Here is a 133,802-nt window from a genome sequence, read left to right as displayed (position 1 = left end):
CATACATACCACACACACACCACACACCACATAACACCACACACATACACACATACCAAACACACACAGAGACCACATACACTCACCACACACACAGACACACATACACACTCACCACACACACACATATACCACATACACACCACACATACACACACACACACCACATACACACCACATACATACACATCACATACACACACCATACAAACACATACACACCACATACACACACACACCAAACACACCATACCACACACACACACACACACACACACACACACATACACACCACATATACACATGAAAAGAAGAAAGAGTTGGGTGGTGGTGGCACACGCCTTTAATCCCAGCACTTGGGAGGCAGAGCCAGGTAGATCTCTGTGAGTTCAAGGCCAGCCTGGTCTACAGAGGGAGATCCAGGACAGCCTCCAAAACTACATAGAGAAACCCTGTCTCGAAAAACCAAAGAGAGGGAGAGAGAGAGAGAGACAGAGAGAGAGAGAGACAGAGAGAGACAGAGAGAGAGAGAGAGAGAGAGAGAGAGAGAGAGAGAGAGAGAGACAGAGAGAGAGAGAGAGAGAGAGAGAGACAGACAGACAGACAGAGAGAGAGAGAGAGAGAGAGAGAGACAGACAGAGAGAAGAGAGACACCACGCCTTGATGAATAAAGTGAAGGAGCAGTTGAGGATGAGTCCCAGTATCAACCTCATGCACGCACATGCACACCCCTACACACACACAAAAGAACATGAAAACACACGATACACAGGACAACGTGGCCAACTCTCTAAGTCCTTTGTTGTCTTCCATTCTCCTCATGCCGTTTCTGACTTGACCTTCACCTCAGTGCTGGAGGATGGCTTTCTCTCTCTTCTACTTTCTTGCTGAGCACCTTCTCACCCAGCTGCTGCTGAGCTCAGTGGCAGCTGGTATCACCTGCCACTCCCAGCTGGCTATTGCTGGTTTTGACAGCCCTTGCTCAGATGCTGAGTGCTGAGTCCTCTTTGCAGTTTGTTTGTTTGTTTGTTTTCCGAGACAGGGTTTCTCTGTGTAGTTTTGGTGCCTGTCCTGGAACTCACTCTGTAGACCAGGCTGGCCTCGAACTCACAGAGATCTACCTGCTCTGCCTCCCAAGGGCTGGGATTACAGGCGTGCACCATCATTGCCCGGCTGCTTTACATTCTTAGTTTCTTGGGTGAGTCCTAGAGGAGAAGTAGAGAATACCCAGCTTAACCCCACCACTGTTAAGCCACACCCTCCCTAAATGCAGTCAGAGAGTATGTAAATCGAGATATGCATTAAGTGACTGGGCAGTGGTGGCACCCACCTTTAATCCCAACACTCTGAAGGCAGAGGCAGGCAGATCTTCATGAATTTGAGGTGAATTTGAGGCCAGCTGAGTCTACAAAGCGAGTTCCAGGACAGCCAGGCCTGTTACACAGGGAAACCCATCTCAAAAAACAAACACAAAAACAAAACAAAACAAAAAGATGTTAAATGCTGAGACAGTGAGTGAGAGTCATGATTACATATCTTGTATTACTACTATATTTTAAAAAAAAAAAACTGTTCCTGTAGAAAAATTACCCAATAACATGTGAACAGATGATCTTTACATGATAAGATAAATGGTATCAACACAGAAGAATCCCCCAAGAGGCCTTTAGCTCACAAGGGAGAGCACAAACATAGAAATTCAGGAGAGATTCTCTAGAGACTGAGTTCAAAGTAAAAACTAACCCAGGGGGCTGGAGAGATGGCTAGCAGTTAGGGCACCTCTTGCTCTTCCAGAGAGCCCAAGTTTAGTTCCCAGAATCCACATCAAGTAGCTCACAACCATTAGTAACTCCAAGGACTCCAGTATGTTCTGGTACACACACACACACACACACACACACTACCTAGGGATTGAGTTGGATGGGCATGCCAAGTTGAAAATAAAAACCATGAAAATGGGAAATGAGGAAAGTGTGAAGCCTCCTAGCTGCCTTGACTTCTCAAATGTCCTCTGTTGTCTCTCCTCTCTAGGAAGAAGGTCACTGCTGTTGTCGGTATAGCTAACATGGACCCCAGAAAGGTGGATCACACCGAGTACCCAGTCAATATGATCATCCTCCATGAGAACTTTAACAACAAATCCATGAGCAATAACATAGCCCTCCTGAGGACAGAATCTGCCATACATTTCGACGACATGGTCCAGGCCATCTGCTTCCTGGACAAAAAGCAAGATAGAGCACCAACCTTGAAGAACTGCTGGGTGGCAGGATGGAATCCCACAGCTGCAGTTAATACACTCCTCCCCTAGAGGAGGCTGTGTGTGTGCTGGCAATGGGGGTGACTCAGATGAACTTCTCTAGGGCCTGTCTTATTCATTCAGAATGCCTGAGGTTTAGAGCTGATTCCTAACATTTGCCTTTCTGGGGGCTTTTCTTGTACTATATTCCACAGGTCCTTTTTTTCCTTAGCTCTATACCCAAGAAGTGTACAGGCAGCATCCTGTCTCACCAAGTGCTGGGAGGAGTAGGGGACCAGGGCTCTTACCTAAGCCACCCATTTCCCATCATTCTTGGATAAGAATGAATCAAGAAAATACGTATTCTTCAAGTGTGAAGGAAGGGCAAATTGTTCTCTGCCTGTTTACAGATTTAAATTCAAAGCAAAGACAGTTTTCAGTAAAAACTCAGACACAAGTTCAGATTTCTGTGGGTGAAAGGGACGTAGAGGAACATTTTCTGTTATTCCTGTTTGGATATGTGAGTTGTTGGGCTGGCTCAGGACTGCCTTCTTGCTAGTAATTCTTGGGCTCTCTGTTGCATGGTCCAGACAGGAAATCACATGACAATGAGTATCCTGAGGAGAATCTACGTGAAAGACATTGACCTGTGTCCTTTACCCAGAGACCAGAAAACAGAATGTGCCAGTCACACAAATAAGGAATACACCAATGTTTGCCTGGTAAGAACTTGATACACTAGAAGCCAAATCAAAGTAATCATTGGCTGCACTGAGGAGTCCTGGGGGTTCCTCCTTACTGAACGGGGAAGGAAGGGGGCCAGTGCCTTGGGATTCACATCTCTGGTAGGAATAACACTTGGCAGAAAGTACTCAAAAACCTACAGTGTGATCATTAGATACAGCCCCCAAGTGCCCCACCCAGCCTCCTGAGCCCACAGGGAATCTCAGCACCCAACCTCTCTTCCTCACTCTCGTTCAGCACAGACTTTATCCACTGAACCACCCCGATCCACCAGTCCTTCACTTTTGAACTGAATTCTGCTCACAAAACATCTCTTGGTGACTTTGGTGTTTGAATGCTTTCCTCTCTTGGAAATGGGTTCTGGCATCTGGATCCTGAACACCACACTTCTCAGGTGTAGAAGAAACTTCTAGCTTCAGAATTTGACTGATGGGTCCCCACGGAGGCAGCAGAGCTGCTCTTTACCTTTCCCCTTTACGTTTAGTTTGTACAACCCTTAGAGCTTTTGTGGGATGTCAGGGGAGAGGACAGCTCAGTGAAAGGGGCCCCTGTGTATGGTTGCTGCCCCTGAGCCCAGGAGTTAAGACAGAGGTGCCTCAAAGGCCCTGGGCCGGTGGCCCCTGCTGCTTAACATCAGAGACCAGAAGAAAGAGGGGGGCAAAAGAAAAAATACTGAGCTCATTTTGTACCTGGGGTTAGCAGCAAAACCACACGATAGCCAGGGTCATCTGCACCCACTACTGTGTCTAAGCCATCAAACTCTGTGTCCTACATCTCATCCATTTTCTCCCTCGAGCGCAATTACAATTAGCTTGGGGGTGGGACCAGTGAAAGTGGGGAGAGCACCCCATTCTTCAGCAGGGAGCTCCATGCCCATGCAGTCTGAGTGGATTATGGACAACGGTCGTTCAGCAATCCCAAGTGACTAGCCACAACTCTGAAATACCATTTCAAGCCTCTGCCGATTGGCAGGGTGAGGGGACACAGCAGACGAGTCGAAAAAGGAAGTACAAGGATGCTATGCTGCCCCTTCCCTGGAGCGAGCAACAATGTGCAGAACGTGGTGCCCTTGAACTGGCTTTGGCCTTCCCCAGGCCACCCAGACATGGCAGTGTCTGCAGAAAGTACAAGCCTCAGCCCTGCCCTGCTTTCAGCCATCCCCCCCCTTCTACCGGTCACCCTCCCTCTGCTCCGCCCACACTGCCTAAGCCAGGGGAAGTACACGGGGAGGGGACACCCCAGGCAGGCCATTGCCCAGGCACAGATAAGAAGGAGCTGATAAGGTCTACCTCTGCCTCTCTGCTTCTCATCCTTGAGTTCGTTCAAACTGTTGGCTGTTATCAGTTACCACCCTGCTCACTGCTCACTCAGTCCAAACAGTCAGAGCAACATATCATTGGCCAGCTTGCCTGGCTTTTCCGGTTGAGGGGGGCTACAATCAAGGAGGGTGAATAATAGTTCTTCCCCTATCTCAGACTCAGATGGACCACAGGGTGTGCGTGGAGGTTTGGCACTTGGGGTGGGAGAAATGAAACCTAGTTGCTATCTTGGGACTTTCCCCATTCCTTCCACTTCCTACAGAAAAATTACAGCCTTTATAAGCCGATACAATGGTCATAGCTAATACCTGACTGAGTGCATGGCGCCTGCCAGCTTCAGTGCTGCGTGTGTCAGAGGTACTAGTGAGTTTCCACGCTGAATGAGAACCAAGCCACCTGCCTTGGTCACAAATCCAGCTCAGTGTGCTAAGCCTCTGCCTTCTAGCCTCGCATGAGTTAAGGTGTGTGTGGCAGACCGCCTGAGCCGCAGAGGACTACTCATTCAGGAAAGGGTAAGGCTACAGTATGGCAGGGCTGCTGAGCAGGAGTAACTAGCAGCTGGGGCGTGGGTTAGGAAGCTGTAGACCCAGGACAGCCCCCGTTCCTGGGGAACTCTGGCCTTCCTTCCCCTCCACTTAGCTCTTCCTTGGGAAGAAAAAGAAAAGGCTTCAGAGGTGTGATCATTCTGAGCCTGAAATACTGAGGGAAAGATCTGGAGTATTAGCAAAAGCCAAGACAGTGAAAAATGAGCCAAGAGGCTATAGGCAATCTGGGTGCCAAGGCCACAAATCACTTGCATAATATAAAGAAAAATTGGGCTGGGGAAGTAGCTCAGCTGGTGGGTGCTTGCCTTGAATAAAGCCTTAGCTTCAGAGGTTTGATGGCCAGCCCTGTATTAAAAACCAGCTGTGGTAGCATGCCGGTACTCCCAGCGTGAGGAGGTGGAGTCATGGGGATCAGAGTTCAAGGTCATCTGTGAAGAGGTTGAGATCCAAACAAGCAAGAACAAGGGAGAGAGAGAGAGAGAGGAGAGAGTGATGTCATCATACTGTAGTTGGTGGTGGCTGTGTGGATTTGAAATGGTAGCCTATGATTTGCTCATTTCCAGAGAGAATCAAAGCAAAACCTTCTAAAACAGACACGGGCAAAAGGATCTACTGAAAAAGGTTTTCTCAAACCTAAGACCCTCTGTCCTTTACTGCAGGGGGAACCAGGGAGTCCTATGATGTGCCAAGTGAAGAAGTTGGATCTCTGGGTCCTCAGAGGCATGGTGACCCATGGAGGCGACTTGTGCCCTGGCCTGTTTCTGTATGCCAGTGTGGGAGACTACAGTGACTGGATCATGGCTATGGCGAATAAGGCTGGCCCTTCCCTGTCTGTGCTGAACCCCTGGGAGAAGTTGATCCCTGAGCCCCCCTTTCAAGAGTCAAATACTGCCCTGACGAAGAATTCGAGTTCTGTACAAGGCCATGCTGAGTGGCCCCGATCCTACTCCCAAGGACAGAGAATGTCCACTCTGTACGACCAGCCCACAGATGGCGGGCAGAAATTCAGGGTAAATGGTCTTCAGGAATCAAGCTGGCCTTCGAAGGTGGCTGCTCAACCCATGTACTATGATTACTACGGTGGGGAGGTGGGGGAAGGCGGGGCTATGGCTGGCCAGAACAGGCTGCACTGGCCCCACCAAAGGATCTTGATGTCCCTCATGCTTGTTTTCTTGGTCAGCGGTGTCTAGCTAGCAGCTAACCTACCCCACAGACAAGAAGCTCAGAGTGCAAGGTGCTAGGCATCTACCGCACTGTTCTGGTGTCTGTACTGTTTTGATAGGTGCCACCTGGGCAGCCACGAGCAGGCCCACAGCAGCACCGGGCTGGCTCTCCCTCCTCTGTCCCACTCCCATATGTGGGAAGGTCACTTCATTTATGCTTGTGATAAATGTGGGCTAACAAGTGTCAAACCATTCGAGTGCCCTGTGGTTCTTACACCTGTGGCAATGGTTCCGGGGCCAGGCTGGGATGATTTCCTCATGGGCAGATGTGGCCCTGCTGGTGACCTGGTAGATGTGGCCTGGGGGTGGGGGGGGGGGTTATACTAGCTGAGCACAGCAAACAGTGAAAGAACCCCACTGCTGGAAAACACTAGAGTACTTTAATGGGTCACTTCTTGGTCTGTAAGATACGGGCTGCTCTTGGCTATTTCCCCGGGGACCCGACTGTCTGTGGCTGCTCATCCGATGTTTTCATTTTATTCCAGGCTTTTCGGTATCCCTTTAAAGACATCTACAAAACAAAACAAGAGGCAAAGAGGAGAGGGTTACTTGGGAAAAATCAGCGCGTGCCCGTGCTGAAGGCCACTGCCATCTCTGCAGATGACCCTGTGAGGGGCCAGGGTCCTGTGGTGCACCCAAAAGAATCTTCTAGGGCTGGGAATGTAGCTCAGCTATTATAGTGCATGCTGAAAACCCTGGGTCTGAGCCACAGCACCCTATCTACTTTGGAGTAGTGGTAAAGTTAGGAGGTAGGGGAAGGGAATCAGAAGTTCAAGGTTATCCTCAGCTACATAGTAAGTTGAAGAATAGACTGGGATACATGGGACACAGTCTCAAAAAAATTTTAAAAAAAGAATGAAAAAGGAAAAGAAGGGGAAAGGCCATAGCAGCAACAACAGACTCCCAAAAGACTGTTTTAAAGAGTGTGCTTCTGCCCAAAGAAGTGAGATGGTGTGTGCCCTTGGTGGGTTCTTTGCGCAGTTCCAGGTATGATGTACGCCAAGTTAGGGCCCCATGTCCTCCCTGTCACCAAGTGACCACAGGAGGGAATGGAAATAGAGTCTAGATGTCGAAAGACCCCAGGTTCCTCAGCAGCTCATGCGGTTTTAAGTAACAGTGATGACACCCCAAGTGTGCAGGCCATCTCATGAGCTAGGTGCATACCACCTGCTTCAAGGCTACAGGCTTAGATACAGAGAGGCCCACAGCAACTATGTAAATGCATGGACTTGGGTTCTGAGAGCCATTAAAAACCCATTCTCTCTCTCTCTCTCTCTCTCTCTCTCTCTCTCTCTCTCTCTCTCTCTCTCTCTGAAACAGGGCCTCACTATGTAGTTTTGAGTAGCCTGGAACTTGCTATAGAGACCTGGCCTTAAACACAGATCTGCCTGCCTCTGCCTCCAAGTGCTGGCACTAAAGGTGTATGTCACCATATGTGTGACTTCTAATTTTCTTAAAAACTGTCTTCTCCAAGTAAGAAGCAGCAGGTGCTAAATACCCACGGCATGGAGGGATTTACAAGATTCTAGAATTCACCATACAAACAAGCAACTGAACACACTTGTGTAACAAGACTCTCTCCCAAGCCCTAAACACATGTCCTTAACCATTAAAAGTGGGATCTTAGGGGGAAAATGCACCATTCATTTTGGCTGAACAGTTGAAACAACTGCAGAGATTTCTCACAGACACAACATGTCCACCATCCCCATAGTCTCATCCTGATAAACAAAATCCTGAAGGAAGATGTTGATGGCTTGAGATACTTGGCCATCCCATGTTGTCAAGGGTAAGTCAGAGACTCAATCCTCCTGGGGACAACAGGCTCACCTCTGCGATCTCCACCTTCCTCTCCCACATCTTGATGGTCTTCTCCAACTCCCCATTCAAGATTTTCTCCTTGACATACATCATCACCTGGGGAGCGCGGAATTCGGCCAGCTGCTTCCGTAACTTACTGTTCAAGGCATGGGCTTTGGCCCTGTCCTGTTGGGAAGGACCCATTAGGCCATAAAATTCTGGGAGCTCCTGCTCCATCCCCACATTTCAATACAGTTCCAACATCAAGAGTGACAGTCGCAAAGGGTGGGGCCCTCCCAAGACTCTGGGTTTTTCTAGTGGATTGTGATGTTTCCATCTAGTTCAGAAACACTAGGGAGACTTGACTTCTCATCTCCTCCTTTTCCTCTCTGTTCTCTTTCTCCCCTTTACTAAGAACTATGCTTTCTCTTATTTAGATTTCTTAAGGTGTTTTTGTGTGTGTGAGGTTATATATTTATATATACTTTAACTTTATCAGTCTCAATTCACTTTCCTGTCTTCCTGTATTGTAAAATACACATAACAGAAGTTTCTATTTTAAACATGTTAAGCACATAGTTCAGTGGCATTAAATACATATATAATCCTAGCACTTGGGAGGAGGACACAGGAGGATTTGGAATTTCAATTCATCCATGGGCACATACATATTTGAGGCCAGTATGAAGTACATAATACCCCTCACAATGGGGGAGGCAAGCTACCCCTTGGTACTTCCAACTGCAAAGCTATTGTGTCATAGATCAACCTCCTCGCTGAGGATCACCTTTGGATTCCTTCTGTGTCTGGCACTGGGAGCTGGTTAGAAATACAGACCTGGGCAGCTCCATACCCCTCTTGTCAGTCTGAACTCTAACAAGCTCTCCAAGTGACTGGTTTCCAGTTTCTAATTTGAGAAGCACTGTTTTGATTCTCTGTGATACAAACTAATAAAAAAATTACTATTCACATGTTTTAAGAAAGTGGTAATCCAAGTCAGTCAGTGGTGGCACACACCTTTAATTCCAGCATTTGGGAAGCAGAGGCAGGTGGATCTCTGTGACTTTGAAGCCAGCCTGGTCTACAGAGTGAGTTCCAGGACAGCCAGGGCCGTTAACACTGATAAACCCTGTCTTGAAAAACAAAAACAACAACAAAGAAAAAAAAGAAGTTGGTAATTCACCTTGATTATCACAGACAGGCAGCTGTGGTTAGGCCTAAGGATGTGCCTAGAACCATGGTACACTTCCTTTCTCATCAGGATAATGATAAAAGAATGTTTGGTGTTTTTCATGCCATCTGAGATTACACCTGTAGCCCCAAAACTCAGCAGACTGAGGCAGAAGGATTGAGCATTTAAGAATAGCCTAGGCTACATAGTGAGACCCTGACAAGGAGGATGATTACGGAGTAAGAAAATGCATTGCAGCTGTAAGGATCATGCTTTGAAGATCAGGGACTCCAGTAACAACAGAAAATTCCACTTGTACATCAGGGACATCACTACACAATGGAGATCTTTGGGACAGCCACTTAGAGGAACTGTTTAGTTTCTGCTGCTGTGATAAACACCACGACCAAAGGCAAGGAGGAGGAGAAAGGGCTTACTTCATCTTACAGCTTTCAATCTGTCATCCAGGAAAGTCAGGGCAGGAACGTAAGCGGAAACAGCTTACTGAGTTGTTTCTAATGGCTTGCTTGTTTCCTTCCTTCCTTCCTTCCTTCCTTCCTTCCTTCCTTCCTTCCTTCCTTCCTTCCTTCCTCTTTTGTCTTTGTTTTAGATCTTATATGTATATAGGCATGGGTTTGTGCATATGAGTACAGTACCCTCAGAGGCATTGGCTCTCTTGCAGCTGAAGTTACAGGCAGTTGTGAGCAGCTAGATGTGGATACTGGGAACCAAATTTGGGTCTTCTACAAGAACAGTGCTTTCTCTTAATCACAGCCATCTTTCTAGCTCCCCAGCCTGCTTTCTTACAGTACCCAGGACCACCAGCCCAGGGGTGGCACTGCCCACAGTGCGTTGGGCCCTTCTGCATCAACAATATATAAAGAAAATGCACCACTGTTTATTGGCACCCACAGGTCAATATGGTGGGGACATTTTCTCATTTGAAGTCTCCTCTTCCAAAATGACTCCAGCTTTGTATCGAGTTGATATAAAACTAGCCAGGTTCAATAATACAAGTGGCAACAAAAATGGTGTCCAGCCAGGTGTCTAACAGAACCGGACAAACAGACCAAGAAGAGCCTCTCTGTGTCTAGAGCAAGCCTCAGAGACTGACAACACCTTGCTGGAAAGAGGCCTGGCATAAAACTGAATCAGAATGTAAGACAGGACCTCACAGTATCGCTGAAAGGAATAGAGAAAGCAGGCAGTAACTAACATGGGCTGATAGCTGAGTGGGATGTCAGCAGAGGCAGTGTAGGAGAAAGACGAAACGTGGAGAACTGAGCTGAAACAGAACCAGGCCTGCTTGTCAGACTGGCCACGACAAGGCTGTGCCCACTAACACCACAGCAACAGGGGAAGCAGAATCTACCAACCTGATCCAGCCAAATCACTAAACAATGCCAGCACCATGGCAGGAGTTGCTGTATTACCTGAAATGAGCAGTTTTCCGAAAATTGTGAGATAGGCAAAGAAACACGAAAAAAACAAAGAAAACCAGGCAACATGAGCTGTCTCTGGAGGAGTCCAGATGGTGGAGTGAATGCACAGTGGCAAAGCAGCCATTATCCAAAGTAAATCCTATTTAAAGACTTAATGGAGAGCTGGGTGTGGGCATGCAGCCCTCCCAGTCCCAACACTCAGAAGACTAATGCCGGAGGACCGAGAGTTTGAAACCACCCTGGGCTACATAGCAAGATTCTGTCTCAAAAAATTCTTTTTTATAAAAAGATTGATTTATGTATTTTATGTGTATCGGTGCTTTGTCTGCATGGACACCAGAAGAGGACATTTGATCCCAGCATAGCATTGCCACCTGTCACTCTGTCCTGAGGCTGGGCTTTCTGCAGGAGTTGGTTCTCCTCCAAGCACATGAGGTGGATGACACCACAGTCTGATGTGGTAATCCTGTGGTGTTCTGGCTACTGTGATCAGCTTTGGGTCGAATATACTCCCAGAGACACGTCAGATCCACTCAAAACCACAACGCTAATGATACTCATGGCTTAGAAGCTGACAAAGCATTGTTATAGGTAGACCCATCTAGTCACCATCACAAGGGCCTGGCCTTATTTGACATGTGTGAAAACAGTCCTGTCTCACTGAAATGCACTGAGACTAGAAGCCAGCAGAGGCCAGTCCTTCTGCCCAGGAGGCACACTGGAGGAACTCCTCTCCCCTGCCCGAAGGCTCCTCTTTAGATAACACCCTAGTGTATACAGTTACATTCAGCTACATGTTCTCGGAGCGTGCAAAGCTCTGAGATAGCTCTCCTGACTCCACCCATCCTTCCACACACTGACTGTTGGCCTTGGAGTGAGCTCTGACTGGCCAGAAGTCACCGTCCCTCAGTCTCTGCTACATTCTGCTCATGTTGAGCATCCAAAGGACTGTTATGCTTCATCTCTATCCTTTATATAAAACATTGTGCGTTTTGTCTCAGTTACATCATCACACCTTATGCACTTTGATACGGTCATAGACACAGACCTTTAGAACTCTGGAGGTTGTATTCCGGCATGTGTGGTGGACTGTTTTCTTCGTGCGCAGACCCTAGAACCTCACCCAGCGGTAAACCTAACATTACTGACCTCTAAATCCAGTGTCTGCCTTCATGACTCAGAGCTGTTTTGATTTTTGTGGTCTGGGCTCTTTCTCTAGATTAACAACCAAGGATGGGGGGCGGGTCTTGGTGGACAGTGACCCTTGTGGACAGAAGGAGGCAAAGTTCAGAAATGGCACACTGTGCTCCACTACCTCCTCTGCTTGTATGGTTTCTTTTTCAATTTTTCCAAGTAGTTCATTTCTCTGCAAGATCTCCTTGTCAAGATTGTTGTATATATCCATTGCCCGATGAAGCTTGTTCTGAAATACACCAGAATGGCATATGCTAAGAGGAGTTCTCAGAACTGTGAGGAGGGGGGGACCAAAGCAAGGCCATTCATTCCATCTCCACAGATCCCTATCAACTGGGGACTGCCCTTCCCAAAGGGTCCAGATCTGGTGTCTCAGAACTGCCTGGGGAGAGAGGACCTTGGGATCTTGGCGTCTGCTGGAGATGCAGAAAGTCCAACAAGAGGACTCAACTCTTGCCCCATCCGTTGCTAAGAGAAACTTTATGTAGCCAGACTTCCCTGAGGTGTGAGGGAATATCCTGGTAGAGAGCAGAGCACCGTGTCTGACAGGCACAGGAGACTCAACAGCTGCCATGACTACCTCATGAGGGTGCAGAGAGAGGAACCCCCACAGGAGGCAGGTCCAAACCCTCCCCCCACTTAAAGTAAGGGAGGCAGGATTTGAACAGATGCAGCATGACTCCTCAGCTTCTGAGCTCCACTACACACCCCTGCCTAAAGGAGCTGGGCCTGCTGGTGTCAGGGAAGTCTACAGGAACTGCCTCTACATGCTCTCTACATTAGCTGCCCTTCAGTTCCCCCAGGCCCCTGATACTTAGATTGATCTCTGGAACCCTCTCCCTGCACCCTACCCTGCCAGGCAGTCTCCAAAAATGCTGGAATGTGCTCTGCCTGGCTGAGGAGTGGGCACACCCCAAGAACTGACCCACCCCACCCCAGGCACTGGTTAGTGAAACATTCTAGGCCTGGCCTCCAGGAAGCTCACTCACAACCAATGACAGGGGAGGTAGGGAGGCCAAAAATCATGGCAAAAAGAATTCCAAAACTGCACTTGTACCAATGGGCACACGATAGACTGTGTCAATGGGCACCAGTAGGTGTGACGGGGGCGGGGTGTCCTGCAACAGGAATGAGGACAGAGAATTGCTCTGTGAAGAAGGAAGAGAGGACAAGAAAAGTATCAGGGGAAGGCAGTCCCAACGGCACCGGAAGAGGAGATCACAGAGTGGAAGGGGGAGGATGCACGGACATTGCCCCAGAATATCAAAACTTAGATAAAGCAGAGCAGCCTGGAGCCACCTGCCTGGGGAACCTTAGGCACCCAGGAACGATTCACTCCTGGTTCTTCCAGGCCTTGCTTACTTCCTATTCCCTGCCTGTGTGAGGATTAGAAACCAGACAAAGAGGGTCAGCACCTAGGTGCAGAGACGGGGTCAGTGTTTGGGCAGGGCTTTACCACAAGCCAGCCATTCAGGTGTGAGAGAAGAAGAGCAGGGAAGAGATTTGCTCAAGTTTGAGAGGCAGGGCGGGACACATGGACTGTGCTCCATTTGGGTAAAAAGGGATGCAAACCACATGAGTGATACTCAGTGGCAATGTCAGCCACTTGAGGTCACTACAGAAAAGACAGACCCAGCTTTCCAGGTTAGCAAAGCACTTCAGATTCTATGCTTAAAGCGACAGCCACTCCTTGCCTCTGTTTACCCAGAGCAGTGGTCTGGGCACAATGCAGCTGCCTTCTCTGCCCATGGGCCCACCAGACTGAAATCTAGGAGTTGGCCAGGCCCATGGCTTGTGTCTGGGACTCCAGGACCTCTATTAAGCCCAGTGGTTGCTGGTTATTTGCTTGAAGGCATAGCACTGAGGGGTTTTCTTCCTGGCTGTCAGCAGCTCATTCAATTCCTAGAGGCCACCTAAGACACCTTCCATGTAGCCTCCTCTATCTTCAAAGTGGTAATGAACTTTTGGCCCCAAAATTTCACTTACGCTTCCTATCTATGACTTCTTTTTGCAAAGAAAATCTGCTCCTGATGGGCTCGTGAGATGAACCAGGCCTCCTGGACACCTCCTCTTAGTGTCTACCTGGCCACACAGTTGCATCACAGAAATGACTCCATGCCCTGAGCCATCAAATTCCCAGTCTGGATTTGCATTTCACGGGGTGTGCTCCTGTGAGCGGGTCTCGGGACTTCTTAGAATTCTATCATCCTCGGGGTGCCAAGTCATTAAAGTTGGTCAAGGGTGATTCATGGCGCTGTAGTCATGAGCTTATACCCTCCCTGCTGGACCCACCAGGCAGGCCTGAGGGCATGGAGTCTGAGAAAATGCCAGCACCAGTCATACTCAGGCTCTCTTAGGAAAGTCACAGGAGAGAAGACAGTGTGTCTGCATGTATGGTCTCAGAGCTGTGCCCTGAGCATTCGGCCCTGTACCTGGCATGCATGGGCATTGTTACTTTTGCCAACAGAGGGGAGTTAATCTGAATGTTTTCAACAAGGCCTCATATTTGGTTGTTTGATATGTGTGCCAAATGGCCCCTCCTTTTACCCTCCCATGACCACCAAAACCACAGCCACACTGCGCCAGTTAGCTGGTATTCGCTGAGCACCTGCTCTGGGCAAGCCTTGTTTTCTACTGCTGGGCTCACTGCACAGACCATGCAAAACTCCACCCAGAGATGTGGACCTGGAAGAAGCCAGCAAGATAGCTTCCCCCTCAGTTCCTGACTTGGGCCCACCCTCAGGCTCCCACGGAGCATCTTTTCAGCTCCACCTTCGCTCATCTTCTCATGTAACAGGCTAACAGGCAGTATTCTGACTGGCTGACCGTGCCGAGGCTCCCATTTGCCAGTGGTCTATACTGGGACTTTAGACCCAGCCCATGGAGCCCAGGTTCTGCAACCTGGCAGCGTCACCGATGAAACCACAGCTCCACCGCCCAAATCCCACAAGTCGAGGCAGGCCCCATGCCACCAAACTGCCTCCATGAGATAAGGCCAAGGCCCAGTGTGAGCAGCTAGACAGGCATCGAGGACCGGAAGTCACCTGACTAGCCTCATTTTGAAGTAATTGTTCAGGTGGCATAAGCCAAATGTGCACAGTCACACATGAGCTTCAGAATGCTGGCTCCGTAGCTCTTCACGCTCTGTGTGGGATGAAGGAGGGTGAGAGGGGCATACACTGGACTAGCAGCCCTCGCTGGCTCTTATTTATATGACTTGACTCTTAACAAAACCTCTAGTTTTTTGTTGTTGTTTGTTTGTTTGTTTCTTGCTTTGTAAAGGAAAATGTTGAAGCCGGGCAGTGGTGGCACATGCCTTTTATCCCAGCACTTGGGAGGCAGAGGCAGGCGGATCTCTGTGAACTCGAGGCCAGCCTGGGCTACAAAGTGAGTTCCAGGAAAAGTGCAAAGCTACACAGAGAAACCCTGTCTCGAGAAAAAATTAAAAAAAAAATAAAAAAAAAAGAAAGAAAAATGTTGAGCAAACATAAGTCTTATATAACACATTTAAATTCACTTTGCTTTTCATTTTTGTGGAGGATTTTTGGGAGGTTTTGTTTGTTTGGAGGCAAGGTCTCTCAATGTTGCCCAAACTGCCCTTCCCACCCCTATTCCCAAGTGCAGGAATTAATGGACACATGGTGCCACACTTGGCTATAAATTCACATTGTTAATCACATTTTTGTGGGCCAAATGAAGCTCACATGTAAGCTACCTATGCTATAGCTACCATTGTCCTAGGAACAAGGCCAAGAGCCATCAAACGCATTCTGTGAAGGACCACATAGTAAATATTTTCAGCTTTGCAGGAGCAGAGGCAAAACTTTACATGCTGCAAAGTTACTTCTGCTAACAAAAGAAAGGCTGTGGAGCCCTACAAGTGTTTGCTGGAGAAAGTAAAAGCATAATAACCGCTGTAATACTTTAGAATAGGGCTGGTGAGGTGGAGCTGCAGGTAGACCTGCTTGCCACCATGCCTGACAACCTGGGTTTGACCCCTGTAACCCACATGGTAGGCGAGAGCTGACTCTTGTAACCTGTCCTCTGATCTTCACATGTATGCCATGGCATACTTGCCCACCAATACACACATGCACACAGAAAATAATAGGATGTGATATATATATATATATATATATATATATATATATATATATATATATATAATTTATATAAATATATATGATGATATATATCTACCACATCATTCATATATATATATATATATACTTTATAGAAGATAGCTCAGTTTTTCTGAGTTGGTTTGACAATGTTCTCCATCATTCAATTACATGTGAAAACCATTCTTGGCTTGCAGGATGGGGGATGAGACATATTCACTCATCTCGCTGGCCACTCTGATACTTTATCATTCACAGGGTGACCAGATGGCTTGGTCTGCTGGGGATAGGCCCTATTCATACCATACTCCCTCCTTAATTATTAATAGTGCCTCTTCTCTCTCCCCACAGTGTTGCATTCAGATGATAAATAATTTAGTAGTTTTCTGATTTATGGCTGAGACTGTTTTAAGTGAAGCGCTGAATTCATCCCTCAATTAAACGGGGCCCTAATGTGGTTCACTTTCAAACACTGCACATAAAAATCACCCAGGGAATTCAAAACAAAGCCAGATCCATGGCCCTCACCTCCTAATTCAACCAGTCATGGTGGGACCAAAGCACAGACATGTTTTCCAAAGGAAAAGGCTCCCAAGTGGGCCTCATGGACAGCTAGGACTGTGAGGGCACTCTGGGGATTTTACGAGACCAGGCTTCGCCGAGTCAAGAGAAGTCCGGGGTCAACAGGAAGCACCTACAACCGGGGTGAACCGCTCATGCGCACAGGGCCCTCCCTGAGGTGGGGCAGGTGGATGGAGGAAGCCTGGCAGGGTGCCTGGCCCTGGGGTGGGCCTTACTTTGTAGGTGTTGAGGACCTGCAGGGTGTTCCCAGAGGCCAGCTTCAGCTGGATCAGTTCTTGATTCCTTGCTTCAATCGTCTCTAAAAACTGAGCGTTCTCGATTTTCAACTGCTGAAAGTCAACATCGCGCAGGGCCTCGCCCACCTCCTCCTTCTGTGATTCACAGAGAAGAGCAGAGGCAAGGTCAGGTGTGACCGTTAGCTTAAGCTCCCGTCCGCAATCCGGCGAGAGTTTGGAGGTCTGCCACCGTTCACTGAAAACCTCCTGGGCATTAGCAGGGCAGTTGGCACTAGGGCTGGCTACTTAAGTTAACACAATGCCTCCAGACTCAAGGAACCTACACATCACAGAGAAGCCAAAGATGGCGACGCAGCACACAGACGCTCCAGGGCCGGGACGGGGAGACTGCACTCAGAGAAACGGTCCTTGGACAAAGCTATGAAGGCAGACTGAAGAGCGGGCCATTTCAAAGTCCTCTTTAATCTGGCCTTGGTGGCATAGCCCTGTAACCTCAGCATTCGGGAGGCTGAAGCTGGAGGATGTCAAGATTGAAGCCATCATCGCAGGCTATGTGGCAAGACTTCGTCTCAAAAGCAGATATATAAATTCAACTTTCAAACCTAGAGACCCACAAAAGGCTGCCCATACTTTACCCTTGTTTGAGCCAACATTTTTGTAGGCGTGTATACGGGGCCCCTCTCTAAACTGTGCCCCCACTTCCTGTCCAGGCCCATGCCCTCTTGTTTGGTTGTCGCTATAGTTACCACCTCTACAGTCTCCTGAGCTGCAGTAAGCTCCAGGGTTGCTGCTCCCTCCCAAGTGCCACCATTTCCTTAAATGCAGATACCACTCACCCAGCAACACTGCATAGCCTGTTTTCTGCACCCAGGGCAACCCTGAACCCCACTGGGCCTCTGACAATGTTGTTCTAGGCCCTTGTACCTCTGTTCCCTTTAAACAGAGTTGTGTTAACCCTCCTCTCAGGACACGCCTGTGTGCTTAGGGACAGGGCTCACACGTCTGTCATCCCTGTGCAGCAACGGCATATAGGTTAAAGGTCATCCACATAACGCTTACTTCAAGTCCCTCGTCTTGGTGCCTGAGCCTGCAATGAAGCCCTGGAGACCAGGGAGCTCACTGTGTGCCAGCAGCCCCTGGGCACTGTTCCTTCTTCTAGGCCTCCCTGGCTCTGCCTTTCAATGGCAGCCCTAAGCACAGATAGCCCCTCTGTCTTGCCATGCCACACCATTGCCACACAGCGCTTCTTTCCAGTGTGGAGTTCCCACTGGTGAGGCTGCACAGGGAAGCACAGAGCAGAGAGTCCCTCCTGGTCTGGTTCATGTTTCTGGGTCAGTCCGGACTCCTGCTAATGGTCACAGACTCTGCATCTAAGCCTGTGCCTGTGCAGACATTCTGGGAGTCTTGCGTTTCTCCTTAGTCACATTAGGGCTGCTCCAGCCTGTCGAGGTTTTTCTGGATCCTGAGTCAACCAAGCAATAGTTGCTGGACATGAACATTGCCCTGTCCAGTCCCACATCACTGTCCACAGCTACTTCTGATGCACATGTCTTCAGCACCCATATTTGGTATAAGGATAAAAACACTGGGAAGGGAAATGATGAAGCCACAGGCCATGTTCCAGATTCCTTGGGCCCCATCAACCCCCCTGCCTTTAACTGGGAGCCCTTGAAGTCATCTGTTGAAACACTGTACAGTGAAATGATACCACTCAGCCACATCCCTCAAAAAGCCACATGTGTGTTCTAAGACTCTCAAATTTAAGCCAATTCTGTCTACAGAAAGCCTCAAATTTGCCTGCCCAGCAGCTATGTCGGTTTCTTCTGGTTGCTGCCACAAATCACTACAAACCTGGGGCTTAAACCATGCAGATAGATGTATTACTTCCCCATTCTGAGGCTGAACAGGTTTGGGGCTAAAATCACAATGCTAATTAGTGTTGCATTCCTTCTGGTGCTCTTGGTAAGAATGTTTCCTTGTTCTTTCCAGCTTCTGGAAGTTGCCTGTATTCCTTGGCTCGTGGCCCCTACTTGCTATATTTCCTCTCACCCTCTTTCCTTTCTCTCATAAGGACGAAAGTGGTGTTGGGTACAGCCAGGTAACCCAAGACCATCTACTGTGTGGGTTAGCTTTAATTGACACACCCTAGAACCACGTGGGAAGACTGTCTCGACAGGGTTTGTCTATCGTGGGCTGGCCTGTGGGAGAGTCTTAACTAGGCTAGTTGACGTGGGAAGGTTCAGCCCACTGTGGGTAGTACCATCCCCTAGGCAGGAGGTCCTGAACTGTATTTAGAGTGCGGCAATCCAGCTGAGCATAAAGAAACAAGCAAGCAAGCATGTATGCATTCATCTTTCTCTGCTCTTGGCTGTGGGTGTGATGGGCGAGCTGTTGGATATCCCTCCCCTTCTCCACAATGATGGACCGTAACCTGAACTATAAGCTGAAAAATACCCTCTCTACCCTAAGTGTCTTTTTCTTGGGATATTTTATCATAGCAACGGAAATGAAGGTAGAACATCTCCCCTTCTTAAGACCTCTACATCAATAACAACTGCAAAGTTCTACGGTGTGAAACACCTGCTCAAAGACCCCAGTGACTAGCACAGGAGTATTTGTCGGGGTGGGAGGGATGATGGGTGGGGATAGCACTCGGCTACCTTTTAAAAAGAAAGGAAAAAACTCACCTACCTGTCTCAACTGTAAAAGCATCTTTTTCTTCTGAACTTTGAGAGAAACATTTTTCAAACATAATTTATCCTTCATATTATCCTAAAAAAAAGCATATTTTCATCAATTACTCTTTTTTTTTTTTTTTTTTGATTTTTTGAGACAGGGTTTCTCTGTGTAGCTTTGAGCTCAATTACTCATCTTTACCCCTGTTGCTCTGAATAATAAATCTGGGCTACAAACCAGACCTTGAGCTCTAGCATTCAGTCATTTCTTTTCAGCCCTGTTAGTTTTGCCCTAACAGGTGCTGAGAGGCCATTTCACCAGAAGCCAAGATGCAGAGGAAACTGGGTTGGCTCCATGCCAGGGTTCCAGTGCTTCTGCACTTGGCATTATTTGGGTGTGGTGCTACTGCAGCGGACTTTACTGATAATACACTCTAGGGACTCTTTGGTCTTTTGTTCATGGTAGGCTGCAAATGTTTACCATTCATAGCGTGTTAGGATTAAGAACCCTGCTCAACTGACCCCAGGGACCGAAGCTAAACCTGCTATGAAACCTCTGCACTGAGTATGTTGAAAGCATACTCTCCTCCCCCAACTCCCCCTCCTTTCTCCTGTCAGTGAGATGAAAAGCGCCTACAAGCAACCTGTCTCAGCCTATGGAGAAAACGACCAGTTCACACCTTTCTCAAGGAAACACACACAGCTCTCAAAACAGATAACAAACCAGAGGAAACAATACGATAGACTACAAATACTCATCCTGCCTGCTTGGCTGGTGTTTCCTTTTTGCTTTTGCTTCAGTAAAAATATATGTAGGGGCTGGGGATTTAGCTCAGTGGTAGAGTGCTTGCCTAGCAAGCACAAGGCCCTGGGTTCAGTCCTCAGCTCCTGGGGGAGGGGGAGATATATATATGTATATATATATATGTAAAATGCACGCTTTGGGGGTGGGGGCTGGAGTGATGACTCTGTATTAAGAGTACCAGCTGCTCCTCTAGAGGACCCGGGTTTGATTCCCAGCACCCATATGGAGACTCACAACCATTCATGATTTCGGTTTCAGGAGCTCTGATACCCTCTTTTTGCTTACACAAGCACCAGGCCATGCACGTGGTACACACAAACATACCTAGGCAAGACAAACAAACAAACAAAAGAGAAGACCCATACATACAATTTTTTAAATTTAAATATACACACACACTTGGAGATTAAAGACATATCTTGGTGGAGTGCAGGAGAAAATGCGGGCATAACTGGCCAGCCAGCCTACCTGGCACACAGCTCTTCTAAACAAGAAGCATGGCATACCATGCTCCTGAAGTCAGAACACTGAATTCTGAAGTAACCTGAGTCGCCGGCAGCTGGCCTGTGGATGAGTCTTAGTTGGCATAGAAACACTGATGGTTAGAGCGCTCACGATCCAATCCAAGGTAATGTGCTACCCAATCAGTCGATAGGCTTCTGCTATATAAGTGGCTGCCCACGTGGGATTAAGCAGATGCTGTTCCCTGAAACCATCTCTAGAGTGGTGTACTAACCCCCGGACAATGCTGTCTTGTCAGGGAAGCAGAGTAACACTGGCAGTGGGTCATCACAGCAGAGGCTGCAGCACGTGGATCATTTCTGTGTCACTGCCCCAAGAACTGATTCTTTATTATATTGTTTTTTTTTTGGTTTTTTTTTTTTTTGAGGTAGGGTCTCTCCACATAGTCCTGGATGTCTTGGAATTCGCTATGTAGATCATGAGTATTGGGATTGAAGGTATGCGCAATCTTTAATCCGAGCACTTGGGAGGCAGAGGCAGGTGGATCTCGATGAGTTCAAGGCCAGCCTGGGCTACAGAGTGAGTTCCAAGACAGCCAGGACTGGTACACAGAGAAACCTCTTGAAAAACCAAAACAAACAAAGAATTGATTCTTTAATTCCAAGCTCTGCCAGCAACTCACCCTCCGGCGGTTCATGTCCTCGATGTACTTCATCACTTTCTGAGTGGCCAGAATGCTCCCTTTCTTCTTGGAGATGGTTTTCAGAATATCTTTTTCAAAGTCGTGCACTGCTCTCTGAACTTCAGTCCATCGAGTGTCAACTTCCTCGATGATAGCCTGGAAGGGCCGGCCAAGAGAGAAGGGTTTCCAAAAAATCCCAACAGCACCCCATAAGGATGCCTAAGTCTCCACTGCCTCTGGCTCAGTGCAGGTGCTTCTTCTGGGGCTTAGAAAGATATCTTTAAGTACAAAGCCGATTATATGACAACTACTATTTTTAACATGCCTTGAAAGTTAAAGCATCCACAGAATCTGGCAAGCCAACAAAAAACAAGATCAACAGTCTCTGTCACAGTTCCCATATTTGCAGTATTACCTATCCATTAAAGGTCAAGCCACATAAAAGACATGGAAAATCTGTCTGTGATCCAAGCACTTGAGGGGAGGAGGCAAGAGGACCTCCAAGAGTTTGGGTCTAGCCTGGGCTACAAAGTGAGACTCTGTCTCAAAATAACACAGTACCACCAAGATTCCAGCTAATAAACCACAAAGCATGAGTCACAGTTAAATCTAGAGAGATGATGAATTAGCCAGTGAGGTGATAAAGTATTCTTATATGTGTGTGTAACTTGAAGAAAAGATACTACAAATGAATATATATGCACAGAAGTCCTTCTTTATCTGCATTTTCAGTGTCTGCAGAATAGCTATTTGAAGATATTAAACAGAAAATGCAAGAAATAACTAATTCAGGTTTTAATTTGTGCATCATCCTAAATGGCATGATAAAATTTCCATTCTGTCTCACCTGGGACACAAAGTCATCTTTTATCCTGTTATATATGCTACCCTCCCATTAGTCAATTAGTAGTCACTTGGGATATCCATTGACTGTGGGCAGCTGGCAGATTTCAGTGTCTGGGTTCAAGCAACCCTTGTTTTACCTAATAAAGGCCCCAAGATGCAAAATAAATGATGCTGGCAATTTATTAAGGTTTATTGTTAAAATTGTTCTATTCTATATTAGTTATTGTTAATCTTGTGCTATGTTCAATGTATAAGCTAAACTTTTTTACACGTATGTAGAGGAAAATAGAGTATAGAGTTTGTTATTATCCAACGTTTTGGAAATCCACAGGACAACTTGGAGCATGTCCTCTGCAGATAAGGAAGAGAACTGTTTAATGACATAGAAAGACAGTGTTAAGCAAAAGGTATACTTCATGAGAGAATCTGATACCTCTTAAAAGGAAATTAATATGTATAGAGAAATTTATCTGAACTCTAGGAGGCAAATCCAAGTGTGAATAGTAATTACTTCTGCTGAGATGGCAGCACCACGTTTTCAAATGTTCCTTTAGCTTCCTTGTATTTTTAACATGTTCTATAAAAGGCTGGAGAGATGGCAGAGTAGTCAGGAGCCGGCTGCTCCTGCAGGGACCCTTGTCATGTTCCCAGCACCCACGTGTTGGCTTACAACTTGCTGTAACTCCACCTCCAGGAGACCTGACACCCTCTTCTGGCCTTTGTGGGCACCAGACATGCATGGAATGCACAGATATACATGCTGACAAACACTCAAACTTACAAAATAAGAATAAATATTAAAAAAATATTCTCTAACAAATATGGACTACATTGAATACACACACACACACACACACACACACACACACACACACCTTTAGAGGATAGTGTGGGATGATATCTAACCACACAGTAAGTTATTCCACTTGAGTCTTTCCTGGTTTGCTAACAGGAAATCACATCTTCAGTGGTCTCCCCAGACTCTAGTCTTCCCATGTTGGGGCATCAGTCCCCTTACACCCTGCTTTTAACATGTTCTTTTCCTGTTCAATTTCTTCAGTGAGATCCAGCTTTCTAAGACATGGAAGGTTTGATAAACCCTCTGCCTAGTTCTCAGGCCTCATTACCCTACTCTACCTGATTCCCAAACCTTGATATGAGTTTGCCAAGCTCATACCTACATCACCTCCTTGTGACTTTCACCTCACCTGTGGTGCACCTTCTTGGCCATTCCTGAAACAAAGGACATCCTTCTTCAAGGACATACCAAGTCCTGTGCTAAGGAGTATTTATTTTGATCCTCCTGGCTGTCAAAGGCAAGCTAATAATTTTATCCCATGGAAAACCAAATAAATAGGATTGTTTATTCACTGGGGGGCTGATTTTTATTGGACTTAATGGGAGAGGCTTTGCTGGAGTTCAGAAATCATGTCCATGACTATGCATGTGGTACATGAAGGCTGACTTGGGCATTTGCACCTAATTCACTCACTTAAACCTTAAACTCCTTGTGTTATTAAAGAATTATTGCAAAAATGAGGGCCTGCATAGTCATTGTGGTTATAGATTTTTTTGAAGATTTATTTATTTTTATTTTATTGTTTTCAAGTATATGAGTGCTTTGCCTGCATGTATGTATGTAGACCACATATGTGCCTGGTACCTTCAACGGTCAGAAGAGGGCATCAGATATCCAGGGGCTGGAGTTATAGACAGTTATGAGCTACCATGTGGTGCTGGGAATTGAATCCTGGTCCTCTGCAAAAGAAACAAGTGCTCTTAACCGCTGAGCCATCTCTCTAGCCCAAGGCTATGCTTTAAAAAAAAAGGGCCATATTTTAGAGACAGATGACAAAATACTTACAGTAGATAATATGCCCAGAGTTCACTTCCTAGCATCCCAGTGAAGAACGGGGAACGAGAGTGGTTTTATGCCAATGGGAGTCATATCTTGGTGTTGTTGGTGATGATAGTTCTCTATGCTGGAGTATTTTTGATACTTTATATTGAAAAAAAGTTTAAAGATTGTGACACAGAGAGAGAGAGAGAGAGAGAGAGAGAGAGAGAGAGAGAGAGAGAGAGAGAGACTGGTAAGTTCTGTAGAGGTAAGTCCTTCATTTGTCTCATTCTGCTTGGGTTTCTTCTCAAGGATCAGCAAGATGTGCAGGTGGAGAGGTGCAGCCCAGGGAAAGGGGGTACCTCATGGTACTGCAGGTCCCGTTCTGCATTAGCCCGCATGTGCCGTATTTCCTCTCTCGTGTCTTCCAGCTCCTTTTGTACAAGCTCAAGCTTCTGGTCTACAGTGAGGCCTGCACGGTCACCTAAGCGAGCCTTGGATTTACGCCTACTTCGAAACTGTAACCCAAGCAAAACCAAGTCAGGGTCAGAGAAGAATTGATGATAAAGCAGCCCTAGGTAGTTATCAAAATGAACCCTGGGACCTACAAGAAGGTGCTCTGGATGGAGCCAGAGATATGGTAAAAGGATGTTGGACATTAGGGCTGCAACAACATTTCCCAAGTCATCCCAAGGCCTTGTACTAAATACCACAAGGCTTATGTTTGACAATGAGTTGAAATATATCAGAGTATCCCGAGGATAGAAATGTGTGGGCCAGTATTGTAACGCACTATCCTCTGAGCCACACTGTTGCTGTCTCCAAGAGATCAGCCGCATGTACTTTGGAGAGTCCATCACAATCATGCCTGAGGACTGTTGACATTCCCTCATAGAAGGAACAGGGAGGGTCGCTGGACCCTCACCCGAGTTGCTGGCCACTCCTCCTAGGCAATTATGCCCTGATTGCATAAGGTCTCTAGAAGGGGCAAGAGTGTGGAGGCTGTGGAGGACCGGGGAGAAGGACACAGAGAAGCTTCCCTATGCAGCTATGGGGAGCCACCATGCATACTGGGTGAAGGCTTGGCAGGGCAGCTGCCTTGGGGTCACCAGCGAGCACTGTAAATAAGCCCAATAAACTCACCGGTTCCCCCAGGGTGAACTGTGGTGGATTTGTTCTTTGGTTTGTGTTGGGACCTTAGAAGGAAGGGATAGTTACAACTCACATCTCCCCAGGGGAAGCATTTTAGAACCACCCCAGCTATCGGCCAGGGAAGGCCTGGAGCTCAGTGCTTCTATACAAACACAGAAGAGCGATGTATCTGGAGCACTGGGTTTAGCAAAACAGACAAAAATCATGAATTTTCTAGGCCCTTAAAGGCAATGATCATAGAAGGTGGTTCAGGGAAGGTGTGAATTTCAAAGAAAGTTCGTTTCATCCTCAAAGAATAAACCTACATCGATTGGCCCTTTGAGATAAATCTGGCAGACAGTCACTTCCCTCATTTATGTGGCTGGACAGATCTTGTTTGTGGTTGTTCTGAGACAGAGTCTCTCTGTGTATCCCTGGCTCATCTGGAACTCACGATATAGACCAGGTTGGCTACATAAAACTCACAGAGCTTTGCTCTCTCTACTTCCTGGGTTCTAGGATTAAAGGCGTGTGCAACCATGCCTGGTTTGGATAGACCTTGTAAACTGAGTTCCCCATTTAAGGAAACTTCTTATTTCAGTGAAAGGGTTTGAACCCAGGGACCCATGTCTATTAGGCAAGCACTCTACCCCCAAGCTAGGTTCCTAGCCCTTGGGTTTTGTTTGTTTTGAGACTGGGTAGCCTAGGCTGACCTAAAACTCTTCCTTCCTCGGCCCCTCAAGCGCTGGGATTACAGGCTTGCGCTTCCATACCAGCCTTCAAGGAATTCTTCCACGTAAACTAAGGTATTCTGGAAGAGTCAACTACAAGGTGAATGAGACTCCCTCACTTGAAAGGAACGAGAAGGGAAGGAATAATGAGAACAGGGGGAAAGCCCTATGGCCACTTGGCCTGAGGAGGCACACCGAAGGCCGGGACGCCCACTCAAGCTGCATTTATGGAGGCAAACAGGATGAAGTCGTTTCCACCTTTCATTGTGTACCTGGGAGAATTCGGCTGCTGATATTTTCAATTCTGATAACCGTGGCGTTCGGTAATCCCTAGGTTCCAGTCTAAAGTAATATTTCTCAAACATCTCTGTTTCTGTTCTGAGAGCAGAGTTTCCATAGCTGCAAGATATAGAGTACCTAAGTGAATTCCATGAATAGCACCCCAGCTAATCAGTAGTTAGTCCGTTATCAGCCACACATGGCCTTCTGTAAGACATGCAGCTTCTTGGTGCCTTTCTTTCTTCACCTATAATGGGTATACTGACATCATCTTCCTTTAAGGGCAGTGTCAAACAGTGCCGTGGCATGAGGTCAGCTTCCAGCCGTGGAGGACTACTAGAGTAGTGTGCTGTGGGATGGTCTGTATGTCAAATGTGTTGCTCCGATTGGTTAAAATAAATAAAGTGCTGATTGGCCAGTAGCCAGGCAGGAAGGATAGGGTAGGTGGGACAAGGAAGAGGAGAATGCTGGGAACAGGAGAGATGCTGCCAGCCACCGCCATGACAAGATGTAAGGTACTGGTAAGCCACGAGCCACGTGGCAAAGTATAGATTAATAGAAATGGGCTAAATATAAGAGTAAGAGCTAGACAATGGTAGGCCTGAGCTAATGGCCACGCAGTTTAAAAAATGTAAGTGTCCATATGATTATTCTATATGTGGCTTGCGGGGCCACAGGGGCTTGGTGGCACCTGGAGAGAAGCTCTCCAACTACAGTAGTGGGTCTCTCGGATATTGTGCCACCTGCTTCCATGCCCCCCCCCACTATGATGGTCATGAACTCTAACCCCCCCTGGAACCATGAGTCCCTAAATTAAATGCTTCCTTTTATTAGTTGCCTTGGTCATAGTGTGTTGTCACAACAATAGACAAGAAGCTCAGATACAAAGCATCACTGTGTAGCCCTGGCTAGCCTGGAACTTGTGCAGTGTAGACCAGCCTGACCTTGAATTCACAGGAATCCACCTGCCTCGCTGGTGCTGGGACTAAAGTGTGAGCCACTATGCCCAACTTTAAGCTGTGTGTGTGGGTAGTACAGGGATTGAACCAATAGGGCTTCCCACTGAGCGACATCCCCAGTCCTAAAACCTTCCTTTTCTATCTGTATGTACATAAACAAATTCACATGCAGAAGAGACGGTGGCCTTGAGGCCTAGGTGTACTGTTAAACTAACTCCTGAATTTGAAATCAGCACAGAAGCCTAATGGAAAAGAGAGGAAAATCAAGACATCCTGCCTTTTCAGCACCTATTATCAGTGGAGCCTTCCACAGGACCCTGAGTCTGAATCTCTGCTTCAAGACCTTAGGGAAGGAGACTTCATAAAGGATTGCTGTATCATATATAAGGCTGTGGCATAGACAGACACTCAAAATGGTAGCTACTAGTAATCATCTCTCCGTTCTGGTGTAAACTCTTTATAGATGGATAGAAGCAACACCTATTTGGGCTGCCAGAAACAGGATACTGTCTAATATCAATACATCGTACACGGAACCTCAACTACATCATGGAATCTTTGCATCCAGTTAACTTGCTGTAGTAGGTAGAAAACAGGTTGTGGAAAATACAGAGCACTGGGCCAATCCTTCCTCACCGTCTCTATCCTTAAACCCTCATTCAGCCCATGAAGCCAGAATTAGGTGATTTCAATACCTTCGTTTCCACCCAGCTGCCATCTTAATTTTATCATACTAACTTTGGAAAAGGGCTTAGAAGGCCACCACGTAGAGTGGCCCGGGAGAGTGACTGCCCGACACCAGGGAGACACCAAGCCAAAGCTCTAGCTTCAGCAAATCCTCTCTGGTCTTTGCAAGTCACCTGACTCCCTTGTCCCTCTACCTTGTCCTGGCTCCATCAGTGGCTTGTCAGCTCAGGAGCAGGCAAGTAGCAAGTATAACCAGGCAAAGAAGTTCCTTCTCCACCGCAGTGGGCTGTGTCCCCGCGGGGCCCGGCATAGGCCTGGGTGGTCTGCAGGCTGCAGCTGAGGCCGAAGAGGCCCACGGTGCCAGTACCTGAGCTCCTCCACCAGCCCGCACAGTTGGATGACAGGAAGCTCGCTACTCTCCTCGGTCTGGGAGTCTGTGGCCGTGCTCTCCGACTCCTCCTCAGCCATCTCTCAACTCAGCGTGCTCAGTGAGCCTTCAGTAGGACGCCCCGCGTCACTCCGCTGCGACCCTGCGGCGCGTTGCCCAGACAACTGAACGCCGCTTATAGGGGCGGGGCTTCGGGTGGTCCTGCCCCTTCCTTGCGCCAGGAAGGTGGAGCAATGCCGCTTGACTACTCCGATGCCTGATGGCTAGATCGCTCTTAAGTTGGTAGTCACAGCTCGGGTTTGCTCAGCACCTTTTCTGTCTTTGGCGCCATGTTAAGCCTATTTCATGCAAATCCTTGCAATAATTATATTCATCCTTCCAGCCAGAAATTCCAGGTCCAGAAAGCTGGCAAGACTTAGAAGTCTCTGCCCCATGGCATGGTGAGGATCCTAGTCTGTGTTCACTGCCTGCAACCTCACACATGCGAGCTGCAGTTTTTGTAACATTTGCAGTGTCTCTCGTTGCTGGAAGAGAAAGAGAAACTGTGTCTGATTTTAAAATAATTATGAGTTCAAGCCATGTGCCTCTTTAGTATCCAGGGATAATGTGTGGCGAAGACCTTTTGGGTATTTTAATGGTTTGTAGTTAGGGAGATAACGGAGACCCAACAAGTTGCCCCCTGAGGGGACGACAGCAGCAGCATTCTCTGACACACTTAAAGGTGGTTAAGATGGTAAGTTTTATGATTTGTCCTTGAAAACCACTTTAAAAATTTAGTTTAGGAGCTGGAGAGATGGCTCAGCAGTTAAGAGCACTGACTGCTCTTCCAGAGGACCTGAGTTCAATTCCCAGCAACCACATAGTGGCTCACAACCATCCGTAATGAGATCGGGTGCCCTCTTCTGGCCTGCAGGCAGACATACAGGCAGACCACTATACACAATAAATAAGTAAATCTTAAAAAAAAAAAAAAAAGTTTAAATATATGTAAAGCGGTGTGAGTTTCAAGGCGTGATAAGTTTGGAAAACATAAACCGTAATTCACACAATTAATATATCACTAAATTAATTGGCACAATACAACTAATACTGAAATTCATTCTTTGTGTTGGCTTAGGAGTGAGGCTGCTGTCGCTAAGATGCCCCTATAAAAGGAAAAAAGGAAGGGAGGGAGGGAGGGAAGAACCTTCTGCCGTCAGGACCTAGAAAATGGGGCAGGCAGCTAGAGTCAAGAAGGAAAAGTTCCAGGGAAAGGCTTATCCCTGGCGAATTATGGATGCGACAGTGGTGGGGTTTTTACCAAGGGCTCCATAGGTGGCGTTCTCTTTTAAACCACCAAAAGTTTTCAAAATTCTCCAGCTGGAGTAAACCTACAGCAAATTTGACAGCTGTCAAAACCAGAACTCTGCAGTTGGAAGTTTGGGGAGGTCTCTTTTCTGTGATTGACTGTAGTGCAGTTCAAGTGAGAGGCAGGAAGGTCTCTGGAACTCTGCCACTGGTACTTTTCTCCTGGAAGTAAGAAATGGACATGTAGCCACAAGTGGATCAGCTGTGATGTGTGGCATTCTCTGGAAGCTTTAATGAAGGAACCAGGAGCTTGTTGACAGGGTTTGTTTCTGCATAGTTAGTTCCCCACTGGCCTTCAGTTTGCTGAAATCCCTTCCCAGGAATCTTCAAGCCGGGTGCAGTCCGTTCACAGGACAGTTACTCACTACCTGGAGACTTCCAGGAATATCAGTAGCTTTTCTTTCCTGAACTTTTTTAGTGGATATGCTAAAGTTCAAAGGGTTCAGAAGACTAAGCTGCAGTCTGTTTAAAATAAGAGGGTCAACTGTGGCCAAGAGGGCCATGAAGAGACACTTCAATTTTTTTTTTCTGTTCAAGGGGTCATGGGAATGGGGAGAGGAAAGATACTGTGTTTATTTATTCACACCTAGATTGTATTTGTGATCATCATCAACTTCTAATGCTGCTTAAAGAATATGCAAACACGACCAGAGGTGAGTGCCTGGGGTTATAGTCAGAGAGGAAACTGACCCTGGGTCCCACCACTGGACACAGGCCATCCCAAGAGGAACTGCCCAACTTGGCCCCAGTTTCTGGCCAATTGGCGGGCCCTGTGGGAAGGCTCCCCTTTTCCAAGACTGCAGGCAGACCCTTCAGTCTCCACACCCTGCCCCCACCCCCATCTGCCAGAGACCCCAGCCACTTCCTGAGAATCAGAGACCAACCCCAGCTTCCATCCTGCCCTGGAACTCCCATCTGGACCAGAGACCAGAGGAACTCCCATCTGGACAAAAGGAGCTCCCATCTGGACAAAATAAGGAGACCCCAGGGACTTCCCGAGACTCAGAGTCCAGCCCCCCAGCTCCTATCCGGCCAGCACTCTCATCTGGACCAGCGCTCCCATTTGGCCCAGAGCTTCCATCTGGACCAGAGAGAGGCTCCCTAAATCTGTCAGCTCTGTGTGGACCAAGTACACTGATAAGACCAAGAACGAACACAAGAGGAGATGGGCAGACATTAAGGCAGAAGTACATACAACAAAATAAAGAGAAATATGGCATCACCAGAACCTAGCCCTTCTCCAACAGCTAGACCTGAACATCACGGAATGGAAGAAGAAGAAAACAACCTTATAAGTAACATCATGAAGAGGCTAAAGCCTTATATAGAAGAAATCAAAAACAAAGTAGAGGAACAGACAAACAAAAAACGGGAAGAATGCTATAAAAAAAAAAAAACTAGAGGAAAGGACAATTAAAACAGAAGAAAACAATAAGTCCTTGAAAGAAAATCATGAAAAAGCAAGGGAGACAGTCCAAGACCTGAAGAGGGAAATAGAAAAAATGAAGAAGACACTAGCAGAAGGAATGCTGGAAATAGAAAATCTGAGTAAACAAACAGGAACTTCAGAGGCAAGTATCACCAACAGAATGCAAGAGATGGAAGAGAGGATCTCTGGTGTTGAAGATACGGTACAAGAAATAGATTCATCAGTCAAAGAAAACACTAAAACCAATGAAGTCATGACCCAAAATGTCCAAGAAATTTGGGACACCATGAAAAGACCAAACCTATGAATAATAGGGATAGAGGAAGGAGAAGAATACCAACTCAACAAAAGGCACAGAAAATATATTTAACAAGATCATAGAAGAAAACTTTCCCAACTTAAAGAACGAAATGCCTATGAAGATACAAGAAGCCTATAGAACACCAAACAGACTAGACCCCCAAAAAAAGGCCCCTCGCCACATAATAATTAAACAACTAAACGTACAGAATAAAGAAAGAATATTAAGGGCAGCAAAGAAAAAAGGCCAAGTGACTCATAAAGGCAAACCAATCAGAATAACACCCGATTTCTCAATGGAGACTTTGAAAGCCAGAAGGACCTGGACAGATATAATGCAGACACTAAAAGACCATGGATGCCAGCCTAGACCAATATACCCAGCAAAACTTTCAATCATCATAGATGGAGTGAACAAGACCTTCCAAGACAAAACCAGATTTAAACAATACTTATCCACAAACCCAGCCCTACAGAAAGCACTAGAAGGAAAATTCCAACCTAAGGAAGGCAGATACACCCATGAAAACACAGGCAATAGATAACACCACAGCAGTAAACCCCAAAGAAGAGAAGTACACACACACTACCACCAAAAAATAAAAATAAAAATAACAACAGGAACGAACAATCACTGGTCATTAATATCCCTTAATAGCAATGGACTTAATTCACCTATGAAAAGACACAGACTAACAGAATGGATATGAAAACAGGACCCATCTTTCTGCTGCATACAAGAAACACACCTCAAATTCAAAGACAGACACCTCCTAAGAATAAAAGGCTGGGAAAAGACTTTCCAATCAAATGGTCTTAAGAAGCAAGCTGGTGTAGCCATCCTAATATCCAGCAAAATAGACTTCAAACTAAAATCAATCAAAAGAGATGATGAAGGACATTACATACTCATCGCAGGAAAGATCCACCAAGATGAAGTTTCAATTCTGAACATTTATGCCCCAAACACAAGGGCACCCACATATGTAAAAGAAACATTACTAAAGCTTAAATCATATATAAAACCCCACACATTAATAGTGGGAGACTTCAACACCACACTTTCACCTCTGGACAGATCAGCCAAATTGAAACTGAACAGAGACATAATGGACTTAACTGATGTTACTGCTCAAATGGACTTAATCGATATCTACAGAACATTCCACCCAAACAAAAAAGAATATACCTTCTTCTCAGCACCCCATGGAACCTTCTCTAAAATCGACCACATACTTGGCCACAAAGCAAATATCAACAGATACAAAACAATTGGAATAACCTCCTGTGTTCTATCAGACCACTATACTTTACAGTTAGATTTCAACAACAGAAAATACTACAGAAATCCTACAATCTCATGGAACTGAATAATGCTCAACTGAATCACCAATGGGTTAAGGAAGAAATAAAGAAAGAAATAAAAGACTTCTTAGAGATCAATGGAAATGAATACACCACATACCCAAACTTATGGGATACTATGAAAGCAGTGCTAAGAAGGAAATTCATAGCCCTGAATGCCCACATAAAGAAGCTGGAGAAATCTCATGCTAGTGACTTGACAGCACACCTGAAAGCCCTTGAACAGGAAGAAGCAAAGTCTCCCAGGAGGAACAGACGCCAGGAAATTATCAAATTAAGAGCTGAAATCAATAAAATAGAAATAAAGAGAACAATACAAAGGATTAATGAAACAAAGAGTTGGTTCTTTGAGAAGATCAACAAGATAGACAAGCCCCTATCCAAACTAACCAAAAGACAGAGAGAGAGCATCCAAATTAACAAAATCAGAAATGAAAAGGGGGACATAATAACAGACAATGAGGAAATCCAGAGCATCATCAGGTCATACTTCAAAAACCTCTACTCCACAAAACTGGAAAATCTAAAAGAAATGGATAATTTTCTGGATAGGTATCACATACCTAAGTTAAATCAAGACCAGATAAACCATTTAAATAGTCTAATAACCCCTAAGGAAATAGAATCAGTCATTAAAAGTCTCCCAACCAAAAAAAGCCCTGAAGCAGATGGTTTCACTGCAGAACTCTACCAGATCTTCAAAGAAGACTTAATACCAATACTCTTTAAATTGTTCCACACAATAGAAGCAGAAGGTATATTACCCAACTCCTTCTATGAGGCTACAATTACCCTGATTCCTAAACCAAACAAAGATGCAACAAAGAAAGAGAACTACAGACCAATCTCCCTCATGAACATTGATGCAAAAGTACTCAATAAAATTCTGGCAAACAGACTCGAAGAACACATCAAAACAATTATCCACCATGATCAAGTAGGCTTCATTCCAGGGATGCAAGGGTGGTTCAACATATGAAAGTCCGTCAATGTAATACACCATATAAACAAACTCAAAGAAAAAAACCACATGATCATCTCACTAGATGCAGAAAAGGCATTTGACAAAATCCAACACCCCTTCATGATAAAGGTCTTGGAGCAATCAGAAATTCAGAGAACATACCTAAATATAATAAAGGCAATCTACAGCAAGCCAACAGCCAATATCAAATTAAATGGAGAGAAACTCAAAGCAATACCACTAAAATCAGGAACAAGGCAAGACTGTCCCCTCTCCCCATACTTATTCAATATAGTACTTGAAGTTCTAGTCAGAGCTATAAGACAACATAAGGAGATTAAGGGGATACAAATTGGAAAGGAAGAAGTCAAGCTCTCCCTATTTGTAGATGACATGTTAGTATACATGAGTGACCCCAAAAATTCAACCAAGGAACTGATACAGCTAATAAAAACCTTCAGCAACATTGCAGGATACAAGATTAACTCAAAAAAATCAGTAGCCCTCCTATATACAGTAGACAAACAGGCTGAGAAGGAAATCAGAGAAACATCACCCTTTACAATAGCCACAAATGATATAAATACCTTGGGGTTACACTAACTAAGCATGTGAAGGACCTATATGACAAGAACTTTAAGTCCCTGAAAAAAGAAATTGAAGAAGATGTCAGAAAATGGAAAGACCTCCCATGCTCATGGATAGGCAGGATTAACATAGTAAAAATGGCGATCTTACCAAAAGCAATCTACAGATTCAACGCAATTCCCATCAAATTACCAACACAATTCTTCACAGATCTGGAAAGAATAATACTCAACTTCATACGGAAAAACAAAAAACCCAGGATAGCCAAAAGAATCCTGTACAATAAAACAACCTCTGGAGGCATCACAATCCCCGACCTCAAGCTCTACTATAGAGCTACTGTAATAAAAACAGCTTGGTACTGGCATAAAAACTGACATGTGGACCAATGGAATTGAATTGAAGACCCTGGCATTAACCCGCACACCTATGAACAAATAATTTTTGACAAAGAAGCCAAAAATGTACAATGAAAAAAGAAAGCATCTTCAACAAACGGTGCTGGTATAACTGGATGTCAATGTGTAGAAGGCTGCAAATAGATCCATATCTGTCACTATGCACAAAACTTAAGTCCAAGTGGATCAAAGACCTCAACATAAATCCAGTTACTCTGAACCTGATAGAAGAGAAAGTAGGAAGTATTCTTGAACGCATTGGCACCAGAGATCACTTTCTAAATATAACACCAGTAGCACAGACACTGAGAGAAACAATCAATCAATGGGACCTGTTGAAACTGAGAAGCTTTTGGAGAGCAAAGGACACGGTTGACAAGACAAAGCAACAGCCTACAGAATGGGAAAAGGTCTTCACCAACCCCACATCTGACAGAGGGCTGACATCCAGAATATATAAAGAACTCAAGAAATTTGACATCAAAATGCCCAACAGTCCAATTAAGAAATGTGCTATAGAACTAAACAGAGAATTCTCCACAGAGGAAGTTCAAGTGGCTGAAAGACATTTAAGGAATTGCTCAACATCCCTAATTATCCAGGAAATGCAAATCAAAATGACTCTGAGATACCACCTTACACCTGTCAGAGTGGCTAAGATCAAAAACACAAAAGACAGCTTATGCTGGAGAGGAGGGGAGCCAGGGTAACTCTCCTCCACTGCTGGTGGGAATGCAAGCTTGTACAGCCACTTTGGAAATCAATATGGTGCTTCCTTAGAAAACTGAGAATCCATCTCCCCCAAGACCCAGCTGTAGCTCTCTTGGGCATATACCCAAGAAATTGTCAATAATACCACAAGAGCATTTGCTCAGCTATGTTCATATCAGCATTGTTTGTAATAGCCAGAACCTGGAAACAACCTAGATGCCCTTCAACTGAAGAATGGATAAAGAAAATATGGTACATATACACAATGGAGTACTACTCAGCAGAGAAAAACAATGACATCATGAGGTTTGCAGGCAAATGGATGGATCTAGAAAAAAATCATCCTGAGTGAGGTAACCCAGAATCAGAAGGACAAACATGGTATGTACTCACTCATAGGAGGATACTAGATGTAAAACAAAGATGACTAGACTGCTACACAACTCCAGGGAGGCTACCTAGAAAATGGGACCCTAGGAAAGACACAGGGATTACCCAATGACAGAGAAATGGATGAGATCTACATGAACAACCTAGACAACAGTGGGAGTAATGAAGGGCAAGATTTGAGGGAAAGAAAGCTTAGGGGAGCAGGAGATCCCAGCTGTATCAAGAACAGAAAGGGAGAACGAGGGATAACAGACCATGATAAATGAAGACCACATGAGAACAGGAATAGGCAGAGTGCTCGAGAGGTCCCCAGAAATCCACAATGATATATCCTCTGTAGACTGCTGGCAGTGGCCAAGAGAAAGCCTGATCTGACCTAGTCTGGTGATCAGATGACTAGACACCCTAGCAGTCGTCTTGGAACTCTCATCCATTAACTGATGGAAGTGGATGCAGAGATCCTTGGCCAGACCCCAGGTGGAGCTCCAGGTGTCCAACTGTCGAGAAGGAGGAGGGAATGCAAGAGCGTGAATTGTTGAATCCAAGATTGCAAAAAGCACAGGGACAAATAGCCAACCGAATGGAAGCACATGAATTATGAACCAAAGGCTGTGGAGCCCCCAGCTGGATCAGGCCCTCTGGATAAGTGAGACCATTGAATAGCTTGATCTGTTTGGGAGGCTCCCAGGCTGTTAGACCAGGACCTGTCCTTGGTGCATGAGCTGGCTGTTTGGAACCTTGGGCTTACACAGGGACGCATGCTCAGCTTGGAAGGAGGGGACTGGATCTGCTTGTACTGAATCCACCAGGTTTAAATGAGTCCCCAGGGGTGTCTTGGTCTTGGAGGACATGGGAATGGAGGGGAGGGGCTGGGGGGAAGGTGGGGGTGGGGCGGGAGGGGGGGAGGACAGTGGAACCCATGGCTGATGTATAAATTAAAACACATAATAATAATAATAATAAAAAGAATATGCAAACACATGTACACAATCAAGCTGAGTGTGGTGGTACACACACATGTAATCCCAGCCTTGGTAAAGAGGACAGGAGGATCAGGAGTTCAAGGTCATCCTCGGGCACATAGTAAGTTATTGGTTAGCATAGGCTACCTGAGACCTTGTCTCAAAAATAATAGTGATATATATATATATATATATATATATATATATATATAGAGAGAGAGAGAGAGAGAGAGAGAGAAGAGAGAGAGAGAGAGAGAGAGAGAGAGAGAAAAGAGAGAGAGAGAGAGAGAGAGAGAGAGAGAGAGAGAGAGAAATGAACATTGTCTTTGGTACTTAGCAATAAAGAAACACTGGAAAATGGGTTGTTAGGCTATTGCATCATTGGACAAACATGATAGAGTGTACTTACACATGCTTAGGCGGCCTACTGCATTCCTGGGCTAAAACTCGTAAATATTCATAGTTCAGCCTACTTCACCCATAGCCATGACGAACAAAACATCCCAAGATTAAATCAAACCCCAGAGAGAATGATGCATCCCAGTGACGTGATAAACACAAAGCCCACGAAGCTGCTGCTGGCATAATAAGCATACTGCCTTACAGTGAAGTTCTTTATGTAAGCAGAAAGATTATACTCTGAAACTATGGGGAAAGTCCACTTTTTGCTTAACCAATATCATAGTTACTCTCATTATTAAGTATGTATAATACTCAATTGTTAAGCCACTGACAGCATACTGGATTGGCTACACCAACATCACCACAAACATGTCAATAACGCATTGCACTATGATGTTGGGCTGGCTGCAGTAACGTAGGTCAGCTCATTACTACCTGTGGGACCTTATCATAGATTTAGTCTGTTTTTGAACAAACTGCCTCACACAGCACACAGCTGTGTATAGACCACAAAGCAGCAGATGCCCAACATTTCCCTCTTTGTGGAAGTGAGCAGCGAAGCTATAACTTACCACTTAACTACTAGAGAGCCCAGAACTTCAAAAGCCTGACCAGATCAAGCAGTAGGTGAAGATTGCCACTACTGGTCCAAATGAAGAATGATCCAACCCCTTGGGCATGCTACCCTGAGACGCTCACCCAAGAGAAGGAACCTAGGTTCCACCTAAAGACGTCAAGTCCAAAGACAGGAATGTTCACACAGCTCTAGAATTGTTTTATTTTAGGCCGGGCAGTGGTTGCACACACCTTTTATCCCAGCACTTGGGAGGCAAAGGCAGATAGATCTCTGTGAGTTCAAGGTCAGCCTGGTCTACAGAATGAGTTCCAGGACAGCCAGGGATATACAGAAAAACCCTGTCTCAAAAAAACAAACAAAAAATAATAATAAATTATTTATTTATTATTTATTACATTTATTTATTTGTGTGTGTGTGTTCATGTTTATGCAGAGGCTAGAGATATCAGATCCCTTTGGAGCTGGAGTTATACGTAGTTTTGAGACACTTGGCATGGGAGTTAGGAACCAAACTAAGGTCCTCAGAAGGAACAGTATGCACTCTCTTAACTGCTGAACCATCTCTCCAGCCCCAGGCAACTCTAATTTTAATGGTCTCAAATTGGAAGCAACCCAAATGTCCACCCACAGATGAAAGACTAAAGACATTGCTATGCATGAGTTAGTGTCCATCAATAAAATAGGGAAGTAGACTGCTAATTCAGGCAATGACATGCATAGACCTCAAAATAAGAATGTGCCTGAGAGAAGTCAGTCAGCAAAAGAGTCATGCTGTGTGGATGCCTATGTATGAAATCTCGAAAATGCACACTGTCTATAATGACAGAAGCAGATCAGTAGCTGCCTGGGACATGAGTATACGGTGAAACAGGACGAGGGAGAGGACCACATAAGGGACAGGAACATACACCAGGGATATAAATAAACTAAAACTTACCAAGTTGGACACTGTGGTAGTTTGAATGTAATCGCACTGTTAGGAGGTGTGGCTTTGTTGGAGTAGGTATGGCCTTGTTGGAGGAAATGCATCCCTGTGGGGGTGGACTTTGAGGTTGCCTATGCTCAGGATACTACCAAGTGTCTGAGACCATTTCTTGTTGCCTGCAAGCAGTAGGACTCTCAGCTACTTCTCCAGCACCATGTCTGCCTGAACGCTGCCGTGCTCCCCGCCATGAGGAAAATGGACTGAATCTCTGAAACTGTCAGCTGGCCACCCCAGTTAAATGTTTTCTCCTTTATAAAAGTTGCCGTGGTCATGGTGTCTCTCTTCACAGCAATAGAAACCTAATGCAAACACCATATACTTTTTAGGATGTAAGTTTGCTATATATCAATTATAAATTATAAATCAATACAACTATAAGGTAAGTGTGCTCTCTTCTCTACTCCAGGCTTGCACACTCAACCTCTCTTTAATATCTACTCCTGGCTGTGTGACAGGCATGTCAAACTTCACATGTTCCCACTAAAGCATGATCTTTTTCTCTCTCTCCAAACCCACGTTTTCACATTCTTCCCCATCTTAGCAGAGGATGGCGTCATCCTTCCATGTGCTCAGTTCAGCAAACCTGAGAGTCATCCTCGAGCAGTTCTTCAATGCCCCTGCCTCAGCTCCACACCTGATCTCTCACCAGATTCGGCTGACTCTTCCTTCAAGAGAAATCCAGAATGTAACAACTTCTCGCTGTAAGCACCACAGTTTAAACCACCATTATCCTTTACCCAAATGACGTGTATACCATCCCACTGTAATGTGTCAGTAAAACTATAAGGGGGTGGGGTGGGGAGGGATAGAAAAGGGGGAGGGGAAGATGAAAAGGAAGAAAGAGGAAGGGAGGGAGGGAGGAAAGGAGGGAGGGAGGAAAGGGAGGGAAGAGGAAAGACTTTCTTTCTTCCTCCGTATCATGCAGTGTGTCCACCACTCTGCAAAGGCTTGGATTAAACATAAAAACGAATCATGCCTCCTTGGTCCAGAACTCCAAACAACTTCTTGTCTGGCTCAGGGTAGGATCCAGAGTCCCTTATAAGGGTCTCTCTTGATTGTCCTGTTATTTCTTCTCCTGCCCCAGTTCTTACCTAGATCTCCTGACTCCCTTCTTTCTGGTCACTCTATTCCCTGGCAGTTCCCTCAAACAGGCCAGGCAGGATCCTGCCTCTGGACTTTTAGCCTGACAGCTCCCTGCTTGCCAGGACACTCTTCCCTTAGATGACCACGTGGCTCATCCCTTGGCCTTTTTTCAGATTCAGTTTCCTTTCAAGTCTCCTCTTTTCTGCTCTCCTCAATCCTGGACAACCTAGCAAGCAAGTTTGGTACTTTTCAAGAAGCACCTGGAATGCCGAGGATGCTGAGGAGCTCACACTCATAGCCCATCATTGCAACAATGCATAGACTTGTCCTTCAAATCAGCCTCCAATCATCTTTTTTGTTGTTATTGTTTTTGTTTTGTTCGTTTGTTGAAGATAGGGTCTCCTGTAGCCCAGGTTGGCCTATATAGCCAAGGATGACCTTGAATTCATGATCCTCCTGTTTCCTCCTCCCCAATGCTGGGATTATAGCCTGTGCTATAATCTCTCTCACCCAGAGCTTGCTGATTTTTGGTTAGGCTACCTGGCAAGTAAGTCTCAGCCACTCTTTCCCTGTCTCTACATTCCCTGTCAGCTGCCAGCATTGAAGCTACCAGCACACCCTTTTGTCCATGCCTAGCTTTTGTTTGTGGTTGCTTAAGATCTGAATTCAGATCCTCATGCTTGAGCAGCAAACACTTTTACCCACTGAGCCATCCTTCCCAGCCCCAGAAGCAGATTGTTTTATTGGCCCACAGTTCCAGCCATGGCTTAGCTGCCTGCTTCAGTTTGGGTAAACCTCTCAATGGTTTTGCCTCATGGTTTCCACCTCCATAAAATTGGCGACTACTCTATGTATCTTACAAGACTACTATGATCCACAGGATGGGATAAGGAAAAAAATGTAGGAAACATGAAACAAAGATAGACATTCTGGCATCGCCTCCACCTGGAAGAGCCACTGCAGTGGTGGTGGGTGTGGAGGCTGCTCACGGCACAGATTATTGCTCGGCTGAATGATTCAGCTTGCTGAATTTAAATAATAATAGTGGAACTCGCCATTGTTAGCTCTTAGTGTATTTGTTACCCATTAGGTAATATTGCTATTGCTTAATAAATGCACTTACACCAATCATTGTTTCGGTTGCTATTTACTGAGTGCTAGCTGTATGTCTGATGCTGTGCAAAGCACATCCTGTGCATCATCTTATTGCATCAGCACTGATGATCCTGTGAGATACAGGCGCCTCCGTGTGCCCTGTTTCATTCATGAGGACACTGAAGATCAGAGAAGTTAAGCAACTTGCCCAACATCACGTAGTCCTTCTGGGCAGGGCTGGAATGTAGATCTCAGTTCACCTTACTCCCCTCCATCCTGTAATCCACCTGCCCTGTTACCACTGTGGTCCTCAGTGGGTGAGTAGGTGAGACCTTTATCACCCGGGAGACTTCTGGGAGTATCTGAGCTGTTTTTGTAGTAAGTGAGGATGCTGTGGGCACCTGACAGCAGTGCTAAAATTGCTGTTCATATTAGCTCCCTAGAGCCCTCATAACAAATGATCCTTTAAGCAACAGGGATTGGTTCTCTCTCAGTTCTGAAGGTTAGAAGTCCCAAACTAAGGTGTCAGCAATGCTCTGAATCCTCTAGAGAAGAATGAGAAGAATTCTCCCCAATTTTCCTGGCTTCTGGTGGCTCCTTGCTCACTTTGGTGTCTTTGGCTTGTGGCTACATCACCCCACATCACACATCTCTCTATATGGCCTTTTCCCTGTATCTTTGTGTCCTCCACTTTTTTTTCATAGGTCATCATGTTTTTTTTCTTTTTAATTTAATTTTTTATTTTTGCTTTAAGTGATTAATTAAATATATTCACGAATACGTATGCCACAGTACACATGTGGAAGTCAGAGGACAACTTACGGGAACTGGGTTTCTCCTTCTCCCATGTCAGTCCTTAGGATTGAACTCATCAGGCTTGGTGGCTATAACCTTTACCCACCAAGCCATCTCATCAGCCCTTCATTTTATTTTTAATCTAACACTAATATTACAGAACATTACACTAAGAGCCAACTCTAAATCCATAAGTATTTCATCCCCAGACTCTGCTCTAATTACACCTGTGAGCATCCTTATTCTAACTAAGGGTCAATTGGGAGTTCTAAGTGGGCCTGAATTTGGGGGCAGAAACTATTCAACACATGCTGCTGCAGAACAATGAACAAGAGAAGTCCCACAACCAAGACTTATCTAGCTCCAGATACCAGCAAGGCTGAAGTTGAGGGAGTCTTAGGCATTTGTGCCCTGGGAAGCAAGAAGAATGCACCCTTGTTAATCAAGACAACTGCTTCAAGCAGGGACTCCATGTTCCCTTCCCATTGCCTCTACTTCTCTGGGACCCCTACCTTTCACCTGGCCTCTAGTATTTCCATGTGGATGCTGCCCCTGTCTGCATTTCTGCAGGAGTCTATGTTTTGAACAACAAGGTCTGATCTACCCAAGTATTAAGCTTTAACTATGAACTGGAACTTCCTGGCTTCTTCCTCCCCAAAGGGGAAGACACTCAGTTGTCAAGTGAATGTTTGGGACCTGTGAAAACAAGACCAGCTGGGTTAGGGGGATCTCATCTAATGCCTTCCAGAGCACTTGTCTTCACTCTTTCAGCAAATGTTCATTGAGTACCTACTGTGTGCATGACCTCGAGCCTACATCAGTCAGGAGCAAGGCTGACAGTGGTCTGTGTACACTAGGAGCTTCTGCTCTGAGGAAACAGCTGCAGTGTGGTAAGAGGGGAAATACAGGGTGCCCCAGCTTTCAAGGCATCAGGAAGGTTTCCTGGAGAAAATAAGGTCTTAGATAAGGTGTGAAGATTGAGCATATGGATCCAGGTCTTAGCCCAATTTTGACCACAATCTTTGACCCCAGTCAAAGGCCAAAAGAAGAGTGGTAACCCAGAAAGGAAGTGATATGAAAACTAGGAAAAGAAAGAGAGCACACTGGGTAGTCGAAGGAAGGCCGGCCTGTGCTCCAGCCCTTTAGAAGAACAAAGCAGGAATCCTTCCTAACATGCAACCTTTTCCTCCCAGTTCTTCGGTGTGAGCTATTGTGACACTTTCTCCTGGGTCCGCGCTGAACTTCATTCCCCTCTTCTCAAAGTCACAGACTGGTGTAGACCGGATCTCCAAAGTCTTTGAACCCATTCAGAAGCACTGGGAGGCATTGGAAATGGCCAGATATCTTTGATATCTAGAAGTAGTGTGGGACAAATTTTTGTACAATGAAAATATGTATTATTCTCATTGGTTAATAAAGAGCTGACTGGCCTCTAGCTGGGCAGGAAACCTAGACCAGGAGGACACTGGGATGCAGAGAGAAGCAGGATGAACATGCCATGTTAAAAGAAGGAACTGCCACATGGCAGAGGTAGATAAGAAATACGGGTTAATTTCAGGTAGAAGAGCCAGTTAGTAACAAGCCTGAGCTAGAGACTGAGCATTTACAATGAATAAGAAGTTTCCCTGTGGTTATTCGGGATCTGGCTGGTGGGACAGAAAAGTCCAACTACAAGAAGTTGTTTTGTCCCAGCCAAGAGACAGGCAGAGGCAGAAAGTTCTCAGAAACTGTGAGCAGATGTACCTGTTCACTGCCAGTGTATCTCCCATTTAAAAAAAAAAAAAATCAGTATCAGAAGCATGTGGTTAAGGGCCAGTGGTGAGCCTGCCAGGCAAAGGGGCAAGTCTCATTCACCAAGCCATTGCATTGAGGGTGGCAGAAGAGAGGGAATTAAAGACCTGTGTCACCTGTTCTATCTGTACCAGACAAGAACAAAAGTACCATGAGCCTGGGCTCTGGTGTCAATGTGATCTGGGTTCAGGTCCTGTCCCCACCACTCACCAGTTGCACGCTTCACTGACTGATCACATTGCCATCATCTAGGGCTGCATGTCCATGTGTGTGTTGCAGTCCTCATGATCCTATTCCCGCAAGAGCTCAACCCAGGGCTCGGCACACTGACAGAACGCAGCCCTTTGTATTCATTTTTTTTTTTTTACTTGCTTTTGGCCACAAACCTAAGCCCAGCTCCCTCCTTCACCCATTTTTCTAGGGACACTCTCTGGACTGAGATGGGGAAACAGGAAGTGGTAGAAGAAAATGGTCTCTCTGTTGGGGTATTCTCTTTTTATTCAAGTCTTATGTACAAGAAAATGTGCACAAGCCATATGTGGACAGCTTGACACAACCTCAAAAATGGAACAGACTCATGCAACCAGCATAGGACTGAAGAAATAAGACACTATCTCTTGGTGCTCGTGGGCTATAGAACCCCAGCCTTCCAAAGACCCCCTTAAATGTCATCACTACCCCCACAAGCAACCTCTAGCCTGAATCCTGAAGCCAGCCACTGAGCTATCCTCCTCTTCTATCTCTGATCAATCAAATCATGCCATGCAAGTCTAACTGCTTTCACCCAGCATGCTGATAAGTGTCACCCGCCCCTGTGTGGGTGGCTATATGCCACTCATTCTTGGTGCTTCACAGTATTCCATTGTGATTAGCCAGTCATTCCACCAGGGATAGTTTCTTGGGGTGTTTATAGTTTGGGGCTGTTGTAGTAAGTGCCACAATGAAGATTTTAGTGTATGTCTTGGAGAACATGTGTACACATTTCTGCTAGGTGTTGACTTAGGAGCAGAATTGGTAGGTCATAGTATATTTTGAAGAAACTCAGGTTAAAGTCAGGCGTGGTGGAATACACCTATAATCACAGTGCTTGGGAGGCTGAGGCAAGGTGATCATAAGTTGGAAGCTAGCCTGGACTTCATGCTAAGTGGAAGGCTACTTGGGACTCCGTGTTCAAATCTAGCTTGGGCTACATGGAGAGACTTTGTCTCAAAACAAAAATGAAAACAAAACCCCAATTTAAAAAAAAAAAAAAGAATCAGGGCACAAGGCACTGTGTTCTCCTTCCTCAACAACCAGTTAAGCTGGGCATAGTGGTATACCTGTCATTCTAGCACTCAAGCAGACTTGCCATAAGTTCAAGGCTGCCTGCATCACAGAGTAGGAACTTGTTGGAAACAAGCCTAGATTGTGTCAAGCAATTAGAATGAGCTATTAGAATGCCAAAGTAAATGGCTACCTCTGTGCCCTGAGACCTATTCCTTCCTCTTGTGAGGAGGTAGGGATAAAGTGGTTGGTCCAGACCCCTTCAGGCTGTATCTCCCAAGACCTGGGGTCAGCTGAGCCTGGTGGGCAGAAGGGAAGAAGCTTTACGGGGCCTCCTTTCTGTTTCAACATCACTGTGGCCATGGTTACAACATCTACAGGGGCTCCCTTGCCTCCCCTGCTGGGGATGATGGTGGCTTCTCTGCTCTCCATTGTTGACATCCCATCTCCCATAGTGTGTCCTCTTTAGATGCTGTGGAAGGGTTCTCTTTCCCATTGGTCCCCAGCTGATCCAGGCAAAGTGACAAGTCTCATTCACAAAGCCATTATGCTGATGGTAGCAAGAAAGATGCATCGTGTTGGGGAGGGGAGACCCGCTAGGTTGCTTGAGATCTTACCTGCTACCAAATAAAGGCAGTGACTCGTCCCAAATGGAGGAGCAGTGTTAGAATGCCTATCTCAGGTTCATGCTGGCCAAGGCTGCTCCCTCCTGCGTATGGACCCACAGACTAGTCCCACAGACTAGTGAGTTGCAGCTGTATACCTGCCTAGGATGTGCCCTGTCTTCTTGCCTAGGGAGCAGTTCCAGGAGTGGAGAGTGGCATCTTAGACCTGATGGTATTCCTTGTTCCTTGTGCACGATGGGCAATCTTAACTGACGTGTGAACATTTTACTAGTGGAGACTTGTGTGCTACTTTGATTGCATTCTGACAATAAAGTTTGTTTTGAGTCGGAGGGCAGAACTAGCCACTAGCTGACCAAAATTAACCAGAGAGGTTTTGGAGGACTGAGGAAGTAGTAAGAGAGGATCTCAGCCTTTTTGGAGGAAGGAATGGAAGAGGGAGGGGTCACTGATGGCTTCGCCGCAGCTTCTCTGATCATTCAGGTTCTTACCCCGGTATCTGACTCCCAACTTTTATTGATAAAGAATAATTAGATAAATGCTTCAGAGATATTGCTTCCAGCACTGATGTCTTAACTCACTATACATGTTACTGTGATCCATTCTCTGGATGAGATAAGGCTCAGGCAGGTACCCAACCAATGTTTGTTGTTAGCAGTAGAATCAATACTCAGTGTAAGGTTGGGTAGAGTGCTTGCCTAGCGAGCGCAAGGCCCTGGGTTCGATCCTCAGCTTAAAAAAAAAAAAAAAAAAGGAAAGGAAAGGAAAGAAAGAAAGAAAAAAAGAAAACACTCAGTGTTTTAAAAGCTTTAAAAGACCATGGTTTGGAGCTAGAGTCTTGTTTCTTGTTGTTGCTTTTTGTTTGTTTGTTTTTTGTTTTGTTTTTTTTTTCTGAGACAGGGTTTCCCTGTGTAGCTTTGTGCCTTTCCTGGAACTCACTTGGTAGCCCAGGCTGGTCTCGAACTCACAGAGATCTGCCTGCCTCTGCCTCCCGAGTGCCGGAATTAAAGGCGTGCGCCATCACCGCCCAGCTGAGTCTTGTTTTTTGTAAGCATGTGACTTTGCTCAATTTTCTTTGCTGTGAGATGAAAATGAATGGTACCCACTGGGCCAGATTCTGGGGAGAATCAGACAATTAGTGAGGGTGAAGTGATGGTAAGTGTGACATGCATGCACACTAATGAAACTGGACTCCAGTGCATGTATGTCACACCAGCTTTCCAACTGTACTTCCTTAAGATAAGTAACAGATGAAAACAAGGCATGACCTTCAGAATTCAAACAAAAACCAACAATCATTGAGGTGGACGTGGTGGTACGTACCTTTAATCCCAGCATCTGTGAGGCAGAGGCCAGTGAATCTCTGAGTTCAAGGCCAGCCTAGTGTTCAGAGTGAGTTCCAGGACAACTAGGGCCATACAGAGAGACTGTGTCTTGAAAAAAAGTAAAGAAAAAAAATAGGACTGGTAGATGACTCAGTGGGTAAAGTGCTTGCTGTGGGAGCGTGAAGATCTAAGTTTGAATCCCCAGAACCCAAAAGCTGAATGGGGTCTCTGTAGTGTCTGTGATTCTGGTGCCCCTGACAAGATGGGAGAAGACAGGACAATTTCTGGAACCTAGCAGCCCATGTCACCTGTGTATGCCTCAGTCAAGGTCGAGACCAACATCTAAGGTTGTTGTCTGACCTCCTCAGGTACACTATGGCATGCATGGTCCTGCATGGACACAAGCATTACACACACACCTATTTGTGCATGCACATGCACATACAAAGGTAAAACCAGCTAAAGATTATTATATTTTATCTGATAAATTGATACACAGGTGGATAGGCCAATGTTATTCTAGACACCACCCTCAGGTTGTGAGGTGTCCCCTTGGTGACCACATTGAAATCTCGGCATTATAAGTCTGTTTTTAGAACTCTTTTAAAACTTTGATTTAGCAGTATCTTCAGTTGCAATAGTTTAAGGGCATTGACATCTACCCTTACCTAGATTCTCCAAAACTCCTGAATATTAGCCAGTTACACTGGCTTTATCATTCTCTCTGTATTCGTTTCTCTGAAACACTTAAGACTAATTTGTGGCACCTCATTGTCCTCAGATACTTCAGTGTGCATGTCCTAGAAACAAGGGCATTTTAGTAAACTATAAAATAGAATCAATAAGGGCTGGAGAGATGGCTTAGCGGCTAAGAGTACTGGCTGTGTTTCCAGAGAACCCCGGTTCAATTCCCAGCACCCACATGGCAGCTCATAATTGTCCCCTCCTGTTTCAGGGGCTCTGACACTGTCACATAGACATATATGCAGGCAAAACACCAATGTTTATGAAATAATAAATAAATAATAAACTATTTTTTTAAATAGAATCAATTTTTTAAATAAAATTTAGCTGGGGTCTGTAGAGATGGTGCAGTGGTTAGGAGCACTGGCTGCTCTTGGCAGAAGACCTGGGTTTGATTCTTAGCACCCCCCAAATAAATAAATAGTGACATTTAATAAATTATAACGCCCGAGAGAATAAGGTCACTATGATTTGTCTAACTTACATTCCTTGTGTAAATTTTCTCTGCTGGTCTGCTAACTCCCTACATAGTAAGATAAAGGAATGCATCAATGTTTTCAGGTTCCTTTGTCCTCAAATGGTGCCTTAATCTTTATTTTCTGTGACCTTAACACTCATTGTGTAAAAGGCTTATTTATTTTATGTGTGTGAGTGGTTTGTTTGCATGTATATGCTCTGTGTGCATGCTTGGTGCCTGCGGAGGCCAGAAGATGGCAGTAGATCCCATGGAAGTGGAGTTATAGGCGGTTGTGAGACATGTGGATGCTGGAAACCAAACCCCAAGTCCTCTGCCAAAGCAGCAAATGTATTTAACTGCGGAACCATCTCCAGCCCCAACCTTGACATTCTTTTCTTTTCTTTCAAGTGTGTATGTGTCTGTGTCTGTGTGTGTTTAGAGTCTCAAAATGTAGTCCTGGAACTCACTGTGTATAATAGGCTGCCTTCAAACATGAAGATCTATCTGTCTCTGCCTCTTCAAGTGATGGAGCCAGCCCCAGCCTCCTTGATATTCTTAAAGAGTAAACACAGTTATTTGTGTACGGTGCTCCTCCGTTTGGGCTTGTCTGGTGTTTTCTTGTGATTCAGTTCGAGCTCTGCATGTTGTACAGCAATATCAGAGAAATGGAGTGTCCCCCTGAGGCAAGAAGTGCTATCAGCCTGAGAATCTGAAAATGGTTTAAGATGGCGCCTGCCTGGTTTCTCTGAGCAGCTGCTGTTTGTCCTTTATGGTTAACGAGTGTGTTGTTGGAAGATGCTGTGAGTCTATTTAAATATCTTGTTTCTCACCACCCTCCACCCACCAGCCTTGGTGCTCCTTGGTGATTCTTGCCCAAATTCACTGTTACTATCACAGCTGCCAAATGGTGTTTTTTCTAATCCCATCATTCCCTTTATGTTTCTTTGTCTAAAATTCTATTTCGCTTACTTCTATCGGGATGGACTGATAAGTTCTTTTTGGATTTGTGTTTATTTTTATTGATGTATATGGTTGTTTTGGCTGTCTGCATATCTGGGTACCATGTGTATGCTTAGCGACTGCAGAGGCCGGAGGAGGGTTGTGGAACATTGTCAACTGCCATTTGGGTGCTGGGAATCCAACCTGGGTCCTCTGGGAGATCATCAAGGGCTCTTAGCCACCAAACCATCTCTCCAGACCACCTGGTAGATTTAGATTCTTACTTTATTGTGTAAATTGTAATATCTTGTTAATGCTGTTAGTTGACACTTGGATCACCCCAAATTTGGCCTGTAGAAGCCTCTTTGAGTTGGTGCCTGTGACCTCTTGACACATCCCTATCACTTTTTATGTACATGTTTACTTCTTGGTAGAACAGATGTCAGTCTATGTTTCCCTTACCTAAGTCTGGGCTCAGCTGTTATTCCAAAAAGTTCTGGTTCCTTTTCTGCAGAATTTATATAATAAAGGCAGGAACCAGAAGGACAGAGCAACTAGCAAGGATATGTGTACTCAGACGCTTTGTAAATGCCCCCTCTGTTTTCTACCCCCCACAAGCTGTGAGACCTAAGCATACTACCCAGATTTTCAGCCTTCTTTACACCCAGAACATTGCCTGCCTTCCCCCAATGAAGACAAATTGATAGCTGTCGGGCCTGCTGGTGAATATTATAATCCCTGCTCTCCAGAGGTGGAGGTTGGAGGACAGCAAGTTCAGGGCCAAACAAGGCTCTGCGCAGTGAGACCCTGACTTGAGGGAAAAGTGAAAAAACACTAGGAGGAGTTGCTGACACCCAGAGTTCTCCTTTCACTTGTATTGAAGCCTCAAGATGTTGGGGCACCCCGTCACCCCTTCCTTCTTGCTGTGGTCCTAGTTTGTTTCCAGGTGACTACAAAAGAATCCCCATCCTCCACCAGTTAACTTTGTATGGAGCTCAGTGGTAATTAAAACTGACAACCCATGATGAAGATCAGCAGTGACCCCGTTCCATCCTGAGCCACAGGACAGAGGGGTCCACTTCTGGTCCTCTGTCACTTCCCCGTTCTGGGGAGCAGCACAGAGCAGATGCTGGAAGAGCCGACACTGAATGGGAGAGGCTGAGGGAGCCAAGAAGTGCCTGGCTTGCCGTTAAAAATAAAGTGATAAATGAGTGGACAGACTGATCCGGCCCACCAGAGCTGGTGGCAGAAGGATTAGGGTTCAAGGTCATCCCTGCCTATAAAGGGAGTTTCAGTGGGCCCTGAGATCCTATTTTAAGATGTATTTGTTTATTTTAAGTGTGTGTGTGTGTGTGTGTGTGTGTGTGTGTGTGTGTGTGTGTGTGTTTGCAGAAGTGTGCATGTACCTGTGGAAGGCAGAAGGCATTGGATTCCTTGTAACTGCAGTTTCAGGTGGTTGTAAGCCACCCGATGAGGCTGTTGGGAACCAAACAAGGATCATCTTCAAGAGTAGCAAGTGGTCTTATGTGCTGAGTTATCTCTCTAGCCCTGAGCCATAAATAAATAGACAAACATGGTGTTCAGTTGGAGGCTCCAGCTGCTCCTGAAAAAGCCCCGTCTCTCTCTCTCCAAACCTTGCCCTCTCAGCGAATCTCCAATGGAGAAGAGCCACCAAAAAGTCCACTTCCATATTCTTGGCAGCTCCTCCCCTGAAGTTGCCAGCAGCCTAAGACCCAGCCTAAAAATGTACCATACTTGGGCATAAACCCAGCTTGTGGAAGACACGTCATCACCCCTCGACTACAGGCTACATAAGTGCACCCCTTGAGTTTGTCCATGTGATTTTTCTCCTGCCTAGATCTCTGGGCACTGGAGGACTCACCAGGGAGTGGCTTTGCTCAAAATAAACATGGTCTTTTGCTTTTTAAATTTGGCTTGATCTAGCTTACTGTGTCATCAGCCGAGAAACCCATTATGGGCTACAGAAAACCTATTGCATGTACCAAGGCCAGCACTGGGAAGGCAGAAACAAGAGTATCATCTATTTGAGGCTAGCCTGGGTTACATAGTAAGACCCTGTTTCAAAGAACTAAGCTAGGAGTGAAGCTCTATGGCAGAGAGTTTGGCTGGGGTGCACAATGCTCTAAGCCAAGGCCCACAACCACAAAGAAGCAGATAAATAAGTCTGGAGAAGTGTAAAATCAGAGTTCCAGAGCCACTTAGATGGCCAGCCTAACTGTAGGTGAGACTAGATCATCTTCAGTGGAGGCTCATTTAAAAGCTGAATGGAGGTCTGGTTTGCAGGCATTCCATGCAGGGCCTATAGATGCAGTCCTGGGTCAGTATTGCTAAACTGGGGACAAATGACCCACCAATGTTTAAGAGCCCAACGTGAGCTGTCCCTCAGCTTTACCAGCCTGGCACTGGTGTGAAGTTAATTAATATTAGATGACAAAGAAGGGGGGTGTTGCTTGAGGTGATGGAGTCTCTCTAACTCTCTCAAGGTTGGCCCTATGGCTGGTAAAAAGGCAGGGTTTGCTGGGGAAGGTGGTGCATGCCTGTAATCATAACACAGAAGAAGCTGAGGCAGGAGAATCTTGAATTGGAAGGCAGCCTGAACTACATGGTGACGCTCTGTCTCAAAAAACAGACAGCGGAGAGAAGACCGGGCTGGTAAGACACTGGACTTAGCCACTGTCGGGTCCCAAAGAAAAGGGACAAATGAGTAACCGTGGTGCTTATTAGCATACCCAAGCGAATGCTGGCCTCCGGGCTCTCTCAGCTTGGCAAGTACCTGGAACAGTCCATGCTGGCATCCTGGCCCTTCTTAGCTCTTCTCACCCTGCCCCCTACCCTAAACTTCTCCAGCTCATGGGCTTCCCTTCCCCCAACTTCTCATTCCTATATAACCCTGACATTTTGGTCATGGGCTCTCTTGGCTCTGTGTCTCCGTCTCTCTCTCTCTCTCTCTCTCTCTCTCTCTCTCTCTCTCTCTCTCTCTCTCTCTCTCTGAGCATTTGGCCCCCTCTCGCTTGGTCATCCCCCACTTATGGCCTGGTCCATTCTGTTTTGGATGGGTTAGGTCCTCACTTTACACATCTGGTGCTGAAACCCCCACTTTATAAAGCTGCTGTCTGTCAGATAAAATCAGGAATGTAATCATGCCTGTAATCCCATCCCTCGGGAGGATGAGGAAGGATAATTGTCATAGACTGGAAATGAGTATGGACTAGAGTGAGTTCTAAACATTCTTAGGCTAGAGTTTGTCCCTATCTGAAAACAAAAACAAAGACTAAATAATAAATAGTCTAAAACTTTGGAGATATTTACACACATTTCTGTAAGCTTCACAAGCGGTCCCTAAGGGTCACAGAGAAAATGCGTAAAGGAAAGAGCTCTTGGAATATGGAGGGTAATCAATTGGTGATTAAAACCATGCTCTCATCCCAACTTCCATGCACACAGGCCCAAGGGTCCTGGATTTCATGGCTCTTCCCCAGTGTGTAGTAAATCAATGAACCTGGCTGGCTGGCTCTGAGAAACCCTCATGCATGATCTAAGTCAAACTGTCCCTTGTTTCTCCGGGTTTGGAAAGGATCGCTTCTTTAGGTTTGCAAAGACAGTGCTGGGTGAGCTCCAGCTGCGTGGTGGCTAGGCGGGAAGGGGAGGGGCGAGCCACCTCCACCCTCCTCATCGGTGAGTCACCCTGTCAACACGCCCTTTCCACAGCTCAGCTGCAGCTGGTTTTACCAGATCCGCTGGCCTTGGGGCCTGCCCTTGCCCCTGCCAAGCCAGAACCTTCGCCCTTTGCCCTCCTCCCAAGTCAGAAGCAGGACACAGGCCAGGCCAAAACTCCCTGAATTCCCAGACCCCTTCCTGGTCAAAAGTCTCCCTGAGGTCACTGTAAAGACAACGATTATTATTGGATGGCTAGACTAGACACAGAAACCTTTCCCTTCCTCTTTAGCCAGGCCCACAACTCAAAGAAAACTGTTACTAACAGCTTGGTGTGGAATAGTCTAGATTTCATCTCTGCATGTTCATTTTTTAATTAATGTTTAATTTTACAAGAAACAGAAAGGAGCTGGGAATGCAGTTCAGTGGTAGAGAACTTGCCTAGCATGCACAAGGCCCTGAGCTTGATTTCCAGAGTGCAAACACACACACACACACACACACACACACACACACACACACACACCACCACCACCACCACCACCACCACCACCAGCAACAACAACAACAACAACAACAACAATAATAATAATAATAATAATTCAGTAATTTATCTTCTCTGGAAAGTAAAGAGGAACAGAATAAAACCCCGTGACCTACATTGCAATCTGAGTCCATTCTCCCCTCTCAGCACAACCAGGTGACTCTCCCCCTACTTCCCTATTTGTGTTCACCTGAGAGATACGCAGCTTCACTTTTATGCCTGTGGTTTCTATAAATACTGATGTATCCTAACTACTGCTCACTAGGCACTGTCATCCTAACACACGCACACATTGAACAAGTCAGGGCCCTCCTTCTGAGGTGCTGCACTCTCATAGATGAATACAGCACAACTTACTTATTTCCTTTTCATGGACATTTGTGTTGTTTCCAATTGTTTTCTTTTTACATTTTATTTATTCTCTGTGTTTGAGTACTTTGTCTGCATGTATGTCTGCATACCACATTCGAGATAAGTGCTCAGGGAGTCCAGAAGAGGGCCTCAGGTCCCCTAGAACTGGAGTAACTGATGGTTGTGAGCCTCTATGTGGGTGATGGGAATCAAACCCAGGTCCTCTGGAAAAGTAGCCTGTGAGCTTATGTGCTGAGCCATCTCTCCAGCCTCTCAATTGTTTATTTCGTTCTCTATCAAGATAATTTGCCTTTCTTTCTCTCTCCCTCTTCTTCTTCCTCCCTCCCTCCCTTCCTTTCTTCCTTCCTTCCTTTCTTTGGTCAAATTCATGCACCCTGGTGGTATTAGTAAGTCAAATACTATTTCTAGACAAAATAAGTAATGTCCTCATTTCCTGCCTACACACACAGTTTCCATCTGTGAGTTCTGATTCTCTAAGAAAAGGCCACTCTTGCATCTGTCTCTCCTGGCATCGACCTCCTTATTTCTGAATAAGTTGCTCCCTTGTGATGCCTTGATCTCTTGACTCTAGACTGACTGCTATGCCCGCCCACATGCCTCCTCTCTCCATTCTTCCCATAGAATTGTATGACAAATTTCTGATTAAAGTCCTATTCCGTTTTTACATTATTGTGATCAGTGAAGTCTTTCTCCTGCCAAGATAAGGCTCTCAACCTTAATTGCACTCTAAATGACTTAGGGACCACGAAGCCCAGGTTGTGCTCAAATCTCTTACACCAGGCTATCTGAGAGCAGGGGGCAGCCATTGGGACTTTTTGATGCTTCCCAAGTGCTACTGATATTTAGCCAAGAGTAAGAACTACTATTCCCAAGCCAAGTACAGTGAATGCATTATTTCCCCTGTTCAGGATTTCCCACTGGGAAAACTTTCATCCCCCGTTTTCTTGTCTTTTTCCTTCCTTCCTTCCTGTCCAACAGAACTGTAAAACCCCTCTGGAAGCCATTGTCTACACTGCCAACCACAACAGATAACTTGCAGATCCCATTCCCAACTAGAACCTTCTAGAGGTCTCACCACCCTGCCCCCCCCCCCTCTCAGTGTGCCTGTGTGGCCCATCACACACTCTCTGCATGTCTATGCCACATTCCCTGCATCCTGGACCCTGAGTCATTCTTGGAAGGGCTTGCTTTCTTTTGGTAGTTTCCAAGATATGGTCCATGGGAATATATGAATATTTTTATTCTGTCTTCAAACCTGATGGATTGAATCTTTGCTTGGTTTAGCATCCTTAATTTCAAAATTAATTTTTAAAATTATTTCCAAATTAGCTTTCTGGGGTATTATGTTAAAGAGCTGTTGACTGAAAATGTCTATGACTCCTCCCAAGGGTGATTCTCTTCCAGGTCATATGCGCATTCTGAGTGCAGGAAAAGCTACAAGAAACAATACTCCATCCACTGGAAGCAGGTGATGGATCCTTGCGCACTGGATGGAACACTTCTGAGCCATGTTCTTTCTGCACACTCTCCCCTGAGGCCCCAGTACGGCCAGGCTCTAATTAATCACACTGTGCACTGGCTTAATCACACAACTATTCATCGGCTTCCTTCCTTCCAAGTCTTACTTCCCCAACCCTCAGCCAGTATTTTCTGACATTATCTGCCTTTATTTTTGTAGTGTTGAGGATCGGGCCCAGGGTCAGGCAAATGCTCTACCACTGAGTTGCACCGCAACCTTAGCATTAACAAAAAATTTTAAATTATATTTTTATTTATTGAGTATGGAGAGAGTGCTCACACACAGGCCACAGCATGCATGGGAGGTCAGAGGACAAGTTGTGAACTAGTTCTCCTGCCATGAGGATCGTGGGAATCGAACTCAGGTCATCAGGCTTCGCAGCAGGCCCCCTAACATTTTACTGAAGGACTTACTCTTGCCGCTGTGTGAATACTTAACCTGGCTCACCAGCTACACGCTAGTTTCCTGAGTTTCTCCAGTGGTGACTGTCCAGTGTCCTGCTGTGGGAGACATGTGCCTGAGTGGCAGAAATCCTCAGAGCCAAGTGGCCAGAAGGGTGGGGTTCACATGGACTTCATTACCTCTGGTTTTAGAATCACATTTCTTCCAGTCTTTGGCCCTGCTCTGTGTCTTTAGGTTGGGAGTTTCCCTGGTTTGTAGAGCAAACATGTACCAGGGTCCAAAGGAATAGATGTTGGCCATGTCACACTTGTTTTGTTTTGTTTTGTTTTGTTTTGTTTTGTTTTGTTTTGTTTGAGACAGGGTTTCTCTGTGTAGCTTTTCGCCTTTCCTGGATCTCGCTCTGTAGACCAGGCTGGCCTCAAACTCAGAGAGATCCGCCTACCTCTGCCTCCCGAGAGCTGGGATTAAAGGCGTGAACCACCACCGCCCGGCTATCACATTTGAAAGGACCTCTGGGAGGTTACTCCAAGGATAACTGATGTGAGAAGTATCACCCCAAAGTAATGAAAACAACAGCATTCATTTTACAGTCTGTTTCTGTGGGTGGAGAATTGGGGGAGGGCTCAGCGAGGGGTTCTGGCTTGGGATCTCCCATGCAGTTCCAGTCAGCTAGATGACAGGGAGCTGACTAGACTTCTGTCTGTCTCTGTAGTCTCGGGGCTTCTCCCTGTGTTTCCCCACATAGGCTACTTTGAGGTTTGGCAGTCTCGGGGAAGTCAAACTGCTGACATGGAGTAAGAGCTCCAGCCTGGGAAGCGGCACTCCTCCTGAATCCTTTTTTTTATTTATTTATTTATTTATTTATTTATTTATTTATTTATTTATTTATTATGTATACAGTGATTTGTCTGCATGTGCCCCTGCAGGCCAGAAGAGGGCACCAGATCTCATTACAGGTGGTTGTGAGCCACCATGTGGTTGCTGGGAATTGAACTCAGGACCTCTAGAAGAGCAGTTGGTGCTCTTAACCACTGAGCCATCTCTCCAGCCCTACTCCTCCTGAATTCTGTTGTCATGAATGAGTCACGAACCGAACGCCACCCCCATTGAAGGAAAAGGAACACGGACTCCACCTCCCAATAGGATGTAACATTGTGGGGCAGCACATGAAATAGGAGACACTGGCTATTTTGGAAAATGGAGTCCAGGCTGTGGTCTCACTGCTTTTTGTGTGGGAAGCCTAGTCACATGTCTATGTGCAGTTCTGCTCCAACTCTGATGTATCACTCTGACCCAATTCCTAGCATTTGGGGGCTGTCACTCATGGACCCTCCTGCTTCTTGAGAAGACTTCCCATGTGAGTGTACGCAAGCCAAGAATACACAGCAAACCCACATTTATAGGGGCAATTTACCAGGTAGATATTGCCAACATGGTCCATTGACGGTGATCATTTCTCAGCAGACATCAGTACAGTGTCCGGGACCCCAAATGATGCAAATTCTCCTCCAATGGAAGTTATGCCCCTGCGGGAGCATTAGCCATTTCCTCTTCACATAATGACTGTGCACTGGCATGTTTAAGCCTTGGACATGGCGCTATGATGTCACCTACCACCAACATATTTGGCTACATTTGTAGCTGACCTGGGAGGCATGTGGCCCGTGAGGGGTGGCTTGGACACACCTGGCACAGACTAGCAGAGCAGGCTGCCTGCTGGCACCTCTGAGACAGTTTCAACTCTGTCGGTTCAGCTGCTTCCCACCTTCAGAAACCTCCAGTAGCATCTCTCACCTGCTAGTGCCCCCCCCCCATCCTTTGATGGCTGTTTATGTGTTTAACCTCCCAGGACTGTATACTGTGAGGGTTTTTATTGGTCTTAGAGATGAGACAGAGGATTTTTCTCAGTCTATAATTTTAACTGAAAGTGCCACGTTTTCCATTTTTCTCCAATATAATTGCTGTGGCATTGCCTCACTATGCACATAAGCAAGTGTTCATATCCCTTTGTATAATTTTAACATTTATAAAAATGGATCATACTATGCATATGGTTTGGCAATTTGTTTTTCTCACTTAATATATTCTAGACATTGCTAATGTCTATATATATAGATCTTCCTCATTCATTATTATAGCTGTGGAATGTTCCAAAGTTAGGGACAGGAACTGTATTCCAGAAGAAAGAAGAACAATAACAACAGCAAAACTCACCTTTGTCATTCCTTATCCTGTCTCCCAAGGGAGGGTACTGGGCAATGGAGGTAGGGTGGGGGGTGGAGTTCACTGCTTCTGGATCCGTATTCTAATCACAGTGTGGACGCTTTAGGTTCTGCCTTTTTCTTTGAAGCTGTTTGTTTGTTTGGTGGTTGGTTAGTTTTGTTTTGTTTTATTTTGAGACAGGGTTTCTCTGTGTTGTCCTGTTTGTCCTGGAACTCACTCTATAGACCAGCCAGGCTGGCCTTGAACTCACAGAGATCCGCCTGCCTCTGCCTCCCGAGTGCTGGGATTAAAGACATGCATCATCACTGCTCAGCTTGTAGCTTTGTTTTTATAAAGCAGGATTTCTTGGCTCTAGCCTGGTCGGCATTTGGAGGATTAAATTTAAAAGACTTATTTTTGTAGTAGGGACATTCAGCTCACAGGACATGCGTTTGGTTTCTACCACTGCTTCTGGAGTCCTTGGAATCTCTAGAGTGATGAGAAGGATTGAGGAGAGGCTGAACGCTGATACACTGAAGGCCAATCATGTCTACCTTGGAAATCTCCGCAAAAACCCAAAGAACTGAGTTCTGAGCTTTGAGACAGATGAACTCTCGGAAGCTGCAGGAGAGGGGCACCCAGTGGGGCGTGGGGCTCATTTCTCTCCCTTCCCTCAGCTCTGGCACCTCTTGCTATCATCTATGATCTTTGCTACATCTTCTCTAGAACAGTCCCTGAGTTCTAACGAAGTGACTGGCCCCACGCAGGGTTAAAGAGACCTCAGTTAAGGTACCCAGTTGGTTGGAAGCACAGATCACAGTCTGCACTTGAGACTGGAACCCCTAGTGGGGGCTGGACCTTCAACCTACAGGATCTGACTCTGTCTCCAGGCTGAGCTCTGGTTTGCACGGAACTAAATTAGAAAATGCCCAAGTAGTGGCTTTTAGCAAACCTTGGAGGGTTACTTAATGATGGTGGTGGTGGTGGTGGTGTATGTGTGTGTGTGTTGCATGAAAATATGTGGTATGGATGCTTATGTGCACGTACGTCAGGCCAGAACAAGACATCTTTCTCTGTCACTCTCCCCAAACCTCTCTTTTTCATATGGCAATGTTGTAACATCTCCCCTGGCTTTAAATACCCAGAATCCTTTGCAATAACTCCTTATTTGTGCACAGCACAGGGGAGGTCTTCCTGGTACAATGTCAGATGTCTTTTATTCAAGGACATTACTTTTCAGTATCATTTAAAAATTTTTGTTTTGTTTTGTTTTTCGAGACAGGGTTTCTCTGTAGCTTTGGAGCCTGTCCTGGGCTAGCTCTATAGACCAGGCTGGCCTGGAACTCACAGAGATCCACCTGCCTCTGCCTCCCGAGTGCTGGGATTACAGGCATGCGCCACCACCGCCCGGCTTAAAAATTGTTTTTAAAGATTTACTTCTCTTCCTTTATGTGTATGAATGTTTTGCCTGTATGTATGTCTATGCACTATGTGCATGCCTGGTGCCTGCAGAGGTCAGGAGAAAGTGTCAGATCCCCTGGAACCGGAGTTACAGATGGTTGTGAGCCGCCATGTGGGTGTTGGGAATCGAATGCTGGACCTCGGAAAGAGCAGCAAATGCTCTTAACAACCGAGCCACCTCTCCAGCCCCCAGTACCGTTTTTGTTATACAGAAAACAACCCCTGTCCTCGTCAAACTATTACCTTAAGAATACTCAAAACTTCAGTTTCTTACTAAAATGAGCATGCACCCAAGGTGTATTTGTAAATGAGGAAATGTTAGACGGTGCAAAGAACCCTCTAATGCCTTAGAGGAGAATGCCTACCAGGAGAAGGCATGCCAAAATCAGTCTGCCAGGTTAGGACCAAAATTGATTGATGGCCTACAGGACAATGAGACTATTACCTTTGGGGTTATCTTTTCTATGTGGATGTGACAAGTCCTCACAATGTAGCCAGGGTTGGCCTCAAACTCTCAATCCTACTGCCCCAGTCTCCCCATTACAGATGTGTGCCAGCTGTGTGCCTGCTGGGGTCATCCTTGTTAGCAGACAGAAATTATGTGAGTCACTACTGAAATCCTGTCCACTAGCATATAACTCTGTAGACACTGGGCCCCAGGGAACTGTCAACTTCAAATCAAACAAAGGTGCATCTCTAAAAACTGAAGCCACACTAAGGACTCTGTTAGATATGCACAAGAAAATATGTGGTGCTTCTTTTGTTTTTAGAGTTTGGGGAGTTTTCAAATGTTCTTCAGGGGCTTTTAAAAGGTTTATCTATTTTAGTATGTATGTATGTATGTATGCCATGTGAGTGCAGGTGATCCTGAAGGCCAGAAGAGGGTATTAGATCCCCTGGAGCTAGAGTTACAGGCCATTGTGAGCTGCCCAATGTGGGTGCTGGGATCCGAACTCCAATCCTCTGAAAGAGCAGCAGGTGACCTTAACAACTGGGCCATCTCTCCAGTCCCACAGCCTCTATTCTCTAATGGAGAATCCACATTGTCATGGGCTCAGTGTTTCCCTAAGGGAAAATAAAGTTTCTGTGGTCCTTTCTCACCCCTCATCTTCCTGCCTATCTACACTCCAGCAAGATGAGACCAGTCCCCTGAGACCTGGATGGTTTCGTTTACTCGCTGCTCTGACCTGGCTTCCTGCCCGCCCTCACCCTTCTCCCTCCTTTCCTTTCTTCCCCTCTCTCTTCCTCACTCCCGCAATCCCATCCTTCCTCCCTGGAACTCCTTTCCTTCCTTGCATTTAAGAAACAAAAACAAAAACAAAAAACTAAGGCCCCGGAATCAGGATGTACCTCTCAGCTACTGCTCCATGCTCCCTGCCATGATGATAAGAGATTAAATCTCTGAAATAGTAAGCAAGCCCCAGTTAAATGTTTTCCTTATTAAAATAAAACTACCTTTTTATTGAGAAATTATTCCTATACCGTATGGCCATATAAAGCACACAATTCAGTGGGTTTTCACATATTCACACAGTTGTGCATTCTCATCACCCTGAAAAGAAACCCCACACTCATTAGCAGTAACTCCTCTTTGCCTCCCACCCCTTAGCAACCAGTAATCCACATTCTGTCTCTATGGATTTGCCTATTCTAGAGATTTCTATAAATAAAATCATACAATATGTGGGTCTTTTGTGACTGGTTTCCTTCACTTGGCATAATGTTTTCATAGTTCATTCATGCTGAAGCATATATCAGTAATTCATTATTTTTATTACCAAATAATATTCTAATGGCAGATGTACAGAATTGTACTTAGTCATTAGTCAATGAGTACATATATGAGTTACTTCCACCTCTGGGGCTATTAAGAAAAATGCTGCTGTAAATACTCATAGACCACTTAACTTTTAATCACCAGAGATGGGGATGAGTAATATTAATGCAAAACTTAAAAAAAAAAAACTGTTAAATCACACCCATTAGTCTTATATGTTTTTCTGGTCAAGAAAAATGTGGGGGCTAATTAGAAATTCACATAATTTTTTCTAATTTTTAAGGTTTATTTTGACTGAGAATTTGCTACAAGCAGAGAATGTATTTTGATCAAATCCAGCCCCCATTGCCTCTCTTTCAATTCCTCCCCTACTCCACCACCATTATTTCCTTTCAACTTCATGCATTCTTTAGTTAAAACACAATTGTAGAATCCTCTTAACACTGGTAACGTGTGCAGGGGTGTGCGAGCATCAACTAGAACAGCCTTGAGGGGCGGGCAGAAGTGAAGGCAGGAAGAATGGAAGAGCGGGACCCAGTAGATGAGGATAGTGAAACAGGGTTTTCTGGATGCGACAGGGCAGCTGCACACGTGAACCGACAGCAGCCGTGACCGCATCCACAACACCGGGCAAATTCAGTCAGCCAAAACCCCAGGTAGACTGAGGAGGGAGCTAGGGTCCAGCCCCAGCTGAGGAGTTACAGGCAACTGAGCGCTGGGAGGGGGAGAGTCAGTTTTCTTCAGTGTTTTGTTTTGTTTGTTTACTTTTGTTTGTTTTGAGATAAGGTCTCTGGTAGCCCAGGCTGGCCTCAAACTCACTGTCTAGCCAAAGCTGGCTGTGAACTTTTCAACCTCTTATCTCCACCTCCCAAGTGCTGGAATTACAGATATGTGCTACCACGCTAGTTTTCTGTCAACTTGACAAGCTAGAGTCATCGGAGAGGAGGGGGTCTCAGGTGAGAAAATGCCTCCTTAAGAGTGGGCTGTAGACAAGCCTGTTGGGCATTTTCTTAATCAGTGATTGATGTGGTAGAGCCCAGCCCATTGTGGGTGGTGCCACCCCTGGGTTGGTGGTCCTGGATTCTAGAACAAAGCAGACTGAACGAGCCTAGTGGAGCAAGCCAGTAAGCAGCTCCCCTGCATGGCCTCTGCCTCCAGCCCTGCTTGAGTTCCTGTGCTTTCTTCAGTAATGGACTACAATGTGGAAGTGTAAGCCATATAAACCCTTTCCTCCGCAACTCGCTTTAGGTCACGGTGTTTCGTCACAACAATAGTAACCCTAACTAGGACAGTGCCATTTGAGAGCTGCCCAGAATGAAACGAGATCATTATTAGCACATTCCCAGAAGCAGGTAAATAAGTTGCCACCTAAAAAAGAGAAGTGAGTCAGTGAGTCAATCCTTCAGGGAGAGGTGGGTACCCTAAGAGCTGTCAATACAACATTATTTATTAGCTTATCAGATGCAGACCCACACCCTGCAGGATCAGGGCTCAGAAGAGGGGGAGTTTTGACTCACTGAGAAGGGTAGGGAAGGATATGAGAGCGCTCAGTTTGAAAGCTTATAGCTCTGTCACATTCCAGGACACAGCGAAGGGCCAGATGAGGCCTATGGCAGCAAAGCACGGTTTCCATTGTTTGCCGGTGGACAGACAGTGACAGCAAGTACCACACAAGCAAGTGCTTGTACCTAGGTTTTCAGTGGTATTTACCTCCTAGACCCCACCACCTACCCCTCCGAGCACAGGCCCCACCCAGTTGACTAGTCTCCCAACCACACACTCAGAGCTAAGTATCCTCACACCTGTGGACCATCCCATTCATTTACCTGGTTCACAGCGGGTCTCTTGGCTTTCCCGTTCACAGTTGGAAGGAGACCTTTAAGAACTGCGTTCCTCCCCTATTCGGATTGCTCTGATGGCTTCCTATCATGGTCATTTGAAAAATCAGCCTCTTTACAAAGGTCCATAAATTGCTGCCTCTGCTGTTCCCTGTCACCTGCTGACCCAGCTGTTTCTCCCACATAGCACTTCTGCTCAAGTCACCACAGATGACAACGCTGAGTCCTGCTTCAACACTTCCGTGCTAGAGTCTGTGCAGTAAATGCTCTTCCTTCCCATCCTCGCAGGGGTGTTTGTAACATCCCTCCTCCAACCGAAGGAGCTCGGCACTGCCAGGCCACTCGCTGTCGGTGGTGAGCACAGAAGAGGCAAAGCTAGAGCGGGTCCTGTGGTTTTAGCTGGAAATGCACACTTTCAACTCATAGTTTTCAATATTGACAAGTGTAGTAACTGGTGTGTGTGTGTGTGTGTGTGTGTGTGTGTGTGTGTGTGTGTGTGAGGAGGGAGAGGGAAAGGGAGAGAGAAGGAAAGAAAAGGAGACAGAGGGAGAGGGGCTGATTTGGTGCAATTATGAGGGACTGTGGATAGCAAAGTGCCGTAAAGGTGAACACACTTCATGCCCATATCATGACTTCTAAAAACTACTCTCCAAAGAGGAGTAAGGACACCTTGAAGCAGTAGTTGACTGCAGAGCTGGGGCAGGAAAAATGACACCATGATCCTGGAGTATCTTTTATAACTGAAACATGGCTGCAAATAGCAATGCACACCTGTAATTCCAGCCGTCAGAAAGCTGGGAGTTCAAGCCAGCCTGGGTTGCCTAGTGAATGTTATCTACAAACAAACAAACAAACAAACAAACAAGATACTCCAGGACCAGTTGGAAGGGAATCTCACTAGTAAAATAATGGACAGTTTGAACCTCAAAGTAATTCGTTGCTGGGCACACACCTTTAATCCCAGCACTCAGGAGGCAAAGGCAGAAGGATCTCTCTGAGTTCGAGGCCAGCCTGGTCTACAGAGCAAGTTCCAGGACAGCCAGGACTACACAGAGAAACTATGTCTCAAAAAAAAAAAAAAAAAAAAAAAAAATCATAGGTTGACAACATAGCTCTGTGGGTAAAAATGTACATGCTTAGTGACCTGGGTTCAATCCTGCATCCCACAGCAGAATGAAAGAGCTGACTCAAAAAGTTACCCTCTGACCTCCACATGTACACTGTGGCATGTACATGCTTTCGAGAACATATGACACACACACACACACACACACACACACACACACATCATATAAACAAACACACAACAATTTAACATTAAAAAAAAAACCTCATGATAATGTTGATAACATGTGTACACCACTATCCTCAACCTCATAATATTCAAAAGTACAGTGTTTGATGAGGGCCAGGAGGAATTACATAGTTTTCAAAAAAACAAAAACAACACCGCCCCTCCACCAGGTGGTGGTGGTACATGCCTTTAATCCCAGCACTCGGGAAACAGAGCCAAGTGATCTCTGTGAGTTCAAGGCCAGCCTGGTCTAGTTCTACAGAGCGAGATCCAGGACAGGCACCAAAACAACATGGAGAAACCCTGTCTCGAAAAACAACAACAACAACCCCCCCCCCCAGAGATGTATCCATTTAAAAGGTAAAACGGTGACATTCCAGTGGAGAAATCTTATTGGTACCCTGATAATCAACTGACTGGAGTCACTGTCTCTGGCAGTGGGCCAATGGACATTGAATGACCATGGTAGGATGGAAAGAGGCCAGCCCGACTTTTATTTCTGTGTTGTTTGTGTCCAGGATGCCTGAAACCAAATCCTAAAGAGATGCCAGATACCACCCATTGCATATACTGCCATTGGTCTTCAGCCTTCAAACAGATGTAGAGAAACTGTTGTCTACTGCAGAGGCTGAAAGACACCTGACAAGGAAGCTGTAGGTGATCCTGGAGGGTGTCCCTGTGCTCTGAGGGGGGACACGACCGGAGCAGTTGTTGTTAGAGTTAGGATTAGACAGTCATGAGGTAGAGGTGGTTGCAGATGACACAATGCTTCCACTTGCTGGAGAATTAGGCTGGGTCCTGTTTGACTCAGTGTTAGTTCCAGTGACGACACCAGTGTCGACTGTGGTTTCAATAGTGTCGTCTCCTGCCCACCACCCTTCTCCACTGCCATCTATGTGTCCTCCATTGGCTCAATGAAGAGACTGGTCACCTTGGGTGTGTGTCATTCAGAGTTTTTTCAGGGGCTTAAATTGTGCTTTCCGGAGTTGGGAGTGGATCCCTGGCACTTTGTATTACACTACTCTGGTGGGCAGCCCAGAGGGGAGGTCCCCAGGGCCATAGGACATATTCCCTACAATCTGGGCTTTCATGGGATGATGCTCCAGTCAGTTGTGAAGATCCAAAAGCATGCACACAGTGCACTTCCTAAAGCAAAGCAGCAAAGTGTGATTTGTATCATGCTGTAGTTTATTCTTCTTAGGGGTGCAGTGGCCAGTGGCCATCAGGAGACATAAAAAGCAGTCTGATGGCAGGCTAGGATGTCCTACACTGAAAAAGACTGAGGGATGGAATGCAGGAGACACCTGGCCTAGGAGGAGTCCCCCCTCCCCCCGACATTCTTTCTTATACCAACAGAGCAGTTGGCCTTTCTGGAGAACAACTGCAATGTGACAAGCAAGTATCTGTGTCAAGGTCACAGGTACTGCTAATATTACTGTGACTCATTCATTCATTCATTCATTCATTCATTCATACCTCCCTTTCCTCCTTCCTCTTTTTTTTTTCTCCCCCTACATCCAAAATGAAAGGAAATACTAAATTTTACATAGAGGTTAGTGAATGATGATGTAAATATTTGGCCAAGTTCATGAACCTACTGAGTCCTAGCCACGACTTTGCCTGGCATGGGGTGAGACTGAAAACCCAGAGGTTGCTGCTGAGAAGATCTCTGCATTGAGCCTGTGGAGCAGAGGTGACACAGGCTTAAATTGGGGCAAAGGCTCTGGGTAGTCCCGATGTAAAGGACAGGCAACTTTAGCAAGAAAGTGGAAGTGAGCTGGCATCTGCAGAGAAATGCAGCTGGTTGCCGTGGTGGATGCGATGAGGAAGATGCTGATGATGAATGATTTGTTGGGATAGAGACAGATAGATGATAGATAAATAGACAAACAGATAGATAGATAAATAGATAGATGATAGATAGACAGCAGACAGACAGATAGCTAGATAAATAGACAGACAGATAGAACCCAGGAGTAAGTGGCCCACTTATCCTAGTCCTAAAGAGGCTAGGATGATCCCTGGGGTTGGCTAGCCAGAAAGCCTAGCCAAATTCGTGTGCTCCAGATTCAGAGAGACTCTCAAAATGTGAGGTGAAGAATAATTGAGGAGCAACGCCTGATGTCAACCTCTAGTGTTCACACACACACACACACACACACACACACACACACACACACATACACAGACATATACACACATACATACACACATAGACATACACACACACAAACATACACACAGATTTTGAAATTTGAAGACTTTATTGTTCCATATTTTAGATTAATAGATGTTCAACATTTTATTTACATTTTTCTCTAAATGATTTTATCCATGATTCCTTGTGAGTATTAGGGGAGTTCAATTAACTTTGAGGGCTCCTATCCCAACCCAGCCAGATGGGCTGAACTAAAGGGACCCTCATTGATAGACAAACAGAAAATTTCTGCTTCTGTGCCTTTTTTGAGTGTGCTGTGCTGTTCCATATTCTGCAGGGCACTGTCTGGATGGAGGACACCAAGCCACTGTCTAAGGGTGATTAGGGCAAAAAGAATAAAAGAAGGATGTCTGTAAGGAATGTGTGTGCAAAGGATCCAGGGCAGCAGTTGGACCCTATTTCACATGCTTATCCACCTGTCTGGAGTCCCAGAGCAACCCTTATGTAAGAGTCCAATATTACTTGTGGGCTCCTTATATCAAATTGAGAACTCAAAACCCCATTTTCTTACCCTGCTCTTCCTCTTGACTGATAAAAAGTCCCCACAACTTGTCAAGTTTTCTGAGTGAGGATGGGGACAAGTCCATATACCTTGATGACTTTTTTTTTTCTGATTATAAACATGAATGCATATTGGGCGTTAACAGCTTAGATGTGAGATTGTAAAACATTGGAAGCAAACGTCTGCCCTCCAGGGTTCTCCCATTGTGCTGTAAGCCTGTATTTAAGACCTCCTCCCTCCTTCAATAAACAGCATTCGGCATTAAAAAAAAATGAATATTATCCTAAGACCAAGAGACATTGGCTATATTTCCTTCTAGTTCATTCCTATGCATTTGTTACCTGTCTGCAATCATCTTGCTAAATATAGGCATGTATTTGGGTATCTTGCTTTGAAGCAAAGCCAAGCAAAATGAAAGGGCATAGGTTGTATCACTTAGGTTTACTGTGGGAGAAAGTCCTGGAAGGTTATACACCAAACTGTGAGATTGTAGAAGGCATCAAAGAACAGCTTTTGCTTTTTACCTTTACTGACTCCCGAATTCTTTGGAAAATGTCTGCTACTGTTAAAGGAAACATTGATTTCTTTTGGCAAAGTAACAGGTTTCATTTTAAAGAACAACTTATTTATGTCACTGGTGGAGGATGGAGAAGCAGACTTTACTTAGTGGAACTTTATTCGGTGTGACAGGCACAGGGACCATCTATCAGAGTGTGCCAGCGAAAGAGGGTTCCAGCTCAACTCGAGCAAGGACAGGTAGGGTAACTGATGTGTGGGGAGAGTGCGTATGGAAGGAAGTATCGAGAATAAGCAGTTTCTAGCCAAACAGACTCTCGGGCATTATTGCCGAAGACAGATGAGGTGCTAAGGCGTCAGGAACAGAAAGACACCAGGCTAGAGATCTTGCTACTATCCTCTTACCCGCTTTCATCTCCTCCTCTCCCTTCCTCTTGTTTTCATGTCTTTGTTTTGATTTTTGTGACTTACTGAGCTTAGCTACAGGGTTTGCACCAGCATGGGTGTGGGGTTATTTACTGGGTACCGGCAGCTCACCCAAGTTGCACCACTGGAGAACATGACTCCTTCTGCCTGAGCCGCCATCAGCTCGGCAGGATTGTTTTTGCTCAACAAGAACAGAGAGGGGAGCTCCTGACCAGGCTACTCAGAAGGGACTCGGAAACAGATTCAAGCTTTGGTCAGAGAGTTTCCTTCTACAGCTTTGACAAATGACCACAAACATCATAACACAGCTTGATTTGAAATGGTCTCCTTGGTAACCAAGGTACTCACAGGGCTGCATTTTTACTTTGGAGGCTTTAGGGGAGAATGTTTGCTTGGCTTTCCAGCTTCAGGAGGCCATACACCAGCTGGGCAGGTAGCCCTTCATCTTCTAAGCCCGAACCCTAGCCTTCTGATCACTGTTTCTGCTCTAGCTGGCCCCTCCCTCCTTCAAGTGTGATGACCTGACCCCTCCTGGATGACCCAGGACAATCTCTTAGTCCCCAAAGTCTTTAATTCAGCCACTTATCACTCCTTCCCAGGTAAGGTGACATTTACAAAAGCTGGAAAGCAGGAAGTGGGTATGACCACTTTTCATTTTCATTTTATTTTAAAATTATTAGGCCCGTTCCACCACACCTGGCCTATTTTATTATCAAACATTATTATTGTGTTATGATTTATTACATATTATTTATTATAATGTGTCAGAGGATAACTTTGTGAAGTAGGTTCTCCCCTTCCTCCTACACAGGTTCTGGGGGTTGAACTCAGGTCAATGTGAGGCTTGTGCAGCAATCACTTTACTGAGTCACCTCACTGTCCCATGTCACTCTTTTTACCGTAACTAACGGCGTAACTTTTTTTGTAACAATAAAAAAGCCCTTTTATCATAAAACTCTTCTTATCCCAGAAAATTTCTTGCAAGCACCATTTTTTCCCCTTTTTGGTTTTTCAAGACAGGGTTTCTCTGTGTAGCTTTGGAGCCTGTCCTAGAACTCACTCTGTAGACCAGGCTGGTCTGTCTGCCTCTGCTGGGATTAAAGGCGTGCGCCGCCACCACCGACACCACCACAAGCACCATTTTTAACACTGTCTAACATTTCACTAGAGGAAGATACCGTAATTCTTCTAACTGATCCTTTAGCTTGACTTATAAGTTGTTTTATACTCCCAGGATTAAAAACAATTATTTTGCTGGGCGGTGGTGGCTCACGCCTGTAGTCCCAGCACTTGGGAGGCAGAGGCAGGTGGATCTCTGTGAGTTCAAGGCCAGCCTGGTCTACAGAGTGAGATTCAGGAAAAGCACAAAGCTACACAGAGAAACCCTGTCTCAAAAAAACAAAAGCAAACAAACAAACAAAAACAAAAACAAAAATCATATGAGATACTTACAGGGTTGGTGATTTAGCTCAGTGGTAGAGCGCTTGCCTAGCAAACGCAAGGCCCTGGGTTCGATACTCAGCTCAAAAAAAAAAAAAAGTAAAAATTTTAAAAAAAAGATGATTTTCACAATGAATTTCTTTGGGGGAGGGATGAATGAATCAGAAAGGAGTTAGGAAAATAACTTCGTGAGTTCAAATACTGACTACCTCAAATTATCCTTAACACCGGGGGTCTTGGTTTCCTCATCTGGAGAAAAGGAAGTCCTCATGGCAAAACTCCAACCTGTGGGTTTTACTTTTTATTAATTTATGTGTGTATGTGTAGTATGTATGTGATGCGTGTGGAGGTATATGTAGTGTTCCGCTCTATCCCTCTCCACCTTATCTTGAGACAGGGCTGGTATCTCACTAAACTTGGCAGCCAGAAAGCCCCAGTAATCCTCCCACACACATTCCTACTGGGGCTCCAGATGCCCACAGGTATGAAGATACTGAGGATTTGAACTCGGCTCTACAAGCTCGCACAGCAGACAGCAGGCACTTTGACTCACTGCCCCCCCTCGCGCCTCCCCACATTCTCCTCCAGCTGAGCCTCTTTCTTCCTTCTGTCTTCCTTTCCCAGTACACATATTCCATTACCCTCTCTACTTCCCACTGCCCTTGAGATCTTCTCCTGGGCTGTGGAGGTGGTCAGTGGGGAAGAGCACTTACCAAGCCTGGTGACCCGGAGTCTGATCCCTGAACACATACAGTGGGAAAGAACTGGCTCCTGAAAGTTGTCTTCTGGCCTCCAGCACAAATACTGTGGCACATGCCCCACCCCACCCCATATACCCCACCCCAAAAGAAAAATGAAAAGAAAAATCTCTTTTCTGGTTCTGTGATCTTAAAACACACAACACACATATTTAAACACACAAGCATATTTTAGTTTCTCAACATGAAATAAAAGGTATGGTGCTGTCTGCATCTCTAAACCATAATTTCCCCCTTCCTTCCTTCCTTCCTTCCTTCCTTCCTTCCTTCCTTCCTTTCTCTCTCTTTTTTTTTTTAAAATAATTTATTTTTTATTTAATGTGCATTGGTGTGAAGATGTCAGATCTCAGGGAACTGGAGTTACAGACAGTTGTGAGCTGCTATGTGGGTGCTGGGAATTAATCCTGGGTCCTCTGGAGGAGCAGCCAGTGCTCTTAACCACTGAGCCATCTCTCCAGCCCCTCTGTTTTGTTTTTTTTTTAATTGTTTGTTTTGTTTTTTTAAATACAGGGTCTTACTATTTACTTAGCCTTGGCTGGCCTGGAACTCATAAAGACTCACCTGTTTCTGCTTCCTGATGTTGAGATTAAAGGCATGTGCCACCACTACACCTGGATAAACTATAGATTTTTTTGAACAGCTTCATTGAGATATAATCCACGTATCATATAGTTTGCTCATTTAAAGTGGAAACTCAATGGTTTTAGCTTTGTGGGTTTGTTGGTTGGTTGGTTAAATTCAACTATGTAGACTGCAAAACTATCATCACTATTATTCATAATCTTCATGATTTTTTAGGCTGGGTTTCTGTTTGGTCTAGTCTTGTTTTGGAGATGAGATCTTTTATATTATGTGAGCTTGTCTTAGCTCCTCGGCTCAAGGGTCTTGTCTAAGCCTCAAGACTGGAGAATCACAGATACACAACTCCTATCCAGCTTGTAAGGTGCTTTTTTAAGAAAAAATGATGCAAGGTGAAAGACTGTAGAGCTCTCAAATGTCTTGAAAAATGGACTTTATCAAGACGGGGGATGGGGGCCCTAGGTTTGATCCCCAGTACCAGGAGAAAATAGAAAATGCTGTAAGATCTTGAAAATGTAGTTGGTTTTGTTTGGGGAAGCATTTAGAGTTTGATCAAATTGGGGTCTACAGGAGGAGTTGGTGGGAAAACGCTAGATGATTTGATTCAGGAATCTTCTTACATTGACTTTTATAGGACTCTGATCATACTTACTTGTAAAATGGTACACAGTAGATGAGAAAAGTCAATACTGGGCTCTGCCTGCCCTTCCACCTACTTGTGCAGAAGTACCTGCTTGGTCCTTCACAGACACAAGCCAGATTCCTTCAGCTTAGGCTGCCAGGGTAACACCTCATGTCAACTCTTGCCAAGTTAGCCATATAAAGAAAAAAGAGTGGGTCTTTGCCAGTTCTGTGGGACACCCATCCTACCTCGCAACAAGCCATAAAAACACCTTCCATTTGGCTGTGGGAGGGCTGACTGCGGGTTTCAGGGCTGAGCCAATGAAGTATCAGCCAAATCTGGAGCTTGTTGCGCCAGAGGCATGTGTGGGAGACTCCTCAGGCGGCCACAGGTGTGGGATCAGGTTATGAGACAAGGGTGTGGGCTAGGAGGTGGTGAAGGATGAGAGGCAGGGACAAGGAGTGTGGGTGGGGCCAGAGGTGGGCAAGGGTGGAGGAGGCAAAGAATGGGGCCCCAGCTGGGTTTGGACAGTCCTCAGATCAATGGCAGTGGTTTAGAATCCTCTACAGGCCATAACCTCCTTTGAGAATCTGATGCAAGCCGAGGAAAGAAAGCACACATGCTTGAAGCAGCTACAATCTCTGCACAACATCGCGGGCTTTCTAGAACTAAGAAAGTCCATCCAAGGGTTAGGATTATGACTATCTGATCTGGACAAGTTCTTAGGGAATTCTGAGGGGGGAAAATGAACCAGTGGGGGAAAAATACTTAAAGCAGCTTTAAGATCTTGAGAATGTGCTAAATCAGAGACTGGGTGGGTCTGAAATCAAAGATCAGAGGTTTGAAATCAAAGGTCAGAGACTATTATTCTCTAAATGTTTGATTTTCCTTCAGCTTTTGTTTCTGAAAGTGTTTAAATTTGTGCAAAGTTCCAAACTTGTGGAACTTTTTGAATTTTTTGTTTTGTGACAAGGTCTTGCTATGAAACCAAGGTGGGCCTCGAACTCTTGATTCTCCTACCTGCCCACCTCCAGAGTTCGAGAATCACAGAGCTGGAATCTCTATGCACAATCATGTTCTTGGGATCGCACAGATATCATTGTTATCTGTTTAGTCTTCTACAAAACCACTTGAGAACACATTGTGGACATTAAAACAGTTCATCCCTCAACACTTGAAATTCTTAAAATCGAAGGGCTTTTCTTGTTTAACCCTAATATAAAGCTCACACTCTCCAATTTAACATTGAAACATTAGTATAGTATTATATAATAATATACATCCCATATTTAAATTACCCCAATGAGAGTCTTTCTATTAGCTGTATTCTTAGCCCCCCCCCCCCCTCTCTCTCTCTCTCTCTCTCTCTCTCTCTCTCTCTCTCTCTCTCACACACACACACACACACACACACACACACACACACACACACGTTCCTTTTTTGTTTCTTATTTTTGAAATAGGGTCTACATAACCCTCACTGGCCTCAACACATTACAGAACCCAAACCACCCTTCTGCCTTAGACTTCCAAGTGCTAGGATAACAACAGGCATGCACCACCAAACCTGGATTGATCCATTTATTTATTTTGGATGCTCTTCTTTGCTGATTCTGAGTGATAAGGGCAGTAGAAATGCTCTGTCTTTCCAGGCTTCTGAGCAACAAAATGTGTCTAGTTTATTTTTGTTTTTGGACAGGTCTCAATGCCATAGTCCAGATAGACTGGCCTCAAATGTATCCTGATATTCCTGCCTTAACCTCTCAAGTACTGGGGTTACAGACATATACTACCACACCTGGCTACATCCCCTGCAAACAAACAACAACAAAAGACCAGAATCTTACTATGTTGTAGTGGGTATAGAAATGGGTTGATTTAAGATATAAGAACAGTTAGCAAGAAGCCTGCCACAGCCATACAGTTTATAATATGTCTCTATGTGTTTACTTGGTTGGGTTTGAGCCACTGCGGGACTGGCAGGTGAGAGAGATTTATCCTGACCCTGGGCAGGCAGGACCAGAAAAACTCTAGCTACACTATGTAGCTCAGGTTGGCTTTGAACACACAGTCTACCCCTCAGGTAGGATTACAGTATGCAGCCTCATGGATGGCCCTCAGTCTCCTTTAATTTAGAGTAGCATCCCACATTTTCTTTTTGCTGTGACACTGACATTTTAGGCAGTTCAGACTAGATGCTTTGCCAAATAACCCCTCAGTTTGGCTGTGTCTAGTTTGACACAGGTTGAACTCTTTTGACAGGAGTCCTTTTTCAGTGGATCACACAGAGGGTCGGTTGGTCCATGGGTAACGTGGTGGCCTTCAGGGTCCCCTTGGTAACCAGCAGGCCTCCAACTATGGCAGACATTAAGTGACGAGGTGCTGAGCACTCAGTGCCCCATCATGCTTTCACGTTGTTTTCACAGGAAGGGACAGATGGTGACCAGGAAAGAACTCATATCAAGCTGAAGTTTTATGAAGGACATGGAAAGAAGTATCAACTTCAGAGAAAGCCAAGCTGTGGGAAGGCGAGGTATCCCTGGGCAAGCCTGAAGGGAAGAAAGAATTGAAAGATGGACATGTGCTGGTCTCAGGAAAGGTGATAGAGTCTAAAAACAGCATGAGGCCTGATGGTGGTGACGCACGCCTTTAATCTCAACACTCAGGAGGCAGAGGCAGGAGGATCTCTGAGTTTAAGACCAGCCTGGTCTACAGAGTGAGTTCCAAGACAGCCAGAGCTACACAGAGAAACCCTGTCTGGAAAACAAAACAAAACAAAACAAAACAACAACAAAAAACCCAAACTAACAAACAAATAGTACGGGCATGTAAAGTCTTAATATTGAACAGTCCCAATTGTTTTACATAGTTAAATTCTCTGCCAACTCTGTGAAGTAGGTGCTGGGTATATGCTACAAAATCTTAAGGACAGAGTTGTTGAATCATTGCTTCAAGTCCACATTACTTGTGAGCTACAGAACGGGAACTTGAATCTGGGTAGTTAGGTATGCAAAAAAGAAACACAGTCTCATCTAGAAAACAATGAAAAAGTTTAGACTCAGAGCAACCTGAGGTGGGTGAGGATATTCTTGTCGATACAGAATATGGACAGGAAAGCAAGACAGCCAGGAACCCCAGAAGATCGAAGAGAAGAGTATCCGAGGCTTGGATGCCCACCTAACCATGCTCAATCCCTAGCCTCCCCTTCCAGGCTGGACTCTTCACTTCCCAGCTCTCCCTCCTCCCAAACCAAAAAAAAAAAAAAAGATATTTACAGTCAAAGTATCTCCCACAAATTACCAGTTCAATGAAAGGGAGAAAACAGTAACTTTACAGGGAAACCACCTGGCCACTCTAGTCTAATCAAGTGACCCAAGAGATGACTCCGTGGTCCATCAAGGGAGGAATCTGGAGGAAAGGGTGGGTCTAGGACTAGATAGGTTCTGCATAGAGAGAATGGGAATCTTGGAATTAACGGGGGTCTGTGGGTGGCAGGGTGGGATCCAGAGGGCGAAGGGGAGTGAGGGAGGGGGACAGTTTGAGGTAAGGGTTCTTGGGTTTATCAGCAAGTCACCGAGGAGTGGGAACAGCTAGATGACAGGAAGGTCAGACCAGGGCCAGTATGGGAGGTCGTGGTGGGTGGACACGAGGTGGCTGGACTATGCGGCTGCGCTGAAAGGGGCGGCAGCGGAGGACGAAGGCTCCTGGGCGGTGGCCTGCAGGTGGACCGGAGGAGGACCACACTGCTTGGCGAGTGGCGCGGTCGCTGCGTGGACGGGAGGGAGCTGGACACGGTCCCCCAGCGCTGCAGGGGGCGCTGTGGGCCGGGGCGGGCCGGGGCTGGGCGGCGGCCGCTCCTGGCGAGCGCGGCCCCTTTTCCGGGTTTCCTCCTCCTCCTTCTCCTCCTCCTCCCTCTTCACCGCCGTCGCCGCCGCTGTCCCTCTCCCGGCCGGTGGCTGCCGCTGCCGCTGCCGCTGCCTCTAGGGGCCGCGAGCCGAGCGGAGGCCGCCGCGGAGCACTAGCTCCGCCGTCCCGCCGGCCGCCGCAGGCCCCGGGCCGGCTCGGCGGGCGCCCCCCGCGCCCCCACGGCCCGAGCGTCCGTCCGCTCGCCCCCGCGGGCCCGGCCTGGCGCGGACGCCCGCCGCCGCCGCGCTCCTCTTCCTGCTCGGGCGGCCCGCGGCCCGCCGCCTCCCGCGCCTGCCGCCCCGCGCCCCGCGCCGCGCCGCCGCCGCCGCCGCCCTCGGCGCCCCGCGGCGCCCCCCGGTCCCGCCCGCCATGCCCGGCCCGGCCGCGGGCAGTCGGGCCCGGGTCTACGCCGAGGTGAACAGCCTGAGGAGCCGCGATTACTGGGACTACGAAGCCCACGTCCCGAGCTGGGGGTAAAGCCGCCGCCGGCCGCCCCCTCGCGCGAACCGCACCCGGCCGGCCGCTCGGCCTCGGGGCTTGGCAGGGAGGCCCGGCCCCGGCCGCACGTGTCCCCGGCTTCCCCTGTCCGCCCGGCCCTGGCCCCCGGCTCAGCAGCCGGTGGGGAGAAACGTGGGGTCAGGGGTGGGGACCGCCCTTCTTCCTCACACTTTGGGGTTCTTAGGGGATGGGAAGTCCATGGCTGTCCTCTTGAGCTGTTGTAATCTCTACCTTTTTACTTTTCTGAAAGGCTGGGTGGGAGGAACGTTTTTGAAGATGTGCAGATTCTCTAAAGCAGGCAGTGGCTCCCTGGAGGGTGTGAAATGGGAGGCAGGTGCTGTGGATCCGAGGGCGGGGGACACCCCAGTACCACCAGGGCGGATGCTTTGCTCGGTCCCCTTAACGTGGACCGTAAGGTGCAGTAGCTACCCTTTCTCCTCAGGTTAGAAGGAGTCAGTTAGGTTAGGAGCTCTGCAGAGTGAAGGGAGCCAAGCTTCTGTGTGGCTTTCATTTAGGGGACGAGTTGATGTGTAACATAGGGACACTTCCTATCCCAAATCCTGGCATTTATGTGTGTCTCTTGCCTTTCACAGTAATCAAGATGATTACCAACTGGTTCGAAAACTTGGTCGGGGCAAGTATAGTGAAGTATTTGAGGCCATTAACATCACCAACAATGAGAGGGTGGTTGTAAAAATTCTCAAGGTGAGTGTCCTATGAGTGGCATGTAACATTTTCCCCCACAGGGCAAAAGGACCAGCTATTCCAGAATGAGCAAGTCAAGCTCTCTTGTGTCTCCTGGAGGATAGCCCCAAAGCAGTGCTTCTACATGTTCCTCTAAACTTTTGAGGAAATGTACAGACTGGTCAAAACTCTTGAGTTTGATAGGTCAGGAACATTTGAAGTTGTAAGATGTGGGCTTCTCAACTTGTGAGAGGGGCTGTATTTGATACAGAATATTCACAGAAAAAAATAGATTTTTGTGTGGAGAATTTGTCAGTACAGGGCTCCTTCATCATTGAACTTCTCTGCTCTGAATTACTCCAGAAAGAAAGTTGTCAAAAAAACTGGAGTCCTTTCAGAGATTAGTTAAAAGACTAGAATACAGAGCAACTCCCCCAGTGGATACTCCCATTTCACTTAGCAATACAATTTCAGGTGGGCTGGCTACAGCAGGCCAGCTAGTGAAAGAGATGTGGGACAAGAAGAGTCCATTCTAGCCACTGAAATAATAACTGGGACAAAACTGCATGGCAGAGCTAGCCCTCTGAGTTTAATAATGATAAGGCTGTTATCACTCAAATAAAGACATGATCTCAATGAGCATGAGGAGTCGGCCAAGTTTCTGTACAGGTGATTGAAGATTAAATGATGTTTTATAGGCTGTACGGGAAGGTGATCCACCTTAGGACCTGAGCGGTTCTTTGTGTTGTCAGATCATCTAATGCACGTGCATGTCACCTTAGGATCTGAGCAGTCAGTCATGTTAGATCACGTATGTGTGTCACTAGTGAAAGACAGAACACTGGAAAGCGGTAGTACTTCGCCTGAACCTGATTTTCGCAGTGGCCCAGTTGAGGTTCTGGGAAACAAAGATGTGGGGTTGGAAAGCTTGTGCCCTGCTTCCGTCCATGTTTAACTGTAGTGTGGATTTTAGCATTCTGTGAAACATGCTGCCTTTGCTCCTTATCATCCTGTCCTAGTAATAAAGGAGCAGAGTTGCTGTAGGGACAGGTGATGCTGCCTCTGCTGCTAAGACACTGGGTGAGAAGTAAGAGATGGTGTCGGGAGCTTGGACCCACTAAATGTGAGTTGTACATGAAAGGTCTGTAGTGATGGGGCGGGTGGTAAGCAAGAGTAATGTTTCTTTGAAGGAACTTGCTAGAAACCATACACTTTCATTACATACATACACATAAGTGTTTTTAACAGAAGTTCCTTCAGACATTTTAATTTTAAGGTCTAAGCAAGACAAATTGTAGTTAGAATATCTGAATTCCATTGCTGTACATTTGGAAGACTGAATTGCCAAATCTAAAGCAATCCAGGGGAATGTCTAAATGTCTGAGCAATAGCATTTTTAGAATAAGTGCAGTTTCCTGTGGTCTATTTTAAAGGGAACAGCACTCAGGTATATGTATGAATCCCAGTGTGTTTGTTTAGGGAAGCATAGTATTACTGCTCTTCGATCGTTCTTGTGAAGAATTTCAGAGGTTAGTTGCTTGATGGTTTTCCTTCTGCTCTAAAGAGGCTTCATGTATATCTATGAGTCCCGTATAGAAGCTGCTTAAAGTTGTTTTTACAGATGGTACACCTAGACACAAAGAGGTGGACCTGACATCACTGTGGCGATGACCCTTCCTTCGTCAGAGCTCTTTTCTGTTTCTTCATGCCTCCGACTGTTGATTTCAGCATTGGATTATAGGCTCTTAGCTTTGAACAGGGAAAGTTCCAGGGTTCCAGCATGAGCTTTTGATGTTCATGAGGTATTTGTTTTTTCTCAGCAGCCTGAAGCACCTTACACTCATTTGTCAAAGCCCTATGGCATTTCATGTAGGTGTTATTCCTATTTGAAGATACAGTAAGAGACCACTAATATTATTGTTATTTTGTTGTTAGGAATTCAAAGTATTATTTTTCAAAAAGAACGGGGTCTTTATTCCAAATTATACTTATTTACTCAAATAAATTGAAGTTATAACTAATACCTACTATTGTGATATCTGGTCATAGTGCCAGCTGTTCAGTTTGGGGCAATCTAGGAAAGGCTTCCTTTTCACATAAGCCTCCTGTATTTAATCTACAGGAGGGAACTTAATGCACACGTAAGGAGCATGCACTCAGGGACTCTCATGTCAGTCTTCGTTATTTAGTCACCACAGTTGGATGCAGAGTGATCATGGAAGGCTTTTATTTCATTTAATTGTATGTAAGCTCTCAAATATTTTATTGATCAAGGTATATTGAGGCTGTTCAAGGGCTTTACAAATTTAAAAAGCTGCTAGTGAAAGTTTTGTGAATTTTTTAAATAAGGTAGTACTCTTAATGTGTGGGAAAGTGAACATGTATGAAAGTCTGAGGTTAAAACTTCCTCCCCCGCCTCCCTGCCTCAGACAGGGTGTCGTTGTGTAGTCTAAAACTAGTTCTGTAGACCAGGCTGAGCCTCCATCTGCCTCTGCATCCCAAGTGCTGGAATTAAAGGATTGTACCACTACTACCCCTCGAGAAGTCATATCTTTTATTTTTCCTTCCTTCTCTTTTCCCGGGGGTAGTGGTGGTGTCAGAAATTGTATTAAGGAGGAAGGGGGAAATGATTTTTTAAAAAAAAAAGGTTTATGCATCAAGGCAGAAAGCTACTTCAGTGTCAAAAGTTTCATCTTGATTATAAGCAGTCAATTCTTCTGTTCTTTCATAGTACTTAGAAAGGTGTACACAGAAGTGAACTAAAAGCATTAGTGAGCTCTGCCTGTCTATGGATCACAGCACCTCCTGGGGTCCTTGAGAGCTTTCAATTAAACTACTGTTTCCTAAGTAGATGTCAAGAGCAATACTATTTTTTTTTTTTTTAAAACATCCAAAGCATTTTGAACCAGTGCTGCAGTGGCTTAGAAATCTTCATATAAGACTTCCTGATAACAGCATTATTTTGTATTATAAACATCTTGGCTTCCCATTGCCCTCCTCCCTCAAAATTAATTCTTGATTAAGGCAATGATGGTATTAAAATTTGTCTTAAATATGTTTAACATATTTGTGGGTTGTTTTGAAGATGTTGTATTGTTGGTACTGGGGTGGTTGCTCAGTTGTAGAGCACTAGCCTAGCAAGCTAGAGCTCCTAGATGTAGTGTTCATCAACTCTCCCCCACATCAAACAAAACAAAATAAAATAGTAAAATTTCGGGCTGGAGAGATGGCTCAGAGGTTAAGAGCACTGGCTGCTCTTCCAGAGGTCCTGAGTTCAATTCCCAGCAACCACGTGGTGGCTCACAACCATATGTAATGAGATCTGGCACCCTCTCTAGCCTGCAGACATACATACAGACAGAACACTGTATACATAATAAATAAAATCTTTAAAAAAAAAAAAAAAAGCAAACAACAAGTTTAATTTCAAGTTCTCTCTCTCTCTCTCTCTCTCTTTTTTTTTTTTTTTTTTGGAGACAGGGTTTCTCTGTGTAGCCTTGGCTGTTCAGGAGCTCTCTCTGTAGACCAGGCTAGCCTTGAACTCAGATTCACCTGCCTCTGTCTGCTGAGAGCTGGGATTAAAGGCATGTACCACCACTGCCTGGCAAAATTTTGGGTTCTTAAAAGATAGCTTTAAAGGAGCTGGAGAGATGGCTCAGAGGTTAAGAGCACTGGCTGCTCTTCCAGAGGTCCTGAGTTCAATTTCTAGCAACCACATGGTGGCTCACAGCTGTCTGTAACTCCTGTTTCAGGGGATATGATGCCCTCATGTAGACATACTTTCAGGCAAAACACCAATGTTCATAAAATAAAAGTGAATTTTCAAAAAAGTAGCTTTAGTCAGGTGGTGGTGGAACATGCCTTTAATGCTAGCACTTGGGAGGCAGAGGCAGGTGGATCTCTGTGAGTTTGAGGCTAGCCTAGTCTACAGAGTGAGTTCCAGGACAGCCGGGGCTGTTATACAGAGAAACCCTGTCTCAGAAAAAACAAGAGTAATTATTAAAACAGTGTTGGAATATTAGTAACATTAAAAATAAAGTATTAGAAATTATGTGTAAACTGGCCAGAGCTGTTTATAATACTGACATTATAGGGACATAGGTAGAGTGTGATTAATGTGTGTTAAGCAGAATCACAGAATGTACTTGGCTTAGAATCTATTAGAAGCAGCTCCCAGAGAAAGAATGTGATTTTCTTAAGGTCACAGAGTTAGTGCAGACACCGAATAGGAATCTATGTGTCACAGAGGAAATTGAGACGTTGGATAGTTGACTTCTTGGTATTACTGAATTGTCATGGAAGAGAGGAAGGGCACTCACTGAAGTAGAGAGGAATTATTTCTGATGTGTGGAGTTCTCTTTTGAAGGGAATGGCTGAGAAGGTGTACTAGGTGCAGACCCAGAGTTTGAGGAGGTTCTGTGTTAGTGCCCCAGAGCATGTTCACAGGGACAGCCTTAAGGCTTACTTTGAAGTCTTGGTGGTGTTTTTTTGTTAGTGCTTTTTGTTGTGTTTGTTTTTATTTTAAAATCACATTTATTTATGTGTGGGGAGGCACACATGGGTCAGGTGTGGAGTCAGGATGACTTGCAGGTGTTGGTTCTCTCCCTCCACAGTGTGGTCCCCAGGATTGAACTCAGGTCACTGGTTTTGACAGCAGGTGCTTTTACCTGCTGAGACATCTTGCTGCTCCTTTACCAAGTACTTTAGACCAGTGCTTCTCAACCTTCCTAATGCTGCAACCCTTTAATGTAACCCCCTTTAATATAATTCTTCATGTTGTAGTGACCCCCTTTAATACAGTTCATGTTGTAGTGATCCCCAACCATAAAATTATTGCATAGTTACTTCATAAATAATTTTTCTGCCGTTATGAATTGTAATGTCATGGTCCACAGGTTGAGAACTGCTGCTTTAGACATCTTTGATCTACACAGTTCTTTGGGTTTCATAACAATTACTTCCCAGATTTTGGGGTGTGTAGTTTAATTCCCTTCATATATTAGCGATAACTTGAGTGTGAACTGTATGTGAAAAATACACAGTGATAAAGAGTTCCCATCCTCATGTATGGCTCAGAGCTCCATGTGGCATTGACAACCTCATTCTGCATCTACCACTTCATAATCTAAGAGGTAGACTGTTAGCCATGTGAAAAAGAGGGCAGAAGACTTTGAGTTCTAGATTGCTTGTTTATAACTTTTTTTTCTCATCTGTTAAGGTAGAATTATATGAAGTAAAGATAGAAGGGTATGTAGGTGATAGTATTGTCATAATCCACAGTGTTTTTCTTTCCTGCGTGTGCCCAGGAAGTAGACTGCCTGGATTTAGATGTCAGGTCCAATACTTAGTTAGCTCTATGACATTGGATGATTTGGGTATTCTGCAGGAAGAAAATTAATTCATCTCATAAGATTAAATATACTTAATAAGCTTGGTGCTGAGAGAGCAGTATGAAACAGTACTAACAGTGTTACAGTTGGACTAATTGAACATTTTAGAAGCAGAGTCAATAAAGGGTTGTAACATTAACTTGGTGAGAGTAAGGGTCTGCTCTGTATAATGTGTGCAGCATAGAACTTTCCATCGAAATCGTTTTTAAGTTTGCGGTTCATGGCGTTAAATGCATTCATAATGCTCTTAACACCATTACAGCCATCTGTCTGTGTAGCTCTTTTCATCTTGTAAAACTAAAACTATACCCATTAAATGATGGTTTCCCCAATCCTCTGTCTTCCCAGCGCCTAGCAACCACTATTAGTTGTTTGGTCTACTTGGGTATCTCATAAGTGGAATCATAAAGCTCTGGCTTATGACTGGCTTATTTGACTTAACATGTTGCCAACAATGTATTTATACATGTAATACAAGTTACTTTTTGCTAAGCATGATGGTTCATGCCTATAATCCCAGCACTTGAGAAACTGAGGTAGGGGATTATCTTAAATTCAGGGCAAACCTAGACTTCGGTATAAGACCCTCTTTCAAAGAAAACTAAAAGTAGAAAAAAATGATTTCCTTCTTTTAGAGGATAGTAGACTTTATCCATCCCTCCATGGCCAACACTTAAGCTACTTCCATGTGTTCACTATTGTGACCAGAGCTACTTTGAACATGGGTGTGCAAATGCCTCTTTGAGCCTATGCCTTGCTGCTTTTGGGTGTATATTCGGAAGTGTAATTGGTGGTTTATATGGTAATTTATCTCCCTATTTATATATAGATGGCATCTCTGTAAGTTGCCCAGGCTGGCCTCAAACTGATGATCCTTCTGCCTCAGCTTCCTGAGTGCTAGAATTATATGCCTGTTGCCACCATGCCTGACTAGTTTTCTCTTTTGAGGAACTTTCCACAGTAGACGAATGCCAACAGCAGTATGTGAGGGTTCTTTGTGTGCATCCTCATCAACATGTTTTCTGTTTTGAAATGAGGTCTCACCAGCTAGTCCAGGCTGGCCTTGAACTTGGAATTTCCCATGCTTCAGCCTCCCAAGTGCCAGGATTACAGGTGTGTGCCGTCACACTAGCTAATTTTCTTTCTCTCGATTTTTCAAGACAGGGTTTCTCTGTGTAGTTTTGGTGCCTGTCTTGGATCTTGCTCTGTAGACCAGGCTGGCCTTGAACTCACAGAGAGTTTGCCTGGCTCTGCTTCCTGAGTGCTGGGATTAGGCTTAGTTTTCTTAATATCTTGTCACTGGGATTTGATACTTTGCTTTTCTTCTTTGGTTCTGAGAATAATTCCCCTCGAGGAATTGGTAGTGTGATTAGAATGAGGCTTGAAAGATTGGAGGAAAAGTTGTTGTGAATAACATTGTTGAGCTAATATATTTATTTAGGTCCAATGTAGTGGTTTTCAAAGATGTCTGAAGAAAATAAGGAACTAGATGTCAGCCTGACTAGCTTTTTTCCCTCCCTCCTCATTCTTCATTCCTGGCACCCATTGTTGATTAAATTCTTCATTGCAAGTGATAGATTAATACCTTAGTTTGGCCGCCATTGGTTTAATAGTGGGATGAAAGTTGTGGCTATACTGTCTGTCTTGAATTTATCAATCTAGTTGAACTTGGAAAGAAATTTAAAAGAAGTTTTGCCTTTGATACTTACTGGAAAGGATTGAGGTCCTTATTCCCACCCCTTTTGTATTGCAATTGATACGGTCGTTGTCCTCAGCACTGGTTCTAAAGGAGTGAGGCTCTGGGATAAGTAAGAAGTTGGTGGTTTTGTGAACATCTCCTTTTCTGCAGTGTGTCACAAGCATATTGTTTTGTTATAAATTTTTAGATCTGGGTAAGTAGACAAGACATTCTTTACCCTTGGGCCGCGTTGAACAAGGGTCTTCCAGATGGCCAGCACTGCTCTTCATGTGTGGAAAACCTTTAGAACAGACACTTTCCATCTTCAGAGTGTACATCTAAAACATTTTCAATGTCATAAGTTTTCATAGTTAAAACTTTTTAATGTTTTTTAATGTTTTTCTTTCCTTTAAATATTTTCTCAACATATGTGGTAGTATGCACCTGTGATCCAGTGCTCTAGGGGCTGCGGCAGGAGGATGATAGCAAGTTCACTTTTTTTGCTGCTTTATCTACTTTGAATAAAAAAAAAAATTCAATATGAAAAATAGCTAAACCAATGCCATTTAAATCTTTGAACTAGATACCGTCTGGATAAGACACATGAGTGTGAGCCTTGTTAGCATGCTCGAGGTGGTTTCTGAGTGCTGTTTAACTGTGGTCAGTGGGAATGTGCTCTATACGAGGGTCAGAGCATCTGTATTTCTATAAAACTTAACAAAGCTTTTAAAGGTGTCGGTAATTCTCACTGATAAATGTTCTTTTGCTCACTGGTTCCATTTGTATAATTAAAAAGATCTCCTTTACTCTCCAGGCTCTTCAGTAGTTAGCTTCTGGAATCTTCTCAGGCTCAGAGCAGTACATGGAAACTGATGGAGCTGCTTGCTGCCTGGTGCTTAGTGCTTTGGAAGGGGTGTCCTGGGTTGTGGGTCACTTTCTTTTTTTGAGTCTTCTTGGTATCTGGCAGCATCTAAGGACTCCAGCTGCTCCAGCTCCAGAGTTGCTCAGCTGCTCTGGGGAGTTTGGGGGTATCAGAATGTGCTTCAGCTGCACTGTAAGTTCCCTTTAGACATGAAAAACAGTTGAGTCTTTCTGGGTTCCAGGAGGCCCTCTTGCATGGATGAGGAACAGCGCGGCTGGAGAAAGTGGCATTGACATAATAGCACTGTGTATGCTGCAGCATTGAACAGGAATGCTGTTACCTGAGTTTGGGTGGATAGAAGTTAGCCAGCCACCTTTTGTGTGTTACATTCAGTTGTCTTCTGTTTTAAATCTGAATTAGACCTGGAGGCTACTTGCCATGTATGTGTCCTTCCCTGGCTGTTTTTAATTGGGTTGTATGGTGCTTGATTTCCCCCAAACATTGAGGTCAGTGATTACAGAGACCAAGGAAGTAAGGTTCCTGGGAGAGATAGGGAGGAGGTACCCTAGCCATCTGTGTGCTGGGAGCCCTGGCAGAGTGGAGAAGTGTGACAGCTGGCTTACCAGCACACAATCCGTGTGATCCCCAGCTGTGCACTGTTGCAAGTGGTGCTGTGCTCTCTTTCCTGTCTTCTGCTGTGTATGTGGTGTGTGTGTCCTGGTGGAGGCCAGAGGACAGTGTTGGTGTCTGGCCTCCACCTTACTCCCCCTTTGTTGTTGTTGTGGGAGACAGTGTTTTTCTGTGTAGTTTTAGTGTCTGTGGTGTCTTGGATCTCGCTCTGTAGACCAGGTTGGCCTTGAACTCACAGAGATCTGCCTGGCTCTGCCTCCCCAGTATTGGGATTAAAGGTGGGTGCCACTGCTGCCTGGCCACCTTACTCTCTTAAGACAAACTCTCATTGAACCTAGAGCGTACTGTTCATTCTGCTAGGCTAGCCACCAACAAGCTGCAGTCATACCTGGCTTTTACATAGGCACTGGGGATCTGAACCTAGGTCCTCATGCTTGCACAGCTCTCATGCTGAGCCATTTCTCCAGCCAGCCCACCTTCCCTGCTCTTGTTCAGGGTATGTTTCAGTAACCAAGAGGTTATTTATTTATTATCTCTGAGCTTTAAAAAATTACATTTATATATGCTGTGTGTTGGGTTGAGGGAGAGCACACTCCCTGTGATGGTCAGAGGACAGATTGTGAGAGTGGGTGGGTCCTGCCGACCTTACAGGTTCTAGGGATTGAATTCAGGTCACCAGGTTTGACAGCAAGCACTCTTACTGAACCATCTTGCCATCCTCCCAGCCCAAGGCATTTTAGATACTGTATTATCATTTCATGGACGGTCTATTGGCCTCTCTTTGCCTCTGCTATTCATAACCGTGTTTTAACAAAGTAGTCCTTTTCCTTAGCAGTCTCTCCCTTGTAAAATCCAGAGGTGAAGAGGGTGCTGCCAGGCAGGCAGAGTGCCAGGCCTGACTCTTGCTTCTGCCCTGTTAGCTGTGACCTTGTGTGCGTAGCTCCTCTGCTGCTGACCTTCCTGCTTAGAGGCTTTGTGAGGGTGAATGGACTTATGTCAGGGAGTTACCATGTCTCTTACTGTCCCGAGTGACTTGCAGATCATTGATTCTGACACACTTGCCTTTTCAGAACTGCTTTTATTTGTTGACTTCAGATCCTATTTCAGACATGAAATGATATATATATATGATGGAGTCTTTCTAAGAAGACCTTTAATTTCCCCTCTTGTAGGTTGGTGGCTTAGCAGTTGCTGGATGAGATCAGTTTTCTCCTTTGCTGAGACAACAGCTTTCTCTCTCTAGGAATGAGATCTATTGGGAGAGTTCCTGGCTCTGAGCTGATCTGATCCTAAATATTAAGGAAGTGGGAGTGGCAACAGGAAATGGGAGCCAACTTCTTGGAAACAAGTTTGTAACTTGATGTCAGCGAACTGGCTCTTGCCACTGAAGACACAGTTACATGTAACTCATTGGAAGAGCAAGTGTCTGGCCATTTTGTTTCAGTTTTTCTGTTTGTCCATGAGCTACAGCTGTTCAGAGCTATAACACATTTGGCAGTAATCCAGTAAGCATGCATTTATTTTTAAAATGGACATGGATGTTCAAATTTGCTGAATGCCCTGGATATAACTACGTAAAGATCTTGCCACATAAGCTATAAACTATAAATTATTTAACCTAAAAGTTTACAATGGGTAAACTCACTTTTTCTCATCTAATTTAAGTGTATTCTTTAACACATCATAGTACACAGCAAATGATCCATGCTGTTGTCTTTACATTGTTTAAAGTTGTATTTATTATGTTAACTTCAAAAGAAGTCTCACTTCTGATTACTCTTGTGTATTTAAGCCAGTGAAGAAAAAGAAGATAAAACGAGAGGTTAAGATTCTGGAGAACCTTCGTGGTGGAACAAATATCATTAAGCTGATTGACACTGTAAAGGACCCTGTGGTAGGTGCCTGGTGGCTGGGGAGTGTGCTAGTGGATTGGGGTGGGGCGTTGTTTAACACCCAGGGCAGTGTGTGGTGCTGCATAATGGACTGATGGCACTAATATTGACTTCTAAGTGGGTCTAAAAACCATACACCTGTCCTGACCCAGGGATTAGCTAACTACTACCACTAAATGAAGTCTGTGTTCAGAGAAGAACTCTGCCCCGATTTGTTGCCTGTTATTGCCTGTTTCTTTGATTTAGCCCCCTGGAGCTTCTCACTGCCAGTTTGCATTATCTTACCTCACTCTAGTAAGCCTGATGTTAGAAATCTTTGTTGATTCTAGTGTAGAGAACTAAGCAGGTCCCAGACCACCAGTCCTTTTAGAAAGAAACCTTGCTGTTTCATATGCTAGTCTCTAGTTCTGCATCCACCACAAGGAGCCTCATGTTGCATATGTACAACTTAAAATATATGCATATTTTACAACTAAAATGCTTGATTTGGGGCAGGATGGCTCAGTAGGTACAGGCACTTGCCACACAGGCCTGGTGACTAGAGTTTGATCCTTAGAAACCATACTAGGGTAGATAGAGAGAACCTACTCCACAAAGTTGGCCTCTGACTTCTGTTTGTGCCATGGCACATGTGCCAACATATACACATGCACATACATATTCACAATAATAAAAATTTTTTAAAAATATATCAAATGACATGCTTAATTTTGACCTATTCTAGGGATGCTGTTTACTTTTGTTTCCTTTCTCTAGGGAAAAGTGACAGAGTATTTTTGATTGGCTAAGCTTCTATGCTTGCAAAATCCACTTTGGTGCCACTTGTATCCTGTTTCTTTTGTCCACCTGCTTTATCTGAGATTATTTCCCTGTTCTCTGTGGCAGTTTTATAGAAGCAAAAAAGCAGGTCTTTGCTTCTGTATGCTGAGGATGTCCTTATACTATAACAGCTAGCCTTCTTAGGCCAGGCACTGTGCTGAGTATTGAGCTGTATCACACCCTTTAATCCCCACGGTGATCTAAGAGATCAGTACTGCTATTGTTGATGTTGTACTGTATGAAAACAGAAGTCTACAAAGGCTAAGTAATTTGCTCAGCTGCAGAGTAATATAGTGTGAGGAAAGATTTTTCTTTTGGACCCTGATCAAGACTGAGAAAGGGTGATTATGCACCAGTTTATAACTGATTTGATTTAATTAAATAATATATTCCATTCTAATTAGTTCAGATTGGTGACTAACCCTGAACTGCTTAATGTTTGAGGTTAAAATGAATATTGTCCACTTAAGAATGTGCGCGCGCGCACGCGCACGCGCACACACACACACACACACACACACACACACACTGTTTAGTTTTAATGTTGGAGGTAAAAATGGATATTGTTCATTTAAAGAACAGAGAGAGTGAGCGAGCACAAATGTGAATTGGGTTATAGCTGAGTTGGTATTGCCTGCTAGCATGAATGAGCCCTGAGTTTGATCCCTAGAAATGCGTAAACTAGGCAAAGTGATGCTTGCCTATAATCCCAGTACACAGAATATAGAAGCAGGATGATCAGAAATTCAAGATTGTTCTCAACTACATAGGGGATTTAAAGCTAACCTGAGCTAGAGACCCCTTTTGGGACACAAGACTTCAAAAGATGGTACTAGGGACTAAACCTAAGGGCTTTTCACATGGTAGACAAATGGTGTATGTGTCCCCCTTCCTTCCCTCCCTCTCTCTCCCCCTCCCCTGCCTCTTCCTCTGTCCCTCTCTGTTAGCTGAACTTACTGATACCTGACTTAATATTTGTAATTTGTTAACATGTTTGTGTAATACATGAGTTAAGCAAAAAATTGAAGCAGGGCTTAAGAGATGCCTCAGTGGATAAGAACGGTTGTTACTTTCCAGAGAACCTGAGTTTTATTCCCAGCACCTGTGTCAAGTGGCCAAGAGCCAGCTCCAGAGGAAACAGACATTTGGCCTCTGAATAACCATACTCACATGCACCTAGCAGATACATACATACATATTGGCCTCATAAGTCTAGTCTTAATAATGTAGGTGGAAGTAGAAAGGGTACCTTAGCCCCTGGATCTGAGAGGATCAGGCTTACTTGAGTCTGTAGAAAGGTCAGATTCTGGAGGACAGTGTTAGATCCGTTTGTTCCCAGTGCTCCTGGGGCTCTTTTGCCCAGGGAAATGTGCTTGAGTCGGGGGAGGCACGCGAGCATGTTTTCACACACACACTCGCTGTGACCCGTTCCCTAAGAACCTGTGCTTAGTCCTTGAGCTAAAGTTCCCAGCAATCAAGATTTTTGAGATGAGTTTTTATTTCTATAACCCTTAAAGCCATGCTTTTCTCCCAGTTTTGAAACACTATTTCTGCCAGATAGCATGATTTTATTTCTAAGTAAACCTGACATTGGCAGCTCTAGACTTCTACAGGAAGTACTGAACTAAACATTTTACTGATTTCATTAAGGACTCTGGTGACTTGAGTTTTGTGTGGAGCATATGTGTTATATGCTATGTACCTTGTACAAATGAGTGGGGGTACTTGTGTTTTGAAGCCAGAGTCTTCTCAGTTTGACTGACTGCTTATTAAGCTTCTGGGTCTTCTTGTCTCCATCTCTTGGGGATTACAGCGCCCAGCTTTTGCATGGGTACAGTAAGCTCTTACCCACTGAGGAGTCTCTTCAGCTACAGTACTTTCAAAAGTTGGATTATAGATGTTCACCTCTGAGCCCAGATGATCTTTTAGGAGCCTGAAAAGACTTAATAGAGTATGAAAATTGTGTCAAGTGCATCTCATTTGCTAAACCAAGATGAAAGTGTGCAGCGCCTGATACAGATGGCAACTTGGGATATTGCTGAGTGTAAATCCTAATAAAATTACTAATTGCCAGGCAGTGGTGGCGCATGCCTGTAATCCCAGCGCTCGGGAGGCAGAGGCAGGTGGATCTCTGTGAGTTCAAGGCCAGCCTGGTCTACAGAGCTAGTCCAGGACAGGCTCCAAAGCTGCAGAGAATCCCTGTCTCGAAAAACCAAAACAACAACAACAAAAAATTACTAATAGATTAACCAGGACTGCTGCTGGATTATTCTGGGAATATCTCCCTTTTTAAACTTTACATATACACATAAACAGTATATACAGAGCGTCTTGTGTTATGACTGAGCAGTATTCACCTTTATGCCAACTTGTAACCCTGCCCCTCTCCCGCCTCCCCTTTCCTATTTTGAAGCAATCCAGACATCGTAAGTACTTCAAAATAAAACAACATCAACAACAACAAAACAGGTTATGAGGGCTTGAGAGATTGCTCAGCAGATGAGAGTGCTTGCTACTTAGTCTGAGCTCAGGTCCTGGTACTCCAGCTCTAATACCCTCTTGTGGTCTCTTTAGAGATGGATGTACGCATGCACATAAAGGAATAACAAATCTAAAAAGAAAAACCCCGGCTGTCCCTAATGAGAGAACCCACTTTTTCTTCTGTGAAGTTTGAGGGTGGGCCATTACTAATTGCATTTATTACTGTCTGAGTATCTAAAAAGAATCATTGTTCTCTCTTTCAGTCAAAGACACCAGCTTTGGTATTTGAATATATCAATAATACAGATTTTAAGGTGTGTATGCTTCTTTCTGGCATGGGGTTAATGAGGGGTGGGTGGGGATGGAGTGGGTACTGCTTGACCTTAAAATCAAAGCAGTCAAGGATGATGTTGGTGACTCAGATGGCAGCTTGGACCCCAAAGAGTGCAGACCTTGGTTGGGGTTCTTGAATTTTGAGGAGTTACCCATTGCCCTTTGACTTGCTTTCTTAAGGAGTTAGCTGCACTGTGGGTCCTCTCATCTGCAATGTGAGATGTCATGCTTCATCTGTAACATCCCTGTCTTATACAGCAGTTTAGTGGACATAACTCTGATTTTCCTGAGATCTGCCATTGTTGATAAGAAAAGATAAGTGGACACAGAGCTTCTGTGAAGGAGTCATTGGATTGACGCTGTTAAACATGTGTTCATACACTCTGTATCCAAAGCAGTTGATACCAAAAACCTACTTCGACTCACTGTTGTCAAAGAACCCTGTCCTAGGTACTCACATTGTCTTATTTTGATCAGGATATACTATTTTATACTGAAGTTTTTTCTTGTTTGTTTGGTTTGGTTTTTTGAGATGGGGTTTCTCTGTGTATCCTTGGCTCTCCTGGAACTCATTCTGTAGACCAGGCTATGCTCGAACTCACAGAGATCTGCCTGCCTCTGCCTCCCGAGTGCTGGGATTAAACGTGTGTGCCACCACTGCCCAGCTATATACTGAAGTTTTTTGGTTTTGGTTTTGTTTTGTTTTGTTTTTTCAAGACAGGGTTTCTCTGTGTAGTTTTAGTGGCTGTCCTGGATCTCACTCTGTAGCCCAGGCTGGCCTCAAACTCACAGAGATCCGCCTGGCTCTGCCTCCCGAGTGCTGGGATTAAAGGCGAGCGCCACCACGCCCAGCCTGAAGTTTTTAAGATAGTGTCCTCGTTTAACTCAGGTTGGCCTCAGACTTTATCCTCCTACCTCAGGCTCCTGAGTACTGTGATCACAAGTGTCTGCCAGTGTTCCCAGCTGAAGCATTCCTTCCAAAGAATGTTTTAAATATTGTCTGATTTTTGAGACACTATCCCAGGTTTACCTGGAATTCATCATAGCCTTTCTGTCTTAGTCTCTTGAGTGCTAGAATTATAGAAATAAGCAGCCATGTGCAGCTTTAACTTGGTTCATGAATTTGTTTTATTGAAACTAAAAGTATGAACCTACTAATGAGGTTTCTGGTGTTAAGATGTACAAAAAGAAAACTTTTTTAGAACACAATTTGAAAATATATATTAAAAAAACAAAACAGTGATGTTGATTTTTCCAGGGGTATGAGAGGACTTGAGGGTGAATACAATCCTCTGGCAAGGAATCAGACACTTGGGAGTTTGCTGAGCTAGAAGCTAGAAATAAAATCATCTTGTCAGTTGAAGATGCAGGTATCCAGCATCCATGCTGCAGTGAAATGAAAGAACCTTACTTGCACCTGCCATTTCCTTGGGTAATCTCTCTGAGGGTATCTAATGAAAACTAAGGAAAGAAGATGCATTTACTTAAAATGAATAGTGAGTTTTATACCCAATGCACCCTTTCCTATATGTAACAAATACTTTGTTGTTACAACTCCCTTGCAGGTGAAGTCAGTGTGGCTTCAGCATTTTGTGTTTCTCGAAAGTGGTGTCTGCCGGGTGCTGTATCAGGGCTCTGTGGGGATTTGACAGGAATTCTAACACCTTGGGAAACCTGTTTCTCTGAACCCTTAAAGGAGGTATTCTGAAGACAGGTGCTCTAATGGATGCTTTTTTAAAGGAATTGTGGAGATCGGTGGTTTTGAGACTTGGGTATTTGAGAATATCTTTATCCTCACATCTTCATGGGGGTATAATTGTACGTTGAAATTCGTGATTTCCTCAGTTTTGAAGTGTTTGTTCCAATGTCAGCACTGGAGCCCTCCTCTTTGATCTTACAGATTTTTCTTTTCTTTTTCTGGGAATGTTTAGGGATTTCTCTTCGTTCTCAGTCTTCTGAGTGTTCAGACATGTGCCTTCCTGTGGGCTCCTTTCATCCTTTATTCTGATTCTTGCTGGGCCTTTTCCATCTGAAAGCTCATGGCTTTCCATAGTGTCAGTGTTCTTTGATATCCGTCCCTCTCTTGTTCTCACTGTCTAGAATGTGATTCAGATGTTAGACTTCTTTGCATTTTAGAAGTCCGTTTCAGTCTCTGAATTTTTAAAATAGTATCCTGTTCTCGTGCTTTATGTAATATGTTTTCTCATAGAGGTGGCTGTATTTTCTCCCCGTGCCTTCCACCTACTTTCCTTTGTTGTCTGGCTCTGTCGTTGCTGCTCTTGTTCTAGAGAGACGCTCTGAAGGGCGGTCTTGAGGACTTCTGCAACCTCATGCAGATCTCAGTGGTGTGGGTGCGCCAGCTCACAGCTGCCTATCTGGAACGTGCTGTTTGCTCTCTTTCAGACATAGCTGACTCTGTCCATTTCTGGGCCTTTCTGTGCTTCTTAGTTTGAAGCTCTCTGTTTGTGGGCTCCTCACTGGTGGCTGGATTTCCAGCTTCTTGAGGCTGTCAAGTCCATGAACATGTTTTCTGATTCCCTGCTGTTGTGTCTCTCAGCTCTAGAGTTCCCCTTCCCAGGCCAGTAACTGCTTTACTGTAAAAGACCTTCAGGGGAAGCAGAGGGTGGGAAGCCCCCTTCAATACTGAACCATGCTATTTTGGTCATCCTAAAAGAACACTAAATATCAGGTATAGTGTATTTGGGAAGGATAAATGATGGCGTATAGATAATTAGTTTCTTTTCTGGATAGGTTGACAGGTCACAAATGAGCAGTCTGTTGGTCTTTATGTCTGTAAGGATTTTTTTACTTTGTATTGTGTCTGCCTGAATGGGAAGGTTTGGTTTTCCTTTTCATCTTTTTCCCTTTTAGTGAAGTGCATTAATAACTGGCTTTAAGGTACTATCCAGAGAGTGTCTGTCCTGGCTGAATGTCAGGGTGGTGTGGTAGCCATGACGAGGCTTACGTTGTGGCTTGGTCTGTGTGTTCATCTAGCACTGATGTCCCTGTGGCACAGAGATTTCGGTTCCATCGCCAGTACTACACCAAAATAAAGGCAGCAGTGCTATGTGCTCACATGGCTTTGTGATTATTTTGGACCAGTTGATAATCAGTGTTGATTGGTAAATGTCTTTTCATTATGCAGACGTCTCATTTTGGTATCTCGTTTATGTTACATTTGTAAAATAGTTTCGACAGCTTTTCCTCATCATAGTCTCTGAGGGTGTATAGACAGTGTGTAAACCTAGGCAGCCTCCTCCTACCTTCTTATTTGTCAATGTTAGATGATAGTTTTTAATTAGAAATGTGCATTTTAAGCCGGGCAGTGCTGGTGCATGCCTTTAATCCCAGCCTGGTCTACAGAGTGAGATCCAGGACAGGCCCCAGAACTACACAGAGAAACCCTGTCTCAAAAAAGAAAAAAGGAAGGAAGGAAGGAAAGAAGGAAGGAAGGAAGGAAGGAAGGAAGGAAGGAAGGAAAAGGAAATGTACATTTATTTTAAAGATTTTATTATTTATTTATGCATACAAGTGCTTTATCTGCATGTACAACTTTATGTCAGAAGAGGGCATCAGATCCCTCTAGAGTTGGTTGTGAGCCACCATGTGGTTCCTGGGAGTTGAACTCAGGACCTCTGGAAGAGCAGACAGTGCTCTTAACCACTGAGCCATCTCTCCAGCCCCGGAAATGTACATTTTACACTGGATTAGGAGTTTTTCTTCCAGACTTTGCACATCAGCCACCTCTCAGCACTTTGAGTGGCCATTGGGTGTTCTGACGCCCTTGCTGTTACATCTGTCCTTCCCTCCCATTGCTGGTTGTCTTTCTGCTGAGTCATCTTGGAGTTAGCTGGACATTATCATACTTGGTTCTCGAATGGACTGGTAATGGAACCTTAGCATTTTCCTGTGTTAGCCACAGAATCCAAGAAGTTTAGTTATTTACACTGTAATCAATCTACTCCCATGACCTTTTTTAGAACTTTCTCAGTTACCGTTGCCCCCATGACTCTAGAGCTGTATGTTTATGAGTATATGGTTTAAGATCAACTGGGCTTTTCAAAAATTCTTTTATCGTTGACTCCTAATTTGATTGTACTTGTGTCCAGAAAATAGGATACATCCAGGTTGTGTATCCCTAGTCTACAAATCTCAAATGTGAAGTGCTGCACAGTATCATTATCAACCCACAAAGTAGAAAATGGGAAGCACACCATGAAAGTTTTGTTTCATGACCTATTTAAAATATTTAAAATATTGAATGAACTGGATGAGATGCCTTTAATCTCACCACTTGGGAGGTAGAGACAGGCAGCTCTCTAAGTTTGAGGCCATCCAGGGCTACATAGTAAGACCCTGTCTCTTAAAAAAAAAAAAAAAAAAAAAATTGCCTTTGTTCTGTGTATGTGAAACACAAATGGATTTGGATTTTGTCCAGATGTGGCTGGGACATCTAATCCTAGCACTCGGAAAGCAGAAGTTGAAGGATTAGGAGTTTGAAGTCAACCTGGACTACATGAGACCCTATTTCAAAAAATAAAATTATCCCCAAAACAAAACCATAAATGAATTTTATGTTGGCTCTTGTCACCAAAATACTTCATTATTTATATGCAAATGTTCTAAAAGCTGAAAAATACAATATCCAACATTGGAAACAAAGTGTGGTGGTGGCCAACAACTTTATCCCAACAGAGACAGGGGGATCTCTGAGGCCAGCCTGGTGTACAGGGCAAGTTCCAGGACAGCCAGGGCTACACAGAGAAACCCTGTCTGGAAAAACAGGTGCTGGTTTGGTCAGTCCCCCTTTAAAGCCACTGGTGGTTTTCTGTTTATCAGCCTTTAACAGTGAAAGAAACATGGTGGCCCTCAAAAAGACAAACTTTAGAAAGAAATGGGAAAGTCATTTCTGAGAGTTAGTGTGACCACTTAACAGCATACCCTCAACTTGAAAGTGTCTCAGGTGAGAGTTGGATGTGGTGGCACACACCTGTGCTCCCAGTACTTAGGAGACCAGATAGGAGAATCTAAGTTCAAGGCCAACTTGGGCTACCTAATGAGTTCTAGGTTAGCCTGAGCTGTGTAGAAAGATCATGTCTCAGAACAAGTCTAAAGGAAAAGGTATCTGTTGAGACACGTTAGTTATCTATACATTTAGAATGTTATAAATTTTAAAAAATATATTACAAATTTAAATGAACGTAGGTTTTAAGTAAAAGACATCATTTGAACATTGAATATTGGTAAGACTAAATTGAGCGTCATTCCTGAGAAGGTGGTAGCTTCACCCATCTTGATATTTTTGAGGAGTAGCATCCTGTGCTAGCTGGCCCTATGGGTCTTATAGACTAGATGGTTTCCTCTTTAGAGGAACCAGTGGACTACATCTAGAAGTCATTAACATTTTATCATTTCCTTGTAAGAATTGTGACATTTTCAGGTTGTAACATTTATTTGCTAGATTGAAAATGTGTTCCAGTTACTTAAATTTCCAAAAACACTGGTGTTTTGGGGGTTTTGTTTTGTTTTGTTTCTGTCTTAAGGTTACATGTTAGCAGTATCTAAATGGGTGGCTACCGCATGAAATAACACTTGTTTTTCACTTTATATTTCCTCCTTTTTGGTCTTCCTCCATTTGAGCCCTGAGATTTCTTGGTGTAGACTGAGCCGTGTACACTTGCTCTGTGTTCTCATACCTCTCATAGCTCTGCTCTTGTGTACTGGGTCAGAGTCCATAGAAAATGAAATCCTCTTGAATTGTAGCCGTTGAGCAAGGACTTTGTGTGGGATCTGACTGCTGTGATGCACTGCCCTGCCCCTTAGCATCTTTGAAGTTCTGCATGCATGCACTAAGAGTGTGGCCGTTCCTTGGATGTCTGTACTTTGCATAGGAGACTCAAGCCTGGCTATTAAGTTGCATTGTCTGCCATTCTCCTCTTCACATGTCTCAGGGTTTATTTTAGAAGCCAAAGACATGTTCAACCAGGCTCCTTAGATTACTCTTGGCAGTAGAACTGATCTTTAGGGAAACACCAGTGTGTATGAAGCCTTGCAGGTGAACCGGAATAGGTAAGTGGTTTCTTCCTTCATAATCTTTATTTGTGTGTGTGTAAATCAGACTTGTGGGAGGCAGTTCTTTTTTGTACCATGTGGGTCCTAGGGGAATCTAACTCAGGTTGTTGGGCGCTGTAACAAGTACCTTTACTTGTGAGCCCATAATCTTCCAGGAAACATAGCTTGGTTTGTTTTTGATAAATCTCTTATGCAAATGTGAGCAAAGCTTACTTCCTGCCAGTATTCTGCAGTTGCTTGGTTAATAATATTCTCTACATAGCTAGAGGGAAAATGTGGTTCTTAGGAAATTTAACATGGACGCTAATACTTGGAAGATAGGTTCTGTTTTGTTCCACTAACTAGTGAGCATTATAAAAGCAAGTGGAGGAGCTAGACATGCTGTCCTGCTATATGAGGGCTTGGCTTGAGAGCTTGATGGAGAAAATGGTTGTCCAGCTGTGCAGTGGATTTATGATACTCGGGAAGGTGGGGAGAGTTCAGCCCATCAGTTGAGGGCAGCTGTTTCCCTCATAAGTACATAGATAGCCAGGTACTCAGGCAACATTGGTGTGGGACTCTAGGCAGGTAGCAAGTTCACGTTTACAATAGTGAGGATTTACATTCAGAACTCCAGATCACTGCTAGTACCTGGTGCTAATTTTAGGGTAACTGAGAGTCTCACTGTGCTATGAACACCTTAAAGCAGTGGTTCTCACCTGTGGGTTGGGACCCCTTTGGGGTTGCATATCAGATATTTACATACCACTCATAACAGTAGCAGAATTATAGCTGTGAAGTAGCAACGGAATAATTTTATATTTGGGGGTCACCACAACATTAGGATGGTTGAGAACCACTGCCATAGGAGGAGAGCATGGCCTCTAGGATCCAAAGAAGGGAGAGACCCCTGTTTCTGCATAGAAAGCTGATGGGATGGTTTGGAGAGGCGCACTGGAAAGGGACAATGGAGAAGCAGATACATGTTGATGTCTTCAAAGAAAGTGATCCTGAAGCCTGCAGTGGAGATTGGAGCAACAACAATTAGAAGAAACCAGGTTGGCCCCTGGAGAGGCCTTGATCATAAGCCTAGGAGGTTACTTGGTCCAGATGTAGTTTAATCTTATCCCACAAAGAACTTGTGAAAAAAGGAGATCAGGCTGAGTGATGGCCAGCCATTCAGGGCTTTGTGATGGAAGAGGTCCAAGCGCTGTTGTGTAGGTAATGTCTTTCATATTCAGTAAAATTGGTACTGGTGGGAATAGTCAGAAATACTTTGTTCACAGTCCAAGGACATTTATTTTTATACCTTAGGCCCTTTACACGATGATTGATATAGCTAGTGCATGATACAAGAGGAAAAGCCTTTTATAGATAAAGGTTCAAATAAAATAGCCCATATTGATTCCTAGAAATAAAAAATCCTAGCATTCCGAGATTTTACGAATTTGATCTTTTCTTTTTTCTGGGCTATTTATTGACCTCATGGTTCAGCGTTTAGCACAGTCTCTGTGATTGATCTCTCTCACACCCAAGTTGGTATCTAAAGCTTATCCCTATACATTCTGGTTGCCAGCTGTGACCAAGTACTAGCTCAGAAACCTGCCTTGAAGCATAGGGCTGGGGAGACAGAAATCTGGGGTTTGGTCCTTAGGAAGCTGAAACTACTTGGCAGAAATAGTGTGTAAGGGTGTTTGCGTACAGCTCAGCCCCTAGCAACCCAGCAGCTTGTAGACCTGAGCCAGCAGCTGTCTGGGGCTGCTAGAGCTATGTATGTATTCCTACTAAGCTGGAAAGGCAAGTTACTCTTCCCTAAAGGGGGAGGGGAGGTGTGGCCTCTTCCTCTAAACCTGTGCTTTTTGTTAGTTTCTTTGTCATATTTGCAGATAAGTGGTTTTAGTTTACTCTCTATAGAATCTCAGTGTAACCGTTCTGTGCTCCGTGGAGCATCCCTGTGATGTGTGATTCTTTTTTCTAATAGAGGAAAAGTTTAAAGTCGTTTCATTTAACTTTAATTATAGAAAATGCTGCCGAGATTGACAGGGAAAGATTTACTTGGACTTGACTATCAAAGGCAATGCATAATGTCTGACTTCACTTGTGGGGTTTTAATGATACTGGTACTCTGCTCCAAGAAATTGAAATTTACTTCAAACTCCCGTGAGGTGGATCTCTGGATTATCAGTAATGTTTCCATGAGTATGTTAGCTTGTCTTGTGATTGTGTTTGACACTGCTGCCTTTTTATTTTTAATGCCTTATTCTACTATTCCTTAAAAAAAAAAAAAGTCAGTTGTTGCCTGTGAAATATTTTTCAGCCTGGAATTGTTTGGTGGGGAATAGAGGACATAGGTTTTTGAGAAGTCTCAGTGTCTCCATATGTCCCTCATTTTCCTTCTGTCCCTTCACAAACCACTTCATTCCCCTGACACTAGTCCATATCAGCGGGAAGGTCTTCAGGTGTGCTATGTGCTGGGTGGGCTCAGCTAGATGTGGACAGCTAGACAGTGTAGACTTCACAGCAGTGTGGCTGTGGTTGTTAGAATTATGGGATGGTAAGTAGTAAAGATCAAGTTGGCTGAAGTGTTTCCCTCTCTATTCAAGGTGGAATGTTGGATTCTTCATCTTTGCCATTCCAGGTCAGGCAATAACGGTGTGGGTGTCCATTGTAGCTAAGTTTGCAGAGCAATGCCGACGTTTAGAATAGCAAATACAATCAGACTGAATTAACTTTCTTCTTCCTGAAATCTGTTTCAGCAACTCTACCAGATCCTGACTGACTTTGATATCCGGTTTTATATGTATGAACTACTTAAAGTAAGTAGCTTTTTTTTTTTTTCAGGCTCATTCCTTTAAGAAGTTTTTGAAAAGACAGAATTCAAGCAGAATATTTCCTGATACCCAGAGAATCTAGTGAGACTTACCTTCTACTAAGAATTCTGTTGGGAGGCCTCACAGATTCTCAGTAAACCTTAGAAGGCTGGCCAGAAGGGGTACAGGGCCATTATACAAAGCTCACAATCCCTGGGCTTTCTGGCAGTTGCGTTTTTTCTTTGCCAGTTAATTAATCCTAGTGTTTTCTGTGTAGAAAGTCACCTCAGATTTAAAGACTTTAAAATGGCTTTTTATTGCTCATAATCTCATGAGTTAGTCTGGTAACTTTTTTTAGATCAGGTCTGCCTGACTGAGACAAAATGGTCTGTGTTGGCCTCATTCATGTGTCTGTGATGTAGGCTGGAGTTGCTGGACTAGTTGAGGTCCTGTCTTTCAGATAGCAGTAAGAATGGAGACCTCAACGTGTAAACAGTTCAACTTGGCCTGTGCTGTGTTGCCAGTACCCTGCTGGCAACAGTCAATCCTGTGGCCAGCCCTTGACCTCAGAGGGTATAAAATGGCTATTATTTCCCAGTGGGAAAATCGTGTAGAGGGATGTCTACAGAATTGGCAGCCATTTTTTTTTTCAAACTGTCTTACTATCTCTTTCTTATATGAATGACTATGTACCCCTTATTCCCAAGCACTGACTAGCACTTAATCCAGAGAGGAGTGATGGGCGGACCTTCTAAATGGCTTATCAATACTAAGTACTATAAAAGTTTTTTGAAGTATTATCAGTTGATAGAGGAATGTTTTCTAAGAAAACATTTACATAAATAAAGCATTCTGAAAATGCTACATGTACTTTTTAGGGTAAAGAATCACTTAGAACCTAGTAAGAACCATAAACTACCCCCAGAAGTGCTTTATAAATAAATAATTGACTAGGCATGGCGGCATATGACTTTAAATCCCAGCACTGGGGAGATCGAGGCAGGAGGATCTCTTGAGCTCAAGACAAGCCTGGTTCCAGGCCAGCCAGAGCTACAAAGTGAGACCTCTATCTCCAAGGAAAAAAAAAATAAGTAAATACAGATTATTGTAAAAAAATTGGGGAAGCGGGGATTAGTGGTTGTAGATCTCAGTTAAGAAAGTTGCTGAGATGGGGTTTGTGTGGGAACTGTGAAACTGTGCGTGAACAAAATACCAGGTTGAAGCAAGGTTGGACTTGGGAGTGAGGTTTGAAGAACTGGCTCCATGAAATGAATGCTTCTCCTTAGACTTGTGCTTGAATGGTCTGCCTGTCTCTGGAGTCAAAGTGGTGGGCTTGGGTTCACACCTTGTCTGTTGAGCTCCCTTTTGGTTGGTAAAGGTAGACTAGAGCTTGATGTGGTCTGCCTTTCTGGGTCTTCTCCAGACTAGAAGTCCAGTAGGAAGAGGTCTGCAGTGCTGTGAACAGCAAGCTGTATTTCCTAGAGGCTCATCCCAGAAAGCTACATACACATGTACCCTTGAGAGCTACTGCCCATTTCTCACAGTGCTCATTTCAGTCAGTGTTCAGGTTTGTCAATTTTAGCAAGTACCAGCTAGATAAAGACAGAACCTAGCACATCTGTCCTCGGTGCGGAGGGCCAGGCTACTGTCTAGTGGGAGCAGTATTCTCTCTTCCTGCTAATGAATGATCAGAAGCTGTAGCAGATTTTATAACTGAAGTATCTCTTCAGGGAATTTAGAGTATGTTAGGAGCCCCACAGGGTGTCTGGCCAGTGAACACTGTCAAGAATTAATCACTACTGCTTTTTCCCTCAGCCTTGGCCTTCGTGTATTTCACACTTCCCAGGGTTAGTCTAGATTAGATCTTTGACAAAGACTAGGTAAAATGGCAGAAATCAACATTTTCTCTTTTAGAGAAGAAGAGATAGACGTAGGAAGTAGGAAATATTTAACCTCACAGCAAATGTAAAGGAAACTAAGGCTGAAGGCTGTGTGTGACTGCTCAGTGACCTCCCCCAGCCCCAGGGCTTTATGTGATCTGATTCAGATTCAGGGGGATGTGCCTTCATGGACCCTAGTTTCATAAGAAAACGGCTGAGATGGGATTTGGTTGGGAACTGTGAAATACTGCTTAAACAAAATGCCAGTTGAAAGAAGGCACAACCACACAATGGAATCTTGCTACAGCTGTTGTAAAGTAAATTTTGAGTTTCCATGATACTAGGGTTTCTATGTGTAAGCCTTCAGCCAAGTGTCCTTAGATCTATGGTAGACGTTTAAGCAAAACTTAAGAATTCTGTTCTCTACCATGTGATACTAGTCGCATGCCAAGTGCTTAGTGGCCTTTTGTAGCTAGTAGCTACTCTGCAACACACCACAGCTACAGATTGCTACCTTTGCTGCAGAAAATGGTGGGCAGGGCTGGTAGAGGAAATTCTGGATGTCCAGAAAGTGCTCTTAGGCCCCTTCCCTCTAGTATTCCCTTCTTTGGAGATTATATCTCACCTCTATCCCCAGGTTTTGTATTGCCCACTCTCCAAATTCAAATTCAAAGTATCAAACCCTGTATGTTATTGTTGCTACAGACCAGGGAGCATTTTAGCATTTTGTGCATGCTGATAGTCAGAGTCTCTCTCTCTCTCTCTCTCTCTCTCTCTCTCTCTCTCTCTCTCTCTCTCTCTTTTCAAGGCAGGGTTTCTCTGTGTAGCCCAGGCTGGCCTTGAACGCAGAGATCCACCTGGCTCTGTGTCCGAGTCCTAGGATTAAAGGCATGCGCTGCCACCGCCGTCCACCCTCTCTTTAAATACACCTCCAGCATAAAGATGCCTGGCATGTGTCCTTCTCAGTCTGCCACTGTTCCCTAGCCAGGAAGTACTGGGTATCTAGTCACAGCCTGAGTGCACAACGGACACTTAGACTAGGTAGATGCCAGGTATTGTGCTGAACATTCTTTAATACAGGATCGCCCCCGTGTGAAGGATTTTCTGGCTTATTGAAGCTTTCCAGTGCTTTTTAAGCCACAGTGTTTAACTGTGGGGTTCACAAGGTGGCACATGGTGTGTATGGGAAAGAAGACTTAAGAGCTGTGAGTGTGTATGTTGGGGGTGTAGTAGAAAAGAAAGAAACCCTGGATGTGATGAGCATGCCTATAATCCCAACACTCAGGAGTCTGAGGTACAGGATATTGACTTTGAGGCCAGTCTGGGTGCAGAGAGAGTAAAGGACAGCCTGACTGAGCTGTGTAAACAATAAAAAGGAAAAAGGCTTATTAATCCAAACTTAAACATAAAAATTTAAGTCAACATTTCTCCAAAGGCAATATAAATACAGAGTGATCAATGAACACATGACATAATTTTTCATCACTAATAAGAAAATACAAATCAGAAACACACTGAGCTACTACTTTAACCTACCTGAGTAGCTGGAATTAAAAAAGGAACAGTGACTGGGTGGTGGTGATGGCGCACACCTTTGATCTAGGCATTTGGGAGGCAGAGGCAGGCGGATCCCTGTGAGTTTGAGGCTAGCCTGGTCTACAGATGAGTTCCAGGACAACCATAGTAGTCACACAGAGAAACCCTGTCTTGAGAAACTAAAAGAAAAAGTAACAATGACAGCCAGGCAATGGTGATACATGCCTTTAATTCCAGTACTCAGGTGGCAGAGGCAGGCGAATCTCTGTAAGTTGAAGCCAGCCTAATCTACACAATGAGTTACAGGATAGCTAGGGCAACACAAAGAAACCATGTCTCAAAAAAGCAAACAAAATAGTAGCAAGTGTTAGCGAGAATGTAGAGAGACTGGAACCATCATGTGTTGGATTTGAGAAAGCAGGCAGTTTCTTAAAAATTGTAAAGTTACCATAACAACAAGGCACTTCTGTCCCTAAAAAATGTACCCAAGATAAATGGATGCATACCTCCCAAAAGCCTACCTATGACTGTTGAGTGCAGCGCTGTTGTCAACAGCCAAAAGTAGAAACAACCCAAGTCAATAAACCAGTAAGTTCGTAGTTGATTCGGTCTCAAAAATCAATGAGCTCAATGAGAAAAGTGGACAGAGTGCTGCGCTGTTAGGGGTGTCCAGCAGAAAGAAAGCTCCAGAGCAGGTAGCTGGTTCACCAGTGGCCGGGAGTAGCTTGGCGTGGGCATTAACTAAGAGCGAGCACCAGGGAACTGTGGAGGTCCTGGAAAGTTCTAAAACATGGTGGCAGTGGTTACACAGCTCTCAGTTTACTAACGACCTTTGGCTTTCAACACTTAAATCCTTTTATATTGATTGTATTTCAGGAAGTAATTTTTTCTCTTAGAGTAGTAATGATAATTCTTGAATGCTGGCTCAGGTTTTATATTTAAGGAAAATGTAAATGCTTCTTAATCTAGAAAACTCACATGGCCCACGTAGCTTTAAGTCTGCCTTGTTAAAAGATAATGTTAAGATGTCCCACACTCTGGCTTCTCATTCCCTTTTTAAAGCAACCTTCATTCAGCATGATCATCAACAGCCCCCTTCCTACTGGCTGCCAGCTGTTGTGTCCATGGAGAGCATCTTTTTTCTCTCTCCTTAAAGGCAGTAAGCTGCCCTTTTTGAGACTATTCAAATTAAAGTGTCACAGATAATAAAAATGTGTTTGTGTTGGGGGTGGTAGAGGGTTTGCTTACTTTTCTCTGTGCTTTCTTACCTACTAGGCTCTGGATTACTGCCACAGCAAGGGAATCATGCACAGGGATGTGAAACCTCACAATGTCATGATAGATCACCAACAGAAAAAGGTACCAATCCAGCCAGGCAGCACCAAACCTTTGCTGAAGGCTTAGGGAAAGCCTAAACATTGCCCAATGGCATTGTGGTGTCTGCAGATCACCACTGATCTCTTCAGTGGACTGGTTACTGTGACTCCGCTAGTCTCCAGGAAGTGCACGGTGACCTTGACTATGGCCACTGGTTTTATTTTGGTTTTAGTGTTCCAAGGGTCTCAGGAAGAAGCGACAGCAGTGGTTTCTGCTTTGCTTCTTCATGACCGTTAGAGCAATCTGACTAGCCCTAAGAAAAGTACACTTGGGTCTCTCCAAATCTGGTTGTCATAGCCAGTGTTAGCTTACAGACCAACTAGAGCAGAGCTTCTCTTCTGGAGTGGGTATGCACACAAGTCCTTCGGTAGTGCCTGGAGCTGATGTGAAGAGCTATGAATGATGGGGGATTCTTGTGTTCCACATGTAAGTAGCATGGAGACGGAAAACGGTTGAACACTTGATTTGGAGAATAAAAACCATTCCAAGTACTCTGCTCCAGAAATGACTTCATCTGCAGTTCCTAAAGTGTAGTTTTTCATGGGTACACTGTATGTGGCCAGCTACCTGTTGTAGAAATGTGGTGTGGCCTCGTCATAGGCGTGGGCATCTTGAAGTGTCCTTTTGCATCCTGTTTGGTTTTGTCTTTCTCATAGCTCCGACTGATTGATTGGGGTCTGGCGGAGTTCTATCATCCTGCTCAGGAGTACAATGTTCGAGTGGCCTCGAGGTACTTCAAGGGACCAGAGCTCCTTGTGGACTATCAGGTGAGCTTATCAATGAAGCTGCTCTGAGCTATTTTTATATTTTCTTAGGGGTTTTCCTGGTTGCTCTGTAGTCAGTTTGGATGCATTCAAAACCCAGTTATTATTATATTCTAAAGGTTTTTCTCAGCTACATTAAAAAAAATTCTTTATGTGTATATGTATGAGCATACTTGTGCCACAGCCCATGTGGGGTCAGAAGACAACTTTCAGGAGCTTGTTCTTTCTGCCATATTGGTTCTTGGAACCAAACTTAGGTTAGTAGGCTTGACAGCCTTTACCAGCTGAGTCTCTTGATGCTCTTGATGGCTTTTTTTTTTTTCTTTTCCCTTTTTCTTTTTAAGGGAAAGGAATGACTTATTTTTAAAATAACTAAAGAAAGGCTGAGGATGGAGCTTGATAGTAGATGCTTGCCTAATATGTATAAGGCTCTAAGTGCCTTAAAAGTCAGGGCTAATCTTCAGAAGTCGGGTGAATATGAGAACCAGGGTTTCTAACCATCCTTGACTGACCATTCTTGTTGCCTTCAGATGTATGATTACAGCTTGGACATGTGGAGCTTGGGCTGTATGTTAGCAAGCATGATATTCCGAAAGGAGCCGTTCTTCCATGGGCAGGACAACTATGACCAGGTGAGCAGACTCAGCACTGCTTCTTTGTCACTAGGGAAATAGCTAGGGAAGTAGCCTCTGGGACAGGAAGGAGACATTGAGTGTGTGTGTGGCCATGAGGGCTCCAAGCATGCAGAGACAGACAGTGCTGTCTGTGGTGAACTTTCAAGATGGGTCTGAAAGGTAAGGCTCCTCTTTGTCTAATGAAATCAGACTCCAGTTATTTGGTCAGTGTCCCCAAAGATGTTAGCATCTAAATTAGGTTAACCCTTTAAAAGCAGTTCAGAAACTTGCATTCATGTGAGCATTGTGTCCTTGAGTCTCTTTGATTATCCTAGACTCAGGTCTCTGTTCAGTCCCTAGAGATTTGAGCGCTCAGCATGGAATTTCCTGATTCTCAGGCATAGTGTCCTCACAAGCTCATGGGCAGCTCTGTGCTTGGTGGTTTGGTCAGTTTGCTTTGTGTTTCAGCTTGTTCGAATTGCCAAGGTTCTGGGGACAGATGAACTGTATGGGTATCTGAAGAAGTACCACATAGACCTAGACCCACACTTCAATGACATCTTGGGACAGTAAGTAAGGGAGGGAGGGAAGGAGGGAGGGGCAGGCACTTTGCTCTAGTTCAGAAGTGGGAAGAGTAGACAAAATCCAACTTCTTTCCCTTTTCTAACATCAATATTGATATTTATTTACTTACTTGCTTGCTACTTTACTTACTTACTTACTTACTTACTTACTTACTTACTTACTTACTTACTTACTTACTTTACTGAGGTGGGATCTCACTGGCTGTGTAGACCAGGACTAGTCTTGAACTCTCAGAGATCTACTTGCATTGGCCTATTTATCAATAGAAAATGGAAAATAAGCCATGTATGGATGTACATGTTTCTAATCACAACACTTGGGAGGTTGTGGCAGAAGAATCATTGAGTTTGAAGCTGGCCTGGGAATCATGAGATCCTGTGGAAGCAGATGGAAAACAAAATCATAATGTTGTAGAAAAAATGTTTATTTGGTCAAAGCATGTCCTTTTTTGGTTTTTTTTGAGACAGGGTTTCTCTATGTAGCTTTGTGCCTTTCCTGGAACTCACTTGGTAGCCTAGGCTGGCCTCGAATTCACAGAGATCCACCTGGCTCTGCCTCCTGAGTGCTGGGATTAAAGGCGTGTGCCACCACCGCCCAGATGTTTTTTGGGGTTTGTTTTGTTTTGGTTTGGTTTTGGTTTTTCGAGGCAGGGTTTCTCTGTGTAGCTTTGTGCCTTTCCTGGAACTTGCTTTGGAGACCAGGCTGGCCTCAAACTCACAGAGATCCGCCTGCCTCTGCCTCCCGAGTGCTGAAAGCATGTCCTTTTTAAAAGAATTATTTCTTTTTATTTTATATGTAAGCATGATTTGCTTGTGTGCATGTATATGCACCGTGTGTGTATGTTTGGTGTCTGCAGAGCCAAAAAAAGGGTCCTCTGGACTTGGAGTTACAGATAGTTAAGCGCCACCATGTGGATGCTAGGAACTGAACCTGAGTTCACTGGAAGAGCAACCAGTGAGTGCTCTTAACCACTGAGCTGTCTCCCCACCCTGCATATGCTTATTTTGATGGAAAATCTTACAAAACTATGCTTCTTCAAATAAGAAGTGAATAGCTTATTTTTGAAGTAAGTTTTATATATAATAAATATTAAGGCATGCTGAATTTTCAGGTACTCTGCCAGTTTTCATGGTTTAGGTTTTTGGTTGGTTGGTTGGTGGGTTGGTTGTTTTGTTTTGTTGTGGATTGTTTTGTTTGTTTGTTTGACAAAGTCTTGCTGTATAGCTCTGGCTGGCCTCAATCTGGGTGCTAGGATTGTAGCTTCAGTACAGTATGTTACAAGTACATATTTGCCTGGTGGTCTTCAGACATTATTTTATGAAAACACTTCTAAAGCCAACCTCTAAATATATCTACTGACCAGTGCGTCATTAGTCACCTCCAGGCCTCACTTGCAATTGATGAAAAGATAGGCATGAGAATAATCCAGAAATATTGAACAAATTCTCACTCAGGTATAGATGTTTTAAATAGATTCTGTTCATCATGATTGAGCAGTTTTATGTCAGTACACCATGGTTATAACTGGGATCAACAGGGTGTGGGGTTACAGCCTATTTGAAGTAGGTGCCGATAAGAATGAGATCAGGTGCTACAAGAGGTGCAGTATTCTAAAGGTTTGTTATGAAGGTCTATTAGAGGAGTTTTCTTGTTGTTTAGTGTCAATACTAATGCTTCACTTTATTTTTCTTTAGACATTCACGAAAGCGCTGGGAAAACTTTATCCATAGTGAGAATAGACACCTTGTCAGCCCTGAGGCCCTAGATCTTCTTGACAAGCTCCTGCGGTACGACCATCAACAGAGACTGACTGCCAAAGAGGCCATGGAGCATCCGTACTTCTGTGAGTTATTAAAAGGCCAAAAAAAAAAAAAAAATGCTACCCTTTATCTTTGAGGTCGTTCAGAAAACTGGATGTTTGGATTAGATCAACCTGGGAATTTGACTTCAAATTTTATTCATTATTCTGCATCTCTGAGGCCACTTTACAGTGATGATATTAGTTCCCGAAAGTGCTTGCTTATTCACTGTTAGTGGTACCTCTGAGGCCATGCTGTCTACCCATTCCCATCACCATGGGCTTGTATACTGGAGTTATTTAAGCCTTTTTTTTTTTTTTTTTTTTTTCCAAGTGTGAATACATAATCAAAGATGATTTTTTTTCCCCTTTAAAAAATTAGTTAAAAGTAGTAAGATCAGCTACACGGTGGTAGTGCATATCTTTAATCCTAGCACTTCAGGCAGAGAGAGGTAGGCAAGTCTCTGAGTTTGAGGCTAGCCTGGTCTACAGAGCAAGTTTCAGGACAGCCAAGGCTATACAGAAAAACCCTGTCTCAAAAAAAAGTTGGGGGGCGGGTTGGGGATTTAGCTCAGTGGTAGAGTGCTTGCCTAGCAAGCACAAGGCCCTGGGTTCGATCCTCAGCCTCACCAAAAAAAAAGTAGTAAGATCATTTTAATGTGTTTCCAAAGGAAGCACTATGTGAGTAAAAGGAATCTGAGGTAAGCAGGCAGGTCTGACAGCCGGATTTTCACCTCTGACATCTCCCAGAGCATGTATGTGTTCCTGCTGCATTGGCGTGTGGTTTGGGTAGTTCTTCCCCTTGAAAGTTCCACATACACTTTCCCGTGTTGTTGGAAGAGGCGGTGCCTTAGTCTAGGCATGGACGAGGCAGGGAAATAGTGACTTGACTGACTGCACTCTAAGTCAAGATGGACTCTGTCCTTAAACTGTCTGTGTTGTTTGACAACTGTGTGCTCTTTCCCTTTCCTTTTGTGCTTTGGAGTTTAACTGATTCCTAATAATAGTAACTGATACGAAGGACTGATTGCTGTGCTCTTAAACCTGGGGCCAAAGTTTAAGGTGACAAAAAATTTAAAGGGTCTTCTCTATCAGCCTTCTGGGCCCTAGACAGCTGACATTCCATTGTCTGCTTTCTAATTTTCAACACAGAAAGCTGTTTTTACCCTTCAAGTTAGGCCACTTTAAGAATACCGCTGTCGCCCCAGATAGTGGCACACACCTTTAAACCAAGGGTGCAGAGGGCAGGCAGTCAGATCTTTGTGAGTTTGAGGCCAGACTGGGATACATAGTAAGACTATCTTAAAAACAACAAAAATAGCCAGGTGTGGTGATGTTATACCTTTAATTCCAGTACTGGGAAGGCAGAGGCAGGTGGATCACTGAGTTCAAGTCCAGCCTGGACTACAGAGTGAGTTCCATGAGAGCCTAGGCTGCACAGAGAAACCCTGTCTCAACAAACAAGCAAGCAAGCAGCAAACAAGCAAAACCCAATAAAGTAAAAAGCAATACTGGTGTAGAGTCATGAGGCAGATGCATAAGGATTGCAGATTTGACGCCATCTAGAGTACATAGTTAGACCCTGTCTCAGAAATAACAAAACAACCTGATGGATATTTCAGATAATTTGCTGTTTGTTTATTTTTCTAAACAAACTGTAGATTCCACTGCTGCTTAAAATTGATAGACTGCCATTGACTCTTTTCTTCACCCTTTTTATAATATGCTTATTGTACATGCTTTAAAGAATAAAGAATATATGATCTTAGTACTCAGAGAAGAAATCACAAAGAAAAATGTGAATTTTGAACAGTGGTAAGTTAGGGTTTCTGTGCCTTTCAGCAGCTGGGTCTGTATTCGAAGGAAGTAGAAAAACTACCTCTAAGTAATTCCCCAGAGGGCACGATGGCCACCCTGGCTGAGCTAGAGGATAAAGCTGAAGAAGAACGGGAGCTCAGTCCTAATCTGAGCGACAAAATACAATTTTCAGAAGGAGCTGAGGATATAACTTAGTGGAAGATTGATTGCCTAGCATGTGTGATACCGGGTTCTATTCCTTGCCTTGAGGACAAAAAGAAAGGCGTTCTTTCCTGATCCTGTCTTGGTGCCTGTTCTTATGGGACCTAAGTTCCACATAAATGTCTGTCTCAGTGCATAGAGAAGAGGAAAGGCAGGTTGGCTGTGGCATTCCCACTATACCCTCAATGCCGGTGCTGATGTGGCAACCTGGGCTCCTCTCTTGCAGACCCTGTGGTGAAGGAGCAGTCCCAGCCTTGCGCAGAGAACGCCGTGCTTTCCAGTGGTCTCACCGCAGCACGATGAAGCCTGGGGAATCGACGGTAATGCAGCACTGATGCTTGCCAATAAAACCAACCAACCAAACAAAAACTTGAAGGAAACTACAGTGTGATAAAAAGAAATTCTAATCATTCCTTCTAAAGGCAAAGAAGAGTAAAGACCTAAAGCCTGTCAAAAGCAAGAAACTCCCCAGTACTAGTCTGCAGGGAGCTGCGCTGTGCAGTGTGGCAGTGCGTATAGTTCAGGATCTGAAGGGACTCTCCCTTTGGAATGCATGGGAGATGAGAAGCTCGGAGTTGTTGTACGTGTACCTGCGTTTAACAGGATACCACTGTTGAATTAACCCGTTCGGTCAACAAGCTCTGAATGTCTGACTTCCTATCTATTCCATTGTGGTCTGGTTTTCTTCTGTGAGAATTCAGGCTCAAGTTTTAGCAAAAGTCAGCAGCAGTCTATGCTGACACACCAGCCTCATTTACACAAAAAGAGGAAAAAAGAAAAAGATTAAAACAGTGACAGTATTTTTTTTAAGCTCTTTTACAAATTCATGTGTTATGTATTTTTTTATGACACGAGCTCTCCAGGAAATGTACCTCATCCCTGCAGTTTTCTTCTAAGTGTATTCATTTGGAAGCAAACGGCGGTCACTCTCACCACGTCCGTCCTCTGTAGTGTCAGAAGATGGCACTGTAGATCTTGAGATGCCATGAACAGGTGCCAGGCTCATGAATAGTTCCATGCTGTGTGCATAACTTGGGGCTCACCTTTATTGATTTGCCTAACTATTGAATCTTGTTGCTTTTTTTTTTTTTTTTTTAAATCCCTGCCTTATAAGGAAAAACCTCACCATTTCTCAGCTTTGTTTGGGCACCTGCTTTAATGTACCACTTGAAAACAAAGACTATTTTCGTTCACAACCATAGCTGCAGCTGGAAAGTTGTCTTTAGGCAGGTCAAAGAGGAAGGGAATTGTTCTATTAGGATTTATTCAGGAAAGCCCTCACATGTGCAAAAGGCATACCCGCCATTGTCCCTCTTTTTAACCCCGTGACAAGCAGGTCTGGCTACAATTGGGCTGATGGGCATTTACAGCTCTGATATGTCATACATGAATATGATGGCAAAGAAGTCTCTGGCATGGAGGCGCTGGCTTGTGGGCAAGGCTGTCCTGTGACTCCTGCAGCTGACTGGAGAGGGATGGCCAGGGCTTGGGGGAGGAAATGGGGCTCCTGGAGCAAGTGTCAAAGCTTTATCCATCTACTATGCTGACCTTTGTGTTAGCAAAGAGCTAGATTTTGTTGGGGGTCTTTTGTTTTTGTTTTTTATAGGGCTGATTTCATTTGGGGGACTGGTCACTGATGTGGTTTGCCAGCTAGTCCCTCTCTCCTTGTCTGCAGAGCCATGCCTCAGCTCTAGGGACCTAACATGCTTGGGGTATCTACCACATCACACTTAGGATTTCTTCATTAACTATTTAATAATGCCATATACATTTTTATAAGGTTAGCTTGTTTGTTTGAAACATCTGTTTACATTCCAAATTCCAATAAACTTGTATTGGTATTGGTAGCAGGTCCATCTCTAAATGCAGATTCTATTTTGTCGTTTGGTCTGTGGAAACTTAAAAGGCAAATGTAACTCTTCTCTTGACAGTGTGGAGTTGAGTTGATAGGTTAAAAAGTAAGATCTTGGGCCAGTGATATAGCAGGTCAAGGCATTTGCTGCAAAGACTGATGACCAGAGTTCAGTCCCCGAAACCCACGTGGTGGGGGGACCTGCTCTCGTGGGTTGTCCTCTTCACACACGTGCGCTGTCAACACACGTGCGCTGCCAACACACGTGCGCTGTCAACACACACAATGAATAAAGTTTTAAGTCTTCTTTAAGATCCTTTAAAGCCAGAACATGGACATGCAGTTATGGTTTCCACACAGATCCTGCCTCTTTGCATTGCACCTTCTGTGTATTGATGTAAACATTTGTTTTTCCCGAGACTCAGAAACATGATATGGATGCGAGTGAACCTGTGTTAACATGTCAAGTAGCAAACCTCGAGTATCGGGGATTACCATGGACTTTCTCATGTGCCCTTGGTTGTCAGGGGGATGTGTCACCATATGTCTTTCCTGTTTTCTAACCCCATCTCCTTGTTCACCCATGCTTCTCTTTGTTCTTTCTCTTTTTAAGTTATTGAGAGCCCCTTGGATGGTTTTGATTGAGCAGTAACCCCACCTCTTTGCCCCAGGTCATCCAGAGACAGTGAAAATGTGTGGGAGGAAAGTTGGCCATGTTCCCCTGACCTCCCCTTGGCATGCTCTAGGTGAGAGGTCCTTGAGTGACAGCTCAGCGGGATGTCCTTTGTATGCAGCAGTACCGGTACTTTACCTCTCTTCCCCTCAGCTTTGGAGCATACTTGGGCTTAATGCTTGCTCCCTCTGAATCTGGACTCTGCCTAGGCTGGTCTTTCCCAAGTTGCAGTAAATCTAGTAGACCTCTTTTGCCTGTCTCCAAATCTACCTTGGGGCCAGGTGTACCTGGGTCCAGCCCCCTAGAGATTTCACTTGGGTTTGGAGAGTTTTAAAACGTGTGTGTGTGTGTGTGTGTGTGTGTGTGTGTGTGTGTGTGTGTGTGTGTGTGTGCGCGCGCGCGCGCGCGCACAGAGGTGATAGTCTAGTTTTCTATTCAAACTAAACTGGTAAATTTACCCACTCAGTATCCTTTACAGTGAATATATACTTCTTAAACTCATCTCAGTAATTTTCATTTGTTTGCTTTATTACCTTATAACAAGTTAAAAGTGCCTATGACAAGAACTTGATTATTTCCTAATGAAAAGCAAAAACAAAAACAAACTGGGAACAGGGTAGTGTTGCACTATCATCTCAGGTACTACCTGTGTTCAAGAACCTGCACCTGGTGTGCTGAGCAGAGGCTCCAGGGCTGACTCAAGATCAGTGGCTCTCCTTGGTATCCACAAGGAGCATGACGTCAAGGTTGCCTGGGCTAAGAAAGCCATGCTGAGAATGCTACTTAGGAGTATGTTGGTGGCAGTTTGTTCTTTTCAGGTTCCAGTCAGCTGACCCCACTCCTGCCGCTGTTATGGGTGGCTGGGTAGAAGCCATTGCCTGTCAAATGAGAACACTTGTTACTGAGGCTTGCTGTGGAGCAGAGTTCCAGCCAGGCCTCCTTGTGCACCTTCCCCTAACATGTCCATGCCCACCTGGCTTAGGGCACATGGGTCCTCTTATGGAAAGGAAAGCATTCTCTGGCTGAGAGAAAGGAGCTGGGAGTCCAGGAGGTTTAGAGAGGGTGGCTGGGGAGGGACAGGTGACAGGAAAGGATCTGGTAAGAAAACATGTTGTAAAGGGGGGCCTTGAAGAGCTCAGACTCCTGAGAACGAAGGAGTGCTTAGGGAACACTAAGCTCCTATCACAGATGTGCCTGGAGAGGACACTGCCCCTGGCTTGGGTCCAGTGGCCCTTGAGAGGTAGTTGCCAAGGGCCTCAGGGTCTGTGCCTACTCAGGGAAACATCCTAGATTCTCCAGGAGCATGCTGCTGTATCTGCAGAGGCTGAGGACAGGAACATTGGGAATAGTTTCTATGTGCATTAAGAGAAATGTAGGAGGAGCCAGTTAACTGTTTGCTTTAATATCAGTTCAGATACCCAGACACCCACAGGAAAGGGCATCTCCCTCTTGCACATGAGTGAGTGGATAAGAGCTGGGGAGAGATGGTTGCAGAATGCCAGCCAGCCCTTCTGAAAGCAAAAGCAAGCAGATCTTGTGAACACATAGAACCTGAGTTTGTCGGGGAGTTTAATAAATTAAAACTGACGTGTGTCCTGCTTTAAAAACTGAATCCCAGTGTGGGGATGATGGGGAAGGGAGGTGGCCAAGAGCACTTGCTTTTGTGCTGGGGGGTGGGAGGGGTCTTGGTTGTAGAAGCTGGCAAGGTTGGATTATGCAGTTGATGCATACTTTTGTGTCAGTACTCAACATTGTGCTACAAATGTGACACTTAACCCTGAACTGCATGTATTGGGGGATTAAAAAACAAACTTTGAATCAATAAATTAAGTTTTTCACTTGCTGGCTCTTCTTGCTGTAAATGGTGACTAAATTTTGGACAGAAATCTTGATATCCAGAGGCAAGCTTGGATAATCTTCAAGAACCAGGGAGTGATCCCTTTCCAAATGAACGCTACAGACCCAGTTCCATGGTGTAGCCCTAGATGATTGACATTGGGTGCCATGTAAATTCCTGTTCTCCTAAATAAAAATGATTGTAGATGATGCCTGACCTTCTAGGAGACAAATCAGTTGCTGGGGACCTTAGCTTGCATGCCCTGTCTTGGGGGAGGTGGGGAGCACAGGCATAAACCTGGAGCTTTGAAGACCTATGCAGTGGCTAAGGCCTTCACTTGTGTGTGACGACTTCTTTAGGAACAGGACTAGAGTGTCATGGAGGATATGTTCTCTACTTGTTTCTCAGTGGCAGCACTCAAGACCCCTGTTTCTCAGGACTGATTTGTTACATGACTAACCTTAGGACGCAGGCTTGGGCATGTATGATCATCTCTCCCCACCACTCCTTGCAGCACACGCATGTGAATGTGTGCCATCATTTGCTGATAGTAGGGGTCTTGAGTGCATGTGCTTTTATCCCTCACTAATACCTCTGCATTGGACCCTTGGACAATAGCTGAAGAGCTTGGATGCAATGAAATCAACATGCATGGGCAGCTTTTCTCATAAGCAGTAGAAAGAACCTTATCCCCAAGGAAGTTTCCACAGTGACTGAGACAGCTTACTGGATGCCAAGTGCTTTCTACATCTAGAATCTAGTCACTGGCCTGTCAATCACCTGCTTTACCATGATCATTATGGAAGGAGGCCATGCCAGACAGCTGTTTTCAGGGGCAGGTTGAAAACAATTTTGAGCCCGCCTGCTGCCCTTCAATGATTAGTGGATTCAGCCCTTTCCCTGAGTAAATAGACTCAAGACACCCTCAGTAAATGTCAGGTCTGAGAGAACCCTGGAGCTGGACCTATTTATCTGGCTTGCCAGAATGGTCAAGGCATTTGCATCAACACCTGAACTTGAAGGTCAGGGCAAGAGAATTGATGGTGGCGTGATGTGGCCAGAGTTCCTCTCCAGAAGGCAGGCCAATGGCTGCCTCTGTTGGGGTCAAAGAGCAGGAAGAGGACACTTGAAAGCCTGAGCTCATGACCCATGGAGTGGCGTGGAGAAGACAAGCTTGCACCCTGTCCCTGGTGGCCTGCCTCACTCTGGCTCAGATTGATTAATGCCCTCTTTCCCCTCCTCCCATCTCTCCCCAGGTCTGTTGCGGTTCCTACACTTTTCCATAAGCAGAACAAGAACCAAATCAAACGTCTTAACGCGTGTAGCGAGATCACGTCCCGAGAGCAGACACAAAATGGTGGCAGGCTTGGCGAGCACGAACTAGACCACCTGAAGGGCAGCCCACCACCGTATATCAGACCTCACTTCCGAATGTAAAAGGTTCACATGCCTTTGGCTTCCTGTTGACTTCCTCCCGACCCAGAAAGCATGGGAAATGTGAAGAGTATGCAAAAATGGTTGTTGGTTACTGTTGCTCCCCGTGCCCGTGACCTGTCCCATGGCTGCCCGTTGCTCCAGCAAATCCCAAGGACTGGCTGACCACAGACTCCACAGATGGGATCGGGGCAGTGTATGGCATGATGGGCAGTTACATATTATTTTAAAAGTATATATTATTGAATAAAACGTTTTAAAAGAAGTGGATGGAGAGTTTTCAGTATGAAAGGGGCCGCTGATGGAGACCTGTGGCCAGAGAGGACTGAATGACTGGTGCACTTGTGCCAGGCTCTCACTAGAGGGAAGCAGGGCCAGGATGCCATGTGTCTGGCTGCATAGGCAGGGAGAGTTGGGCCTTATCTTGATGCAGTCCCGTCACTTGTTCACCCTTGCCTCTTGCAAATGAGGAGTGGCTCAGTAGTTGAGGGGTTTAAATGCTCCTGTGGTGACTCCAGGAAGATGCTGGAAACCACCCTTTGCTGTTTCTTTGCTCATGCCTCAGCATTTTGTCACTCAGTCAGACCCACCCCCTTCTGAAGAAAACCTTCAGTCCTGGAGGAAAGTTGAGTCTGCTATCCAATGGGGAGGGAAGTGATCAAGCCCGAAGAGGCTTCTTTCTCATCCTGTCCTGGAATGCCCAGGACAGGTAGGGAAAGCACACACACATGCACACACATACAGAGAGAGGCTTCAGTGGAAGCAGCCATTGTTAACAGGAAACAAAGCCAGTGCTTTTCAATGTCCTCAGGCCTCTGATGCCAGACAGCTGTGCAGAGGAAGTAAACACAGCTGGGGTCTGTGGCCGGCCTCTACTGCCTGTAGAGCTCAGAGACATGGGCAGCTTTGAAGCAGGCAGTGGGTTGGGGTGCAGGCTTGCTCTTCACAAAGGCCACTTGCCCTGCACCCTTCAGCCTGTTGTTTTGAATGGCCATGTAAATCCAAATGTGAACACTCACAGTATTAAAGTGGTTATGAGGAAATAATATAACAGGCCCCTACCAGGTCACCATGGTGTCCAGTGTCCTTTGGACCCACTTACGTCAGATCCATTTAGGTCTCCAGGTATGAGAGCTTAACACATCCCACCACACCACACCACTGGACACTAGCAAGTGCCCCCCAGGCCACTGGCCATAGACTAAAAAGCCAGTGAGCTATAGGCACCTTGCCTTGGTTTCTCATCCTACCACTGGCCTAAAGTTCTCAAGCATTTCCTGGAGCCCTTTTCAATTCAAGGCTCTAGAAATTCTGTTGGTATTCTAGCATTAATAGCTCATTCACATGTTCTCGAGATGTATACAGTGGATATGTGCTGTGTCCACAGACCTGTCTGCAGTTACAACCCTGTGCAGCTGTGGAGGGTCTACTGGACAGATTCACAGGTAGGGACATGGGAATCCATTAATACTCATAAAGAACTGGGAACACTAGCTTAGTCCTTGGTTTCCCCCACTTTTTAGCCCCAGCTCTCCTTCACTTCCCAGTATAGAAGTCCTGATTTTCAGAAATGACAAGCCTGTCAGGTATGCTTGAGTTTGGGGGTGGCTGGAGAGGAAAGGGAAGGAGGGCTTTTCACTTTGGTTTTGACTTTGAGACGATGACATGGAGTCTGCTAACCTGAGGATCCACGTAGCCCATCCACAGCAACATGGGCTGTCATGTTGTCAGAGGACCCTGCCATCATCTGTAGACAAGTTACTATGCTTGTAGTAAACAGTTCGAATGTTACCAAAAGTTAATAGGTAAAGCCCCTCTAAGCCATGTTAACCGTTACTCAGGTTGACCTGCTTTTCATGTTTCTGTATACCCTTACTATCATCTAAAACTTAGTAATGATGCAAATGTAAGAAAATGATACATTCTTTTTCTAAAATGTTTCCAGTTGAGAGTGAAACTCCGATTCAGCATGTATACATCTGCCTCCCGTCTCTCCATGGCTTCACGGTGCTCCACTGTGTGAGGTGCCACAGTTAAAGTAATTCCTTCAGAAACTCTGAACTGTTTCTAGTTTTTCAGAATTGCTGAGTAAGCAAATGTGCTCTGTATTTGTAGATGGGGTGTGTATAGGATAAAAGTTACTCTTTAAAGGGGTATATGTCAACTTTCCCTTTCAAAAATTTTATTATGTGTGTGCGTTCGTGCGTGCGTGCGTGCGTGATGGGATGGGGGGGCATGATGGGAGGGGCAGAGGGAGTGCCGGCAGACACATGGCCCGAGGGCCAGGAGGTGGAGAGGATGGGCTGTTCTTCCCAGAATGCAGTTTCTCTTTCTGGGGCTCTTAACACAAGGTGCCTCTCACATGCATTGTGCTGAGAAGCCGGACTCAAAAGGCTGAGTTCCGGATAATACCATTTAAGGAGGGATGGAAAGCAGATCCTAGTTGTCTGAGTGAAGTATGGCTCCAGGGGTTTAGCATGATATCCTTTTGGGGATAGCATAGATGTGAGGTTATATACATGCCACCTTTGTCAAAACTATCCACCGTAAAGAGTCCATCTTCCTGATGATAAACTTGGAAGTATTTGTGAAAATCGTCACACGCAGGGGCCCAACAGAGTCAGTCCCCCATGGCCTCCCCTCACAGGCTAGCAGGAACTTCTGCAGTAGCCCTGCCTTTCATTGGCCCCTTAGTCTTTCAGTGTTCAGGGCACTCTCCTGGTTCTGCTCTGTCTAAAGTGCAGACCTGCTCACCTCACCACTGTGCCAGACCACCACCCTGGCAGCAGAGAGAAGTGGAGAAAAACCTCTGCATGCCACTGTGTAGTGCCTCCCTGTGTGTCCCAGGGACAAGTGCTCTGGGTGAATTTCTAGACCAGGTTGGCTTGGATACCTGCTGTTCCCTGGGTATTAGCGGATGACCAGGACCTTGTGCACCAAAAGGGATTCTTACAGTCACTGATGCTTGAAATGATACCTTGGTTATTAAATTTGTACATTTAAAATCTAGTTTGTGTCATGTGTATAGGTATGCACACACGGTGTGTGCATGTATGAGGGTCAACATACAGTGTCTTCCTCGGGCACTCTCTGCCTTATTTTTTGGCACAGAGTCTCTAACTGAACCTAGAGCTCTCTTATTTGGCTAGACTGGCTGGCCAGCAAGCCCCAGGGACCCTCCTGTCTCCACCACCCTGCTGGAATTAACATGTGTGCGTCACTAAAACCCAGCATGTAAGTGTGCGTTCTGGAGGCTCAAACTCAGGCCCTTCTGGTGCCTGGAAAGCTCTTTACCAACGGAGCCCTCTCCCCGGCCTCTCCATTGTGTCTTTAGGATCAACCGTCATTCTTGTTTAACAGCAAAAAACCAGCCGAAGCCGGCACCCACCCGTGTTTAAACTTTCATGGGTCAATACATTAAAAACTTAATGGGTGTCAGATGTGGAGCATGTCTTTAATCCCAGCACTCAGGGGGCAGAGACAGCTGGATCTCTGTGAGTTTGAGGCCAGCCTGGTCTGCATAGTGAGTTCCAGGACAGGTTCCAGGACAGCCAGGGCTATGTAGTACCCTGTCTTTGTTTGTTTGTTTGTTTGTTTGTTTTATGAAACAGGGTTTCTCTGTGTAGCTTTGTGCCTCTCCTGGAACTCACTCTGTAGCCCAGGCTGGCCTCAAACTCACAGAGATCCACCTGCCTCTGCCTCCCCAGTGCTGGGATTAAAGGCGTGCGCCACCACCTCCTGGCAAGCCTTTGTATGTTTTCTTTGGGACTGAGTGGCTGTGGAACCAGGTGGGTCACAGGAAAACTTCCTACTACAAATGTTCAAGCCGAGCCATGGTGGTGCATGCCTTTATTTTCAGCCCTCAGGAGGCAGAGGCAGGTGAATCTTTGTCAGTCCAAGGCCAGAATGGTCTACAAAGTGAGTTCCAGGATAGCCAGAGCTATTAAACAGAGAAACCCTGTCTCAATCCCTCCTTTCCAAAAAAAAACACAAAAAAACAAACAAACAAACAAACAAACAAACAAACAAACTAATGTCCACCCATTTTGATATTCTACCAGCATAATATACTCTGCCTCAGTTCTGGTCCAGAACAGGCTGATGGTTAAAGATTCCAGGCTAGACAGAACTGTGAGTTAACAAGCCTGTGTCATTGATGACATTCCTAGCACACCCTGTGATACCTCCTGAGCTAGTTGTCCTGAGTGGCAGCATGGGAGCTTTGGTGGCTGCTGCCTAGATCTCAATTGCTCTGCTTCTACACTGCATCCCCCTTCTCACTGGTTACCCTTCCTTTCTGTGGTGCTGGGGCCTGAACCCAGGGTCTGCTGCATGTCAGCAGAGTGTTCTACCACTAAGCTACACCCCCAGTCCTCTTTCTTTCCTGTTTTGAGATAGGATCTTGCTGAGCTGCCCAGTCTAACCTTAAGTTCACTCTCTACACAGTCAGGCCTTGAACTTGTGGTCCTCTTTCCTAAGTAGCCAGGATTACAGGCCTGCCCAAAGCAAGAGGCCTGGCCGCTGATTGTCTCTTTATCTGACTACATCTAATTGTGTTGGTCGTTGCTGTCATTGATAATATTCAGTTATCAGCAAGGCTTCCTAACTGTTGAAGTCTATGAGATACACATACAAAAACTAGAGTGTTAGAGGCAGGCAGAAAACAAGAATGACAGAGTTGAATGCATCTGTATGTGCAAGGCCTGAATTTAGGTAAATTTGGTCTACTTTACCTTTGAAATAAATGTAAATGACAGAAGTGGTCATATGGTTTTCCATTCATCTATCCAGTCATTTATTTACTGAGTGTCTACCACAGTAGTGGAAACTGGCAGGGCCTGGGATACATGAACAGAGAAAAGCATACTCCATCCCTATTGTGGAGTATTTGTACATTGTGAGAAGATGTGTCACTGTGACTGGTTTAATAAAGAGCTGAATGGGCAATAGCTAGGCAGGAAGAGGTTAGGTGGGACTTCTGGGGACAGAGAGGACTCTGGGAAGGAGAAAGGTGGAGTTGCCAGCCAGACATGGAGAAGAAACAGGAGGTGCAAGATGGAAGAGAGGTAAGGCCATGTGGTAGAATGTAGATGAATATAAATGGATTAATTTAAGTTATAAGAGCTAGCAGGAACAAGTCTAAGCTATAGGCTTAGCTTTCATAATTAATTAGAAGTCTTCATATCATTATTTAGGAACTGGCTGGTGAGACAGAGAAAAACTCATCACATATGGCATCCAACATGGGGGCATGTATTTCCACAAAGGACCTGAAAAATCTTTTTAAAAAGTTCCAAACATACAAACACTGAACCAGATATGGCTTCCTGGTCCACAGTCTCTCAGATGGCTCCCAGCTGCTGCCTTAAGCAGTCAGTGCCATGTGTAGAGCCATGTGTGGAGCCATGCAGCAGGTTTATGGCTTGGCATATACAGCCAGAGTAGGCTGCAGGCATGCAGTAAAGCAATCCAGATGGAAAAAGCCTTTAAACAGATACAGTAAAAAATGGGTATAGACAGACATAGAAAAAATAGTTTAAGGGCTGGAGAGATGGCTCAGAGGTTAAGAGTACCGACTGCTCTTCCAGAGGTCCTGAGTTCAATTCCCAGCACCCACATGGTGGCCCACAACCATCTGTAATGAGATCTGGCGCCCTCTTCTGTATACATAATAAATAAATAAATCTTTAAAAAAATAGTTTAAAAATAATAGTAAAGTCTTTAAAGAGACAGTAAAGTAATAGAAAAGAAAAAAGCCATGTAAAGACAGGACATACACAGGGCATCTGGATCCTGTATGCTGCTTTGTTGACTTTGAATTTTGTGAATGCTAATGAGTGAATGGCAGCAGCTGAGAGACATTGGATTATGAAAAGGACTCCTGAATTAAACCAGCCTATATACTTTAGAGATGTCTTGGTTTCAAAATGGAAGTTAGGAAATGTGCTGCATTGGGGGAGAGGTTATGCCTTTGATTACACAGGAAATAAAAAGTTATGGTTCTCTTCAAAATTAATGAAGATTGGGGCTCGAGGGAGGGCTTAGAGGTTAAGAGCACTGTCTGCTCTTCCAGATGACCTGGGTCCAATTCCTAGCACCCACATGGCAGCTCACAATTGTCTATAAATCCAGTTCCAGGGGATCTCTAACACCTTCACAACAATGCATTTAAAAAAATTTAAATAAACTTAAAAAATTAACGCCTGTAATCCCAGCACTCGGGAGGCAGAGGCAGGTGGATTTCTGTGGGTTCGAGGCCAGCCTGGTCTACAAAGCGAGTTACAGGACAGCCTCCAAAGCTACAGAGAAACCCTGTCTTGAAAAACAAAAAGAAAAACAAAACAAACAAAAAAAATTAATGAAGATCAAATTTGATGGGGGGGGCGGGGAGACCTAAAAATCTTGGCTATAGACATGAAGAAAGAAAACAAGAAAGATTCCAGGACAGGTGACATATATACTGATCCCTCGACATGGAAACAGTTCTGAGACTGGATGAGACATAAATCTGGTTGGCTACAGAGTCATGACCTATTATTACATGACATTATATCGCACGTATAGAGGTTTGGTAATACAGTCTAAACAAACATATAAAGTTAACAAATATCTTTTAATTTGCTCAAACATAAAACGAAAACTCATCTTTAACTGACTTGTGCACACTGTACATTCCATACTTGTGTTAATGTAGATATGTATGTTACCTTTAAAAGTTTATGTGTTTTTAGAAAAAAAGGATCAGAAACCCATAAAGACAAGTAGCCCAGGTGATCCAGACTCTCAGAATGCCTCTGTTGCAATTTCCTCAAAATTCTGCATCCTGAACAACTTCAAAGCTGTTATCTGAGATGGTCCAGTCTCACAGACTATCCAGTCAAGACTTCAGATAAGCTCTACACTTTCTCATCACACAGAGACTAAACAAAAAATAATGCAGCCAGCTCTCTCAGGACTTGACCATTACCCCAGCTTTCTCAGGGTCCCCTAAAGATGCCATCACCCCTATACAACAGGAAACAATATAGAGAACACAATGCCCACATCCCCAAGAGGTGGGGTGGGTGGTTTTTGGTTGTTTGGTGGGTTATGGATGTTTGTCATCATTTAGGGGGGTTGGTTACAAATTGTTACTAGTCATGATCAGGGAAAAAGCTGAACAAAGGAGATTAGATTCAGGAAACTCTTTCTGAAGGAAAAAAGGGTATAATATAGAAATGATGAGATAAAATGGTATATTGTCAAGTCTACTTTTGAACAAACACTAGTCTACAATATTTTACATTGTTATGGATTTTGTATATTGATAAAAATTTAAGGTTACTTTTGTTATATTCTGTATATGTTTCTACTCTTGTTTAAGGTATTGTACCTATGCAGTTCATTTTAAAATGTAAAGTATTAGTCCTTGAAAGCAATTTAGGATAATAAAGAAATACAGGTTAGTAGTTAATCATCCATAACAATCAAACTTATCATGTTAGGTATGTTTTCAAGGTCAAATAGAGATATATTTTAGGTAGATAGATGGTCTCAAAACACTTCAGAGATACATAGAATATGGCATTTAATATGTTTTAATAACATAAGGCTTTTCATGACACGTCTACTCCTGACAGCAGCAATCTACTTCAAAAAATGATGATGGGCATTGAAGAACCTCCATATCGAGTTTGCTTTCATTTCGGGAAAGCTAGTCACTGGGCAAGAAAGTGCCCTTGCCTCTACTGCTGACACTATGCTGTCCAAACTGGACAAGCAGGACACAAGGGAAAGTGACTGCCAAACTTTGCCAAGACAAGGTAGGATAGTTGTTCAAAATTCCTGCTTCACAGAAAAATCTGTCAGATATTCTAGCCCTGTAGGCTGAAGATGGATGCCCCAACATTGCAGAGGAACCTTGAGTGACTGTCCAGGCAGCCAAATGTCTCTGTCATTTCTTGTTTTGGAAGGTGCTTGCTCTGTACTTCCTGTTTAATCAGGTAATATTATATCCTTCTTGGGTCCTCTGATGGGGTTGAAGATTAGATAGTTTTGCTTACAGTTTTCCTTAGTTTTGATAGAAAGTAAATCAGATACAAAACTTTGGACTCACCAAGACAAGATAGATAATGGAGTATTTGAATTTGCCAACACTAATGGACTGGACATTGTGAATGTAATTCTCACCTGATAATTGTTCTTATTGTACATAGATTTATTATGTTAGCGTTAAAACCTTTCCTTTCTATTTAGACAAAAAGGGGAAAATGTTGTGGGATATTTGTACACTGTGTGAAGGTGTATTGCTGTGATTAGTATAAGAAAAAGCTAAATGGCCAATAGCTAGGCAAGAGGGATTTCCAGAGAGAGAGAAAGGAAGAGGAGGAGGCATCCAGGCATGCGGAAGACACCAGGAGACACAGAGAGGAAACAGGAGGTGCAACATGGAAGAGAGGTAATGCCACATGTAGAATGTAGATTAATACAAATGGGTTAACTTAAGTTATAAGAGTTAGTTAGGAACAAGCTTAAACCATAGGCTGAGCTTTCATAATTAATAAGAAGTCTCCGTGTCATTATTTGGGAGCTGGATGGTGGGATAGAAAAACATTCCTTACACAACCCTGGGGGGAATATGCTAAAAACCAAGTCCATTTACCTACATTCTCCCTGCCTCTTATCATATGGTCTTTACTGTACCCAAAGCTGGAATCACAGTGTCTTAGGGTCACTATTGCTGTGATGAAACACCATAACCAAAGCAACTTGGAGAGGAAAGGGTTTATTTACTCACAGTTTCATATAACAGTTCATCATCAAAAGCAGTGAGGTCAGGAACTTAAGCAGGGCAGGAACCTGGACGCAGGAGCTCATGCAGAGGCCATGGAGGAGAGTTGCTTACTGGCTTGCTCCACTCAGCTTGCTCAGCCTACTTTCTTATAGAACCCAGGGCCACCAGCCCAGGAATGGTACCACCTCAAATGGCTGATCCCTGCCCCAGAAATCATTAATTAAGAAAATGCCCTAAAGGCTTGCCTGCAGTCAGATCATACGGAAGCATTTTCTCAATTGAGGGTCCCTCCTCTCTGCTGACTCTGGCCTATGTCAGGTTGACATGAAACTATCCAGTACACATAGTAAACCTTCAACCCCAAGATGAGGAAGAGCAGACACCGTCCACACAGATGTTTACTGAAGATGAGGAGCTTGGAGAAGCAACACTTCACTCATGTCAGTGGTGTTCATTTTTTTTTTTTTTTTGGCTGTTAGAGACAGGGTTTCTCTGTGTAGCTTTGTGCCTTTCCTGGAACTCACTTGGTAGCCCAGTCTGGCCTCGAACTCACAGAGATCTGCCTGGCTCTGCCTCCTGAGTGCTGGGATTAAAGGTGTGCGCCACCACCGCCCAGCGGTGTGTTCATCTTAATGAAGAAAACTGCATGGTTAGCAAACAAACCTGGTACAATAGGAGCCTTCGAAAGGCTTCGGGAGACGGCTCAGTGGGTGAGAGTTCTTGCTGCATAAGCATGGGGAATCTGAGTTCATATCTCCAGAGCCCCTGTCAAAAGGCCAAGCATGGCTGAGGGCACTTGTAACCCCAGAACTGTGGTGAGTGGAGAGAGGAGGATTGCTGGGCTTTGCTGGCTGCTAGCCTAGTTCCAGTTTTAGTAACAGACCCTGTTTTAAGGGAATAAAAGAGTGTCAGAGCAAGACAGCTGATATCCTTGTCTGCCTTGCCACAGGAGGACCTACACACACACACACACACACACACACACACACACACACACACACATGCACACGTGCGCGCGCACACACACGCTCGTGCGCACACACGCACACACACGTACATGCACACACATGTACACACACATGCACCCGCGCACACATGCACACACACATGTACACACACGCGCGCGCACACACGCACACATACACACATGTACACACACATGTACACACACACGGATATGTAATCTCTACACAAACAGAGAAAGAAAAAGAAAGACACTTTACAGAGCTTTTGTGAGCAGGTGAATGGCACAGGTCACTCCTGATTATGAGCAGGTCCATCAGCTGAGTGAGTTTGGACCTATAGAGAGGAGAGACATAGAGACAGTACTGGCCCCACCGTGGCCTGGAGCCCCAAGTTCAAGACTGAGTCACTGACTCAACATGTACTTATTGCATAGCTACTTCAAACTGTGGGCGTTTGATTTGACTCTGGGAGCACACCTGTGAGCAAGACAAACGAAATCTGTTCTCCAAGAAGTTCAAAACTGAGTGGGAAGGAAAGGAAACAAATGGTAAGTGAATTACTGTCTAGACTGTCAAGTAGTTATGAACAGAGAAGTCAGGAGGGAGACAAGAGTAATTAGGGTATGAAGGATGGAGTCTCAGAGGGGTGCATCAAGCAAATCACCTCAAAAAGTAGAGTAGTAAATTGAATAACATTCACCCCAAATTCTTAGAATGTAGCCTGTTTAGAAAGAGGGTTTGTACATGTAGTTGTGGTGGTTTGAGTAAGAATGAGCCCTGTAGACTCATATATTTGAATGTTTGGTTTCCGGTTGATGAACTGTTGAAGGAGGATCGGGAGGTGTTATAACAGGGCCCTAGACCTCAGCACAACTGATTCCATGATGGAAATGCCATTGAGGCTGTAAAACCTCGATGCACCACCTGCCAAAACTAAAACAAAGGCCTAACCTGTCAAAGCCCATAGTTCTGGGAAAGTCTCTAAGTGTATTAACCTTGCTTTTTGGCTTCTGTAGTTCTGCTTCTGGCTAACTGTTCTAGTTAATTGAAGTGTGCTAACCCAGAATGTGTGTGTGTGTGTGTGTGTGTGTGTGTGTGTGTGTGTGTGTGCACTTAGAAGCTCACCAAGAAAGAAAGGGCCAGGACTACACTGGGATCCCAAACACCCAGTGTTGTTTCTAGCTGGCTAATAAAGACTTTCTATGGCTTAAACCCATGTCCAAGCAGTCTTCTCTGGTGAACACCCCACAAGAGTGTGGCCTTATTGGAAGATGTGTGTCACTGGGGGTGAGCTTGAGGTTTCAAAAGCTACACCAGGCTTAATCTCATCCTCACTCTGCTCGCTTCCTGTGGACCAGGATGTAAGTTCTTAGCTACTTCTCCTGTGCATGCCTGCCATCACACTCACCAATCCGATGGTGGTGGACTAACCCTCCGAAACTGTAGCAAGCCCCCAGTTAAATGCTTCCTTTTATAAGTTGCCCTGTTATGGCGTCTCTTCACAGCAATAGAACAGTAGCTAAGACAGTGGTTAAGGATCTCAAGATGATATACTGGATTCGTGGTGGGTCTTAAGTCTGATGACTGGCATCCTTAGTAGAAGGGCAGAGGACACAGAAGTGGAGAAGGCAGCCATGTGAAAATGGATGTAGAGTTTATCCTCCTGTTGCAACCAACCAAGAAATGCCTCAGGCCAGGAAGGACTTTTTTCCCTTAACACCTTCAAAGGGGGGTGGTTCTGACTACTCTGATTTCGGACATCCACCTCTAGAACCGTGAAAGAAGAAAGTTCTATTATTTTGAGCCACTGATGTTTTGAGCCACTGAGGATGTGGTGTGTTATCATGGCAGCCATAGGAAGCATAAGCAGGAGACAACCCTGGCTGTCCTGGAACTCGCTCTGTAGACTAGATTGGCCTCCAGCTCAGAGTGCCGGGATTAAAGACATGTGCCACCACCACCCAGTTGAAAGTGGCATTCTAAGTGGAGTAAGGAGCAGCCAGTCAGCCCAGATAGAGCAGCCTAGGTGGAGGTAAAGGGATGCAAGAGGGGTTTGTGATGAGTGAGTGAAAGCCTGGACCAAGATGGTGTCCATAGCTCAGAGTTTCAATTACATTGGGGCTGTATTCAGCAGGAAGACCCACAGTGAAGAAAAGGGAGCAGAGGCTGACTTCGTGGGTTTGGTCTGCACAAGGAATTAAGTTGGTAACTACTAAAATGTCCACAGGACACAAGGTTGGGAAGGAAGCGACTGCAAACTTCTGTCCTGGACAGTTTAGGATCCAAGTGCTGGTCACACCTCCACAAGAAGTAGGACATTTGCATGTAGATTCACTGGAACAAAAAAAATCTGAGCATTGGGAGAAAAGGGATAGCTTTTTATGCAAATGGACGATCATCTATATAGAAACATTAACATAAGCAATTGTTTTTTCAAAATTCAACATTAGACTGGTTCATTTCCAACTTAAAGGGCTTCTTCATACATTGTTTTTGTTTCTGGGGGGGTTTGGTTGTTGTTGGTGGTGTTTTTTTTTTTTTTTTTTTAATCTTTTTTGTTTTGTTTTTGTTTTTCAAGACAGGGTTTCTCTGTGTAGCAGCCTTGGCTGTCCTGGAACTCTCTATGTAGACCAGGCTGGCCTCGAACTCACAGAAATCCACCTGCCTTTCTGCCCCCTTGAGTGCTGGAATTAAAGGTATGCACCTGGCTTTTTGTATAAGAACTTTAAACAGGCCAGGCAGATATCCAGATATCATGCAAAAATAAATTACATATAACGAGTTTTATTTTTATACGGTAATAAAATTCATATATTTTTTCACTGTATCTAGAAATTCTGGCTGAAGTGCTCAAAGCTTTGGTGTGAGGATTGAGTGAGTTAATACAGGGTAAGGCATTTCATATACCTGTCACATAGAAATTTGCAACTATGATGATAAAAATTGTTAAAATGATTGCCTTTGCTTCAAACTCTTTTCTGTGTGCAGAACATTCAACAGAGCCTGAATGCACAATCTACCATTGAGGAAGATGTTCAGCGACAGGGGAAGTCTCTCACATTTGAGATTTCCTTCTACTTGAAATATCACAGCATATGTTCCAGGCATTGATGCATTAAAAAAAAAAAAAAAATCAGCTGTTGGTTCAACTCAACCAGTCCAATTTTGTTTAATTTTACTAATTTCTGCTTTTATCTTAATGTTCAGGCTTTCTTGTTTTCTAACCGATGCATTAAGGCGGTACGATTTCCCCAGAACATCGCTTTGACAGCATCTTGTTCACCGTGACCTGGCCTGATAATTAAAGGTGATGATGTAAATAAGGCGCTCAAAACTGGTTCACTTACATGTTCTGTCCTGGGCCAACCCACGACATTTGTTTTTTGAGACAGGGTTTCTACGTCCTGGCTGTCCTGGAGCTCGTTATGTAGTCTAGGCGAGCCTCGAATTCAGACATCTTTCTGCCTCTGCTGGGATTAAATGATGGCGCCACCACGCCAAAGAACTTTTATTTGTCATTCACAGAAAACCACCTTCCTCACTCGACCCGCCCTCCGGGGGCGGGGCCTTCCATGACCCCACCCCTCTACATGCCCGGTTCCCATGACACCACGAAGACACTGTCAACACGTGAGATAAACTCGATGTCTCCTTCCGCTGTTATAAACCAAGTCTAGGCTGCGGTGGGGAGAGGAGGGCAATAGTCCCTTGGCAACCGAGTTCTGCTCCAGGGGAGGCAGGAAGGGGCGGGCTTAAGAGCGAAAGAAACCGGAAGCTGCTTTTCCTGCGGCCTAACTGGGCGATGCGCCGCCGGGAGGCGGGCCCAGGAGTGCGGAGGGATCCGTGGCGGGCCGCGGAGGCGCTCCGCCTCCCCTCCGGCAGGCTTGCGGCGCGGGCGGCAGTTGCTGTGGTTTCGGTGCTGAGGTGGCTCTGTGCGCGCCCAGGCTTGTGGGTCCTCGTCGCGCCGCCGCTTCCCGCCGTCAGTGGCTGCAGCTCAGCGTCCTTCCTTCGGACCGGCGGCCTCCTCTCGCCTTCGCCGCTCGGTGTCCACTTTCAGTCCCGGGCCTAGGGTGGCTGCGGGGCCGCGGCTGGCGAGATGTTCAAGAACACGTTCCAGAGCGGCTTCCTCTCCATCCTCTACAGCATCGGCAGCAAGCCCCTGCAGATCTGGGACAAAAAGGTGAGTGGCCGGGCGGGGCGTGGGCGGGGCCAGCCCACGTGATGGTGTGGCTGCTGAGCCTCGGCTTCCCGGGCAGGAGAATGGGTGCAGAGTGCCCACCGCCTAGCTGGAAACGTACATCCCTGTGATGAAAGGCGTGCACGTGTTCGTCGCCGGTCCCAGGCACTGCGCTGCTATGTAGACTGGGGGCCTTTGTCCCTGACATCCTGCACGGAGGCGCAGCCAGAACCGCACGGGCCAAGCCAGACGTGTTCAGGTCTCATTCATTAGCTGCCTCCGTCTCGCTGACTGCTGACAGGCTAGGCTAACCTTTGGAACCTGCCGTAAGCCCTCTGTCACTTGGGAGTCTGCACTTTTTCCCCCGTACCGGCTTTCTCCATTCGGAAAACTACAAAATGGTGATTGGGAGCCGTAAATTCAGACCCACAGTGTCAAGCCTCCGTACTGTTATCCAGACCTCCTCTAGAATGGATGGCAGTTTTTCACCTACCACATGAGATGGTGGCCCGCGTTGGCCACTTTTGGAGGTGTTAAGATCTAGCGGGATATGAGTTGGTCTGCATTTATTATCCTGGCGTTTCATTTCTCATGCAGAATCCCGGGGCAGTCACCTAGACCGTTTTTTGAATATGTAGTGGGCACTCTAATGAGGAAGCCAGGAGATTTAGGGACTATCTTTAGTTCTGCCCTCTTCGGGGGAGGATGGAGAGAGGTGGTGTTCCTAGTAGAGTGTTTATAGACATGTATGTAGACTGGGCGAAATAAGCCAGGTAGTGGAACTAGAACAGTGCAGTGACTTCCTTATTTGCAGAGGAGGGCTTTGGGCCACACAGTGGTTGAGAGAGCGCCTGTACTGCCTTCTGCTTGTCACTGCTAGGCAGTTGTGTGTTCTGAGGACAGCTTTGAGAGAAGCCTGTTTGGAGTATCATGTCTTTTGGTTAAGACAGTTAAGAGCTCAAGAAGATCCTTCCTTTGATCCGTGAGCAGTCTGACCAAGTCTTCTCTTGCAAATGATTCTCTCCATAGTTAGAGTTGCATCAAGAGTATTGCATAGGAAGAAGACGCTTAACTTTCCCCCCATGCTCCTGAGCTTTTTTTCACTTTGAAGTGAAGCATTAGGAGCTCTTAAATTAGACCTCTGCAAAGAGAACCCAGAGTGGGTCCACCTGACAGTGTCAGGAGAATGACGGCTCCCCGTACTTGATATCTGACTATTAGGAACAGAGGGAATAGAGAGAACAGGCGTGTGTGCTACTTGAATTTGGAAACTGAGCTTTATGAAGTGTTGTTATAAGCAGTCAGAGCAGGTCCAGAGAGCATGCTGGATTATAGTGGGAGGGCAGAGGTAAAGCTTTTATAAGAAGCGTCCATTTTCACACCCCCTGGCTTTGATCTGTGATATGTGTGTGTGTTTCCCAAGCATGGCTTTTTGACTAGTCAACATGTTTACATATGGCATATGAAAGCAGAGTAACCATGGTGCGTTGTGTCCCTTAACAATGCCACTAGAGGTCCAATGGTACCCTGATGACATAAACACATATGAAGCATTGTTAGAGCAGGGTTACATGGAGCAAATTAAACAGACATTTTGGCAAAGAAAACTCCAGAACATTAGTTTTCAGCCAAATCTTCACAATACAAAATAAATTAATTACATGTTCCCAACTCTATTTTAGTGGAGAGGTTTTCTCCATCTGAGGCAAGAAGGGGAGAGGGAGGAAAGAGGAAGTGGGGCTATCCACAAAAGCTCTGTTGTACGTGGGTTGTTCCTCAGTTAAGTTATAAAATTCCCAGTCAAGGAAATACTGGGGTTTTATGTTTATCAGTGATTTATTGAGCAACATCTGAGTGACTGGCATTGTATAAAGTTGAGAAGATACAGAATTGTGAAAAAAAAATTTGCCTTTTCCTGGGGAATAATACAGAGCTGTAATAGATCCGCCTGTCTGTATTACCTGCATAGGCTCGGTCCTTTGCCAGGAGGTAACTACATACTGTCTGAAGACTAGTTTGAGTCCTTATTTTGATAACTCGGATATTTACTATTCTGATGAGTTAGTTTGTGCACAGAGAGAATACCTACTCGGTTTCTATGAAAAACAGTCCTGAAAGACGGGATAGCATCTGCTCAGGCTTCTGAAATTAACTGAAGTAGTCATGCTTCTTTGGCTCTTCGCTCCCAAACCTCTGCTGTGGCACTGAGGATCTGAGGCAGGTGGTCTGCACCCACTTAACCAGTTCTGCAGGCTCCCTCCCCAGACTCCCCCCTCCTTAGAGACAGGTCCCTGCTGCACCAAGTCCACCCTCTTCCACTGACCTCACCCCGTCTGCTCACGTCGAGAGTGGCCCTGCAGCCTAAGTTACTTTATTATCAACTCAGAACCTCAGCTTCCTTCTCGTCCCACTTGAATTTAGTCAAGATTTGGCTACACAAAGTTTCCTGATAGAGATGTTTGTAGGTTTTCAGAGCAAGAGCATAGAAAAAAATCAACAGGTTGTTTAATGTTCCTTAACTTCTGGAACCAACATTTTTTTTTTTTTCTTCGAGACAGGGTTTCTCTGTAGCTTTGGAGCCTGCCCTGGACTAGCTCTGTAGACCAAGCTGGCCTCGAACTCACAGAGATCCACCTGCCTCTGCCTCCCGAGTGCTGGGATGCTGGGATTACAAGCGTACACCACCACTGCCCGGCCAACATTTCTTACATTTATTAAAAATGTTTAGAGCTTGCTGAGCACAGTCTTAATCTGGAGGCAGAGGCAGGTGAATCTCTGTGAGTTCGAGGCCAGCCTGGTCAATATAGCAAGTTCCAGGCCAGCTAGGGTAACGTAGTGAGGTCTCATCTCAAAAAAACAAAAATAAATAAAAGGAGCTGTTCCTCGTCCTGCACAGTGCTGCATGCTTTTCTGTCCTCTTTGCTGCTGCACTGGAACCCAGGGGATTCCACAATCCTGCTCTCTCTTCCTTCCCTCCCGCCCTCTCACCTTCTCTTCCTCTCGGCTGCTGCTGTTTCTGTTTCCACATGGAATGGGACTTTATCAGAGTCTTTTGATGTTGCTGTTGAATAGTCATGATGACTGGGTCCCAGTTACTCATTTTAAGGGTGAACAAACTCCCTCTCCAGAATTAAAAATAAATATTATTACATTTTTATGTGTGTTTATTTATGTGTATGATCATGCCTGTTTCCATGGAAGTCAAAGAACAACCTGTCAGTTCTCTCCTTTCACCACATGGGTCCAAGAATTTAACTCAGGACATTATTCTTGTTTGCATAATTGCAAGTGATTATCTGCTGCACCACTTTGCTGGCCCTAGACCCTAACTTTTAATTTGGCAAACTTTGTTGATGTATGCTAAGTCATTCCGAGAATGGAATTGAGTGCATTTGGATAGAGTAAAGTGATTCACTTTCCTGGGGTCAGTTTTTATTTTAATGATTAATAGCTTTTACTGTAACTGGATGAAAACATGAGTTCTGGTTACTTGTGCCCTTTCAAGTATGAGCCAGGTGGTAGTGGTGTACACCTCTCAGCAATTGGGAGGCCAAGACAGGTGGATATCTGTGACTTCAAGACCAGCCTGGTCTACAGAGTGAATTCCAGCTGCCTGTCTGCTGCATAAGTAGTCCTAAAAAGTACTGCAAACAGCCGGGAGGTGGTGGCGCATGCCTGTAATCCTAGCACTCGGGAGGCAGAGGCAGGTAGATCTCTGAGTTCGAGGCCAGCCTGGTCTACAAAGCAAGTTCCAGGACAGCCTCCAAAGCTACAGAGAAACCCTGTCTCGAAAAACAAAAAACAAAACAAAACAAAATAAAACAACAACAACAACAAAAAGTACCGCAGAGAGTAGCCCAAGTGTGAGCCTGAGCTATGACCACAGTTTCCCACAGAGGGCTCCCTCTGCCTGTTTTCTGACTTGGAGCCAGGCCCTGGCCCTGGGCAGACACTTTCCTGCTGCAGTGGCCTGCTCTAAGAGCTTAATGTAAATTGGGACATGTGTCATTAAGAGGACATGCCAGATGGCTGAGGGTTCAGCTGCCTGCCAGGACGAGTGAGTGGGGCCAGAAAATGAAAGTGGGGGATGGGATGGGAATGGTACAGCTAATATGTTATTTTTGAATCACTCTGTAGAATTGTGGACATTGGCCAGCTTCCTCCCTATCCCTGTAGTATTATTTTTCCCTCATCTTGACCCTTCTCCCTGGGGCTTACATGAGAAGGGGGAAAAAATCAGTGTTCTTTATTAGTTGCCCAGCAACCATGAGAAGCCTGGGAGATGAGCTTAAGGATTGTTCCTTTGGTGTCTGTAGTACTGAAGATCCATCTTTTCTGTTACTGCCAGTAATTTGGGTTCAGAAGTCCCCACATACTCCATGTATAGGATGACAGTAGGTATCAGGGTTCACAGGAATGAATAAGAATAAAATACAATCACATTTAAGTGTATCATTATGAAATCCACTCATTCCCCCCCCCCCTTTTGAGTGTTTATGTGTAGTGTATGTGCTGATGTGTTTGCTTGTGGAGGCTAGATGTGGACATTGGATGTCTTCTAAACTGGCTAGCCAGTGAACCCAGGGATCTGCCTGTCTGCCCACCCCTCACCTCCCAGTGCTGGGTGATAGGCAGTGCATTGCCATGCCGAGCTTGCCTTCCCCTGCCCCCAGACAGGTTTTTCTGTGTAGTCTTAGCTGTCCTGGAA

General features: G+C 45.0%; 4 protein-coding genes across 6 annotated transcripts in view; 3 read left to right on the top strand and 1 right to left on the bottom strand.

The window, feature by feature from the left end:
* The first annotated feature begins 2,005 nt into the window (after positions 1 to 2,005).
* Prss54 (serine protease 54) lies at positions 2,006 to 6,054 on the top strand. The gene is made up of 3 exons (XM_036188312.1): positions 2,006 to 2,290; positions 2,830 to 2,961; positions 5,507 to 6,054. The coding sequence occupies exons 1-3, from the start codon at positions 2,066 to 2,068 to the stop codon at positions 6,035 to 6,037; spliced, it is 888 nt and encodes a 295-aa protein (XP_036044205.1). The 5' UTR covers positions 2,006 to 2,065; the 3' UTR covers positions 6,038 to 6,054.
* A 374-nt stretch (positions 6,055 to 6,428) lies between these two features.
* Positions 6,429 to 28,273, bottom strand: Ccdc113 (coiled-coil domain containing 113). 3 transcript variants are annotated; one of them, XM_036188308.1, is made up of 9 exons: positions 28,078 to 28,273; positions 26,058 to 26,184; positions 24,286 to 24,441; positions 21,241 to 21,396; positions 19,308 to 19,388; positions 16,596 to 16,751; positions 11,799 to 11,906; positions 7,901 to 8,056; positions 6,429 to 6,581 (listed from the first exon to the last, which is right to left on the bottom strand). In XM_036188308.1, the coding sequence occupies exons 1-9, from the start codon at positions 28,176 to 28,178 to the stop codon at positions 6,495 to 6,497; spliced, it is 1,128 nt and encodes a 375-aa protein (XP_036044201.1). In that variant the 5' UTR covers positions 28,179 to 28,273; the 3' UTR covers positions 6,429 to 6,494. The 3 variants fall into 3 exon arrangements, with proteins under 3 accessions (XP_036044201.1, XP_036044202.1, XP_036044204.1); XM_036188309.1 differs by lacking the exon at positions 11,799 to 11,906; XM_036188311.1 differs by lacking the exon at positions 16,596 to 16,751.
* Positions 28,274 to 74,671: 46,398 nt separating this feature from the next.
* On the top strand, positions 74,672 to 115,447 carry Csnk2a2 (casein kinase 2 alpha 2). The gene is made up of 12 exons (XM_036187232.1): positions 74,672 to 75,155; positions 75,774 to 75,885; positions 86,217 to 86,318; positions 89,880 to 89,930; positions 98,757 to 98,816; positions 103,502 to 103,585; positions 104,260 to 104,370; positions 104,898 to 104,999; positions 105,450 to 105,550; positions 107,261 to 107,409; positions 109,610 to 109,703; positions 115,002 to 115,447. Exons 1-11 carry the CDS (start codon positions 75,052 to 75,054, stop codon positions 109,684 to 109,686), a joined length of 1,053 nt encoding a protein of 350 aa, XP_036043125.1. The 5' UTR covers positions 74,672 to 75,051; the 3' UTR covers positions 109,687 to 109,703; positions 115,002 to 115,447.
* A 13,279-nt stretch (positions 115,448 to 128,726) lies between these two features.
* Cfap20 (cilia and flagella associated protein 20) overlaps positions 128,727 to 133,802 on the top strand; it is a 13,378-nt gene continuing 8,302 nt past the window's right edge. The window contains exon 1 of the mRNA XM_036189070.1: positions 128,727 to 129,097. Within this exon, the coding sequence (XP_036044963.1) occupies positions 129,014 to 129,097 (84 nt within the window). The 5' untranslated portion in view covers positions 128,727 to 129,013. The remainder of the gene's footprint in view (positions 129,098 to 133,802) is intronic.

This window comes from Onychomys torridus, chromosome 5 (genome assembly GCF_903995425.1).
Source record: "Onychomys torridus chromosome 5, mOncTor1.1, whole genome shotgun sequence".
Classification (NCBI taxonomy): domain Eukaryota; kingdom Metazoa; phylum Chordata; class Mammalia; order Rodentia; family Cricetidae; genus Onychomys; species Onychomys torridus.
This window is presented reverse-complemented; position numbering and strand designations above follow the sequence as displayed.

Excerpts from the sequence above, each read along its gene's own strand:
- Prss54 (XM_036188312.1), top strand. The coding sequence starts at position 2,066 with ATGGACCCCAGAAAGGTGGATCACACCGAGTACCCAGTCAATATGATC. Across the intron at positions 2,291-2,829 it reads GATGGAATCCCACAGCTGCA|ACAGGAAATCACATGACAAT; the intron begins GTTAATACACTC and ends TGCATGGTCCAG. Across the intron at positions 2,962-5,506 it reads AATACACCAATGTTTGCCTG|GGGGAACCAGGGAGTCCTAT; the intron begins GTAAGAACTTGA and ends CCTTTACTGCAG.
- Ccdc113 (XM_036188308.1), bottom strand. The coding sequence starts at position 28,178 with ATGGCTGAGGAGGAGTCGGAGAGCACGGCCACAGACTCCCAGACCGAG. Across the intron at positions 26,185-28,077 it reads GGGCTGGTGGAGGAGCTCAG|CTATGGAAACTCTGCTCTCA; the intron begins GTACTGGCACCG and ends TATATCTTGCAG. Across the intron at positions 16,752-19,307 it reads TGCTTTTACAGTTGAGACAG|AAGGAGGAGGTGGGCGAGGC; the intron begins GTAGGTGAGTTT and ends TGTGAATCACAG.
- Csnk2a2 (XM_036187232.1), top strand. The coding sequence starts at position 75,052 with ATGCCCGGCCCGGCCGCGGGCAGTCGGGCCCGGGTCTACGCCGAGGTG. Across the intron at positions 89,931-98,756 it reads TCAATAATACAGATTTTAAG|CAACTCTACCAGATCCTGAC; the intron begins GTGTGTATGCTT and ends AATCTGTTTCAG. Across the intron at positions 105,551-107,260 it reads TTCAATGACATCTTGGGACA|ACATTCACGAAAGCGCTGGG; the intron begins GTAAGTAAGGGA and ends ATTTTTCTTTAG.